Genomic DNA, 144,179 nt, shown 5'->3' with positions numbered 1-144,179 from the left:
GCTGCTGACACCAGTATGTTCAGAGAATTATACCTCAGTGGCCAGTTTGTCTCAAGTACAATTGTGAATCATTTGCCAAGAGATTTAGCCCTTGGATAATGGAAAGGAACAGACAAGAAGTACAAGTAAGTTACCAAATAAAAATGTTTCAAGTGTTTTTCACTTAGAAAGTAGCTCAGTGATCTATAAATTGACTGAACTTGGCCTGGTTTAACTTTGCCAAATATTGTCATCATCTTTGACTCACTGATGCTATACGAAGCTGCAGTTTTTCCATCATGTTCTTTTGGTGAAGATAAATGCTCATTTTTGGTACTCTTCACTCAGCTCCTAGCCTTTTTTTCTACTCACTATTTTTCTAAGCATGAAGTTCAGCCACTGGAGATTTCACTGACAGCTAAGTGCAATCATGGTCTTTGGAGGATGGAAATAATTAAACTAGATTATATTCATATTTCATATCTTTTTATAACTTCATATACTTTAATACACCCACAGCGACAGGTAAAATTGAGTCAAGATTTCCATAAAGAGACATTTCACCTTGTGTCTAATTGAAAATGCAAAATAAGAAGTGAGTTTTAAAGATGAAACCACAGTGGAACGAAGACTCTGGCATATGAATGAGTTTGCTCCTCAGAAAAATTCATAAATGAGCATACTGTTTAATATTATAAAATCTTATTTTTTTTATTGATGGGAGGAGGTAAGGGAATAGATATTTATTAGCTGTGTGAGCTTGGACAAACATCTCAATGTTCTTGACTTATGTTTTCTTATCTGTGAAATAAGATGGGATAAAATTATTTCAGTATCTCCTTTGGTTTTAAAATTCCAAGATTTGGTCATAGAAATGATAAAAACATTCTATTTCAGAGTTGAGTTTTCTGGAAGGGAGCAAAGTTTTTAGAAGGTGCCCCAATTTACTTTGTGATGTTCATTATTAGTCTTGTTCTGGTATAGTGATTGGATTATTGACATCTACGAGGAACAGAATCACTCTCCTTTGACAGAGCTTGAGAAGGTTCTTATTCTCTTTATTAGTTCCTTAAGCAGCACAGTACATGACGGGTGAGAGATTTTAGCTTTTTACATTACATGCTCATGTTTTTCTATGGGCAACCCTGATCACCTTAGTGTATGTTCCTGAGCAGAGAGCGTGAGCCCCAGAGAGTTCAGAGAGCTCAGCCTAGAGCAAGGCGTCTCACAAAGAGTCTATGTGCTGGAAGAGACAGACTTGGACCTCTCAGCACCTTATTAAGAAGGTGATGAAAAGCCATCAATAACTTTTAGTGAGAGGAGAGATGGTGAGAAAGAAATGATCTGATTTGTATTTTGGAGAGAAAACCCTGGCATAAAGTAGAGAACAAGTTGGTTATAGATAACCCACAATAAGCGGCGACCAGTTAAAATGCTATGGCATAGCATTTCTCTAACAATTAGAGAGATAGCACAGGAAACTGCTCAGTATTACGCAACAATCTAAATGGGAAAATAATTTGAAAAAGAATAGAGATACACACATATGTATAACAATTACTTTACTGTAGACCTGAAACTAACTCAACATTGTTATTCAACCGTGTGCTGTGTGCTTCGTCACTCGTCATGTCCGTCTCTTTGCAACCCCATGGACTGAAGCCTGCCAGGCTCCTCTGTCCATGGGGATGCTCCAGGCAAGAATACTAAAGTGGGTTGCTATGCCCTCCTCCAGGGAATCTTCCCAACCCAGGGATTGAACCCAGGTCTCTGGCATTGCAAGTGGACTTTTTACTCACTGAGCCATCAGGGAAGCCCTAATCAACCATATTCCAATATAAAAAAAGAAGAAGAAGATGCTATGGGAAAGGTCTAGGCAGAAGATGAAAAGGAGACTAAGTCGGGACTAGTGGAGATTGAGAGAGAGAAGGTGATGACTACAATAACAACTTAGGGCCGAGGACCACCAGTTTCTAGTTGTTTCATGCACATGGAAGGTCAGAGAAAGAGAAATGTTGAAGATGACTCTCAGGTTTCTGTCCTGGGAAACTAGGGAGATGGCCGATATTTGGGTAGAGACAATAATGGGCTCAGTTTTATGCATGGCGGATGAGAGTACAGCAGTAACACAGAGAGAGTAGAAAGAGGAGTAGAGACAGGAGAGGAAATGTTGACATTAGAGCAGAAGGAGAAAAAATGAACCAAATAAGAGAAGGGGGAGGCCTTATTGGCAGGGTCACGGGCTTCACAATACTTCTGGGGGCTCTTGTCATCTGCTGCCTTTAGCTTGCTCAGCTGATTCAACAATCACATCATACCTCAGGGAGCTTACAGTATAGGAGAGACCACTGGATGAGCTAGCATCATGCTTCTCTCCATGTTCCTGATGCTAACTAAGCATGATGCCTAACAAGTGGTAAGCCACTTATACTTGCTCTGCTTTGCTTAGTTGCTCAGTCATGTCTGACGCTTTGTGACCTCATGGACTACAGCCCACAGCCTGCCAGCCTCCTCTGTCCATAGAGATTCTCCGGGCAAGAATACTGGAGTGGGTTGCCATGCCCTTCTCCAAGGGATTTTCCCATCCAGGGATGGAACCCAGGTCTCCCACATTGCAGACAGATTCTGGACTGTCTGAGCCACCAGGGAAGCTCATTATGCTTGTTGAGTAAATGGATAAGTTAATTAGTGAAATTCTATCCTAAAAGCATATAAAACTTGATATAGGACCTTGAGAAAACAATGAACTATTTTTAAGAGGAAAGTAAAAGTTAGATAATGTTTAACAGAGAACAAGGGCAGGAAGAGAAGGGAGCAACAGAGGATAAGATGGTTAGATAGCAACCATTGAACTCAATGGACATGAGTTTGAGCAAATTCCAGGAGATGGTGAAGGACAGGGAAGCCTGTCATGCTGCAGTCCATGGATTCTCAACTCACAAAGAGTTGCACATGACTTATTGACTGAACAATGACAACAGAGAATGTGACATTTAATCTGAGTCTTGAAGGCAGACAGTGGGTGGGAAACATTGAAGTAATGGGAACACATTTGTAAAGCCATGTTGGTATTAAAATGATTTTTTTGTTTTGAGCTCTTGAAGCAAGGATGTCTTTTAAGATAGTGTTGTTGGGCTCTATTTTAGTATGGGTTATCACATGGGAATTTTTTTTTCTTAAAAAACATGCACTCTTGAAACTATGCTTCTTTATGGTTTGTAGGATTGCTACGTTGTTATGCTTTTAGCATAAAGTAAATAGAAATGGTGTGCATAATTTTCCCCACTTAAATGAGACAGGAGAATAATTCCTTCAATCAGTGAGTGAATGATGTAATGACACTCTTATGTGAACAACGGCATCAATACTGATAAGTAAACCTTGATGATATCTGAAGAATATAATCAAATAAGTGTGGACTAAATTAAGTTTTATAAACTATTGTTAATATTTTTCAATAAACTATAGAATTGAAGAGCCATAAATATGCAAATTTTAAGCCTTCCTATAGTCTAGAAACCTGTCCTAAGTTATCAACATTCTAATATCTTGTACTAATTCACTTATTTATTTCTCTTAACAAAACAAGAGAGACAAAATGTAATGACACGCATGTGAACAATGGCATCAATGCTGATGGGTAAACCTTGTGGTGTTGGAGAAAACTCTTGAGAGTCCCTTGGACTGCAAGGAGATCCAACCAGTCCATCCTAAAGGAAATCAGTCCTGAATATTCATTGGAAGGACTGATGCTGAAGCTGAAACTCCAGTACTTTGGCCACCTGATGTGAAAAATTGCCTCATTGGAAAAGACCCTGATGCTGAGAAAGATTGAAGGCAGGAGGAGAAGGGGATGACAGAGGATGAGATGGTTGGATAGCATCACCGACTTGATGGACATGAGTTTGAGCAAGCTCTGGGAGTTGGTGATGGACAGGGAAGCCTGGCGTGCTGCAGTTCATGGGGTTGCAAAGAATCAGACACGACTGAGTGACTGAACTGCACTGAACTGATTACTAACATGCAACACAGCAAGTAGCTCAAAAGAAAGCTTATTTCTTTGGGAATTCTATTGAACTTTAATATCAGAATCACAAATTTTGATTGCTGGTTGCTTTTTGTTTTTTCACTTGAGTAATTTCTCTCTTTCTCTTCTTCAAATTCCTGGGGAGCCAGAATATTCCTCATGATACATAATATCATATTTTACTCATAGAACATATTAAACACTATTCAATTAGTTAAAGAAGGGAACATATGTGGCACTCTTAATTTAGTCCATACTTATTCATTCCAAACTAAGGCCTTCAAACATTATCAAGGTTTCAGTTCAGTTGCTCAGTCATGTCTGACTCTGTGACCCTGTGGACTGCAGCATGCCAGGCTTCCCTGTCCATCACCAACTACCAGAGCTTGCTCAAACCCATGTCCATCGAGTCGGTAATGCCATCCAGCCATCCTCTGTTGTCCCCTTCTCCTCCTGCCTTAAATATTTCCCAGCAACACAGTCTTTACCAATGGGTGAGTTCTTTGCATCAGGTGGACAGAGTATTGGAGCTTCAGCTTCAGCATCAGTCCTTCCAATGAATATTCAGGACTGATTTCCTTTAGGATGGGCTGGTTGGATCTCCTTGCAGTCCAAGGGACTCTCAAGAGTCTTCTCCAACACCACAGTTCAAAAGCAACAATTCTTCAGCGCTCAGCTTTCTTTGTAGTCCAACTCTCACATTCATATATGACTACTGGACAAACCATAGCTTTGACTAGATGGACCTTTGTTGGCAAAGTAATGTCTCTGCTTTTTAATATGCTGTCTCGGTTGGTCGTAGCTTTTCTTCCAAGGGGCAAGTGTCTTTCAATTTCATGACTGCAGTCACCATCTGCAGTGATTTTGGAGCCCAAGAAAATGAAGCCTCTCGCTGTTTCCATTGTTTCCCCATCTATTTGCCATGAAATGATGAACTGGATGCCATGATCTTAGTTTTCTGAATGTTGAGTTTTAAGCCAACTTTTTCACTCTCCTGTTTCACTTTCATCTAGAGGCTCTTTAATTCTTCTTCACTTTCTGCCATAAGAATGGTGTCATCTGCATATCTGAGGTTATTGATATTTCTCTGAGCAATCTTGATTACAGCTTGTGCTTCATCCAGCCCAGCGTTTCTCATGATGTACTCTGCATATAAATTAAATAAGCAGGGTGACAATATACAGCCTTGACATACTCCTTTCCTGATTTGGAACCAGTCGGTTATTCCATGTACAGTTCTAACTGTTGCTTCTTGACCTGCATACAGACTTCTCAGGAGGCAGGTCAGGTGGTCTGGTATTCCCATCTCTCTCAGAATTTTCCACAGTTTGTCGTGATCCACACAGTCAAAGGCTTTGGCGTAGTCGATAAAGCTGGAGTAGATGTTTTTCTGGAACTCTCTTGCTTTTATGATGATCCAATGGATGTTGGCAATTTGATCTCTGGTTCCTCTGCCTTTTTGAAAACAAGCTTGAGCATCTGGAAGTTCACAGTTTACGTACTGTTGAAACCCGGCTTCGAGAATTTTCAGCATTTCTTTGCTAACATATGAAATGAGTGCAATTGTGCGATAGTTTGAACATTCTGTGGCATTGCCCTTCTTTGGGATTGGAATGAAAACTGACCTTTTCCAGTCCTGTGGCCACTGCTGAGTTTTCCAAATTTGCTGGCATATTGAGTGCAGCACTTTAACAGCATTATCTTTTTGGATTTGAAATAGCTTAACTGGAATTCCCTCACCTCCACTAGCCTTGTTCCTAGTGATGCTTTCTAAGGCCCACTTGACTTCACATTCTAGGATGTCTGACTCTAGGTGAGTGATCACACCATCATGGTTATCTGCGTCATGAAGATCTTTTTTGTATAGTTCTTCCATGTATTTTTGCCACTTCTTCTTAACATCTTCTGCTTCTGTTAAGTCCATACCGTTTCTGTCCTTTATTGTGCCCATCTAATTTTCTTGAAGAGATCTTAAGATGGTGGAGTAGAAGGACGTGAGCTCATTTTGTGTGAGAACTCCAAAATTACAACTCAATGCTGAACAACCGTCAACAGGAGAATGTCGGATCCCACCAAAAAAAGATAACCCACATCCAAGGGCAAAGGAGAATTCCAGCAAGATGTTAGGAGGTGCAAAATCACATTTAAAATCAAGCCTCATACCACCAGAGACACTTGGAGGTCTTAAACAAACCTTGAACACACCAGGACCCAGAGATCCCACAGAGACTGAGCCAGAACTGTGTTTGAGTATTTCCTTCAGAGGTACGGGTCAGTAGTGGACTGATGCAGAGGCAGGGGCTCTGGGTGCAATAGACCTGGGTATGGCATAAGCCCTTTGGAGGTCGCCAGTAAGCCCACCATCGAGCCAACAGAACTTACACAGGACTGTGGAAACAGACTCTTGGAGGGCACAAACAAAAGCTTGTGTGCACCAGGACCCAGGAGAAAGGAGCAGTGACCCTGCAAGAGACTGACCCAGACTTGCCTGTGAGTGTCCAGGAGTCTCTGGTGGAGGCATGGGTCAGTGGTGGCCAGCTGCAGGGTCGGGGGCACTGAGTGCAGCAGTGTATGCATGGGACCTTTTGAAGGAGGTCTCCATTATCTTCATTACCTCCACTATAGTTTGACCTCAGTTCAAACAACAGGGAGGGAACACAGCACCACCCATCTACAGAAAATTGGATTAAAGATTTACTGATCATGGTCCCACCCATAGAACAAGACCCAGTTTCCCCCTCAGTCTCTCCCATCAGGAAGCTTCCATAAGCTTTTATCCTTATCCATCAGAGGGCAGACAGAATGAAAACCACAGTCACAGAAAAATAATCAATCTGATCACATGGACCGCAGCCTTGTCTAACTCAATGAAATTATGATCCATGCTGTGTAGGGCCACCCAAGATGGACAGGTCATGTTAGTAATAAACACCTGATTATACCCAAGAGCCGTATGTATATCTGAGAAGCTTACATTTTATTCACTTTTTGATCCTGTGTCATGGCATACATTCTGATATATATTTTTTTCCCCCAGCAGTTGCTTTTATGAAAACTTTCAGAAGGAAAACAAAAACCATACATCTATCAAGTACTTCCTGTGGATTTGTCACCTTGCCAGTTTGTTGGAGCATTCCAAGATGAAAAAGACGTAGCCCTTGGCCTCTAGGTGCTTTATTTGGGAATGAGAAGAGTAGGAGTAGGTTGGGAGTTTAGATAAGTATTCATATGACTGCTCTAGGCAGAGTACATTAAGAATCACAGAGGAAGGAAATAAAAGTGGTATGGGTGAAAGCAATAATCTCTCAAAGCATCAGAACAATTGTAGTGAGAACCTTTGATGTATCAGTTACTATGGGAACTAAAAATGTAGAGGACATATGGGAAATAAAGAAGCAGAGATCTCAATGCCTTCATAAAATTAAGCAATAAAATTGATATTCATAAATATTTATTTGAGTGAATCATGTAAATCACCAATTTACCTGTTATAAAGAATCATCTTATGCCTTGAAAGACCCAGTGGAGTATCATGTTTGATAAACCTTTCCTACCCCACTGCCTGAGCCCAGGACTCGGGGCGATTACTCCTCTTGTCTGAGACACAAGTATTTCTCTGGAAGAAAATACCTCAGTGGTTCTCTCCTCTTTCAGGACCAGTGACAACTATGATTAGTACACTGCGGCCAGTCAGTTGTAGCACCTGCCACCTACCACCAAGTGTCTGGATGGTGCCCAATTCCCGTTTGGCTCCCTGTTATGACTCCTGGGAATAAATGTGAGGAAACAGCTCCATGTGGTTCACATAGTGAGACCACAATTCACATGCTTCGGGTAGATGATTAAGCTGCCTCTTTGAATCTCTGTCTCCTTTATAGGGCTGGCCTCCTGCTGTTTTGGAATTTCTAGGGATCCAACTTGACATTACCAGTCAGCTTCAGGGGCTCCTGAAGGAAGTTTTCAGGTCTAGGAATCTTGGCCTAACTCTCAGGGAGAATCTTACTCAATTGGCCTGAGCAAGAGATTTTTTTTTTCAGTTGAAGTATGATTGATTTACAGTGCTGTGTTAATTTGCTGTGATATTTTCTGATACATGTTCCCAGGTGATTCCTACATGTAGGCAAGTTTAAGAACCCCAAATAGCTCTCTGTAGAAGCCTCTGTTCTGGGAGCCCTTCTTCCCTGGTTCTGAAGGATCTTAACCACTCTTCTAGGGTACAAAGCATGGCTTTACCAAGCCCTGCAGTTCTAGGGAGTCAGAATATTTGGGATCAATATCAAAATTTTGTGTAAATATTTTATTAGTGAGTCACAATTTGTCAGCTTCCCTTGATCCTTCAAATGACCAGTATTTCTTGGGTAGTTATTATGATTGCTGCTGTCCAAGGTCCAATGAGATATAACCATGAAATAAACTCTTCTACTAATAAGAAACTCCATGATATGGTGTGAAAAACAAACAAACAAGAAAAGCATTGGTTTCAGAATCAAAAAGTCTTTTGTTTGAGTGTTGACTTCACTGCTTACCTTGTTGTGTGACTTTTCAAAAATTAACTTCAGCAGGATAGACCCCTCCTCAGCCTCAGATATCACATCTATAAAATTCAGATATTAACATGTATTTTATGGTGCTCTGCATTAGGTCTAAAAGTCAGACACACACTCACACACATATAATTACCCACTTAACAATCATATGCTTACTCTTAGTTGATACTAAGCAAAATATTGTATGTGCTCTTCTTACTAAATCCCAAGATAATTCATTTATAGATGAGGAAACTGAAACTTGAGGTTAAACAATGGTTCACAGTCACACATGTGGAAAGTTGCAGAGGGAGAATTTGTATGATAGTATAGTAGATTGTTAAAATAATGCCCCTCAAATGAATCACGCCTCCCTATGTACACACACCTTTGCAATGTGAAGTTACTGCTCTTCCCAAGAGATGCAGTTTTTCTTTCTATCCTCTTGGATCCAAGTTGGCCATGTGATGGGTGTGACATTATGTGAGTTTTGGAGCCTAGGTCTTAGCAGACTGTGCAGCTTACATGCTTTCAGCCTTGGAGCCTTGAGAATATCATGCTTTGAAGAAATCCAGTCTGGCCCACTGGAGAATGAGAAGCCATGTGGAGGGGAACTGACATTCTTCAACTGACAGCCAGTACCAATTTCAGTACAAGTGACTATTTTGGACCATCAGCCCCAGTCAAGCTGTCAGATAACTCCAGTTACCTGAGTGATCCTTAATGAGACCAGAAGAACCATCCACTCTGCCCTCAGAATTATGAGAAATAACAGGTCACTGAGTTTTGGGATGGTTTGTTATGCATTAATACATTAATGCAATTAATACATAATATTAATACATAACTGAAACAGAAACCAAAGCCTTTTTTTTTTTCCCTAACTATCTTTCTAAATACCTTATATGGAACAACTGACAGTTCAAAATTGGGAAAGGAGTATGACAAGTTTGTATATTGTCACCCTGTTTATTTAACCTATATGCAGAGTACATCATGTGAAATGCTGAGCTGGATGAATCACCGGCTGGAACCAAGATTGCTGGGAGAAATAACAACAACCGCGGATATGAAGATGATATCACTCTAATGGCAGAAAGTGAAGAGGAACTAATGAGCCTCTTGATGAGGGTGGAAGGAGAGAGTGAAAAAGCTGAAAAGCTGGCTTAAAACAACATAAAAAAAGAAAAACAGAACAAAAACTAAGATCATGGCACCCAGTTCCATCACTTTATGGCAAATAGATGGGGAAGAAGTAGAAGAAGTGACAGATTTTATTTTCCTGGGCTCCAAAATCACTGTGGATGGTGACTGCAGCCATGAAATTTAAAGACACTTGCTCCTTGGAAGGAAAGCTATGACCAACCTAGACAGCATATTAAAAAGCAGAGACATTACTTTGCCAACAACAGTCCATATAGTCAAAACTATGGTTTTTCCAGTAGTCACACACAGATGTGAGAGTTGGACCATAAAGAATTAGACTGAGTGCTGAAGAATTCAGCGCTACTGAATTGTAGTGTTGGAGAAGACTCTTGAGAGTTCCTTGGACTGCAAGGAGATCAAATCAGTCAATCCTAAAGGAAATCAACCCTGAATATTAATTGGAAGGACTGATGCTGAAGCTTCAATACTTTGGCCACCTGATGTGAAGAGCCAACTTATTGGAAAAGACCCTGATTCTGGGAAAGATCAGGGAAAGACTGAAGGCAAAAAGAGAAGAGGGCAAAGGATGAGATGGTTAGATAGCATTAATGACTCAATGGACATAAATTTTCTCAAACTTTGGGAGACAGTGAAGGACAGGGAAGCCTGACATGCTGCAGTTTGTGGGGTCGCAAAGAGTCAGACATGACTTAGTGACTGAACAACAACAATCATTCTTAGAAAATATATGGAATTCATAGTATACTACGTGGCACATAATAGGTGTTCATTAAATGGTCATTCTTATTTATCATTATTTGATCAAAAGGCAAATCACATACCCTCCAAGATCTCACTAATAGCAGTAATGACAAATGACCATGAATTCAACTAACAGATGCTGTGGAAATTTAGGGAATATTCACTTTGGGCTGGAAGGGTAGGGTAGCATTGACCTCAATTCTTAAAGCTTGCAGACAGTTGATAAACCTATAGAAATCACATTGTCCTGCAAAACATCTCCTGCTTCAGCCTATGGTCACTAAGCTTATAACCACTAACCACTTCTTTTTTTACCACTTCTCATGTTGTTAATGTGAAAGAATATGAGCCCCTGCTGAACTTCTCAAAGTCACAAGATTCTATTTAAAAAACAAGAGAATTCTATTAAAAACAACCACCAGAGGAAAAGAAAGTTTAAATAGAATACAGGCAATTACCTGAAGGTCTGTTCCTGATTGCCCTTGGGCAGTTTTCTGGAAGGTACTGGCCTATGAGTCAGTGCACAATTTCATGACTGGAAGAGAGGTTATCAGAAGCAGGATATTCATTTTCTTTAGGGAAAACATAAGGCAGAGACCAACCAAAATCTTTTAAACTCTCCTTAGCTAGAATGATCTTGAATTTTTGACATTTTGAAATACTTTGGAAAAGGTTTTAATTCATCACTGTTTTGATATTGTCAAGAGGTTAACTTAAGTGTCATTGCCTTTGAAAGCAAATTTTTAAACCAAAAGATAATTTAACCATTAAATGGCAATTTGGTCCAATAAGCAGGAGTAAGGCAGTATCAGCATGAATTTTAAAACCTGCTAAGAGCTATAAATATAGCCTGCAATATTTTGCAATATCTAAAGTGTTTGGCCTAATGTTGAACATGCTCCATTGTTCAAACCAGCTGTGTTCTTTCACTCTTTCATTTCTATAAAACTAGGATAAAGGCTGTCAAAGCAAACGCAGCAGCAGCAGACTTTCTTGCTGAAAAGTTCTGTGTACATAGTACATAGCAATCTCAAGATGGAACTTTGAATGTTTCAAACCAGAACAAAATCTTCATCTAATTATAAGTGAACTATATTAAGCACAAAAGGCAATTTCAAATTATACTGAACAAAGTTACATTTTACTCTTTGCTTTCAAAATGCATTTATCGCAATTTCACAAACTAATTGCAAATTCATTTTGCTTAATTTTCTTAGGTTATTTCTTTTATTGCTTTCAAGTGCTCTGCATATTTCTCAACCATCAAAATCCATAAGAGAGATTTAGAAGAGCTTTTTTGTTGTTGTTGTTAATTTGTAGTTAAAATTGTAGAATAGGAAATGAATCATTCTTTTCGTTTCTTATTCTTAGATTAATGTGGTGACCATTAAATCAGTTCCAGTTACTATAGACACATTCAAAATAGAGGGAGAAAAAGTTACCAGTGATGAGCACATTTGGAAAACTAGATTTGGAGAAAGACATTACAATTTTAGAGACAAACTCTTAATGGATCTGTATGTATGTATGTGACTTCCATTTATACCTACATGATTGCAGGTCTTTGTGTAACTTTGCATGGCTTCTTAAACAGAAGTGTCTCTCCATTTTCTACCAAGGTTGGTTATTTACTGTGTAGATTGATTGTGGCAAATGTTCATCTAGAGCTGGTTATTTCATTCAGTTTACTGTAATTTCTGTTTGTCTTTCCTAGTTTCATACTATATCTAGAATGAAACAATTCTATTAATAAACTAAAGCATCTGCATTCCAAAGTCTAATACAAGTTGATACCTTAAAAACCTTTTTAAAAATTTTATATTTATGATCTGCCCTCCTCTTGCACCATTAGTAGGGATGGTAGATAGTGGTCAGTGTGTAGCACATACAATTTTCTTTCAGTACTTTCATAGACAAAGTGTGTTTCTGGAAGGATTGAATTCATAGTTTAATGTATACCTTATTCATAGTTGTTCTATGAATAAAAGAGGAAAATTGTCCTCAGAGAGTCAGCATCCTAGTCTTAGAGGTGTGTGTGTGTCTGTGTGGTGTATATTGTGGGTGTGCAGGGATGAAGGATCCCTAGAGGGGAGGTGGGGGAAAATGGGGTCAGTTCTGTATCTTTTCCTCTGCATTGGAGCAGATAAGATAGCTACCAGAATTGGATTTGTAGGCCCACATGTTTAATAGTATTACTCTATCATCCTGTGACTGAGTAAATTATTTACGTACTTGCTAACTAATTACCCCCCAATAATAAGAAGTGTGTGTGCCTCATTCTGTACTTTGTGGATTTTAGCAGTTTTTGCTTGAAGGAGGGTGACATCAAATTGTAATAATAACCTACATTTACATAGCACCTTCAACACTCTCATACTAAAGGAACCTAAAATACTTTGAAATTCCCTTGAATAAATGGAAAAGCTACAGATATCTTTCCCTAAGTGTCCTGAAATATAATTTTGCCTATAATTAAAATACAGTCATTCTTAAAACATAACATAGAAAATGAAAAATATCATCTCCTTGGTTGGAGTTGGGACTAATAAAGGGTTTTGGATTTAAGGAGCTTGTGTAAAGAAATAGCGATAACTCACAATTATTTTGTTCCATTCCTGCTCTGGCTTGGCTCAGCTCCTTATGGCCATCTAGTCTACCACATATCCTAGAAAAGAGTTCCTTCCCTCTCCCTTTCTCTTTCCCTTTACTTTCTCCTCCTCCTCTAATAAAGTGACCCAGTCCTTCCCCCTTCTTAGTTGACAGCCGTAGAGTTTATGTCTTTGCTTTTAGTTAGCAACTATTGGCTTTTCAGGTTCTGCTGAAAGTGTAATCTCTAGCTTTTTGTTGACCAATTCTTAGCAAATTCTCAGCTGAAAGAAATAGTAGTCACACAGAATGGCCTGAAAAATTTCCATATACCTCATGTCTCTGAATATTTAAATCTTTACTTTAAAAATCAGTTTAAACCTCAAGAGAGCTGGGTAATTTAAGCGTTCTATTTCACTCTCTTGGGAGATTATTTTTTCAGCATTTTGTTTACTAGTTTATTTTTCTTGTTCAAGAATGATTTTGGACAGCTGCTTTTATTGAGCTGTGCTTTGCTCTCTTGTCAGTCTCTAGATTGAAGGAAGTTGGGACAAGGTCATAATGAAACTTGTTCTGTTTGTCCCAGAATAGTTATGACAAAGTCCATGACAGTATGCAGTGTTTTCTTTATGAAGATCCAAGAGAGACAGTTCTCTCTGGTCTCAGTACTAAGAGAAGTTTGGCTACTTTATAGCAACTGTGTTATTTTTATGTGATAGATACTACCAATCATATAATATTTTCCTTTGTTTGTTGGCTCACAAGTTTGCAGCCAAATTTGTAGCCTGTTTCTAGGAACTGTGCAAATTTTATGGCCTACATTTATTTGTACTAATCTTTCTCCTGGTTTTATTTTTTCTACTTTTTTTTTTTTACTAGCCTCTTAATGTTTTAACATGATTTACTGTGGTTTTTTTTTTTTTAGTTTATCTCATGTTCTTTTCAAAATAAGGAGCAATAAATATAAATAAGCAAATACATAATGAGGAAGAGCATTCTGTGGCTCCCAAGGAGTGCTGGATTATTCTGCATGCAGCTGAGACAGAGCACCTTAAGTCAGTGCCGCCAGGCTATATGGCATCCATAAACCTTTTCCCTGGTGACATAGGGCTTCAGTCATTGTGACAGGCTTTGCTACTCAGGTGTCCAAGAGGGAAAGATGCTGTGGCCCAAGAAAGTGAGTTCTAGTCTTTCTCCCTCTCCATGTTGGATACCCAAATTCTTAAGGAACATAACAGGATACTTGGAATGAATTCCATCTCCATATACCCTCAAATGAAGAGACCACAGATAATTTAGAATTGTGTGGTCTCCATGGTTTATGGCTTGGAGTTCTATCTGGAAGGAAATTCTCAGGCAGGAGAAAGGAAGCAGAGCCAGATACTCAGATACCTGCCTTAGGTTGGAACAACCCCTCTGTTGCGAGAGTCATTGGTAGGGTGGATGATGGAAGAGAGAACTGGATGGTCACTATTGTTTCCAGAGACTCTTCTTCATGGTTTGAGTGAAACAATTGCCAGAGTTCCAGGCGTGTCAGAGGCCCAAAACATGTATGTGACCCAGGGACCAGCAATCTAGGGCGGGACATTTTAGAGGGCAGGAATCTCAGGTAGTTGGCAGGTTTGTCAGTTTTAGGATGACTGACCTTGGATTCAGTGGAACATTCCATCTCTTCCCTCCCATGCCAGAAACATTCAATCCTTTTGCATAACTGGCCTGTTGCAGAAATAATGCTGTCAAATTGAAAATGTGGGCCCAGAAAGTTGCCCGGGCTCTGCTTGTGTCCTAATTCTTGCCCTGTACTAGGCTTCTGGCAAGAAACTGGTTGGGAATTTTTTTTTTCTCAGTATGGAAAATGGGAGTAAACAAAAAGGAGCCTAGACAAACATGTTATTTCCTTACATTGACTGTGTTCCCATGTATGAAGTTTTGTCCATCAGTGGTAAATAACCTGCCTGCCAGTGCAAGAGACATAAGAGATGTGGGTTCAGTTCCTCTGTCAGGAAGACCCCTGGAGGAGGGCATGGCAACCCACTCCAGAATTCTTGTCTAGAGAATCCCGTGGACAGAGGACCGTGGCGGGCTACAGTTCACAGGGTTGGAGAGTTGGACATGACTGAAGTGACTTAGCACGACATATAATTTTACTTTAAACAATATGGACGGGAAAAAGAAAAAGAGAACTGCATACCATCCCTGACTCTCTCACTAGTTTCTGAAGAAGAAAAAGGGAACATTTTATAGATATGAATGATTTGCTGGAGATTACCTAGGAAGAGAAGTAAGTGGATAGAGGCATATGAGAAACATTTTGAATTTCCTGAGAGAAAATGACAAATAAAAGCTGAGCTTAGTCTAGAAAGTCTGGGCAGAATTGAGGATCCCTCGCCTAGCCTGATCAGCCACTCTCTTCAGTCCTCGGTCCTCGGGCGAACTCCAGGAGGCAGCAGGTAGTGGACTCACCCGCTGTGCAGACACCATGCGGTCTCGCAGTGGGGATGGCAGCTGGGGGTCAGTGCGCGCTGAATGCAGATCTGCAGCCCGCATACCTGGGGCTGGCTGGAGGCTGTCGGCACTGTCTCTTGCTTCCGTGAGTCAGAGTTTGGAGATCTGTTGGCTTCCTGTCTGATTTTAGAGGGTCCAACCAGGCCGAGCTCTCTGGACTACACTACCAAAGGAGGCCCTTGGTTTTGGTGATGGTCCCAGATCTCCTCCGCCCCATCCTTCTTCCAGCAGCATCGCTCAGCTTAACTGTTTATAACAAGATGTCACTTAAACTAGCTCCCCTGGTTACTTGACATAAACAGCACAGAGGGAGAGAGAGAGGACTGAGGGAAAGTAATAGAAAATGTGTGCTTTTAGCTGAGAGTTTAAGCTACTCACTTTGATTTTCAAAATAGTCCCTGTTTCTGAGTTTCTGAGAGAAAGATGGCATATCTAATGACTGCCTTTATGTTTTCCAGTGGTTCACTGGTACTGGAAATAAGAAATGGAAGGGCAGATGCAAGGACTTGGGGCTGAATCAGTTTTGGGTTTTATTTTTTCCAGAATGGTCTCCACAATAGGGATATTTTGTAAAAGTACAAATATCTTCTGTATCCTAATGCCCTGCCTTAAACCCCAACAAGGGATATATAAAATATTCCTCCTTTTGCTTCCATTAGATTTGTTTCAGTACATAGTGATATAACGTCCCATTTTATATTCTGTTCAATAGATATTTGAGTACCTACTTTAATTAAACACTGTGCTTCTAGCACAAACCTTACAAGATGAATAAAGTGGTCTTCACCTTGCAATTAAACAGGGAAACTATGACATACATTCAACTGTCTATGATATTTGGCTGGCTGTCACACATGTATTGAAAAGTTAGAAGTAAAGCTCTCTGGATGTTCAGAGAACCCAGAGGAAATTTTCACTGAGAAGTCAGAAAATGTTTTCTTAAAACTGTAGCTCTTAGGTGTAGGCCTTAAGATGCATAGTATAGAGTTTCAGAGTTAGAAATGAGGAAGAAAGGCATTATAGGAACGGGGTGACGTGAGCCAAGGGGTGAATTCAGGGGACAGACACTGGCCCAAGTGTAAAGTATATCATAACACTAACAGCAGTGTATCTTTAGAGAGTATGTTTTTCACATCTTTCTCCTATGTGTTATCACACTTGATCCTTATAACAACCCCGTATGTAATTTATTCCTACTCATCAGGCAGCAGAGAGTCACAGAAGGTATTTCTTCAGGTAGTGATGGATCTCAGTTGGGCCTAATGAAGGGCAAACCAGCAGAAAGGATCTTTTGTGGGTTGGATGGTAGTGGGAAAGTCTAGAGCTGGAGAGACCAACTCTGAGGCTTCTGTGGTTGTGTCGGTTGAGATTGAGAGAACAGAAAGGAAGAGATGGGAGAAGACTCAGTCCCAAGGGAGAATTGTAGGGCAATTCAAAGGGGCTTGAAAGCTTCAAGGAAGACTTGGAAACTAACATTTTGTGAAATCCTCTACTCTGATTCTTCCTAAGCATTAATTGTTCTTTATCTGGGTTCTCAGAAGATTCTGATAGTGTTTTTTAGTACTTCTTTCTGCCTCATTTTATTGTTATTTACATATCTGATACTTTTATTAGGTTGGAAGTTTCTGGCAGAGAATTATGTTGTTCTTCTTTGTCCTCCCTTGGGAAACAAACATGTAGCTTGGTCATTTGCACATAACTGGTATTTTATAAACACTTGCTGTGTTTAACTGAAGTTTGGCAGTGAAAGACAAAAGGAAAGCTTAAAAGAGCAGGGTTGCAGGAAAGAGTTTATTTATTTATATTAAGGAATAAGTGAGATATAGTAGAATTTCCTAGTGAGAGTCAAACTTGGCCTGTCTTGGCACTGCCGATTTATTTTCTGCATGACCTCAACCCAGTGTTTGCTAGCATTATTTTCTGTCATATAACATGCCAGGAATCAAATCAACCTTTTGAGGTTCCTATAATGACTAAAGGAAACATTTTGTGCAAATGTCTAATGCAATATCTGGCACATAGGTGATCTTCAGCAGTGTCAGTTGGTGTCCAGGCCTTGAGTATATCTCTCGAAAAATGTGGAGAAGATTGGGAGATGGAAGAAACTACAAAACAAGTTTCTATAAGTTGGAGCAGCAGAGGAAGTGTTTCTGAAAAAAAAAGGGGGGGGGGGGCTGACAATAATTACCTTGAAACAGGCAGAAAGGAGAAAAGGAATAGTAAACATTGAAAGAAATTCTGTCAAATGAAGAATAGGGGTTTTAGGATCACCAGTCTCAGAAATGTTGGAAGAAAGATAATCTTCTAGAAGTAAGAGTTAGGGAGGGTTTGTCAATAGCGTTGGGTACTGAAAGAGGACAGATAATATAAGGAACAATTGCTATGTGTATTGGGTCAGGGAATCAACAAAACAAGAGGATTGCTTAGAAGTAAGGAAGGTCAGTAAAACCTGGATGGCATGAGTTTGCTGTTGTCAAAATTAGCCAGGCGTCAAAAAGTGTGTTTCCAAAGTATTACTGGTCAGTTTCATTTATGGAGCACTTACCAGAGTTGTGCAAGATGGGCCCTCAGTACAGGAGGAGGACAGAGCTGGAAAGCTGTGTGTATCCACACACACACACACACACACACACACACACAGAGTCACATTTATGTTCTGTCAAAGAAGCAGAATTGCTTGCTCAATCTATTGTTTTGTATACCTGGGAAAGACTTTACAGCTTACGTAGTTCAACCCAGACTTAGATGTGAGAACTGAATGTTACTTGCCAGAAATACTAGGAGACAGTATGGTATAATGGTGAAGGGTGTGGCACCAGGATCTTACATCTGGGACTTGAGTCCCAGCTGTGTAAACCTTGGGCAAATTTCTTAAACTGTATAAAATTTATCTAGTGCCTGTGATGTAATAGTCATTTCACAAACGTTTTCTAGGCTCAGGGCCCCTGATTCTTGTTCACTATTCTCTCTGCTACATGGGGCTGCCTTGCTGACTGACAGACCACCTTGAGGATTGACTGGGTAACTGACTGTAAGTCTCTTTTGGAGCAGCCCTCTTTATAGGGGCTTCCCTGGTAGATCGGATGGTAAATATCCTGCCTGCAATGCAGGAGACCTGGGTTCGATCTCTGGGTTGGGAAGATTCCCCTGGAGAAGGGAATGGCAACCCACTCCAGTTTTCTTGCCTGGAGAATTCCACGGACAGAGGAGCATGGCAGGCTACAGTTCATGGGGTCGCAAAGAGTTAGAAATGACTGAGTGGCTAACACTGCTCATACTTCTCTTCTTTACAAACCATGCCAAATATACTGGGCTTGTGTTTCATATGAATTTGTATCCTTCACCTTTGACACATCAAATTTTTTTTTCAGTGTCCCTATTGAACTGATACAGTGGCTTCATAATAAGGATATCTTGCTTGAAATTTGTGTAATAAATAATCTTTGTATGTAACTTATGAAGCCAGTCCCATTTCTTTTGGCCATATAGCTTTTGTACCACTAACTTTTTAAAAAAACAATTGTTTATTTTTTAATTGAAGAATAATTGCTTTACAGAATTGTGTTGGTTTCTGCCAAACATCAACATGAATCTGCCATAGGTATACATAAGACCCCTCCCTCTGGAACCTCCCTCCGCATCCCACCATCCCTCTAGGTTGTTACAGAGCCCCAGTTTGACGCTAACTCACTTTTGAAGGTCTAATCTCAATCTTCTTAATCAGATTTCTGTTAAAAGGGGAACACAATTGAGCATTTTTTTTTTTTTTTACAAGGAAAGGAGGAAACAGAGAAGATCAGTGAGTTCCCTGAGGTCAATCAGTGACAGACGTGTGGCGCTTAAAGCATGGATTATCCACAACATGACACATTGGTGTGGCTTCTTTTCCAGTTATAACCTCAAACCAACATGAGCTGATCTAGAGGCCTGGGGGTATTGCCTAGACACTTAAGGTAGACCCTAAAGCACTGAACTTTCTCTTTCAGAACCCCAAAGTAATTATTTATTTTCCCTACCTCTCTCCCTTCTATTTCTGTGGTAACAGAAAACGAGTTAGAAATTAGACCTAATGAGGCCATTTGGGCCTCCCAAAACAAGTCAGTTGTTTGTGTTTCCATTGCTCCAGAGATATTCTGAGGGTTGGTACACACCAGCCTGGAGGAAAGAAGGATCCATGGACCATCTCATTTCTTACTCAGTCCGCCAGCTGGGTGTTGAGACTATTTCCATGGCTTCCAATCCGTCAGTGCTTGAAAACATTTACTACAGAAAGGATCGCTGGCTTGGGGAAGACATTTGTCTAATTCGGCAACAGCACTTTACACTGCATTTCCAGATTATGCCTCTCCTTGAAAATGATCTATTACAGGAGCAGTTTATAAAATTAAACACTTGTCATTATGCAATGCAAAATTCATGAAGCAACCAAATGTCAGGGATCTACATATTTAAAAGATGGGAGTTTTAGCATTTCTTTCCTGGCAGGGATTCTGAGCAGTAAAAGGCCCAGAGAAAAACATAACTAATCACAAATCTGTTTTGGAATGGACCAAACCACTCCTTTTGGGGACCTTATTTTCCTATTGAAAAAGTAGTTATTTCTTTAATAAATATTTACTGAGTATCTACTGTGTGCCAACCACTGTGCAAAGCAGGGGACAACATCAGTGAATATAAGCAATATTCCGGCTTTCATGGAGCTTACGTTCTAATGAGTCGTGGGGTGCAGAGAGGTAAGCAATAAGCAAGTAAACAAATAAATGAACAAGAAAATGATACTTTTGATACACAAGGTTCCCTCCCTACCCACATATGCAACTTTTTTGTTTTTTCTGTCACAGAGACAGGGGAGCTATCTCTTCAAACTACAGCAACCTTTTGTGAATTGCCATGGTGAAATCATTCATATATGAACAGCTAACACTAACCAATTATGGGGAGCAAAACACAGTGCTAGATTCAGAAATTATGAAATACCACAAGGTGAAAAGTAACTAGCTGTCTGCAAAACACTTTCCTTTGAAAAAATATGACCACACTCCTAACAAAACTGAAGATCATTCTGTTGAGACCCTCTAAGCTATGCTCTGTCCCATTGCAACTTCACGTCTATTAATAGCTCAGCAAGAAAAGAGAAAGCAATGAACACCCATTCTCAGATTTGGCAGTGATGGATGTAAGAGCACTAGGCGACCTAGGCACTTGCTTGTAACCCAGTTAGCCATCCATTTTATGCTCATGACAAACACTCCCTGCTGGAGAGACCAGTGACTTGCCCGTCAGCTTCTCCTGACTTTTGCATTGTGAACCACACCTCCTGGCTCCAATTCATCTTGCGGGTCTGTTCTTGCAGTTTGAGATCCATGAATATGCTAAAGCCTGCGCCTCAGAGCTCTGTTGTCACTCTGTTGTCTGATCACCAGCTCGCATCAAAGTTGCCAGTTGTGTCCTGACGTTGAGACCCAGCTGCTTTAGCACAGCTATTTTGATGCCAGGAGCTTTTGAACATGGAAACATGGCTTTGACATAATATTTTAACTTTTGACTTTCAGTGTTTTAAAATACACATGGTAAGAGTTAAAGGTGCAGTAAGAACTGGGGATGTTGGTTTCACATGTTAATTAGTAATGACACAACAACGACAGTGATTTTGTATGTCAAAAGTGCCATTTGATGTCATAACAGGTACATCAAAATGATTATGTTACAGTGAGTGCATCAGATCACAACGTCAAAAGTTCTTGGATTGTTCTCTTTGTCTTCACTACTTATCTAGTGTATCTTACTTTGTTATCACTACTACTATGGAATGGAGGTGGAGAAGGCAATGGCACCCCACTCCAGTATTCTTGCCTTGAAAATCCCATGTACGGAGGGGCCTGGTAGGCTGCAGTCCATGGGGTCGCTAAGAATAAGACACGACTGAGTGACTTCACTTTCACGCATTGGAGAAGGAAATGGCAACCCGCTTCAGTATTCTTGCCAGAGAATCCCAGGGATGGGGGAGCCTGGTGGGCTGCCGTCTATGGGGTCGCACAGAGCCGGACACGACTGGAGCGACTTAGCAGCAGCAGCAGCATGGAATGGAGGAGGCCTATTCCAGAAAATTCCTTAGTTAGAAAATGATATGAACGTTCAGTCTCAGCCACAAATCTCACAGATCAGACGTCATGAGGCTCTCCTGCCATAATGTCATTCAGCTGTGTCAGAGAGCAGCTATGAGCATGATGACGCCAAGGTCTGTCAGCAAGCTTTTTATGAGCATCTATGGTTCCCTAAGAGAGCTTCCCTGGTGGCTCAGAGGGCAAAGCATCTGCCTACAATGTGGGAGACCCGGGTTCAATCCCTGGTTGGGAAGATCTCCTGGAGAAGGAAATGGCAACCCACTCCAGTATTCTTGCCTGGAAAATCCCATGGATGGAGGAACCTGGTAGGTTACAGTCCATTGGGTCGCAAAGAGTCGGACACGACTGAGCGACTTCACTTTCCATGGTTCCCTAAAAGGGCTTTCCTCATAGCTCAGTAGGTAAAGAAGCTGCCTCCAATGCAGGAGACCCAGGTTCAATCCCTGGGTTGGGAAGATTCCCAGGATAAGGAAATGGCAACCCACTCCAGTATTCTTGCCTGGAGAATCCCATGGACAGAGGAGCCCGGTGGGCTACAGTCCATGGGATCGCAAGAGTTGGACACAACTTAGTGACTGAACTACCACCATGGTTCCCTAAAAGTAAGACCACTGAGGAATGATCTCATAGTAGAGTTTAGATCAGAGACAGGTATGATCCATCATAGACTTCAGTCAGGGACACATGTATTTTGAGAGGTTAATGAGACCTAGTTTTTGGGAGGAGTGAATGAAACTTTCCAAGGGGAGACTATTGTGCACAAAATATTCCTCTACTGGGAAGTCTGAAGAGGTCAGTTTGACTGGAACTTGGGACATGTGTCAGGAAGTGTGTGTTTGAAGAAAGTGGGATATGGCTGGGAAAGGGCTTGAGTGTGTGATGCTAAGAAACTTTATATGGTGTTGAGGGAAAATACACAGCTCTTGTGGCATTATAACAGGTGATTACATGACATCATAGTAGTTAAAAGACCACTCAAGGTTTTTTTGTTTTTTGGCCTTTTTTGTGAGATGGACTAGTACAGAAGTGGAATTAGAAGCCAAAAGAACTGTCCTGAAGTTACCGTACAACTGAGGATTTAAACTCATTGTGCAGTGACTGCAGAAGTGGAGATGAAGATGTGTATTTGAAAGAAATCAAGAAGAAAGAATTTCCAAATCTTAGAGAAAGTTAAATATTGGAGGGTGGAAGAAGGGTAAAACAAAAGACATCTAATGTACTGAACTGAGTTGAAGATCGGGAATATTGTTGCCATAGATAATAGAGTAAGGAATTGGGAGACATGTCTGTTTAGGGGGTGAGATTCGGGTATTGATGAGACAGCCATAAAGAACTATTCTACTATAGAGATAAATGGTGATATGAGTTTGAAAGAGGTTGGAAAATCACAGTGGAAATGGAGGATATGGAAACTATCTTTGTAAAAGTGGTAGCTGAAGTCATGTGAGCAACGCATCATTGTCATGTGAGCTGAAGTCATGTGAGCAAAGTTATCACTGTCGCCACCGCCAATGACATCATCATGAAGCATTGTATAAGGGTACAGAGGGAGTAATTATATTTGTAAATTCACAATCATACCTATGAACAAAATCCAAGTTAGATAAAGTCTCCTGAAAGAAAGACCAGAAATCAGTGAAAAACAGAGGACACTGAGTTATTTGAAAAACAGGATAAGCAAAGTAGAGAAGAGAGGAGAATGCTTCAAGAAAGGGGTGCAGTCAGGATGCCATGATGAAACAATGAATTCAAGAAGGGGAAGAAGAATTGAACTATTTGACCTAGAGAAGCTAACTTCCTTTTTGGAAAGTAATGAGTTTACAGACAGGGTTAAGTAGGGAGTGACTAGAGAAGAAGTAGAGATTGGACTAGAACTAAGCTTAAAAGGACAGAATCAAAGTCGGCAGGAACTTAGAGGTCATCTATTGTGATGACTTCTCCATTCAGGAATCACTTTTGGGATCTGCAGCCCTAACAGATACCACTTCCTCTTGTAGGAAGGGGGCACCCTAGTTTGTCAGATAGTTGATTCCATGTGTTTGAACAATAGGATACTGAGTCAATGAATCATGCATTTCCTTGAGATAAAATATAAAAGATATAACCATACACAGTAAGAATTTGCCGGTATCAGGAAAGTACAGAGGGATCAAGCCCCTATTTATTTTAACTAGAAGAGAGGCTTGTACATATTTAAAGGACAAGAAGAAGCAGCATTAGAGAATCTAGAGAGAGAAGGATGATAAAGCCTCTTAGAAACCAGAGGCAGGAAGTGATCAGAGACACAGATGGAAAGGGTATGTTCTTCTTATTTATCCACCCACTAACCAGTGCCTAATGCAGTGCTTTTAGCATAGCATGTGTGCAGTCAAGAGATGTGTTGGTTGATTAAATCAGAAGAAAAAAATGTTTTTGAGATCCAGGAAAAGATAAAGGGAGGAATTCAAAATCAGATCTAGAATCTAACTAGTTATACAAATTGTGTGAGCTGAGGACCAAGAGAAAATTCAGAAGCATCTCTGGCCACTGAAAAGAAAATGGTTGTTATTTTAAACCATTTTAAAGATAATTATTTATTTATTTATTTTTTACAAAAAACTGTCTGAGTCCCTTATATCTTCTACCCAAACTGAAGTAATAGGCAAGGGCATCGGGATCAGACTGTTCCTCCTGGAGATTGAGACATGCCAACAGAACCTTGGCCAGATGGGAACTGTACCCAGAAACTCAGAGGAGCATTTTGTTGCCCAGTCAGTTTGGACTTCCACCAGGTGCCTCCAGGGTAGAAGGCCAGAGCTTTGCCAGTCGAGAGCAGGGATGTAAGCTGCTGTTGTGTGAAAACAAGTTAAGTTGCTTGGTTCCAGGGAATACGGCCCAAGTGTCATAAATGCATCTGTTTAATAATGCATATCAGTAGCTGTTCCAGAATTTGGGTGTCTTAAGCTGCCTTTGTCTCCTCATTTCTAGAAAAATTAGCAAGTCTGGTCTTAGGAAAAGCACTAGATGGCAGCATAGGACATCTATTCAACTGTCTCACCACAGGCTGCTGGAATTTTGACAGATACAAAACGGTACCTGTGGTTTTGTGTATAAAACTGGTATAACTGTTTGTACATTTAAAAAATGTAACAATAAATTAAACATAAGGGAAAGGGGTTGCTAATAAATACAGTGTTAGACTGCATTTCTGTGTACCAGGTGACGACAAGCTTGGGCATTCAGACCTGATTTGTGCAGGGTTGGGCAGGATGGAAAGCAAGTTGAAGGAGCTGCAACATGTACAGCTGCAACATGTTATGGCTTCTTTGAGTCTTGTTGGCGATTTGCCTGGGTGCCTATACACAATACACAGAGGTGAAAATCTCTGAAGATGAGGGGTACAATATGTGTACAAGTCTAGTTACAAGGGATTCTAGAAAGAAGCACTGTTCTGTGGTTCCCCAACTCAATGTTTGGATGGGTGAAAGCTGAAATTGTGAGCTTATTATAGTTTTTTTTAAAGGGACACAAATCATGCCTTTCTGTCATTTCAAAAATGGGCCTTTTAAGCCTCCACACATCCTAGTCTGTGGGACCAGGCTCTGTACACACTGTCATCTAGGTTGATCCATTTCCTTCGGTCAGAACAAGGAACAGTCTGAGATGCCAGGGACGTGGATTTGATACCAGGAAGGGCCAGTTTGGCTTACTGAAAAGGAAAGGGGTCATATGTGGTGAACCTCACTCAACCAGCTGTCATGAAGATTCTTCACCACTCCTAGTGAGTGCTACTTCGAAGCACAAATCCTATCAAGCTGGTCAGAAACTTTATCTTTTTATTCTTTTTTTTCACTCAACAAACATGTATTATTTACTATGTGCCAAGCATTGTGCTGGGCAATGAAAGAGATCTAAAAACAAAACACAAACAGAAAACCCCTTTAAAACCCCAAACAGGACATAACATAATATACAACTTATTTATTACAAAGATGATAATAATAATAAAGTAGTTACTACTGGCATAATGACTCATAGTTCATGTCACAAAAATCTACAGCATCTTTTCTGGGGTCTCATGATAACCCTATAGCTTAGATCTTTTTACAGGTAACCGAACTAAAGTTCAAAAGTAGTAATTTGCCTAATATCACAGCCAATAAGTAGAACCAGTGGAACTTGAGGCTAGTCTCTTGACTCCAGTTCTTGAACTCTCCATTACACCATACAACTGTAAAGGAAATGCTTCATATTTTATGCCACTTCAAGTTCTTGTCCTCTTGAAAACATCTTAATCTCAGAAATGTGTTGAAATTTAGACCAAAGATTTAAATTCAAGTGCTATGTGATTATTTGTTTAGTAAATGATGTTTAGAAATAAAGATGTGTTCTACTAATGGTAGAATAAAAACAAAAGTAAGGTGGTATGGAAAACAGTTGCACCTTGGTTTGAGGTTATTTTATTGCTTATTTACAACTAGGGCACATATTCCTTTCAATAACAATCTTCTTTCTATTGAGTGAACATATAGACTTCTTCTGGCGTAGGAAAGGGTGTTTTCCAGATATCGTTTCTTTACTTCTCACACCTAAATTTCTCTCACTTCCCTCATTGTTTCCCCAGGGCTGCTGTGTTTTGCTCTGTAGTGTATACTCAGCACTTTGCAAACTGCCGGGCATTTAGTGGGTTTCTTGTTCACTTGTTGAGTGAGTGGCATGAATGAAAACAGAATCGTCGTCCATTGGCCTCACTTGGACCAGCCCAAGCTGGCCTTCTACATCTTTCCAGAGGATCTCTCTATTTTAAGGTTAGAACTATCTCACATCTTATCTACTAATCAAAACTGTCCATACATTCCATGGTATCAGTTCACACAATCCCGTACTCCTTTTTAGGTTTTCTTCATTGTTCTCCAGTTGTTTCATGTGGGTGAGTCATGTTTCCCCAACCGGAGTGTCAGGTCTAGGAGGGCAATTCTCATCGCACAGTATCAGTTTACTCGCCTCTCGCAACATTTTGCCTGTTTAAATCTATAAATGCTCTGTGGTCATACTTGTCTGTGGTGGCACATTCCAGTCTAATCCCATCTACAGGCACTTGAGCATGAGTGGGGAGGTGGAGATGCTATCTTTTTGGGGGGTGTTCACCAGGTGAAATCACCCTCTTTCAATGTGGGCTTTCAAACTGACAAATAAGCCGCATTGCTTTATTCCTAGGGCCTGCTGATTGCCCATTTTAGTGATCTAGGTTCATCATGTCTTTTTTAACTAGTCACAAAGAGCCAGTTGTAAATAACCACAGTCCGAATTGGATCCTATTACCCAGGAGATGAGCAAATGCCAGATATAGCCTCAGATAGAGTCTGGAGGACTTGAAACTTACAGCCTATGATGTAACTCAGAAGCAAAGACCACTAAAAAGTAGGTTGATTTCCTCTCACTTAGCATTCCATGGAGTGAATCATTTAACTACTCAATAATTTTTTTTTAAACAAGCTTTCAACATAGAGATTAATGAAGTTTTTTCCTCTCCTATGCTTTCTGTGTGTATAAACCCAGAGTTGGCTTATGGGTAGGTAATATGTTGCTGTCTGTAAGGTAGGAGTTGAAGTCCACAATTTTTCCCCTGCTGATCTACTATAGTACAGTCTTTGGCATCGTTTATTTTGGATATAGCATCACATTTAGAAAATTTATGTGAAAATGGATATCACCTGGTAGAGACCTTAGGAATTACTAACAAAGAATAATTCATTAGGTCATTTAATTTCCCCTCAGCATTCACATCACTACTCCCACTTTCCACCTTCCTGCCCTACACACACACATAGAATATGTAGGAGGGCAGAATGAAAAACTCATCACTCAGGGGTAGAAAATTCTAAACAATCTTTGTTCAGTTTTTGATTAATCAGAACCAATAGAGATTTGGAAACACCAAAAGGAAAACTGATCTTGTGAGAATACTTTAAGTGTTAATTTCTCCCCTCCTAAGTTAGTGTTAGAATTTTCAAAAGGTAATGATTCAGAATTCCTCCTAAGGCTTTATGGATGGCCACAAGCAGGTGGAAATACTTCCACTTTCCGCAGTAATCAGACATTTAGAGATTCAAGTCAGTGAGAAGAGACACAGAAATCCAGGCCACGGGCTGGTGTTCCCAGCACAGGGATATAGCATCCTCATAGCCTATGCCCAGCAAGGGTGAGGAAGTCCTGTCCTTTTTGGCTCTAACTGCCCTTAAATCTCAGGGGCCCTCTTAAGTCTCAACAGATGACAGAAACATCTATGGAAATAAGTCTCTGAAGGTGGCAGAGAGAGTGAGTATGCAGCTGCCCGCAGGAGAGGGGCAAAGGGAGTTTCCCACAGAATGTGTATGTGTGTATGTTAGTCTGTCAGTCTTGTCCAACTGTTTGCGACCGCATAGACTAGAGCCCACCAGGCTTCTTTATCTATGGAGTTCTCCAGGCAAGAATACTGGAGTGGGTAACCATTTCCCTGGCATCTTCCTGACCCAGGGATTGAATTTGGGTCTCCTGCATTGTAAGCAGATTCTTTACCGTCTGAGTCACCATGGAAGCTCTTCCCGCAGAATAGGTGATGTTAAACCTGATAATGCAAATAATTGAACTGCAAAAAGATTGTCTCTGAAGCTCACAATTAGATTTAGTACCTGCTTTTATAAGAGAGTAAAATATTTTGAGATCAGAAGTGAGAGGATCAAAAATCTGAAAGAACCAGAAGTCTGTTAGTTTTTATAGAGGGGCGGGGTCCCAATTCTGTACCCTCAGCCAATGCCCTGCCAGATTGGCCTGAGGTTTCAGGTACAGGTGTGCTCTATCTCAGGTTTAATCAGCACGTACATGTTTGCTGGTTGACGGCACTCCTGTCAAAGGCCTTCAAACCCTTCTATAATTGTCTTGCACCAGGCCTAGCCAGAGGCCCAGGGTAACTTATGTTTCCATGGAAACTGTGCCCAGGAGAGGACAGAGCAACCAGTGTGGGAGTAGAGGAGAAGGCGTGCAAGGATCCAGTGTCCCAGGTTCTTTCATTCTTCGTGCCATTTACCTGTATTTTATCATTTTTGTGTTTGTAAAAAGAGCCACCGAAAACCCGACCATTTCTTTGTAGGCATTACATCTACAGAATTAAGAAGATAATTAAGTAGTAAATCTTTAAAGCTTCAGATCCTCTAAAGTGACTCAGACTAAACCACCTCAATTGTCAAATAACCAGCTTTGCCTTTGCTGATGTTCTTGGAGCTGAGCTGTTTTAGGGAGAAGAGTGAGATTCAAAGAATTGTATGTGCTTGTGTGGTGGGGTGGTGGTGGCAGCAGTGGTGGTGTCTGTGATGTGGAGTATATGAGAGTGTGTGTGTGTGTGTGTGTGTGTGTGTGTGTGTGTGTGGTGAATCTTACATTCCATAGCTTAAAGGAGTTAATGGGAATAATACTATTATTTGGTTTTAGGCAAATTGTTCACCTACATTATTGGCATTTCCAAGTGTCTGCAGCTGGGTCAAACGCAAGCTGTACTAAACTGCACTTTCTGTTAGTGCACTCTGACATTCGGTTCTTTCAGGTAGCTCGAAAGTTGATGGACCAACATCCAGGCCAGACAAGACAGTCTGGGGTTCTAGAAGGGACTTAGCCTTTGCAGACTGGTGTTCTGGCCAGTACATGCATGCCCAGTTGCTTCAGTCGTCTCCAACTCTGTGACCCTAGGGACCGTGACCCACCAGGCTCCTCTATCCATGACGTTCTTCAGGCAAGAATACTGGAGTGGGATGCTGTGCCCTCCTCCAGGGGATCTTCCCAACCCAGGGATCAAACCTGCTTCTCTTATGTCTCCTGCATTGGCAGGCAGGTTCATTACCACTAGCGTCACCTGGGAAACCTGGTGTTCTGGCCTAGATACAACCTATCTGTATAACTACCTCAGGTGGTTGTTATGAGGGAAAAATTGAGGCATCTCAGGAAAAGTGCTCAGGCTGTTGCCTATCCTTTACTAGCTATTCAACAAATGGACCTTCTCCACCTACTTGGCATAGCAAGACACAATGGCTTAGCCCTTTCCTTTTGTCCTTATCACTTTATTTTTTAAAAAAATATTTGTCTATTTATTTTTGACTGCACTGGGTCTTCGTTGCTGCACAGGCTTTCTCTAGTTGGGGAGAGCATGGATTGCTCTCTACTTGTGGTGTATGGGCTTCTTATTGCGGTGGCTTCTTTTGTTGTAGAGCATGGGCTCTGGAGCGCAGGCTCAGTAGCTGTGTTAGGTTTAGTTGTTCTGGTGTGTGGGGTCTTCCTGGACTAGAGATGGAACTGGTGTCCCTTGCATTGCAAGGTGGATTCTTAACAACTAGACACCAGGGAAGCCCTTATCACTTAAGAAACCATAATATAATCCTCTTTTTACTGTCTTTCCAGAAAATTCACTTCTTTTCCCACATAAAGCCAAGACGTAGTTACAGGATGAACCTAAATAGCACATATTTCTGATGTGAGGAAATATTCAGTATTTTCTTATGTCTACTGTGGAGACTTTAAATTCTGGGCTCCAGCCTTATGATCCATTGTTTAATATTAATAATATGACATACAGCAAGATTGCAGGAACTCTTATATTAGTATTTTCTTCACACAGACACAAAAATTATCCTTCAAAGGCCTAACTTAGATTTTCTGTGCTGGACTATAACTATCTCTTATTTCTATGCTGGTCCATATCCATCTCTTTGTGAACTCTCACTGCCATTACAGTTACATGTTCTGAAATGATTTCTTCCATATTAATAACATCTTTCCCACAAGATACTTAGCTCTAAGTGTGTAGGGTCCATACCAAAAAAAATATTTTTTTCTGTGGTATATTCTACAATGAAAATGTTTGTTGATTGGTGGATGACATTGGTGATTTTATTGTGTAGGAAGTAATTATCTAAAATGTGGACTAATGAATTTGGATCTCTGATTTCTTCTTCTTTCTCTACCACTTTACTTACTTTACAACTTCAAACCCTTCCACTAGACAATGAACAAGGCAGAAAAAAAGATAATCTGATCTCTAGGTCCAACTCCTTGATGAAAGAAAATTTGAGAAACCATTGCCTAGAATCAAATGTTTGAGTTATTTGTGGTTTTTCAGTTATCCATGCATTCTTTATTACTGTTGGCAAGGCCTCCTGGAGAGAACCTCATGAAAACTTTACAAAGAACACCATTATTGTGGGGAGGTAAGGGTGAAGTGTAATATATGGAATGAAATGTAAGTGCTGCAGCTGTTCAGCTGGGTATAATAATACACACCTGATGCTACTTATGTTCTGATGTCCTAGTAGCAGCTGCTAAGAATTTTTAAACAAAGAAAGCACAGGATATTTGCATAACTAATTCTGAGTATAGGAATTTGTGTTATTATTGTTAATAATGAAAAGGAGGAGAGGAGGAAAATAATAAGGACTGTGTAACTGGTGGAACCACTTAAATGCTCACTTCCTCCCTCCCTTCTTCCCTCCCTCCCTTCTTCCCTCCACCTCCTCCCTCTTTCTTTTCTGTACTGCTAAAGGTGCTAGGTGGAGGGAAATAGGAGAAATTGGGAAGAACTGTGTATGTCACACTGGGGTCAGTTCTGTTCTGCTGGTATCTGTCATGATGAAAACTGAGAAAATTTTCCTAACAGCTCCCATGTCTTCATTTCAGCAGCTACCAACATCACACTGTCCTAACACTAGGGTACCATGGGCCAGTCCACACATTATAGAAAGTGTTGTAATGTAGCTGCTGTTTACCAACAGCAGACGGCATAAGCACTGCAGGCACATTTCCCATATGGCACAGCATGGTAGAAATGTGGACTTTGCCAAGACATTGGTGACCTTACATACATTTGCAAAAAGTCAAATACAATAAAGTCAATTTCCAGGGTCTGAAACAGTTTAACACTAATAACAGGGCTTTCCCTTCTGGTTTTTACATCCTACTTGTATCACTCTTTCAGAATCCATTAAGGTAATATCACAGGGCCCTTGCTGTTCTGTGCATACTAAGCAGACCACATAACTCTCAGGGATGTGAATGGTAAAGTGGCTCCAATTTCTTAATAGGGACAGTACATCTTCTAAGAAACATAACTGCATTTACTTTCGCGGTGAAGGCAGTTGCCACTTGCCTGTGCCAGCTTCTGCTGAAGTTCAGTGCTGGGCCTAGTGGGGTGGAGTGGATATAGAAGGGAAGGACTACTTCTGGCTTTTTGCTTCTCTGATTATTTCCAAAACCAGTGCAGCCTCCCTCTTATTATGAGATATAAGGCAAAGAATTGAGAGGCTGCTTAAATTTTTATGTCCCAGAGTGCCAGTTGCTTTCAAAGGAAAATAATGGCCTTGATGTGATTATCACTGTGCACAATAAAAGAGTGCAAAAGTGGGAATAATCTGTCAAGAGTTGCTGCTGCTGCTGCTGCTAAGTCACTTCACTCGTGTCCGACTCTCTGCGACCCCATAGACGGCAGCCCACCAGGCTCCCCGGTCCCTGGGATTCTCCAGGCAAGAACACTGGAGTGGGTTGCCATTTCCTTCTCCAATGCATGAAAGTGAAAAATGAAAGTGAAGTCGCTCAGTCGTGTCCGACTCTTAGTGACCCCATGGACCGCAGCCTACCAGGCTCCTCTGTCCATGGGATTTTCCAGGTAAGAGTACTGGAGTGGGGTGCCATTGCCTTCTCCATGTCAAGAGTTACCTTGGCTTAATTTAGTCTTTTGGGGAGATGAAATGCAAAGGATCTAGGCTTTAATATCTATTCCTCATTATTCCCATCCCTCCAATGCCTCACCCCCACCCCTGTCTCTCTAGAAGGCTGTTGTTTACTGTGTATTTATGTGTCCAGAAGCAGCCAGACCTGTTTGAGAGCTTCAGAAATATGATCTCAGAGAATCATTCATCAGAACCTCAGGGATCTCTGCTAAGGAGAATAGTATAATACTCTTGGGGCAAGCAGTAGTCAAATCCCTTTGCTTATAGACCACACTAAGCAAAATCCCTACCCTCTTGCCTATCAAATGCGGTATAGTTTGTAGATACATCATTCCATCAAGTAAGGTGGGAGGAAGTCAATATGCCTTTTAAAATTTATGCAATTTATGATGGAAGGATGACCATTCACTCTCTGTATGCAATGCAGGGTGACAGACCTATAAAGGCTGTCTCCAGAGTCCTCTCTCCAAACAAGGGTAGACTTTCTCTGGTTACTCTGTAACCTGCATAGAGCAGCATATTTTACCTGTAAGTGTATTAAAGTCTACAGTGCTGAGCTAGGTATTTTTCCTAGAATTTAGAAGTAGACTGTCTAATGACAGTCTTGGTCACTTCTTGGGCAGATTGTTCAAAGTGATTACTTTGGTCAAGGGAAAACTAAGGTTTTTAAGACCAGAGTAGTTATTTTGCTACAGTGTAGAGAAAAATGCTATTCACACAAACTGTGCCACAAAAGTCTCACCAGATCCTGGTACTCATTCAGGTGTCCCACAAATACATATTACAAACCACAAGAGAAACTGGGGAGATATTACAAATAGTCTTCACTTGGTATCTGTGGAAGGTTGGTTCCAGGACTCTCGCCATCCCACAGACACCAAAATCCATAGATACTCAAGTCCCTCACATAAAATGACAAAGTGTTTGCATACAACCTGTGAACATCCTCCTATAAACTTCAGATCATCTCTAGATTACTTATAATACCTAACACAATGCAAATGCTATGTAAATAGTTGCTTGTTGTTGTTCAGTTGCTCAGTCATGTCCAACTCTTTGTGACTCCATGGGCTGCAGCATACCAGGCTTCCCTGTGCTTCGCGATCTCCCGGAGTTTGCTCAAACTCATGTCCATTGAGCCATCCAACCATCTCATCCTCTGTTGACCCCTTCTCCTCCTGCCCTCAGTCTTTCCCAGCATCAGGGTCTTTTCCAATGAGTCAGCTCTTCACATCAGGTGGCCAGAGTATTGGAGCTTCAGCTTCCGCATCAGTCCTTCCAATGAATATTCAGGATTGATGTCCTTTAGGATTGATTGATTTGACCTCCTTGCTGTCCAAGGGACTCTCAAGAGTCTTCTCCAGCACTATAATTTGCTTATGGCAAATTCAAGTATTGCTTTTTTTTGGTCTTTTCTGGAATTTTGTGAGGAATATTCAGTCTGTGGTTGAATGAATTGGTGGATGTGGAACCCACAGATTTGGGAGGCTGATTGCATGTAGTAATACAGCACAGGTATCAGTTGGCATTGGTGAAGTGCTGTTGCAAGAACTCTCAAATCTTAGTGGCTTACCACAGTAGTGGCTCTACTTGCTCACATCATAGTTCAATGCAAGTTAATGGGGTGAATGCAGGCCTTCCACATAAAGTTCCTATGTATTCTAGAGCTTGAAGAGGTCTGTTGGATTCTTTGAAATCAACTAACATAGAAGAAAGAATATGGAGAAGGTACCACCATTCTAAACTGCTTTAACACAGATGTGAGATATTGCTCCTTCTCAGGTGCTATTGTGAGAACAAATCATATTACTAATTGCAGTGGATCTGAGACATGTGACCAACTATTCACCAAAGAAAACACAGATAAGGGTGAGCAGTAGTTTCTGTCACAGTTCTACTCTGTGCTCTGGCGATAGCAGTATCTTTGTAAACAGAGGACAAGCCTTTTTTTAATTGTTGTTATTATGGGATCTAGCTAGGTCATACTGCCAGCCTTATTCAATGTAATGACTTGTAAAAGAATTGCAGACACAATAGGGTGACCATAAAACTTTTCTTTTGTATTATCTTCTTACACTATACATTGTACTGCTGAATATCACAGCTGGGGATCAATATTTCAGGGTGACAGTGGTGGATTCACAACCAGCCACATCTTGTCAAGTGAGCATACACCACAGGCCCTTGATCTCAGCCTGGGTAGCTGGTTAAGAGGGTTGTAAATTTCAAGACAGTGCCATTCCCAATTGCAATGGCACCTCATGTTTCACTTCTAGCTCCTTGGTGAGAGTGTCTCCTCCCACTGGCATGACATTTAGATTGTTTTAGTGGCTCCTAAGATGGGTGTGAGGAGAAGAGAAAAACTCCTTTGAATTGTAATCAGTCTGTCTCTAGACATAATGCTAGCAGAGATGCTTAAACAGCAATCTGTAAAGATGTTAAGAAAATATTTGTAGTGCTTCACACACACCTATAGACAAAAAACAGTTCTTGTTGCTGTAGAAGCAACAACACTGTACAGCCTTAATTAAAGCATCATCTGACCTGTTTTTTTTTTTTTTTTTTATGCTACAGTTGCAGAATCCTGCTGAAGAAAAGGATTAATTACAGATGAGCTGTGTGTCATGATAATTAACTATTGCGGCTTCTCTTATTTGCCACATTCTGGTACTTTTTCCGCTTTAGTACATTCAAGGAATGAGAATTTTTATCACATCCCCTGCCTGCAGTCCCTGATGGATTTGTCACACATAAATTTGCACAGCATACACAAAATATTGAGCCATCAGCATTTTTTTTTTAATCCCTGTGCACATTGGAACAGATAGCAAAGTCAAGCTTGTAGTAGGGCAAAAAAGTCCAGGTATAGAAATATTAAAGAGATCATGAGATGTGGGGAAAGCAGATTGAGAAAGGATCCTGGCGTGAAGCTGACAAAAGCTAACTTTGGAAATCTCTGAGCACAAGTTGACAGGAGGCAAATAAATTGAATCCAAATGATCCTGATGAGATGACAAGATCATCAGGCTCTGATCTGATTAAGACTCGGGATTTTCCACTCAACAGCAATGCAAGCTGTTTACTGCCAAGGTCACATCAGGTTGTACGGTTTTCCACAGGATGTAGAACTTTCAAAAGCATCTGTGGAAAGTGGAGCCATCATCCTAGAAAATGCATAATTTCCTCCACTCGAAAGGATTCTATTAGCATTACCATTTGATTTCTTAAGTGTCATGGCTGAAAGTGCACCTGGCACCACCTTACGTTTCCTTTCTGTTTTGGTTTGTTCTCGGCTCAGTTGAGAGCGGTGGGTAGTTGACCGAGATAAATAGTGACGATCTTCTTTGACTTTGGAGCATCTCATTTTGGTGCTGCAGACAGCTCAGGTTATGACCACAGCATCCCTCTAATCATCTCACTTCTAGAATTTTTGAAAATAACACCTTCACCTTCATTTCTCTAGCCCTCTTGATAGTTTCATAGGTGCATAGTTCTCTCTATTGAGTTTCTGTCTAATCATAATACCTAGGGTGGCTTCACTTTTCCTAATTCAGACTTTTAGATGTGATTTACAAAAGTAAAGTTCTAATTCTGTATCTTACCAATTTCTGAATAATTATGTGTAAAGGAATACTTTCTGTAAATAGTGAAAATTGCCATTTATTTGAGATGAATTATTTTGTAACATAAATTCTTTTAGAAAATAAATTATTTCACCTCTCCTTTCAAAATAATTTAGACATAGGCTGTAATGTTATCTAGTACAAATGCCTAACTTATGAATTTAAAGGCACAGAGTGACCTAGTCTCTTAGGTTCATCACATATTACTTTTTGGAACATGGCAAATTACAAATAAATAATTAACAAATAAAGTATATTTTGATTTTCTAGGAAATATGCTTCCCATACTTCTAATGATCTATTTAATTCTACCAAGTTACAAGATAAACCTAACTGGAAAGAGAATTGTATGACCATTTTCTAGTCATTTAGGATTGTGTTTTCCATATATAAAATCCTGCGAGTTCACTCAGTGCCTTATCAAAGTTCAAAAAGTCTCAACTCTCGTATTTGATTACATAAGTATGTGTTTTAAAATAAGGCACCAAATATGAACAGTTGTCATTTTTCTTAAATAATTAAAACCCATAAAAGTTAAGAACTGTTTGGCTGATGTTTAAAGTCAGTGTTCTGGCTGATTTTCTTCTGTATAAATAGCAGATGCTCTTCTCTCCTGGAGGAACTGAAATTCACATACACATGCCTTCTTACCCAAGTGTATACCACACTTAAGAACAGTTAAGATGGACTTTGGAGTTAATTCAGAATTAATAGTAGTGCATTTATTTATTTATTATTGCATTTATTTATTCTTTGCAAAATTTAATTGTAGGCAGACAACTTCAGTTTAAATTTAGTTTAGATAAACGTGTGGCAATACATACATTGATGTAGGCATCACAGAGGAACTTGGAATTCTCTCCAGAGTGAAACTGATGAACATGAGTATGTGACTTTAACATTTTTTTCAGATATGCTTAAATAAAAATACAAGATACTGAACAGTTTTGGAGAGACATTAAGAATGAAGATGTGAACCTAAAAAAATTATTTTAACCCTTTCATCAGGGCAAGAGTCCTTTGTTCTATTTACACAGAATCTTTGAATAGAATTTTTCTTATATTTGTATAAGATGCTTTAGTTTATATAGTAGCTATTTTGATCTTGGTAGCAATCCATTTGTTTAAGTAAATGCAATTATCCTTATTTTATAAAAAATACATTATTATCCTCATTTTACAGGTGAGAAAACTGGTTTAAGTAGGCTGTATTATTTATCTGGACTTTATTTATGCCAGTTAGGTAAGAATTGGGGCAGGGTGATTAAAATCTAGTTCAGCGTTCTGCCCACTGTACTGTGCTCCTGCTTTTTCACCTGTAGAAAAAGAGAGTGATGCTTATTGCTTTCAACTTCACCCCCTTGCTTTTCATTGGTTCTGGAGTGAGGTTTGGCAAGGCTGGGGATTAGACAAGGAGTTTCTCATGAAGGTCAACAGGCCTTTGAAGCTAATGTATGATCAAAGCAATGAACCAAGTAAAGAATATAGATGACAATAAGTCTGTAATGGTGGAATAAATGAAGAAACCAAAAACCCACAAACAACCAAAGAAAATGGTATAATAGCCATAAAAATGAACTTCTCCAATCTCTGGCTGCCAGGATCATTCATAATTGACTGTCTCAGATGCTATGTTCTAAAATTTGTCACTCCATTCACCTTGAAGCCACCTTTTGGACCAGCTGCTTCCAGATAATAAAAGAATGCTGCAGGATTGCTGACTTAAGTCGTTCCTGACAGTCCTGTTCCTGAAGGATACAGGATTCCTCTGACTGGCAACTCTTGTTAGATGATTCCCCACTGGCTCATCCCAGGGGAGTGGCAGTGGAAGTGGTGAGAAGTGGTTGAATTCTGGATATATTTTAAAGTAGGACTGATAGAACTAATTGATAGTTGGATGTTAGAGCATGAGAAAAATAGAGGTCAAGAATGCCTCCAAAGCTTTTGATCTAAACAACTTGGAAGCTGGATTGTTATCAACAGAGATGGAGAAGGCTTCAAGTAGAGCATATTTCCAGGGGTGGAGGAGAGGAGGAGATCAGGTGTTCAGTAGTTTTGTGGCACTGAGTTTGGTGTATCTATTAGACATCTAAGCATATTCTTTAGGTAGGCAAAATGAATATGGCATATGAATCTGGAGTTCAGGAAAGAGGTCTAGATTGGAGTTATATGTTTGGTAGTTATCAACACATAATTGGGATTGAATGAAGTAACTGAGAAAGTGAGTGGGGATAGAGAAGAGAATTGGTCTAAGGACTAAATGGAATGTTGTCAGAGGGAAGAGGAAGAATTGGCAAAGAAGTCTGAGAAGGAGAAAGCAGTAAGGTAGGAGAAAAATTAAGAGAGTTTGGTGCCCTGTCTCTGAGACATACCCAAGCAGTTGAGAGATCAGAGTTGCAGACCTGAGCGAGTTGTAAGAATAGGACAGGCTAGTGTTCTACAGTACAAGGATTTTTGGATTGACTGTGATGTTGAGAGCAAGATCAACATTATGAAGCTTTCAACTATTTGTTATGGGCCATGAATCAGTAAAGTAAATGCTTTTGGTCTACTCAAACCAGCTTCAAGAATGGAGGAAATCTTTTGGCTTATGTATCTAAAACGTTCAATGATAAGGTGAGATTTGGGTGAGATTTGATCCAGTTGCAAGTGATGTCACTTGGAATGTGAGTTTTTTCTGTTTTTGTATTTAATTTTCCATAGTATAGATTTCTTTCTAAAGCTGGTTTCTCTCAAAGTTTCAAAATCCCTGTCAACAGCATCAAAGCTAATGTTAAATGCTTTGTGATTCATTTTTGGTGGTGGGACAGAGAATTCTTTTCTGGCAGTTATGAGAGTGAAAGAGACAGGGAGAGAGAAAGCTCCTTTCTTGGAAGTATCCAAAAAATATCTCATGACTTTTGTCCAAATTAATGTATATCCATTCTTGTGGCCAAGAAGATAAGCAGCACAGATTGACTGGATCCATTCAGTTTCTTTCCCACAGTGACACCAGAGCTGGAGATAGATAAGTTCTGCCAAAATTGTGATTATGAGGTTAGGAGGAAAAACATGGAAACTGTGGAGACTGACTACAGTCTATAAGATAACTAGACTTCTTGTTAAATGTATCAGGTGGTCAAGGGTGAAGTGTTGGAAGTGGTCTCTTTGGAACCACAGCAAACTAGGTAACTCCAGGACTCATTAGTGTAGTTGGAAGAAAATAAATATTCTCAGAGAAAGTGACTATGTTTCTTCTTCAATGAAAAAAAATATTATTCTGTATAGCAGAAAGTAATTCTCAAACCTATATTATGTCTCAGAATTTCCAGATCCCTCAGCTGTTATCCCAAGACTTTCTAAACCAAAATGTTCAGAAAGACCTCAGGATGTATATGTTTAGCAAGCACTGGGAACTCTCATGTAGTCAGATAGGAAGCTTTGGGAGCGAATATCTAAGACTTATGGAAAGCCTGCCTTCAGCAGTAAACAGTATCACAGCTCTGAGCTGTGACAACAAAACCTTGGGACAAGATGGCCTGTGGTTTGGAAGTTCAAGCTCCATCAGTGTGAATGAATAGAAAGAATGTCAGTATTCCGTGGTGGCACATAACTTTCCTGAAGATAATAAATATTTATATTATTAGATTCTTCTGGGAATACATGTTTCTCCCCACCCTACCACATTTTTTTAAAGCTATGAATGACATGACTTGATTTTGCGACTTCTAAGTAAGCTGCACTTCAGAACCAAAGAATTCACTGAGCATGAATGGCAGTAACCCTACATCCAAATGTGACTCTCCAATTAGATAGAACTTAAAATTTCTCACAGCTCTTCTCCTACAGAGCTCTTACTCTGTGTCAAACCCTGTTCTAAGGTTTTACATGTATCAACTCTTTTAATCCACAACACAACCTTTAGAGTTAGGTGTCATTATTATCTCTGTTTTATAAATGAAGACACTGAGGCACAAAAGCCCAGGTCACTTTACTTCATTGACTGAACTAGTTGGTGGTAGGGTTGGTTCTGGGACTGCCATTGTGGATTACTGTCAGGCAGTAGGGAATTCTCTCTTTATAGCTGTTGAGAAATGCCTTAACTCAGTGTCAACCATGGAGGGCACCTGCTCATAAAATGACACAGTGTCTTGATTGTCTCCAGACAACAGAGAGTTATCTTAAGATCATTTGGGTCATTAGCACTTTCAGTAGTGGCCCCATTAAAACACGGATGGGATGGAACAGGATGGCATGCCCAATAATGCTTTTCCTATCCTGACGTACTGTGATTTGACATTCAGTGTAACCAAATTTGGCATTGCCAAGAGCCTTCAAAGGACGATCTGCTATATTTCAGATGGAGTCATTTTACATGTTTTGCAGGGAAGGAGGGGAGGAAATTTGAAGGTTGGGATCAGATTTATACCAAAAAGAATGGATTGCTAATCAGAGTGGCACAGGGCAGGTTTGAGAAGAAGCACACTCTATGAGGCAGGCAAAGCTTTGTTAATGGAAATTGATTCCTGGAGGGCTTCCCGGTCACTCTGAGCTGGGTGATCACCTCTGCTGTTGGAATAGCTTTAGATAATGAATGGCAACCTTTAGACACGGAATGAAAGTTGCCTGCCTTTTGGACAGTCCCGCAGCAGGTGCTTGTAACATACTTAAATAACGTGTTAGTTGCTCATTCATGTCAGACTCTTTGTAACCCCATGGATTCTGCCAGGCTCCTCTGTCCATGGAACTTTTCAGGCAAGAATACTGGAGTGGATTGTCATTTCCTTCTCCCAGGGATCTTCTCAATCCAAGTATCCAACCTGAGTCTCCTACATAAACAGTGTATTTAAATAATAGGCCAAAGAAAACTGGAACTCCTTTTATTCAGAGTAGCTTGTTGAAGAGTGCTATGTCTAACAGTTGTAACTTTGTCTAGTGATTTGAATAGCACTACTTTATTCCATATATTAAGATGGGTGGTGCTTCAGGTTTCTAATCTAGGAATTGATGATTAATTGATCTATTGGTTGATTAATTCATTCATATATCTAACACATTTATTGAATAAGGGGGAAAGATTAATGAAAATGGTTTAGGTAGTTTAAAACTTCTCCAAAAATGTCCAGTAGGCCATGAGTGAGAAACTATACCAACATCAGACATTATCCTGAACAACTGGGCAAAATGCCTTTTTTGTATAGCCTTAGAGGAATAATGATTATTTGTGGGACAAATAATAATATTTGTCCCACAAAACAAGACTGACTTTGCTTTTGCTAATCAGATGTTATACTTCCCTTTTTTCATCCAACACATACTCTGTGTTTTCATGTCTTAACCCAATCATAAACATTAATGTTTTTTTCCACATAGTTTTCTCCATTTACCTTGCTTGTCCTAGAACAGATCCTGCAAAGACAACTTGCTTATGTCTCATTGGGTTATACTGAGGCCCCTGAATCACTGCTAGCACCCATTGCTTGATAGCTACCATTTAGTAGTACATTAATGGCACACAAAATACTTCCCAAACATTGTATAATCTGATTCTCACCAAGTTCTGAGTTAGGTATTCATATTTCCATGATGAAAGCTCAGATGAAGCTCTCAGACCCTAGAGGAGTAAATTTGCTTCAAGTTAGGCTGCTGGTAAGTGGTGAAATTCAGGCCTCTATGGCCCGACAGCCTTTGTCCTTCATGCTGTGTGGTAGTTTATCACACAGACTAAGTACTTTATCTGTCTCCTTTTAAGGTAATAGCCGTTTTATTTACTCTGGCTGACTTTCCCAATTATTTTCCAGTTTAGTGACTCATTGATTAAGTCTCTCCTTTGGAATTTTTTCTTTATAGATGTTGAAATTGTGGGCATTCGCTTCCAACCACCCTCATTGTATTCATGAGGAACCATGTAGTTTCTTTCATTTCTCCACCTCCTTTTGTGCTTTTACTGCTAGTCTTTCTCGCCTTACTTTCATTCTCCTCACTTACTTATCATCTCTACTCCATAGTTCTCCTGGACCACAAAGAAATGTACTAAGAAGAAATGAGAGAAAATGTTTTAAAATGTATTTTTGGATGGGAATAGCATTGGTGGAAAAATATATCCAGGTTTATTGTAAAACTTCCTATAATAGGAAATGCAGGTGTGTGTATTGTCTTTCTATTAATTTGTGTGTTTCCCTTGCCCATGGACATGTTTTAGAACCACGCATGGTTTTGTTATATTTTCCAGATTTAAATAGTGAATAGAAATTCAAGAGCCAGGTGGAGACTTAAATAAAGCACTGGGTGCAAGAAATAGTTTCCATCCATTTGGTCTTTGCATTTGATGTTGAAGAACTGTCCTTCAGAATATTGTATAATTTACAGGCCCAAATAATATTCTAAAAATAGGGAACTTGGTGGTATGTGTCATTTAAATGCACAGGCTAAAATGGATATAAGTAAAACCACTCAGCAGCTGGTACAAGTGTGCTGCTATAAAAGAGTACCGTTAAAGATGTCATTAGGATGCAGGGCGCATCCCAGCATATATCACTGCATCTCATGTCCTCTTCTTTCCTCACGCTGGATGAGTGCAAATAACCCAATTTTATTCTTTATGTAAATAAACCCTGAAGCTAAGTCTGGTTATCAGACCAGAGAAGAATCTGCTAGACCAGTTTCCTTTCTGTTGTGAAATAATGACATTTCTAGGTTTTAACATTTCAGTAATATTCTAGGAATTCTTATTGCTTAATTGCAGCATACCAAATAGATGAGAAAACTCTGAGAGAGATGTTTTCTCTACACATTTTTTTTTTTTTTAAAGCTGATGCACACTGTGTTTAAAATTTGTACATTAGCTTGTCTTCTTAATCTCCCTTCCTCCCTTTCCTGTTTGGCTCCACTCTTGTTGCCTTGTCTCTTATCTTCAATTCATCTTTCATATGACTTCCAGATAATATCAATAATAAACAAATAAAATCTGCCACTCTTTTGATTAAAAAATAAGGCAATGGTAGCCTTGCAACTATATTATAAAATTTAAAATCTTTAATATAACCTGCAGACTACTTCATAATCTAACCCCACCTCCACATAATTTTCAAGTCTTATCACCTGAAAAATTACCACCTTCTCACCAGATCAAGCACCCCTTTATTTTAGCCAAGCAAGACCACTGGACATTTTGTGAATATGCTGCATTTCCCTACTACTCTTATTTTTGATGCTTGTTATTTTTTATGTAACTGTATTTTCTCCATTGTCAACTTGGTGAGATGCTCATCATTTATATCTAGTCTTTGGCATCCATTCCTCTCTGAAGTCTGCTCTGTTTATCCCAGAAGAACAGGTGGCAACTTGCATTGCTTCCACTATTTCATTTACTTCTTCTGATATTGATTGGGAGAGGTTGGTCATTCGGAAGACCCCTTGAAAACAGGGTTTACAGCCTTTCACCTTTGAATCTACAAAACCTAGCACTGTGCCTATAATATAAAAGGTACTCAGTAAGTATTTTTCTAATTTGTTGCATTTAGTCACTCAGTTGTGTCCAACTCTTTGCGACCCTATGGACTGCAGCACACCAGGCTTCCCAGTCCATCACCAGGTCCCAGAGCTTGCTCAAACTCTTGTCCATCAAGTCGTGATGCCATCCAACCATCTCATCCTCTGTTGCCCCCTTCTCCTCCTGCCTTCAATCTTTCCCAGCATCAGGGTTTTTCCTATGTGTCAGCTCTCTGTATCAAGTGGCCAAAGTATTGGAGCTTCCGCTTCAGCATCAGTCCTTTCAATGAATATTCAGAGTTGATTTCCTTTGGGATTGACTGATTTGATCTCCTTGCTGTCCAAGGGAGTCTCAAGTGTCTTCTCCAGCACCACAGTTCAAAGCCATTTTTTGAATGGAGATAATAATTTTGAATTCACCTAGAAAGTAGATAACCCTAACTCAGTGTGTTTATGATTTTATAATAACCAAGTTCAGACTTAGAGATTACTCATACTTCCCTAAAAAAATCATGACAATACTTCTCATGTATATACTGGCCTATATATCTCAACTTAGAAGGCATGTAATGGCTCTTTGTCCCAGGTTGAGTGATACTAAGACTGATCAGAGGATTCAGATAATGATAGCCTGAACTTCCCATTTAAAGTTCCCCACCAACCTTTCTTCTCATGGCTTCATATATTGATGATTGTTGCCTGATTTGATTACTTCATCAACAATTACAGAATGATTTTTAAAATCCTATCATTCACTGTACATTTGTTAGCTGGAATTCCTTAAAAAACAAACACCCTTTGCTCATCAAATATGGCAATTTTTAGTTCATATATAAATATAGTTCATATGATATTTCATACTATAGTTCACTGAAATATAGTTCATACAGGAATAGAACAATAATGCTTATTTATTGGCAATTTTAGGACAAAGAATTGGTGTACTAGATACTTTCAGTGGTGTCTAGGGTACATATTTACTTTTAAATTTATTTCTGTTATTTAGTACTATGCAGTATCCTTGGTATATAATATAATGTTGTATCTTCCATTTTGGTCTCAGCCTTTGATTTGTGTCACCCCTTCAGTAAATGACTTCCTTGATAGCTCAAAATGATAAAGAATCTGCCTGCAATGCAAGAGACCCAGGTTTGATCCCTGGGTCAGGAAGATCCCCTGGAGAAGGGAATGGCAACCCACTCCAGTATTCTTGCCTAGGGAAACCCCATGACAGAGGAGCCTGGTGGGCTACAGTTCATGAGGTTACAAAAAGTTGGACACAAACGAGTGACTCACACTTCATTTTTGGATGTGGAGTAGCAAAAAAGTGTCACAAGGAAACTGGAACCCTGGACTGCATGTAGAGTCTTAGTTTATCCTACTTAAATTAGTCTTCCCCAGTGGCTCAGATGGTAAAGAATCTGCCTGCAAAGCGGGAGTTCTGAGTTCAATCCCTGGATCAGGAAGATCCCCTGGATAAGAGAATGACAACCCACTGCAGTGTTTTTTTCCTAGAGAATCCCATGGACAGAGGAGCCTGGCAGGGTACAGTCCATGGAATCTCAAAGAGTTGTACACGACTAAGCAACTACACTTTCTTTCTTTCTTTTCAGTATCTAGGAATTGTGTTACGATCTTCACCACAAAGGTGTAACTGATTTCTTTTACCAATCAGTCAATCAAGTACAGTAAAGTAAGCCCAATTATCTTAACATCTGGCACCAAAATTCCTCTGAGGGACAGATCAATCTGTGCTTAGGAAAATGCTTTGGTAAGTTTCTTGGGATAGAACAAGAAAGAGAGGAAGGTGAAAGAGAAAAAGGAGCAAGGTAATATGACAAGAACCTGGAGCTCACTGGATACAATTCCCTGAGTGATAAGAACAGGCATATCTAATGTTTAATGTTTATGGAATAAACCATTTTATGTCATATTTTATATATATTTTATATTTATGGTATAAGCTATTGTCACCTCTCCCAGAACTTTAGTAAAACCTACTATATAACACTTGAAAGCAAAATATAAAGAAATAAGATGTTTAAGGTATTTTATGGGGAGAGGAAATGAAAGGGGCTAAGTTCAGGCATTTTAATCACACCAGTTTCCACTTGAAAAAGGTCAGGATGGCTTCTGTCTCACTGTGGATGAACTCTGGGATTGTAACCTCAGGCTTTTATACTCTTCACAAGATGCCCTGAACCAGTTTATTGCCTTAGTTCTTAGCCCACCAGATATTGGCTACTCTGACTGTTCCAAGAACAGTGAGTTCAGAGCCATGTTTTGGCATTCATGTTATTACCACTTTTAAATTCTTTTTGAGAGAAAACACTTTATGTTTAATATTTCTTTCCACTTCTCCCGAATTCCTGAGTAATCCATTAGAATTGCTAAATTGATGAAAGTCAGTATTTACTGAAATAAGTTTGGAGGATTCACTTATGTGGAAATATTGTCACTATATTGTTTATCTAGTGCCTCATAACAAATTCATGAAGAAAAGTATGTTTATTTTGAAAGACAGGAGACATATATGTTTGTCTGCTAATGATAAAGACCCAGAGAATTAAACTTTGATGATATAGAAAAGAGAGTTATGAATTTTATCCTTGAAAAATTGGACTTGTTGTCCAAGAGGAGGATTGTCTTTAAATAAGAGTGTGAGTGATTTATGTGGAGTAAAAGGTAGGAAAGCAGAGCATATGGTATAGGTATTGGTAATTAGGAAGTTCTCCTGGTGGAAACCTGCTAGTAGGTAGGAAGAGAATGTGTGGAAGTTCTTTTATGATAGCTAAGTTTTCTTAGTAAGATAAGAAATAAATCATCAGCTGAGAGTGAGAATGTAGGTGGATATGCTGAAATATTTGAAAGGAATGAGATTGTTATCTGTGAGTAGGAGAACAAATGGACTAGGGAACTATAGTGCGGTTGCTGGGCACCATTAAGGACCCATTTAAATTTACGGTGAAATCATTCAGCCGTGTTCAATTGCCTTGGTGTAGGTTTGAAGTAGGAAGAAAATTGGACTTATATATGTTAACATTTGGTCAAATGACTATAATGAAGTAACAGTGAGGCAAAGGAATTGAAAGCATATGCAAAGGAGTTAATGTAACAATCGATTATGAAACTTAAGGTGATTTAAGAGATAAGAAAAGCTTACACAGGAGTGAGGGAAAGTAAAACTATGGTAGGATTAATGGATTGGAGATCCAGGTTGAATGAAGGTATTGTTGGAGTTTGAGTGGTAGAGAGAGTAGCCCAGCATGGTAGTTTAAGAATATATCAAGATCATGGAGGGGTGGAAATTTTTTAGCAAGGACTAAGGCATTATTGTTAGTATTAATGGCTGAGGTAAAGCAGAGCATAAGGCTTTGAGGAGAGATGTTCATCTTTATAGATACAGGAACTGTTGTACACATGGAAATAAGACTGTTGGATATACTGACAATGAACTAAATGTTTGACTTTTCAACTAAGAGTGAGTGTTCTGGAGAACAATAATTATCACAATTATAAAGGAATGTTAGTCACTCAGTTGTGTTTGACTCTTTGCGATCCCATTATAGTCCACCAGCCTCCTCTGTCCATGGAATTCTCCAAGCAAGAATACTGGAGTGGGTAGCCATTCTTTTCTTCAGGGAATCTTACCGACCCAGGGATTGAACCCAGGTCTCCCACATTGCAGGCAGATTCTTTACTGTTTGAGTGGGTGACTGAGATTTAAAAGAAATATGTTGAAGAACATAAAGAAAGAATTTAAAGTCTATCCTTAGTATCCTTAGAGATATTCAAAAGGCATTTATAAATAAAGAATGGGTGTTATAGAAATAACTTAATTTAAAGATAAACAATAATGTTTAGAAATTAGTTCAGAGATAAATCCACACACCTTTGGACACCTTATCTTCGATAAAGGAGGCAAAAATATACAATGGAGAGAAGAGTCTCTTCCACAAGTGGTGTTGGGAAAACTGGTCAACTATGTGTAAAAGAATGAAACTAGAGCACTTTCTAACACCATACACAAAAATAAACTCAAAATGGATTAAAGATCTAAATGTAGGACCAGAAACTATAAAACTCTTAGAGGAAAACATAAGAACACTCTCTGACATAAATCACAGCAAGATCCTTTATGACCCACTTCCCAGAGTAATGGAAATAAAAACAAAAATAAGCAAATGGGACCTTATTAAACTTAAAAACTTTGGCACAATGAAGGAAATTATAAGCAAGGTGAAAAGACAGCTCTCAGAATGGGAGAAAATAATAGCAAATGAAAAAACTGACAGAGAATTAATCTCCAAAATATACAAGCAGTTTGTTTAGCTCAGTACCAGAAAAGTGAAAACCCAATCAAAAAATGGACAAAATACCTAAATGGACATTTCTCCAAAGAAGACATCCAGATGGTTAATGAACACATGAAAAGATGCTCAACTTTGCTCATTATTAGAGAAATGCAAATCAAAACCACAGTGAGATATCATCTAATGCCGGTCAGAATGGCCATCATCAAAAAGTCTACAAACAATAAATGCTGGAGAGGATATGGTGAAAAGGGAACCCTCTCACACTGTTGGTGGGAATGTTAACTGGTACAGTCACTATGGAAAACACTGTGGAGATTCTTTAAAAAAATGGTAATGGAACTGCCATATGACCAAGCAATCCCACTACTGGACATAGACCCCAAGGAAACCAGAAATGAAAGAGACACATGTACCCCAATGTTCATTGCAGCACTATTGACAATAGCTAGGATGTGGGGGCAACCTAGATGTCCATCAGAGGATGAATGGATAAGGAAGTTGTGGTAAATATATACAATGGAATATTACTCAGTTGTAAAAAGGAACACATTTGAGTCAGTTTTAATGAGGTGGATGAACCTGGAGCCTATTATACAGAGTGATAAGTCAGAAAAAGAAAAACAAATACAGTGTATTAATGCATATATATAGAAGTTAGAAAGACAGTACCAATGATCCTACATAAAGGGCAGCAAAGGAGACAGAGATATAAAAAACAGACTTTTGGACTCAGTGGGAGAAGGTGAGGGAGGGATGATTTGAGAGAATACCACTGAAACATGTACATTACCATATGTAAAGCAGATGACCAGTGCAAGTCCAATGGATGAAGCAGGGGACCCAAAGCCAGTGTTCTGGGACAACCCAGAGGATTGGAGTGGGAAAGGAGTTGGGACAGGTATTCAGGATGAGGGGGACAGATCTATACCTGTGGCTGATTCATGTTGATTATGGCAAAAACCATTATAATATTATAAAGTAATTGTCCTCCAATTAAAATAAATAAATTGAAAAAACCATGTGTAGAAATTAAAAATATAATTGCACAGTAAAATCCAATAGATGGGCAGAACAATCCATTAAGATTAGAATACCCAGGGTAAGGCAGAAATTCTAATAACTTCCAGAAAGGAATAGTTTGTGAATTACCAATGAATGAAAAAACAGATTTTCATCAGACTTCTTTCTAATCAACCACCAGAAAGAATGTAAGAAGAAAACTGAGCAGTATCTTCTTACTAGTGAGTGAAAAGAAAGAATTGTTTTATTATGGTAAAAAGCACATAACACTAAATTTACCATCTTAACTATTTTTGTGTACAGTTCAGTACCAAGTATATTCACAAAAGCTCTCTAGAAACTTTTCTATCATGCAAAACTGAAACTCTATACCCATTAAACCCAAATTCTTCCTTCCCTTTGCTCTAGCCCTCAGTAACCACTTTTACTGTCGATTTCCATGATTTTAACTGCTTTAGATAGTTCATATAAGTGAAATTATATGGTATTTTGCATTTGGTAACAGGTTTATTCCACTTAATATATTCTTGAGTTCATCATGTTGTAGTATATGACAGGATCTCCTTCTTCTTATAGCTGTGTAATATTCTCTGAGTGGAAATAATTTTTAATTTACAAGTCTGTGCACAGCCTAACCATAATTCAAATGTGATGGTAAAATTAAAACATTTTCAGGCAGAAGCCTTCAAAGGGTCCACATAACCTCATGGATATATTACAGAAGGAAGAAAATATGGGATATGAGAAATTTCATGAGCAAAATGCAGTAGAACTTTTCTTTGTCAAATAATTATGAATGCATAGTATAAATAAGTTAATTTGCAACTGAATTATTAGATAATTATAACATGTGATGGGTCAAGGAAAGTTAGAGAATGCTAATTCTCCTATACAGCAGGAGAGTATAGATACTAATTAACTTTAGATGTGTTTGGAAATTTTAAGTATAAATATGTGTGACAAAATTGGAAGAGCACTGAAGAAATAAGTAGGCTTTGTTACTTACAAATAGAAGAAAGGGAATAAAATAGAACATCAGTAATTCAGAAAGTTCCACATAGAAAAGGAGGGCAAAAGAGAACAAGAGCGTGGAGTCATAGAAAACCTGAACTAGGTATCAGGAATAAGGACAGAGAAGTCATTAGTTAGTATTATAAATAACTAATGACTATTATAAGTAACTAATGACTATAGCATGACTATAAATAGTTATGCTATTTATGACTATAAATAGTTATGCTATTTAAATAGGTAATAATTTTAATATTATTTAATTACTGTGGTGCAGATAGTCAAGAATCCACCTGCAACTGGGAGACCTGGGTTCCATCCCTGAATTGGGAAAATAACCTGGAGAAGGGAATGGCTATCCACTCTAGTATTCTTGCCTGGAGAATTCCATGGACAGGGGAGCCTGGTGGGCTACAGTCAATGGGGTCTCAAAAAGTCAGATACAGCTGAGCAACTAAAACACACATATGTATTAATAAGGAGTTTATTGATGGGTGTTAATTTCTTTATTAAAGGATGGATATTTTCACATTGAGTAAACAACAATATTTAGGTATGTTTTAGAATCAACACTAAAACAAAATGGTATAGAAAGGCTGAAAAAAAGCATAACAGCAAAACAGTTATGAAAAAAGCAAAACAGTCCAACAAACTCACGCATTTATGGCAAGACATCAAAAAGTAGATTTAAAGCCAAAAATATTTGATAAACAAAAGGGATATTTTATATGAATAGCTCACTGAGAAGATACAATAACCATGAATAAAAAGTTGCTAAAAAAGTACAAAGAGTAACTTATCTGAAATTACAGTTGTAAACAATATATTTCTCTCAGAATTTGAAAGATCTATTGGAAAATAATAAATAAAAATAAGTAAAATTTCAATAACAAGTTACAAGCTTGATCTAAGCTATCTCTATCACTGCCTCTATCTTTGTAACCTATATATAGAAAATCCATATCCTTTTCATGATAAAATATGCAGAAAGAAAAAATAACCTTTAATAGAGCTCCCAGCTCTCAAAACTGCCAGAGACATTTGGAGGGCTCTAACAAAACCTTCTGCGTACCAGGACCCAGGAACGGACAGTGACCTCTACAAGAGGCTGAGCCAGACCTGCCTTTGAGTACCTGAGGGCCTCTTGCAGAGGCGTGGGTCAGCAGTGACTTGCTCTGGCTGCAGCAGATCTGGGAGGCATGGAGTATGGCATAAGTCCTCTTGGAGGAAGTTGCCATTAGCTCTACTATAGAGCCACTGAGCAGATGACCCACAAACTGGAGAACTATTATACCAAAGAAATTCTCGCACTGTTGCAAAAGTTCTAGGGCCCAAAACAGATTTTCCAACCTGTGGATCCAGCAAAGGGACTGAGAACTCCCAGGGAATTTGACTTTGGAGGCCGGTGGGATTTGATTATAGAACTTTCACAGGACTGGGGAAGCAGACTCTTGGAGGCACGACAAAACTTTGTGCATACCAGGACCCGGAAGAAGGGAGCAGTGACCCCTCAAGATACAGAGCAAGAATCCTATGTGAGTCTCTGGCAGAGGTGTGGGTCAGGGGCGCTGACTGCAGCAGTGCTGGGACCTGCAGCATGCTGGTATAAGGCCTTTTGAAGGAGGTTGCAGTTACTGCCATTACCCCTATCATAGTTTGGCCTCAGGCCAAACTACAGAGAGGGAACAGGCCCCACCCATTAACAGAAAATTGGATTAAAGATTTACTGAGCATGGCATTGCTCACCAGAGGAAGACCCACTTTTCCCCACAACCAGTCCTTCCCATCAGGAATCTACCATAAGCCTCTTATCCTCACCCATCAAAGAGCAGACAAAATGAAAACCACAATTTGGTTAGGAAACTAACCAAACTGATCACTAGGATCACAGCCTCATCTAACTCAGTGAAACCATGAGCCATAGCATGTAGGGCCACCCAGGATGGGTGGGTCATGGTGGAGAGTTCTGACAAAATGTGGTCCACTAGAGACGGGAATGGCAAACCACTTCTGCATTCTTGCCTTGAGAACGCCATGAACAGTATGAAAAGACAAAAAGATATGGCCCTGAAATATGGATTCCCCGGGTCAGTAGGTGCCCAATATACTACTGGAGAAGAGCAGAGCAGAGAAATAGCTCCAAAAGGAATGAGGAGGCTGAGCCAAAGTGAAAACAATGCCCAGGTGTGGATGTGACTATGATGGATGTAAAGTCTGATGCTGTAAAGGATAATATGGCATAGGAACCTGGAATGTTAGGTCCATGAACAAAGTAAATTGGAAGTGGTTAAAGAGGAGATGGCAAGAGTGAACATTGACATTTTAGGAATCAGTGAACTAAAGTGGAGCAGAATGGGTGAATTAAATTCAGATGAACACTATATCTACTACTGTGGGCAAGAATCCCTTAAAAGAAATGGAATAGCTCTCATAGTCAGCAAGAAGCCAAAATGCATTCAGTCAGTTCAGTTCAGTTCAGTTGCTCAGCTGTGTCCAACTCTTTGCGACCCCATAAATCGCAGCATGCCAGGCCTCCCTGACCATCACCAACTTCCGGAGTTTACTCAAACTCATGTCCATCAGGTCGGTGATGCCATCCAGCCATCTCATCCTCTGTCGTCCCCTTCTCCTCCTGCCCTCAACCCCTCCCAGCATCAGGGTTTTTTCCAGTGAGTCAACTCTGCATGAGGTGGCCAAAGTATTAGAGTTTCAGCTTCAACATCAGTCCTTCCAATGAACACCCAGGACTGATCTCCTTTAGGATGGACTGGTTGGATCTCCTTGCAGTCCAAGGGACTCTCAAGAGTCTTCTCCAGCACCACAGTTCAAAAGCATCAATTCTTCGGCACTCAGCTTTCTTCACCATCCAAATCTCACATCCGTACATGACCACTGGAAAAACTATAGCCTTGACTAGATGGACCTTTGTTGGCAAAGTAATGTCTCTGCTTTTTAATATGCTGTCTAGATTGTTCATAACTTACCTCCCAAGGAGTAAGCGTCTTTTAATTTCATGGCTGCAATCACCATCTGCAGTGATTTTGGAGCCCCCCCCCCCCAAAAAAAAGGTCTGACACTGTTTCCACTGTTTTCCCGTCTATTACCCATGAAGTGATGGGACCAGATGCCATGATCTTAGTTTTCTGAATGCTGAGCTTTAAGCCAACTTTTTCACTCTCCTCCTTCACTTTCATCAAGAGGCTTTTTAGTTCCTCTTCACTTTTGGCCATAAGGGTGGTGTCATCTGCATATCTGAGGTTATTGATATTTCTCTGAGCAATCTTTCTTCCAGCTTGTGCTTCTTCCTGCCTAGCATTTCTTATGATGTATGCTGCATATAAGTTAAATAAGCAGGGTGACAACATACAGCCTTGAAGTACTCCTTTTTCTATTTGGAACCAATCTGTTGTTCCATGTCCAGTTCTAAATGTTGCTTCCTGACCAGAATATAGGTTTCTCAAGAGACAGGTCAGGTGGTCTGATATTCCCATCTCTTTCAGAATTTTCCACAGTTTATTGTGATCCACACAGTCAAAGATTTTGGCATAGTCAATAAAGCAGAAATAGAGATCTTTCTGGAATTCTATTGCTTTTTTGATGATCCCGCGGATGTTGGCAATTTGATCTCTGGTTCCTCTCCTTTTTCTAAAACCAGCTTGAGCATCTGGAAGTTCACAGTTCATGTATTGCTGAAGCCTGGCTTGGAGAATTTTGAGCATTACTTTACTAGCATGTGAGATGAGTGCAATTGTGCGGTAGTTTGAGCATCCTTTGGCATTACCTTTCTTAGGGATTGGAATGAAAACTGACCTTTTCCAGTCCTGTGGCCACTGCTGAGTTTTCCAAATTTGCTGGCATATTGAGTGCAACATGTTCATAGCATCATCTTTTAGGATTTGAAATAGCTCAACTGGAATTCCATCACCTCCACTAGCTTTGTTCCTAGTGATGCTTCCTAAGGCCCACTTGACTTCACATTCCAGGATGTCTGGGTCTAGGTGAGTGATCATACCATCATGATTATCTGGGTCGTGAAGATCTTTTTTGTACAGTTCTTCTGTGTATTCTTGCCACCTCTTCTTAACATCTTCTGCTTCTGTTAGGTCCATACAATTTCTGTCCTTTATTGTGCACACCTTTGCATGAAATGTTCCCTTGGTATCTCTAATTTTCTTGAAGAGATCTCTAGTCTCTCCTATTCTGTTGTTTTTCTCTATTTTCTTTGCATTGATCTCTGAGGAAGGCTTTCTTAACTCTCTTTGCTATTCTTTGGAACTCTGCATTCAAATGGGAATATCTTTCCTTTTCTCCTTTGCTTTTTGCTTCTGCTCTTTTCACAGCTATTTGTAAGGCCTTCTCAGACAGCCTTATTGCTTTTTTGCATTTCTTTCCCATGGGGATGGTCTTGATCCCTGTCTCCTATACAGTGTCACAAACCTCCATCCATAGTTCATCAGGCACTCTGTCTATCAGATCTAGTCCCTTAAATCTATTTCTCACTTCCACTGTATAATCATAAGGGATTTTATTTAGGTCATACCTGAATAGTCTAGTGCTTTTCCCCTTTATTCAATTTAAGTCTGAATTTGGCAATAAGGATTTCATGATCTGAGCCACAGTCAGCTCCTGGTCTTGTTTTTGCTGTCTGTATAGAGCTTCTCCATCTTTGGCTGCAAAGAATATAATCAGTCTGATTTCAGTGTTGACCATCTGGTGATGTCCATGTGTAGAGTCTTCTCTTGTGTTGTTGGAAGAGGGTGTTTGTTATGACCAGTGTGTTCTCTTGGCAAAACTCTACTATCCTTTGCCCTGCTTCATTCTGTACTCCAAGGTCAAAATTGCCTGTTACTCCAGGTGTTTCTTGACTTCCTACGTTTGCATTCCAGTCCCCTATAATGAAAAGGACATCTTTTTTTGGGTGTTAGTTCCAAAAGGTCTTGTAGGTCTTCATAGAACCATTCATCTTCAGTTTCTTCGGCATTACTGGTTGGGGCACAGGCTTGGATTACTCTGTTATTGAATGGTTTGCCTTGGAAACGAACAGAGATCATTCTGTCATTTTTGAGATGCATCCAAGTACTGCATTTCAGACTCTTTTGTTGACCATGATGGCTACTCCATTTCTTCTAAGGGATTCCTGCCCACAGTAGCACGTATAATGGTCATCTGAGTTAAATTCACCCATTCCAGTTCATTTTAGTTCGCTGATTCCTAGAATGTCGACGTTCACTCTTGCCATCTCCTGTTTGACCACTCCCAATTTGCCTTGATTCATGGACCTAACCTTCCAGATTCCAATGCAATATTCCTCTTTATAGCATCAGACCTTGCTTCTATACCTTGGGCGAGGGGTAGCTCCTCTCTGCAGCACTTCTGCATGGTCTGTTGCAGCCGCCATGCCAAGACCCTACTGACTCCCAAAATGCATTGCTTGGGAACAATCTCGAAAATGACAAAATGATCTTGGATTGTTTCCAAGTCAAACCATTCAATATCACAGTAATCCAAGTCTATACCCCAACCACTAATGCCAAAGCTAAATTTGAATGGTTCTATGAAGACCTACAAGACCTTCTAGAACTAACCCCAAAAAAGATGTCCTTTTCATCGTAGGGGACTGGAAACAAAATTAGGAAGTCAAGATATACCTGGAATAACAGGCAAGTTTGGTCTTGGAGTACAGAATGAAGCAGGGCAAAGGCTAACAGACTTTTGCCAAGAGAACACACTGGTCATAACAAACACCTCCAACAACACAAGAGAAGATCCTACACATGGACATCACCAGATGGTCAATACTGAAATCAGATTGATTATATTCTTTGCATCCAAAGATGGAAAAGCTCTATACAGTCAGCAAAAACAAGACCAGTAGTTTACTGTGCCTCAGATCACAAACTCCTTACTACAAAATTCGGACTTAAATTGAAGAAGAAAGTAGGGAAGACCACTAGGCTATTCAGATATGACCTAAATCAAATCCCTTATGATTATACAGTGGAAGTAACAAATAGATTCAAAGGATTACATCTGATAGAGTGCCTGAAGAACTATGGATGGAGGTTTGTGACATTGTACAGGAGGTGGTGATCAAAATCATCCCCAAGAAAAAGAAATTCAAAAAGGTAAAATGGTTATCTGAGGAGGCCTTACAAATAGCTGAGAAAGAAGAGAAGCAAAAGGCAAAGGAGAAAAGGAAAGATATAACCATCTGAATGCAGAATTCCAAAGGACACAAGGATAGATATGAAAGCCTTCCTAAGTGAACAATGCAAAGAAATAGATGAAAAAAATAGAATGGGAAAGACTAGAGATCTCTTCAAGAAAATTAGAGACACCTAGGGAATATTTCATGCAAAGATGGGCACAATAAAGGACACAGATGCTATGGACCTAACAGAAGCAGAAGATATTAAGAAGAGGTTGCAAGAATACATAGAAGAACTATACAAAAAAGATTTTCATGACCCAGATAACGATGATGGTGTGGTCACTCCTCTCAAGCCAGACATCTTGGAGAGCGAAGTCAAGTGGGTCTTAGGAAACAGCACTAGGAACGATGCTCGTGGAGGTGATAGAATTCCAGCTGAGCTATTTCAAGTCCTAAAAGATGATGCTGTAAAAGTGCTTCACTCAGTATGCCAGCAAATTTGGAAAACTCAGCAGCGGCCACAGCATTGGAAAATGTCAGTTTTCATTCCAGTGCCAAAGAAGGGTAATGCCAAAGAATGCTCAAACTACCGCACAATTGCACTCATTTCACATGCTTGCAAAGTAATGTTCATAATTCTCCAAGCTAGGCTTCAACAGTACCTGAATGGAGAACTTCCAGATATACAAGCTGGGTTTAGAAAAGACAGAGGAACTGGAGATCAAATTGCCAACATCTATTGGATCATAAAAAGCCAAGAGAATTTCAGAAAAACATCTACTTCTGCTTCATTGAATACTCTAAAGCCTTTGTGTGGATCACAACAAACTATGACAAATTCTTCAAGAGATGGGAATACCAGACCACTTTACCTGCCTCCTGCATAACTTGTATGCAGGTCAAGAAGCAGCAGTTAGAACTGGACATGGAACAACAGACTGGTTCCAGATTGGGAAGGGAGTACGTCAAGACTATATTGTCACCCTGTTCACTTAATTTATATTCAGAGCACATCATGTGAAATGCAAGGCTGGATGAAGTACAAGCTGGAATCAAGAATCCCAGGAGAAATATCAATAACCCCAGATTACCTCAGATATCAAGATTACCAGGAAAAATATCAATAACCTCAGATATGCAGATGGCACCACACTTATGGCAGAAACCAAAGAGGATCTAAGGAACCTCTTAGTGAAGGTGAGTGAAATAGGAGAGTGAAAAATCCGGCTTAAAATTCAACATTCACAGAACTAAGATCATGGCATCTGGTCCCATCACTTCATAGCAAATAGATGGGGGAAACAATGGAAATAGTGACAGACTTTATCTTCTTGAGTTCCAAAATCACTGTAGATGGTGGCTGCAGTCATGAAATTAAAAGATGCTTGCTCCTTGGGAGAAAAGCTATGACAAACCTAGACATTGTATTAAAAAGCAGAAACATTACTTTGCCGACAAAGGTCCATATAGTCAATGCTATGGTTTTGCCAGTAGTCATGTATGGATGTGAGAATTGGACCATAAAAAGGCTGAGCACCGAAGAATTGATGCTTTTGAACTGTAATGTTGGTGAAGACTCTTGGGAGTCTCTTGGACTGCAAGGAGATCCAAGCAGTCAATCCTAAAGGAAATTGACCCTGAATATTCATTGGAAGGACTGATGCTGAAACGGAAGCTCCAATACTTTGGGCACCTGATGTGAAGAGCTGTTGGTTGGTTGGTTTAGTCGCTAAATTGTGTCCAATCTTGCCACCTCATGGACTGTAGCCTGCCAGGCTCTCTGCCCATGGATTTTTCAGGCAAGAATACTGGAGTGGGTTGCCAGTTCCTTCTCCAGGGATCATCCTGACCCAGGAATCAAACCCGGGTCTCCTGCACTGCAGGCAGATTCTTTACTGACTCAGCTATGAGGGAAGCCCTGTGAAGAGCTGACTCATTAGAAAAGACCCTGGTACTTGGAAAGATTGAAGACAGGAGGAGAAGGGAATGACAGAGGATGAGATGGTTGGATGGCATTACCAATTCAATGGAAATGAGTTTAAGCAAACTCCGGGAGATTGTGAAGGACAGGGAAGCCTGTAGTGCTGCAATTCTGTCGGGTCGAAGAGTCGGACGTGACTGAGCAACTGAACAACAACAAATAGAGCTCCCATCCCCTCCAGTTTTGGTATATGCCAGAAAACAGAAATAGTTCAGGCCATGTTCTCTGATCATGGTGCAGTAAGATTAGAAATTAACAACAAAAGAATAGATAATCTTTAATAATTGAAAATAATTTTTTTGAAGAGGGGAATAGAATTTGGTGGGTATGGGGGAGAAAAATGGAGTTTTCATTTTTCATAAAATTTATGCATCTCTACTGAGACTTGTGTAATATTGCCTGTGTAATTAAAAATAATAATCTATAAAAGAAAAAGCAATTAGCAAGTTTTTCCTTCAGTGAATGAATAGAACCTCAAATGTTCTGTTTATCTTCTGTCTGCATAAAATTCCTGTGACTATCATGGAAGTAGGCAATTTGACTCAATGAGAAACTCAGGTTTTAACAAAGCAAGTGAGAATATCGAGCAGCTAAATTGCATTATTTCCTCCTTTTGGGGGGCTTACCAGATGATTCTCTCTTCCCTCTAGATGCCTATTTTATAGAAATACATAAATAAGAATATCCATTTGTTTGTGCAAACAAGCCAGAACCATGCTAGAAGGATAGAATGCTATAATTGAAAATGTTCTTATTTAAAATGTAATCCTCTTTAATATTATGAGCAGAAATCATTTTTAAAGACCTTTTGTTTGCCAAGGACAAATTCTAGCTGCTGATCGAGGCAGTAGTGTTCACTGTGTGCCTCATTCTCTGAGGGGTAAATACAAGGAAATGATGATTTTTATTATAAGGTACAAAGGGCTTTCATTCCTTGGAGGGAACAAGACATTTCTGCATTTGGTAAAGTTTACCATTCCTTATTTTGACTAAAAAAATCTTTAAAAAATAAATACCTTAAGTATTAAAGAACATAAACAGTGTTTTTCTTTAACAGAATATACAAAATAATGAAAGTCATATTTTTAAATTTAAAATGAAATCACATGATTTGCATCACAGAAACATGGCTTTTTTCTCCAAAATGATTAAGAAATCCCAGAGAGAGCGACATCAATTTTAGAAGGAATATGTTTGCTGCATATGTGTTAGTTCAGCTATCAGAATTTTCAATTAAACTAAATTTAGTAAAAGTCATTTCTGTACAACCAAGTAATTTTTATATGTTTGGCACAATGTAAAATAAAGGGAAAAGTTCTCCCTGTATATGGCACTTAAAGTTGACTTCATTATATTTGTTTCAACACTTGGGTGGTATAAAAATTAATCATGTGAACACCAAGTTGAAAATATGACTCATAGCCTCTTCTAACAGTTGCCTTAAACAAGTTTGCCTTCCCCTTTGAGTGTTAAATGGATTTTGAAAAGTGGATTTTGGTGAAAGTTTGGGATATTTTCAACTACATTCTTGGATTTCTTTTCTTTGGCTGCACTGGGTCTTTGTTGCTGGTCTCAGGCTTTCTCTAGTTGTGATGAGTGGGGGCCCCTCTTTCTTGCAGCGTGCGGGTGTCTCACTGCAGTGGCTTCTCTTATTTCAGGGCATAGGCTCTAGGCATGCAGGCTCAGTAATTGCGGCACACAGGCTTAGTTTCCCCGAGGCATGTGGGATCTTAGTTCCCTGCCCAGGGATTGAACCTGTGTCCCCAGCATTGCAAGGCAAATTCTTAACCACTGGACCACTAGGGAAGTCCTGGGTTTCTTTATTACCTGAGAAGTTCTTGCTGATAATCTGGTCAGAACACATTGTGTATTCTGGAGAAGTTCTGTTTGTACTGATGACTTCCTTTTGAGCTTCAGACTAGATTCTGCTGTTGACATACCCATTTTTGGTGATAAAGGATTCTTTTAAAGGACTAGTAGAAGGAATCCTGTGATATTATGATTTGTAATAAGTAATACATATTTGGTATTTGATCTTATTGCTAGCAGTTACCTCCTTGAATTTCCCAACTGATGAGAGAGAACTTATATTACTGAGGTAACTTTTGGAATGCCCCTAATTCTCCTACGGATTGAGGCTAGTTGCCAGGGGAACTGACCAAGTGATTAGAGGGTCAAACCTTTCCATTCCTACCCCCACTCCCCAACCTCTGGAGAGGGGAGAGACAGGGTTCTGAGAGCAGTGGTGAGCGAGCTGCTGGAGTGGTGAGCTGGTGGAGATATGGGCAGGGTGAAACACCCGGAGAGGGTAGGCAAGGAAGCCCCACACCCCTACCCAACAGAACTTGGTTTGTGCATCTCTTCCATCTGACTGTTTTTGAGTTATATCCTTTCGTAATGAACTGATAATCTAATGAGAAAAAAGTTTCTCTGAGTTCTGTGGCCTCTTTAGCCAATTAGCCAAATCCCAGGAGAGAGTCATTTGAAACTCCTGATCTGTGTATAGCCCGTTAGTCAGAGAGACAGATGTCAATATATTCCACATCCATTTGTACGCAGTACTGAAACAGCACAAATACCGCAGCTCTTAGCACCCAGGGATGCCTCACTGATCGCTATTACCCTGCACCCTGTTACCAGGCAACGGGTCCAACTCAGTCATTGGTCGGTGCCTCAGCGGGCCCCGCCCACAAGCAACCAACTGTCCAGGAGCAACCGTTAGTGGGCGGATTCAACCAACTGTTGGACTGTCTGTCCCTCCTCAAGTGTAGAGTGAGGTTAAGAAGCGAATCCCGGCCTTCACCCCTGGTTCCTCCAGCTTACCGGCTTTCAGGCCAGTAGGTGAGCTGGGGGCCCCAGGAAACAGACTGGACGCTGTGTCCTGTAGAGCTCCAGAGCCCTCACCCACTGGCTGGGCCCGGGGCTTGAGGTTGCGGTGAACCTCACCTCCATCCCCGCTTTGTGACTGATTAACAGCAGCTGAATGCCTGGGTCACAGTCTGGGGGACCTACCACCCCTCCCCTATTTGGGCAGCTTGAAGAGCCTGAGGGTCGGCTGAGTCCTGAGCACTTGCTCTCTCTGTGATGACAGTTGGGCAGGGTCTGGGGACCTGGCCCTCAGGGAGCCGCCAACTGAGATCTGCTTCCTCTTAGCTGGGCCCTGGACCTCAGAGGGTGAAAGTTTTGTCTTGGGACCCTGCCCTTTCTTGTCAGAACAGGGGATAACATTTGTTTGGTAGAGATTTACAGGAACATCATTACCTGACCATGACCTGACCTCCAGAACAAAGGATCTGACATCAAGAAGTTTGTAACAGCTAACTACACCCCTCCCTCACCTTTCCTAGAAAAAGGGCTTTGCTGAAAGCTTTCAGGGAGTGTGGAAGCTTTAAAGCATGAGCCATCCATCTCCTTGCATGTGTGTGCTCAATCTCTCAGCGTGTCCGACTGTTTGTGACTCCATGGACTGTAGCCCTCCCGGCTCCTCTATGCATGGGATTTCCCAGGCAAGAATATTGGAGTGAGTTGCCATTTCCTCCTCCAGGGAATCTTCCCAATCCAAGGATCAAACCTACGTCTCGTGTCTCCTGCATTGATAGGTGGATTCTTTACCACTGAGCCACCAGGGAAGCCCATCTCCTTGCAGGGCCCTGTAATAAACCTTCCTCTGCTCCACACTCTGATGTTTTGGTATAGTTTGACCTCTCTGTGGGTCGGGCACAGGGACTTGAGTTTCAGTAACAATGCTAGTGTAAATATTGTACCCTTAGACTAGTTTTGCACTCCTGAAAATTTCCCCTTGAAACCTAAGATAATTTCTAATTCCTTTTTTGAACTATATTCTTTTTATCATTTGTTTGTGCTACATAATTCAACTCTCTGATTCAGAGTTCATTCCCACCTCATCCCCTTCCCATCTCATTACAGTTGTTCCATCGATCCTTTCCTGTCTTCCCATTCCACCCTTCTCTCCCTTGGCCTCATCTTTGTCTCTTTATTTGATTCATATGGTGAAGCTGGAGTTTTAAAGTGAAGGTTATTGCATCTTATGTCCCTTATCTGCTCTCCTGGGGCTTGTTTGGAAATTACCTTCCCACACATTCTCAATATAACATGTGACTGTTGCTAGTACAAAACCACAGCTTTAGTGAAATGTGAAGGGTAATTTGAGGGGCCAGCTGCTCTTATGATCATGAATGACCAACTGGAAGGTAACACTTGTAGTCAGGACCTAAACAGTTTCCAGAGGCTTGGGTTCCATTTAAAAGAGAACATCTTCATCTTTCCCAGCTGTCCCAGCCCTTGGCAATTCCAGACTCATGGGGTTTCTTTCAAGAAGCACCTGTTTGCATTGTAGTCTGAATTTGTAGCAAATTATTTCTACACAGTTGGAAATAACATCAAATTGGCTCTTTTACCAGGCACGCTGGACGGGCACATTTGGGTTTTGTAGATGTTTGTGTGTTCTTGTAGTGTGAAAATGCCTTTATTTAAAACAAATACATTTTCCAGCTCATTATCCCACAGTGTGAAGCCCAATTCTGTTAAAAATAATTACAATGGCTGAATTATTTTGCTGAGAAAAACAGGTATCCACATGCCACTACAAATTCAAACTTTTGTTTCCAACAGACTTTTGATGCATCATCCCAGGATATTGTGGATTGAAAGTTTAAAGAATATTTCTCTGAGGTTATTGTCATAAATATTTTCACTGAATTGATGATGAAAAATCCTTACTGATACTCATATTAAGTATATTTCACATCTTTCTTAGACTAAATCAGAGGGGAGTGAGTTTATTTTACTCCTTTTTTAATTATTGAAAAGATTGAAAATGAGAACCTATTATATAGCTCAGGAAACTCAATGATCTGTGGTGACCTAAATGGGAAGGAAATCCAAAAAAAGAGGAAATACATGTATATATGTAGCTGATTCCATTTGCGGTATAGCAGAAAATAATACAACATTGTAAAGCAATCATCAGTTCAGTTCAGTTGCTCAGTTGTATCCAACTTTGTGACTCCATGAACCGCAGCAGGCCAGGCCTCCCTGGCCATCACCAACTCCCGGAGCCTACCCAAACCCATGTCCATTGAGTCAGTGATGCCATCCAACCATCTCATCCTCTGTTATCCCCTTCTCGTCCTACAATCTTTCCTAGCATCAGGGTCTTTTCCAGTGAGTCAGTTCTTCGCATCAGGTGGCCAAAGTATTGCAGTTTCAGCTTCGGCATCAGTCCTTTCAATGAATATTCAAGGACTGATCTCCTTTAGGATGGACTGGTTGGATCTTCTTGCAGCCCAAGGAACTCTTAAGAGTCTTCTCCAACACCACAGTTCAAAAGTATCAATTCTTTGGTGCTCAGCTTTCTTTATAGTCCAAGTTTCACATCCATACTTGACCACTGGAAAAACCATAGCCTTGACTAGATGGACCTTTGTTGGCAAAGTAATGTCTTTGTTGGCAAAGCAATTATAGTCCAATAAAAATTAATAGAAAGAAATAAGGAAAAACTGTTGAAAGTTATTAGATACTGTAGTCTTGTTTGGAGGAAAATGAAAGGTTCATATTATGGTTTGCTATATATAAAAATATCAAATTTGTTTTGGTAAAATAGCAGTTTAAATATGAATACAGTAGGACTTAAAAGATGCAAAAATTTCAATTATCACACAAAATCTGACACCTTCAGGTCCATAACTTCTGCCTTGAACTTCAAATGAACATTTAGTATGGGATGGAAACTTCAATTTTACAAATGTTTTTACACACATATTTCCCATTACATCAATAAAGTTGTTTACAAATGAGTTTTACTTTATCAGTAAGAACAAAGCTGGATTTAGGTCTTCTAACACCTGGTTTAGTGCTCAGTCCACTTTTCTACTATCTAATACTGCAGTAAGAGTGTGTCATTACTATGTAATTATATAACCTTAAGAATTTGTAATTTATTTTAAATTTCATCCTAACACACTGAGTTACTTAATACTCTTAACATGCATATTCATACATAATGTAAGTATAAAGTATACTTTTCTCTTTAAACAGATATACTTCAGTAGCATGTGTGAGAAAAGTAATTTTCTTCCAAGCAATTGATACTTCGTACATTTTTTTTGATGCTGTGCTGTGCTCAATTGTGTCCGACTCTCTGAGAGTCTAGCCTGCCAGCTCCTCTGTCCATGGAATTTTCCCAGCAAGAATACTGGAGTGGGTTACCATTTCCTTCTCTAAAATGCTGTATTTTGTATCCTCCTCTTAGTGATTCACACTGCAGTTTAACATACTAAAAGTTCTAAGAATGATGGCAATAAATACCTTAATTAATAAAGTAACTTTAACAGAAGTTTCTCAAACTTACATGATCACGGCACCCATTTTATGGGCAACATTTATTAACATCCTGGAATTCCACAGAAAGAATGCTTTTTTTTTTTTTTAAGAGCTTTGCAAAGATTTTCAGAATTATCTCCTGAGGTACAGGTTTGGTTGATAAGAATTATTGTATGCACTGATGTTGCCAATATTACTCTAAAATCTTAGAAGATATGTGAAGACCTACAAGATAAGGAGGATGTAGTAGTGATTATAAGAAATATGTAAGTGAGTCTCAAATTTGGTTTAGGTTTTTCTGACAGAGTTGTCATTCTAATTTCTTTTCAGATTATTACAATTTGTTCTTGAGATAGAAGTTCATGTATACAGAAACTATTATACACATGTGACATTGCTGGAAAGTAAGGGACTGGTTGAATATTGGTGGGAGTTCAATTTTAGGGAAAAATAGTTCCAAAATTTATAATTTAAAACTATTATATTTAATATATGTGTGTATATATATATATTAAAGTTCAAAATAGTAATGTTTGAGTTTCTCCCCCTCTACTTCTCTCTGTGCTCTCATGCTCTTTTGCATATTTTAAGAGCAATTCTAAATCATCTCCTGTGTGCACCATCTATGTTAGGTGCCATTGGGGGATAAGAAGAAATAAAAGGCATGATCTCTGCCCTTGAGTAGCTGATTAGAAGAGACTGCACATTGGATTTTTCCACTGACTGGTTAGCTTAGCTACACAGAACAAAGAGGGAAGGTGCGTTCTGAGCGGGAGTTTCAGCTGAACAAACAACAGAAGCAGAATGAAACCCGGTTTTGTCCTGTAGTCAGCTAGCACCAGGAAGCAGAAATAACTTGGGCTGCCTTAAGTCAAGTGGTTACCAGCTCTTAGCTGGGTGGCTGCTCACCCAGAGGAGCATCACCTCTGTCAGCTGGATCCTCTTCGTTGTTTTTATATGGATATACTGAGTCTTCATCCCAGTTTAGAAAAATTTTTCGAACAAGAGTTTTGTTGAGGTCTGTGAGGATACAATTATTTATGAAGCTGGATTGACATAGGGAAAAAGTCTGTAGGACATTTGAAGCCTGTTCTTCTGATGGACGTGATGGCAGCTTTATGGAGGATGATCAAGAGGAGCATGTTCTCCTGTGGTCATGGCTATGTTCATAAAAACTCTTTTTCAAATAATATTTGTGGAATCCAAAAGGGGTTCTTACTTCCATCCAGTGAAGGAAGGAGAATATATTAGGCCATGGCTTGAAACCTAGATTCTAGGTTTCTACTGGAAAGTTGATGATGTTTTCCCCACCTTGAAAAGGAAAGGAAGAAGCAGCAGATGTTCCACTTTTCTAAATAAATGAGAAAGTCCTTTTATGCTCTTTTGGGAAATTTAGCTGATTGGAGAAAAGGTAGAGTGGGAGTGAAGAATTGGAGGAAAAGATAAGGAAGGGTCAGACAGTTCATGGCTGTTTGCTTGATGCCAAACAGCCATGATGCCTGGTTAAGTTGCTAGCCCCGATCACTTCTCACCTTCCTTTCCTGAAGTGCAAAAGGGACACGGGCAGCTATTTTACAGTGGCTATTAGACTTAAAAGATCAGAACAAGTATGCCTTAGGGATTATTTCTAGTGAAGATTAACAAGTCACTCTTCAACGACTCTCTGCTATGTACAACCTTTGTTTTTATGTGCTTGTTATGAGGGACTTTGCCTCTGGGCTATTGTTAGTTAACCAATTAACTAGAAGTTACTCTCCAAGAATTAAATAGGACCAAAGACAGCAAATCCCCAAGAAGGAAAATTGAATTCTTTCATTTCTGTTGAAATAAAGAAGGCTTTGAAAATTTTTCTGATGTTTTCCGGGATTTTGATGTGTCTTTTTAGCATAATCAAATCCTGGATTTCCTGCCTTGCCTAGATCAGTCTGATATAGCAATGTAAGTGCTGCTTAAATGAGGCACGAAGGTTTTGCTTAATATTTTAAACTGTCATCCATCTTCTCAAAATTATAGAACCAGTACTCTAAAATATAGCCAATAGGGGATGTATGACAGTGTAATTAGTCTAAAGGAATTTTAAATTGGTTTATATATACATTTAAAATGTAAACCTGGAAAAAATGCCCTTCAAAAATAGAACACAAGCTTTAAAATTCATCACCTTTACCAAGATATCCAAAACTCACACAACACAATAAGAGATCTAATATGGGTACGAACAATTTAACTATTTTAACTAGAATCTTTTAATTGCTTTACTCTATATTATAGCAGCTAAGACTCATTTTAAGGCCTAAAATATATAAGCAAATATGACATCATTTGTTAGTCTCAGTAATAGGGACTGTTCAAAAATTAGCCCAAATATCCAGTTATTTCAGTCTTCAAGTGTAGCATATACAATCCAAGGGCCACAAAGACTGGGGTGTAGTCCTCGGAGCCAGGAGGAAACCAGACAGCCTTTAAAGTGTGGTCAGATGTGAGGACTTTGGGAATTGGTCAGCAGTTAACCTAAATAAGCCCTTGACTTTGTTCTTGCCTTGAGGTGCCGATTACATAGCATAATGGGCAGTGCCACATAGAAGTAAATACAGGGCACGATGATAGCCCCTTGAGCATGTAGCACACTCTTGGGGGTTGGGGTCAGCAAAGACCCCTTATGGAGTGTTTGTCATTCCATTAAGTAGAAATATAGAACAAGGAGATTATTATCTATGTGCAGAACAACTAAATGCCACTTATTGTAAGTGTTCATAGATGATAGGATCATAGTATAATAACATTACAACTTTATGTTTGTGTAGTGTATCCAGTTTAATAACTCATGTATAGTACTCATATCAGTTGAATGTTATCCACTTGAATATTTCCTGAGCTTCTCTGTGAGGTGGGATGGGAGACCGGGATGGGGAATTCGTGTAACTCTATGGCTGATTCACATCAATGTATGACAAAACCCACTGAAAAATAAAATAAAAAAAAAAAAATAAAATAAACACATGGTAAAATTATGCTTCCCTAATCTGTTGAACTAAGCGTGATCATCAGACTTGCTTTGACCTGAGAAATGTGAACAAAAGTGGTGTGTGTCACTTCTTGGTATACATTTTACATTTGTTTTTATTTACTTATATTTTTTGGCCATAGCCCATGGCATGTGGGATATTAATTCCACAACCAGTAATTAAACCTGCAGCCCCTGCAATGGAAGCACATTTTCTCAACCATGGGACTGCCAGGGAAGTCATTTTGGTGGACATTTTAAAAGTTTGTAGGCAATTCACTCTCTTTTTCTCATATTGTGGTGATCCAGGAAGCCCGGGTCTAGATGAGACACTCTTCTACTGGGTTTTGAGTGACTGTAGAAGCAGAGTCATCCTGTCAACAGGTAATGGACATGTCTGGCAAGGAATACATTTTTGCTTCTTTGGCTACTGAGATCTTTTAACAGTGTAATCTCATCTTCCCTGGTGGATATAAATAAAAGTCCATGGTTGTTCATATGAACTCTCATGGTACTTCCTAAAGGGAATTAATGCAGTACATGCAGAGCTTCTAATTTTTTTAATTGATTTTTTTTAGAGTAGTTTAGATTCACAGCAAAATTTATCTTAAAGTACAGAAATTTCCTGTGTGTTTTCTGTGCTCACAAATGCATAGCCTTCCCTGTTATCAACTTAGCTTGCTGAAGTGTGTGTGCATGCTCAGTTGTGTCCAACTCTTTGCAACCCCACGGACTGTAGCCCACCAGGCCCCTCTGTCCCTGGGATTATCCTGACAAGAATGTTGGAGAGGGTTACCACTTCCTCCTGCAAAGGATCTTCCTGACCCAGGAATTGAACCTACATCTCCTACATTGGCAGAAGGAATTTTTTTTAGCCACTGCATCACAGGGGAAGCCAAAGTGGTGCATTTGTTATAATTATGGTACCACCATTTATCCACCTACTAAAGTACATCTTGGTTGCTTTCAAGTTTTGCAGTTATGAGTAGAGTGACTATAATCTTATGTATGTAGGTGTGGAAATAAGTTTTCATCTCCTTTCGGTAAGTATCAAGGAGCAAAATTATTGGATCATATGGTGAGAAAGTGTTTAGCTTTGTAAGAAAGAACAAAACTGTCTCCCGAAGTGACTGTACCACTTCGTGTTTCCACCAGCAATGAATGAGAGTTCCTATTGTTCCATTTCATTGCCAGCATTTGATGATGTCAGTTTCTGGATTTGGCCATTCTAATATGTGCTTAGTCATGTCTCCTTTTCACTTACATTTCTCTGAGGACATATGATACAGAGCACCTTTTCATATGCTTATTTGCCATCTATCTATCTTTGTTGAGGTAAATGCTAAGATATTTGATCCCTTTTAAAATCATGTTTTCTTATTTTTGAGAGTTCTTTGATATTTTGGATAACAGTTCTTTATCAATGTGATGGCCTGTCTTTTCATTCTCTTGACAGTATCTTTTGCAGAGCAGAAAATTTTAATTTTAGTGAAGTTAGGCTTATTGATTTTTTTTCATGGTCTGTGCCTTTGACATTGTATCTAAATAATTATCACTCTACCCAAGGTTCTCTCAATTTTCTCCTATGTTGTCTTTAAAGGGTTTTCTAATTTTTTTGTTGTAAATTTAGGTCTATGATTTTTTTAGATTTATTTCTTGTAAAGGGTGTAACACGTGTGTCCAGATTAATTTTTTTGCATGTGAATATTCATTTGTTCCAGCACCATTTGTTGAACAGACTATCTTTGTTGCATTGTATTTGCCTTCACTCCTTTGTCAAAGATTAATTGCCTGTATAGATGTGGGTATATTTCTGGGCTCTCTATTCTGTTCTATTGGCCTATTTGTCTTTTCTTTCATCAGTACACTGTCTTGATTACTGTAGCTTATAGCAAGTCTTAAGTCCAGTAGTGTCAGTCCTTTGACTTGGTTCTTTTCTTCCTTCAACATTGTATTGGTGCTTCTGGCACTTTTTGTGCTTTTGTACCTGGAATCTGTTACAGTGGTTCAAAGGCCTTTTTTGGACTTCTGTCCTGATAATTGACTGCCAAAAAGCTGAGTTCTGGCTCAGTGAGTTGTTCCTGTAAAAGGGATAGCCATTGCCTCCAGAAATGATCTAAATGAGCCAGATCCTCAAAGCCCAAGCAATTGCCAAGGCCTACTGTGTCCTGCTCCAGAGTTCCTCTATTATCCATCACCTTCTTCCCCCTGCATCACCAAGGCCTAGCTCATATTTTTTTCATCACTTCTCTGTATTACTGTGTCTTTCTGATTCCAATCTCAGCCTCCAGAGTATGTTCCTTCTATATTAATATTGTTTCTTTTTAAATCGGTTCTGGAATTTAGCTAAAAATGGGAAACCAGGGTTCATATTTTGATACATTGTTATGTCTCTTCTAGTATTTCTACTTTCTGGACTCGTTCTCCCCTTATCTGTTGGCCATTGTACTGTTTGAGAGATATTCTTTCTCTATTGCACTAGCAGCACATAACAATAAAACAAAAATCCTAGCCTAAAATTCAGGTCAGATTATATTTACTTACATTTTCCTCAAAAAACCTTATTGGATCCCACAGAATAAAGGAATTCAAGGATATCACAGTTTACTTCTAACTTCACCTACTTGTTTGCCCTTTAAGGTGGAACTCTTATGATTCCCTTGTATATTTCATGTGGCATAGCACATATTCAGAATAAATGTTTTGAGAATTGATTATCTGAATGAATTATTTATCTTAATGATTAATATTGGGCATATGAGGACCTGGGGTTATTTGATAAATTTGCTGAAATTTTAATGAAGTTGTAATAAAATCTGGGAAGATCCCCTGGAGAAGGGAAAGGCTACCCACTCCAGTATTCTGGCCTGGAGAATTCCATGGACTGTATAGTCAGTCTATGGTGTTGGAAAGAGTCAGACATGACTGAGCAACTTCACTTTAAATAAAATATAATGATTATCTTCAGTTGAAAAAGAACAGTGGCCCCATACTTAGACTAAGCCAGTCATTTCAGCACTGAATTTCACTGGTAAGGGTTAGATTAAAATGTCATGTGTAACAACATCTTCGTCCAAGGTAGTGAAGTCCAGTGGAGAAGACATTTCATATACATGTCATGGCGCTACTAAATCAGTTGGTCGGGGAAGACCATAAACCCTGTATTTACAGAACATAAAATGTCCATTTTAAGTGTGCCCTGGACCTGCCCATCTTGCTGATCAAATAAGGGATTCAAGTAGGACTGTTAAAGGGAACACAGTTGTTTGGGAGAATCTAGAGGTAAGTATCTTAGGGAAGATAGGATTGGGCCAGACTTTGAAATTTGGAAAGGAAACTAACAGAAAAATACTAGGGGCAGGAATAAATAACTGGGAAGCCTGTCTGATTGGAATTCATGTTAAAGAAGGAGATTTAGGTAAGATTGAGAAGATAGGTTTAGCTAAAATCTAAGACGCAAACTGAGAAGTTTGATCTCTATACTCAGGGCCAGTACTTCTCACTTGGGGCCAAGAGTGGGAAGAGGTAGCAAAACTTCCAGGAGAGCTTTTTAAAACTTTATTGCTCCCCAAATGCCTCATCACTAAGCTGCACTGAGTAGTCAGCTATGGTGAGCCACTGTTACTGATAGAGTGCTCAACTTGTTTTTAGCAAGAACAAATATTTGAAAGTCACTCCTGTTGGCAATTGGGAGACATTGGAAGTGTATGAGCAAAAGAGTTTATGCCAAATAGTTATATAATCAGACAATGACCTTCACACAGTGTCCCAAATTCCTCTTGAACCTCTCCTTGACATCTCTAAAGACATATATGACAGATGGAGGTAATAAAGCCCATGCTTGTCTTTTTAAACTACTATGTATGACATATTATGGAGTTATAACCAAAAGAAGTAGTGTTTAAAATATTTTCCTAGATTTCAAAGAGAAAATGTGGAATTGTAATACTTAATGCACATCATAAATTCTGGGGTCATTTTTGCCTTTTAATACACAGGTGATTTTTTTGTGTGTGCATTTTAAAAAGATGTTATTCTGGGTAAATGTCATGAAATGAACTCTGCTTCAGGGCAAAAGTATGGACAATGTGTATAAATGTGTATAGATTGCTTTGAAAAATAAAATGAAGAAGCATTTCTTTCCATCTGTTCTAAGTGCTGCACCTGAAGTCCGGATCTGAGGCTGAAGCCTGCCAACATTTACATGCTGATTAATCCTATAAAATTTGATAGAGTCATTCCACTACAACACCTGGAATAATTGTATAGTTACTGGCAAAAGAGAGTGGAAGGTACTGTTAAATCTGCCAATCATGGTATAGTTAATAGTTCCCCATAAATTGCACTAAATACTAGAGTCCTGACCTTTTTGTTTATTCACGACCCATTTTCTTTGTATTTTTCTTCCTTTGATTTGATTGTTTGTTGCTACATTTAACAACAACAAAAAGAAGAAGCAAGCCACCCACACCAAAATCCTCCTTTCATCCATTAAAATTAAGCATAATAATAGAGGCTGAGAGAACAGTGAGGCTGCTGAATCCTAAAGCGCATCAGTAAAACACAGGACGGGGCTCTTTTATCAGTAAAGGAGTTCTACTGTCTTACCTGTGCTAGACAGAGACCAAATTACAGTGCATCCCACCCTGGAAACAATTCTTATGTTAAATTGTGCTAGACTATTATTCTAGAACCTTTTTTGATTAAAAAAATGTTTTATTAATAGTGCCTCCATTCTCATATCAACTCTTAAGAGCGAGAAAAAAGAAAAGACAGGTTTTAGTTTCCCATTTTGATGGAAACTAAGATGTGAAATAGTTGTAGCATTTTTCTATAGTTAATTCTGGTTGAATATTCAGATAGTCTATGGGAAAAAATGAGACACTGATCTACAGAAATAAGTGGCATTAATGTAAAATATATGGAGTTTAGAATAAAAAACCCTGGGTGAGTTATCTAAGCTTGCTGACCTTCAATTTTCTCATCTATGAAGCACTAATGATGATGTATATACATTTGTACTCAAAATATAATGCATTAGTCTTCTCACTATGTATTTTGCTCAGTTGTTACATTTTCTAAATTTGAAAAGTAGCTGTGCAATATGTGTTATGTAAGAAGTGCTAATAATTTATTAACACCTATGAAAACAGTATTTTCCTTTTAATAAAATACAATTTAAAAAATTAGCAAATGGACTAATTGGGCCACTTATATAGATGAAAGATGCCCAAAATTAATTTTAGAGAAAGAAGATTATAAATAAAGTCATTTAGAATGAGTGGAGATGAAATTTTCAATAATTTTCTGAGTTCCTTAAAAATAACATTTATTGTGTTTTTTTGTGATTACACAAAGAACATGTATTCATTGTATAAAGACTAGAAAATGTAGAATAGCACAGAAGGAATTGCAGTTGTACACAATAGATTGAAGATATGCTTTCTCTTGAAAATAAATTGCCAAAATGTCAGTAAACACATTTTAAAAGGCATAAAACCTCAAGGACACACCAAAGGGAAAGGATATGACAGCAGACAGAAATGTCAATAAAAATTTGAATGATGGGATGCAGATGGATTTGTGCTAAATAATTTAGAAGAGTGAGAAAGCAGAAATCTAGTTACATAAAAGGAGGGATAAGGGGAATATTTTAAAAACACATAGTAGTTTTGAGCCTCCAAATTTAGGATTAAATGTTTAGGCACATAAAATTAATTAAATGGTTAAATTTAGGCCCATAAAATATTCAGTCATCTGAACAGGGTAGGAATGAAAATGGGAAGATTGCTTTACAATGTGTGTAATGAATACATTGGTCCTTAGATTTCCTCATCCCAGCAGAAGGCACCTTTTGTAAAAAGGCTGAATGAAAGAGACTGTGAATCCAAGGTACAGCTGAGGTATGAGCTAGAGTAAGTGAAAATCTGTATTGAAGAATGTATGTTCCTACTTTTTAGGTTGCGCATGGAAGGTCTGTCCTAACGTTCTTGGCACCTTGCCCTATTTCTCTCTCCCTTTCTCTCATGGAGGAGAGAATTTACCTGATTGTTGGTCATTGTTTTGTGACTGGGAGGATCTATCTAACTCATCAGCCTTTTTTCTTCTTTCTCAGTGTCAGACAGTGATCACAGGTAACGGAGCCTGCTCTGCAGGCCTGAAACTCCCCTCAAGTATGCTGACCAGGGTCTAGACAGGGCAGCAAATTTGAGCAAGGTCACTTGGCCCTTACATCTAAGCCTTGTTCTTCTAACCAACCAGTGAAAAAGATGGTATTTGGACTTTAATGTCTCAGATGGTTTAAAACTTTGGCAGAATTTTAGGGCAACAAAGATATTTTTGATTCTCTAAATATCAAACACTTTGCATCTTAAAAAGATTCACCATCTCCTTTCTCCGCTTGATTGCCAGAGTATTGGCTACTGGCATGATATACTTCAAACAGAAGATGGGTCAAACCTCCCTGGGGAACTGACCAAAGAGAAAAACACCACATATATTGGCATTTTGGAGCCTTCCAATGAGATGACCAGGTTCCTGGATGTGGTAATGCCCAGTGGTTAGTAAGCCTATTCAGGCAAAAAGAGTTTTCAGTCATCATTTTAGTGTTTTACTCCTAAGTATATATTCACAGGAATATATACTGTTTTGAGGAAAGAGTCTAATAGACAAGAAATAAAAAGAATGAAAGAAAGGATTTTTAGGGGAAATAGACCATCAGAAGAAAACACCACACTTCATATTTATTTAAAATATTCATTCATTTGGCTGTGCCAGTTCACAGCTGTGACATACAGGATCTTTGATCTTCCTGGCAGCCTGTGGCATAAGAGATCCTAGTTGTGGATTGTGGGATCTAGTTCAACTGACCAGGGATCGAACCTGGGCCTCCTGCATCGGAAGTGCTGAAAAGTCAGCCACTGGACCACCAGGCAAGATCCCATACTTGGTATTTAATATCCTTAAAGATAAAATAAGTTATCCATGAAATGAGAATAGGATGCTATAAAAGGTAATATTCAGGAATAAGGCAAAGTTTTCTAGAAACTGAAAATATGAGAGTTTGTTAGTTTTCTATTGCTGTTATGATATTCCAAATCTAGTGGCTGAAAATAGCACAAATGTATTATCTTATAGTGCTGAAACTCTAAAGTCAAAAATGGGTCTCACTGGGCTAAAACTAAGGTATCATCAATGCAGAATTCCTTTCTGAAGGCTCTAAAGAAAAAAATTTTTTTCTTGATCTTCCCAGCTTCTTGATGCTGCCTACATTAATTGTGTGTGGCTGTCTTCCATCTTCAAGTCCAGAAACGACTGGTTGAGTCTTCATGGCATTGTATCACTCTAACTCCTTTGCCTCGCTCTTTCACATTTAAAACCTTCTTGTGATTACATTGGTTTCACCCAGGTTATCCAAGATAATCTCCCTATCTTAAAGTCATTTAATTAACAACCTTAACTGCATCTGCCAATTTTTAAAATTTATTTTTTATTGGAGGAAAATTGCTTTACAGTGTGTTGATTTCTATCACACAATGATGAGAATCAGTCATACTTATACATATATCCCCACCCTCTTGAGCCTTCCTTCCCTTGCCTCATTCTCCCCTACAGGTCATCACAGGTTGGGCTCCCTGTGTTATATAGCAGTTTCTCACCAGCTATTTTACACATGATAGTGTATATATGCTGATGCTTTCTCCATTTTTCCCACTCTCTCCTTCGCCCACTGTGTCCACAAGTTCATTCTGTACATCTACGTCTCCATTCATTCCCTGCAAATAGATTAATATATGATGTTTGTTTTTCTCTTTCTGACTTACTTCACTTTGTGTAATAGGCTCTATTTTCATCCACCTCACTAGAGCTGATTCAAATTTGTTCTTTTTATGGCTAAGTAATATTCCATCATATATATGTAACACCGCTTCTTTATCCATTCATCTGTAGGTAGACACCAAGGTTGCTTCCATGTCCTGAGATAGAAAGCCCAGAGATAAATCCATTCACCTATGGGTGCCTTATCTTTGACAAAGGAGGCAAGAATATACAAAGGAGAAAAGATAGTCTCTTCACTAAGTGGTGCTGAGAAAATTGTTCAGCTACATGCAAAGGAATGAAACGCGAATACTCCCTAACACCATATACAAAAATAAATTAAAAATGGACTAAAGACTTAATGTAAGGCCCAAAACTATAAAGCTCTTAGAGGAAAATATAAGATAGAACACTTTTTGACATAAATCACAACAAGACCTAATTAAACTTAAGACAACAAGACCTAATTAAACTTAAAATCTTTTGCACAGCAAAGGAAGCAATAAAGATAAAAAGACAACTCTCAGAATGGCAGAAAATAATTGCAAATGAAGTAACTAACAAAGGGTTACTCTCCAAAATATAGAAGTAGTTCATACAACTCAATATCAGAAAAACAAACAGCCCAATCAAAAAATGGGCAGAAGACCTAAATGGACATTTCTCCAAAGAAGACATACAGATGGCCAATAAATGCATGAAAAAATGCTCAGCATCGTGATTCATTATTAGAGAAATGCAAATCAGAACTATAATGAAGCATCACCTCACACCAGTCAGAATGACCATCATCAAAAAATCTACAAACAATAAATGCTGGAGAGGATGTGGAGAAAAGAGAACCCTACTGCCCTGGTGGCAGAAATGTAAACTGATACAGCCATTGTGAAAAATAATATGGAGATTCCTTTAAGAAGCTAGGAATAAATCTGCCATGTGACCAGACAATCCCACTACTGGGCATATACCCTGAGAAAGCTATCATTCTAAAAGACACATGTACCCCAATGTTCATTTCAGCAGTATTTACAATAGCCTGGATATGGAAGCAACCATCTTCAAATTTAATTCTTTGCTATGTAATATAACATATTCACAGATTCAGGGATTATACTGTGGATATCTTGAGGGTGAGAACATTAGACTCTGAATGATAGATAGCAAAATTAAATAATCTAATTAAAAGACTAAAAATAAAATTGTAGAAATAGGCCAGTTAGTAAAACAAAAAGACAAAGAAATGGAAAATGGAGAAAAAAGCTAAGACGTTTGAGAACCAAATCCAGTTAATGGAAATTCCAGAGAGAAAATGCAGGAAAAACAGATAGGATGAAATGACTTTAAAACAAAAATGATGTAAGAAAATTTCCTAGAACAAAAAGACTTGACTTCTGGATTAACAGAAATTCCAGCAAGAGAATACAGAAAAAATTTATAGGAAGAAATTATCAGAGGAATGATACAAGAAAATCCCTCAACTTCCTTGAAGTATTGAATTTCCAGATGTTACTGACCAGAATTCTTGGCCTCCTTAATCAATAGAAGTTGATCAAAGGTCAGACAAGAAATTCAGGCAAGGCTTCATTGGGGCCCTGGCTACAGACTGGGCAGGGATTGGGGAGGGGTAGAACAAGTAACAGACTCCCTTGCTTGCTCACTCAATGCTCCCCAGTGGGGGTCAAGCTGGTTCTTTATTTAAGATTGAGGGTAGTTTTTTTTTTTCTGAAGTTGACATCTAATCTTACCGCATTGTGATCAGAAAAGATGCTTGAAATTATTTCATTTTTAAAAAATTTACCAAGGCTAAATTTATGGCCCAGGATGTGATCAATAGAGAGAAAGTTCTGTGTGCACTTGAGAAAAACATGTTTTGGGGTGAAATGTCCTATAGATATCAATCTGATCTAACTGATCCATTGTATCATTTAAAGTTTGTGTTTCCTTGCTGATTTTCTCTTTATCTATCCATAGGTGTAAGTGGGTTATTAAAGTCTCCCACTATTATTGTGTTACTATTAATTTCCCCTTTCATACTTGTTAGCATTTGTCTTACATATTGTGGTGCTCCTATGTTGGGTGCATATATATTTATAATTGTTATATCTTCTTCTTGGATTGAGACTTTGATCATTATGTAGTGTCCTTCTTTGTCTCTTTTCATGGCCTTTATTTCAAAGTCTATTTTATCTGATATGAGTATTGCTACTCCTGCTTTCTTTTGGTCTCCATTTGCATGAAATATCTTTCTCCAGCCCTTCACTTTCAGTCTGTACGTGTCCATTGTTTTGAAGTGGGTCTCTTGTAGACAGCATATATAGGGGTCTTGTTTTTGTATCCATTCAGCCAGTCTTTGTCTTTTGACTGGGGCATTCAACCCATTTACATTTAAGGTAATTACTGATAAGTATGATCCCGTTGCCATACAACCCAGCAATTCCACTGCTGGGCATACACACCAAGGAAACCAGAATTGAAAGAGACACATGTACCCCAATGTTCATCGCAGCACTGTTTACAATAGCCAGGACATGGAAGCAACCTAGATGTTCATCGGCAGATGAATGGATAAGAAAGCTGTGGTACACAATGGAATATTACTCAACTATTAAAAAGAATGCATTTGAATCAGTTCTAATGAGGTGGATGAAACTGGAGCCTATTGTACAGAGTGAAGTAAGTCAGAAAGAAAAACACCAATACAGTATATTAACGCATATATATGGAGTTTAGAAAGATGGTAACGATGATCCTATAACTAAGACAGCAAAAGAGACACAGATGTAAAGAACAGACTTTTGGACTCTGTGGGAGAAGATGAGGGTGGGATGATTTAAGAGAATAGCATTGAAACATGTATGTTATCATATGTGAAATAGATCACCAGCCCAGGTTTGATGCATGAGACAGGATGCTCAGGGTTGGTGCACTGGGATGACCCTGAGGGATGGGATTGGGGAGGAAGACGGGAGGGGGGTTCAGGATGGGGAACACATGTACACCCATGGCTGATTCATGTGAATGTATGGCAAAAACCACTACAATATTGTAAAGTAATTAACCTCCAATTAAAACAAATTTTTTTTTTTTTTAAAAGATTGAGGGTAGGGGTGTGTTCAGGGGTCAGGCTGGAGAGGTGGCTTAGGTGGTTTGCCCACACTTTTGTGTTGTTGTGTTCAGAGGGCATGCACAGTACCCTGCTTTTGCTCTTCCCACCCTGCTTTTGCTCACAGCTCTTCAGAAGTGGCATTTGGACATTTTTGGTCCTTTGATATCTTTTGTCCATAATTTGCTTCAACTATACCTGCAATCATGCAGTTATTTTTAGTCCCTTATAGTTTCTTTGTATTGTGTAGTTCCAGGAGATGTTTGTCCAGGTGCACCCATTGTAGCAAAGTGTCCCAGGTCCCAGGCATGTTCCACAGAGAGAAGGAGTCCACTCAGAGTCCAATGGAATGTTTGCACATACATTTCAAAATTCTAGGAGTAAAAATAAATACATAAAAGTTTCCAGAGAGAAAGAAAAAAGGACTGGACTTCTCTAGTGATACTGACACTCTCTAAAACAATATTGAAAACTCAAAGAAAATATTTTCCAAATTTTGAGAGAAAAATCCATTCTTGATTTATTTATTTATTTGTTTTTGGCTGTGTGGAGTCTTAGTTGCAGCATGCAGGATCTAGTTCCCTGGCCAGGGATTGAACCCAGGTCCCCTGCATTGGGAGTGCAGAGTCTTAAGCACTGGACCACTAGGAAATCCCCATTCTTGCTTGAATTCTGATCCTGAATAAATTGTTAATAGGAAGAGTTTAAAAGTGTTTTTACCTTCTGTGTGTTCTCTCTCAGGAAGCAAATTAAAGATATGAAAATGTGTCAATGAACTAAGGAAGCAACAAACAAAATCAATAAGAGGGTGTGCTCAAAGGACGTTTCAAATAAATGGCAAAGGGAAGTTCCACACGGACTGCTGTGAGGCATAGCTAGGTTACAACCAGTATAAATGGAGTGGAGGGACTGAGAGCTTCAGTAGCAATATCCCCTGGGGGGGGGGGGGAATTAGAAAGAGCAGAAGGTTATATTTATGACCTAACATGTTGTGTTTTAATGAGAAGAATTTGATACTTCTGTCAAAAGGTTTTGTTAGGTAGGAAGTTAGGGATGAGCAATGAGGGGTGGCCTAGCTGAAAAGAATGCAAACTGATCTCTAATCCCCACTCTAGACATACTCAGGAGAGCTCACAGATACACTACAGAAATAACCACAGAGACTTTTCCAACTCCTACACTTGTCTGTATTAACTGTATTGAATGTACCCACTCTGCAAGGGCTCAGAAATGAAGTGAAGTGAAGTGGCTCAGTCGTGTCCGACTCTTTGCGACCCTGTGGATTGTAGCCTACCAGGCTCTTCCGTCCATAGGATTCTCCAGGCAAGAATACTGGAGGGGGTTGCCATTTCCTTCTCCAGGGAATCTTCCCGACTCAGGGATCGAACCTGGGTCTCCCGCATTGGAGGCAGACGCTTTAACCTCTGAGCCACTAGGCATATAGTGGATACAAACGAACCATGGGGCTTCTCCAGCTCCAGGGCATGTACCCTTGAGATACAGCTGTGTCTTCAAGTAACCCTGGGTAGCTAGAAGCCCATTAACAGTTCATAATTATTCTATACATACATACATCTGATTATAACAGACTGAATTATGGGAAAGACGTACACAATAGAACCTGTTGTTAGGTAACTTGCAACTGTCAATCAAAACTCTCAGTCCACAGCCGTCCAGATGAATATGTAAAAGCCCTATTTTGCATGTGCCCAGACACGCCCCCCTTCCCTGATTGGCCTTAAGCGTACACTCATTTGCATTTTGCAGAGTAGAACTAAGAGGAGGAGACAGGGAATATATAAAAGGGAAAGCCAATAGGTATCGCAGCTGCTCCTTTGGGATCAGCCCACTACCCCATTTTGGGAATATACTATCCCCTATCTGTTTAATAATAAAGATCTGCCTGCTTGAGCAGTAACTGAGCTGTTACCAGTCTGTTGTTTCGAATCCTTACTATGATGAGAGAGGAGCTGAGAAATCCTGCCGGCTTGAGCCATAATTAGTTTGTTGTTCCAAATCTTTGTTACAGTGAGACAAGAACTAAGGAAGAGAAATAAACCAAGATGAAGGTTTGGGCCTAAATTAGGATAAATACTTTAAAAAATAGGCAAAAGAAACAAGGCAGTCAATAACTCAAGTAAAAATAGAAGTTATAAAGAAAGCAGATATAAAGATAACATACCATCAGTTCGAATAGTATTTATATAATTGATTCAAGGGATTAGATCTGATAGAGTGCCTGAAGAACTATGGATTGAGATTTGTAACATTGTATAGGAGGCAGTGATCAAAACTATCCTCAAGAAGAAGAAATGCAAAAGGCAAAATGGTTGTCTGAGGAGGCCTTACAGATAACTGAGGAAAAAAGAGAAGCAAAAGGCAAAGGCAAAGTAGAAAAGGAAAGATACATCCATCTGAATGCAGAGTTCCAAAGAATAACAAGGGGAGATAAGAAAGCCCTGCTAAGTGATCAGCGCAAAGAAACAGAGGAAAACAATAGAATGGGAGAGACAGAGATCTCCGCAAGAAAATTAAAGACACCAAGGGAACATTTCATGCAAAGATGGGCACAATAAAGGACAGAAACAGTATGGACCTAACAGAAGTAGAAGATATTAAGAAGAAGTGCAAAGAATACATAGAAGAACTATACAGAGAAAATCTTCATGACCCAGATAACCACAATGGTGTGATCACTCCTCTAGAGCCAGACATCTTGGAGAGTGAAGTCAAGTGGGCCTTAGGAAGAATAACTAGGAACAAAGTTTGTAGAGGTGATAGAATTCCAGCTGAGTGATTTCAAATCCTGAAAGATGATGTTGTGAAAGTGCTGCATTCAATGTGCCAGTAAATTTGGAAAACTCAGCAGTGGCCATAGGACTGGAAAAGGTGTTTTCATTCCAACCCAAAGAAAGTCAGTGCCAAAGAATGTTCAAACCACTGCAAACTGGCACTCACCTCACATGCTAGCAAAGTCATGCTCAAAATTCTCCAAGCAAGGCGTCAACAGTACGTGAACCAAGAATTCCCAGATGTTCAACCTGGATTTAGAAAAGGAAGAGGAACCAGAGATCAAATTGTCAGCATCTGTTGGATCACAGAAAAAGCATGAGAATTCCAGAAAAACATCTACTTATGCTTCATTGACTTTGGTGAAGCCTTCAGTGTGGCTCACAAGAAACCATGAAACATTCTTCAAATAAGAGAATACCAGACCACATTACCTACCTCCTGAGAAATCTGTATGCAGGCCAAGAAGCATCAGTTAGAACTGGACTTGGAAAAATGAACTGGTTCAAATTGGGAAAGGAGTATGTCTAGGCGTATATTGTCACCCTGCTTGTTTAATTTATATGCAGAATACATCATCCAAAATGCCGGACTGGATGAAGCACAAGCTGGAATCAAGATTACAGGGAGAAATATCAATAACCTCAGATATGCAGATGACACCACCCTTGTGGCACAAAGTGAAGAGGAACTAAAGAGCCTCTTGATGAAAATGAAAGAGGAGAATGAAAAAGCTGGCTTAAAACCCAGCATTCAAAAAAATGAAAATCATGGCATCTGGTCCCATCACTTCATGACAAATAGGTGGAGCAACAATGGAAACAGTGGCAGATTTTATTTTCTTAGGCTCCAAAGTCACTGCAGATGGTGACTAAAGTCATGAAATTAAAAGATGCTTGCTCCTTGGAGGTAAACTATGACCAATCTAGACAGCATATTAAAAAGCAGAGACATTACTAACAGAGGTCCATCTAGTCAAAGCTATAGTTTTTCCAGTCATCATGTATGGATGTGAGAGTTGGACCATAAAGAATACTGAGTGCTAAAGAATTGATGCTTTTCAACTGTAGTGTTGGAGAAGACTCTTGAGAGTCCCTTGGACAGCAAGGAGATCAGTTATTCTGAAGGAAATCAGTCCTGAATATTCATTGAAAGGACTGATGCTGCAACTGAAGTTCCAATACTTAGGCCAGCTGATGGGAAGAGCTGACTCATTAGAAAAGTTCCTGATGTTGGGAAAGATTGAAGGCAAGAGGAAAAGGGGACAACAGAGGATGAGATGGTTGGATGGCATCACCAACTCAATGCACCTGAGTTGAGCAGGCCCCGGGAGTTGGTGATGGACAGAGAAGCCTGGGGTCCTGCAGTCCGTATGGGTTACAAAGAGTTTGTCATGACTGAGTGACTGAACTGAACTGTATAGTGAAAACACGAAGTACTAATTTAACTGAGTCATTTTCATACAATTATTTGGGAAAGATGGGGGATACATGTAGATGTATAGTTAAGATAGTTAAATTTTTATTTTTGATAATAGAAAGTCAAAGAAAATGTCAAAAATAGATACTTCAAGTATTTTCAATATAAACTTATTACTTTGAACAAGATAAGGGAATCAGGAATCCTCAGAATGTTGGGCCAAATTGCAACTTAGGTTTTGTTTTGTTTTTTTTTAAACCATGTATATATAATACTTTTTAAAAGAAAAATAAGATTAACTTTTTTGTCCATTTCACAAATAACTCTTTTTCTTCTCATTCATTATGCTCCAGCCACAGTGGCCTTCTTCCTGTTCCTTGGAAATGATACTTTCCCATCCAAAAGTTTTCACAGGTTTATGATAGTTTATTTTCAGGAACATATGCCTTAGAAAATGTCCAACTCTCCCTTCTTAATATTCATCTTGTAGCTCAATCATCACCTCCTTAGGGAAATGTGGAAAAGATGATTGAATTTTTTGATACTCCTCTTATCAAAGGGTAGAATCTATTTCTCCTGCTCTGAATCTGAGATGGGCTGTGACTACTTGATCAATAGGTTATATCAGTACTGGTGTTATTCTAGTTCCAGGCTTAACTTTGAAGAGGATTGACAGCCCCTACCTTGATCAATTGGAACTTTCATGTAAAAAGTCTAAATACCTTGCTGCCACCATTCTGTGAGAAGCTCAAGGCCAGCAATTAGTTATGTGTAAGTACTGGCTTGCTTGAACTCATTTCCCTACAGGGGCAGTGAAGGGTTCTCTTCAGACAGAGGCTAGGAAGTCTCCCACTACTGAATCCACTCATTTCCACCTGATACCTCTTGTGTGGACCCTTATCCAGCCTGCTCTTCTGAATTCTCTCACATCATCCCAGCTAACACTCACTCTGCTTTTCTATCTCCTGACTAATCTTGCCTTTATTTGTCTTACAAGAGAATCTATGTTGTTATATATTTTCTTTCCAAGCCTTATTTCTGACCAAATCTTTAAGCCGTCTCCTTTAAGGGCTTACACTTTTGATTTTCAAATAATCAGTTCTCAAGTTCTTCAAAAATTCTGACCATTGGAAATGTATAGGATTGTCTCTGCTTTGAACTTTCTAAAAATTAGAAACTCAATATCTGACCTTTTACTTCTCATTCTTGCCATAATTGACAATGAAAGCCTCTGACTCAATTGGCTAAGGACAAGGTTATAGGGTAATGAGATCTACAAAACCTACCCCACTATATTATCAGCTGCAGAACAGGAATCTAAACACTGAGTGACTTCCAAGGCTCCATATAACCATATGTTATGTGTCTCTCCAGAATTTATCCTTTCTTAACAAGCCTACTTTTCTCTCAATCAGGAAAAAGGAGAGGAAAACCCCTTTCTTATAATCTTTCCTCAGTGTGTGTGTGTGTGTGTGTGTGTGTGTGTGTGTGTGGTGTTAGACCTAATTACATGGTAGTGTAATTACCAGAAAAATGGGTTCTTATGCAAAACTGATGATTAACTTTAGTCATCATCTAAGACTGGACAAGACTATGATTTCTTTAGTCTACGCTTTTTTTCTCTGGAGGTGTAGAAATGAGATTTTCCCTAAGTATGAATACTGTGGAATCAGTCACATTTAAAGTATTTGAATTCAAAAGGAAAGAAATTTCCACAGCATTATAGGGTCGGATTTCAGTTCCCTTGTTAGAGTTCTAAATGACTAAGTTTGTTAGTCATTGTTGGAAGCTTCGTGATTCTTCATATTACTCAAGTGTCATACTGTGTAGGAGCCATGTTGACTTGCTGACTCATACCTTAAAGGCCCCAAATAGTTAATTAACAATTTCTGGAGTTATCCTGTTTATTAAATACTCTCTTATTGGGTCTTTCAATAAAGTGCTATATAGAGCAACTAAGACCAATATTTCCTCAAATGTTGAAAGAGAGAGTAGGGACTCACTACTCCTCACTTCTTAGATGACTGCTTATCTCCCTCTGGGTCTCATCATTTCTTCTATAGACTTCATCCAGACCTTTCAGGTGAGTTTTCTGAAAGAAAAAATAAACAAACATAGAAATTTTATTTTTTTTTAAATTTTTATTAGTTGGAGGCTAATTACTTCACAACATTTCAGTGGATTTTGTCATACATTGATATGAATCAGCCATAGAGTTACACGTATTCCCCATCCCGATCCCCCCCTCCTCCCTCTCCACCCAATCCCTCTGGGTCTTCCCAGTGCACCAGGCCCGAAGATGTTAACCATAGATGTGAGATGAGAAAGACAAAGAACAGAAGGAATTAGGAGGTGTGGGTTTGTTTCCCTCGGGGTCTAGCTGGCAGCATTCATGATATTGCAGGTTCTGGAAATTGTAAGATTTAGAAGGTGACTGGAAGCTATAGGCAGGTGTTACGTGACAGTATGGATACTGAGTATTCTGATGTTACAAATGAGTACTCTGAATTTGGCTGTTTAGCTTTCTAAGCAAAAAACAAGCTTCCTCTTCAAAAAACTGACTGTGGTAAAGATTCAAATCAGAGCTGTAAGAATAAAGAAAATTCCTCATTTGGGAATTTGATTCCATTTACACATATCCCTCCCTTTCCGGAAGTTTGCCTTATGCCTCTTTGCTTTTATGAAAGACCTACATTATTACCTGTTTTCACTAATGGAAAGAAATCTGAAGAGGATTTTGCTTTTATGAAAAAGGATGAAAAGTGAAAATAGTCTTCAGCATTTGTTTTGCAGTGAACCGTTGTGGAGGTAGGGAGAGTGGCATGGCCAAGCTCCTTCCTGGGAACTACATTCAGCATCTCAGCATCAGGCTTCGAAAGCTTCGAACTGGCTCTGTGAGCATTTGACTTCATCTTGGTTTATTTGGTGCATCCTTTAGTAAGTTGTGCCCTGAGGTAATCGCTTCATCGCTGGATGTCACTTTGGCTTACAAGAGGTTTTCATACTTTCAGATATTGGGGGAAACCTATACTGTTTGAGGCAAAAATGCACACCAGACAGCCATTGTCTAGAATCTGCACAACTGACACAAATTTTAACTGAAATCTTACTTTAAAAAGTAAGGCAACAGTCATTTTACCAAGCTGTTGGGAGAGTACGTCCTTCAGAAGAGGATATTGTTTAGCTGCCTTTGCTCTGCAACGTTTAAGCCTCATGCTTTATATGCAGCAGGTAATCAACAATGTCAGTACAGATTAGTTGAATTAATTAGTTAACCATAATGGAAAGAAGGACTTACATTCAATATAATTATAGAATCAAGTATTAAAATTGTTTCAAGATTGGTAAATCTTGGGAACTTTATTAACTTTTTAATTGATCAATTGCTCTGTGTATTCTTTCTGTTATTTTAAATAAATGGGGACTTACTGGGGAAAGTGTTTTCTGGGATCATTTCATGTAATAGTTGGTTAATGGGTTTGTTTTCTGTCCTTCAAATATTAATTCATTTATTCATTCAATATATATTTATTTAGAAGTTAATACCTACAGAGCTCTGGAAAAACATATGAAACAGGAACATTCTTTGCTGTTCCAAGTTGTTGTTGTTTAGTTGCTAAATTGTGTCTGACTCTTTGGGACCCCATGGAATGCAGCACACCAGGCTTCCCTATCCTTCACTATCTCCAGAGTTAGCTCAAACTTAAGTCCATTGAGTCAGTGATACTGCTATTCCAAGAGTTTATGCTATAGCTTTGGGGCACAGCAGGGAAATGTGTACATGAATATGTTAGTATCTGATATACATAGAAGGCTTTTTAGGAGAGGAGCCATTTATGTGGTAAGAAAATGAGGATTACTTCACCCTTTCCCCAGAAGTGGGTAAATGATTAAATTATTGTATCTTAGGAGTAGAAGGATTTTGTGGAATTAAGAAAATAAAATATTTTTCCTTGATTTGATGAGCTGAAGAGACATTCAGAGGAAGATGCCCTGTGAAAGCTAGTTTTTCAGACATTCTGGACAACAGGCCATAGCAGAAAATTACATTTTGCGTGTTAACATGTGTGTGAAAGTTGCTCAGTTGTGTCCGACTCTTTGCGACCCCGTGGACTATACAGTCCATGAAATTCTCCAGGCCAGAATACTGGAGTGGGTAGCCTTCTCCAGGGGATCTTCCCAACCCAGGGATCGGACCCAGGTCTCCCTCATTGCAGGCGGTTTCTTTACCAGCTGAGCCATCAGGGAAGCCATCAGGGAACCCCATGTTGACACAGAGCGTACAGATAAAAGTATCAAACTGAAACTAAGTGTCATGAAACAGTCCTTATCTTTACTATATGCAATACACTATGATATTTTCTATTCTAATCTAGTCTACTCTAGTTTGTGCTGGTTGTGATCTACTAAGTGGATGTCAGTACCCAGTCACTGCTGTAGGCAATTATGAGCGTAATTCTAGAGCTCATGGTGGAGATAGTTTAACACAGACACTTGTGAGTGATCAGCTACAGGAGGAAGTGAAAGTCACTGGAGTGACCAATTAAGGGCACCAGATTCTAGAAGTTGATGATAACATGTCTACCTTCTTCATATGGTTCCTTTTCAGATCACGAGTCAGTTTTAAGAGTCTAGAAATCCCTTTTCTTTCTAGGTCTTCCTCCTCTTCCTGTATATTCCTTGTTCTTTTTATGCTCCTCTATTTTTCTCAGTATCCTAGTTCTCCTGAGATCCTGAGAAAGTCCCAATACACCTGTGAAAGAGTGTCCATACATCCTTAAAGTATGTCCTCCAGTCCTCATACAAATACAGGCTTTTCAAAATTCTTGATAGTGGAGGTGCTACAAAATAAACACATCTTTTTGTTGTTGTTGATACTGGCCATGTATTTTAATACTGGCCATGTTACTTTAATTTGTTAATCTCAACAAGTCTTTACTGTTCTGGAGAAAACTTATTCCCTATTCAGGATGTTTTCTTGATGTGGAAAGGATAGGATAAGAATACTGGCCTCTTTCTGTCCCATCACTCATTTCTCTCCAGTGAGAAAAGAATGAATTCTAATCGATATGCCAGGTAACAGACTGGGCATACTCCTCAGTCTCTTTCCCCTGCACCTGTCTTAGGGTATCTGGTCTCAATCTCCATGTTATAAAGGAAGGTCTGTGATTCTAGGAGGTAGGATCAACTCAGTGAAATGTTAGGACTTGTGCATTGGCTGAAAATGTCTAGAGATTGACAAAAGACTGGAATTTAGGGAGTAAAATAGTGCCCTGATTTAAAACTTTTGGTAGGACCTTGATCAAGAGACTTTAACACAATCCTAAATTTTATGCTTTTAATTTGGCTTATAGGCCATGGAAGCTGTGTTAAGTAAGTACAATTGAGGCAAAATGTGATTTTAACAAAAAGACTGTTTGTAAATATACCTTTTAGACATTTGGAGACAGAATAATCTTAATAGCTATTTTACTGTGTTTTTCTGCAAAATCTGAGGGCTAGGATTGTTGATAACAACGAAGTAACTTGTTCTAGAGTGCACTGGTGTGCGGACTTCTAGCTTTGATTTCTTTATGCTAGGCTTCTTGGCAACATAGAGAGGCTGTTCTAAGTCCCATTCCTTTTATTTTTTTAGTTGGTAGATGGATTTTATTTATGTTTTATTTATTAGTTAATTTTTATTGCAATGTAGTTGCTTTCAGTGGTAAAGAACCTGCCTGCGAATGGAGGAGACATGAGAGATGCTGGTTCAATCCCAGTGTTGGGAAGATCCCCTGTAGTAGGGCATGGCAACCCACTCAGCTATTCTTGCCTGGAGAATCCTGTGGACAGAGGAGCCTGGCAGGCTACAGCCTTAGGGTCGCAAAGAGTCAGACACGACTGAACTGACTTAGCACACACATAGTGTGTTAGTGTCTACTGTACCGCAAAGTGAATCAGCTATATGTATACATATATCCCCTCTTGTTGGATTTCCTTTCCATTTAGTTCACCACAAAGCACTGAATAGAGTTCCCTGAGTTATACAATAGGTTCTCATTAGTTATGTAAGTTATACATAGTATAAATAGTGTATATGTGTCAATCCAAATCTCCCGATTCATCCCATCCCCTCTTGTTGTCTATATGTTATTCTCTACGTCTGTGTTTCTATTTCTATTTTATAAATAAGATCATCTATACCATTTTTCTGGGGCTTCCCTGGTAACTCAGACAGTGAAGAATCTGCCTGCAATGAGGGAGACCTGGGTTCAATCCTGGGTCAGGAAGATCCCCCGGAGAAGGGAATAGCCACCCACTCCAGTATTCTTGCCTTGAGAATCCCATGGACAGAGGAGTCTGGCAGGCTACAGTCCATGGAATCACAAAGAGTCAGACATGACTGAGTGACTAACACTTTCACTATACCACTTTTCTAGATTCTGCATGTTTATGATATTTATCTCTTTCTGACTTGCTTCACTCTGTATGATAGCCTCTAAGTCCGTCCACGTCTCTACTAATGACTCAGTTTTGTTCCTTTTAATGGCTAATACTTCATTGTATATACATACCACAACTTCTTTACCATTTGTCTGTTTATGGACGTTTAGATTGCTTCCATGTCACGGCTATTGTAAATAGTGCTGCAATGGCTATTGGGATGCATGTGTCTTTTTGAATTATGGTTTTCTCTGGGTATATGCCCAGTAGGGGGCTGCTGAGTCCCATTCTTTTAAATGATGGATTTGGAGCAAAAGGAGGAAACCAGAGGAGATAACTTAAAATTCATATGGCTCTTCCAAAGTTTCCAGACCTACACCTCACTACAAAGTCTTGAATTGGTTTTGAATTGTTAAAGATATAAGGTTTGACCATGGCGTTAGAATTCAGAGGCCAAATTGAAGGTTAGCCCATAAAAGTGTGGTAGAAATTTATTAAAAAAAAATAAACCACAGAAGAATTTGAGTCTTGTGAGAAAAAATAAAAAGCTGTCTTCTGAGGGGGAAGCAAAGAAATCACTCATTGAAATTATTATGAACCTAAAAGGCAATTAAAAATTCTTGGCATGGAACACAATCTCTGGTGATCACAGAGGAGAAGCTGCAATGGTTTCCAAAGTGTATTTCAGTCTTACTGTCAGAACAGGAATAGTGGAATTATAATGAGCTATGTGCTCAGTTGCTCAGTCGTGGCCGACTCTTTGTGACCCCAAGGACTGTAGCCTGCCAGGCTCCTCTGTCCATGGAATTTTCCAGTCAAGAATACTGGAGTGGGTTGCCATTTCCTTCTCCAGTGAGCTATAAGAAGAGGCATTTATATAAGAAAAAGGTTAAAATCTTTGGGTGGGCAGAGGTAAAGAATAAAATAAGATATTGAAGGCCAATATCAACTGTAGGGTTGCAACTGTGTCTCCCTGCTTTGGGGAGAGCATTATCAAGAGGGATCATATATTTTAGTATTTGTTAGTTGTTGCCAAATCAGAAATGGTGACAGGGCCCAGAGAAACACAACACAAGACTGGCAAGATTTTAGAGAGCAGACTGGAATAGACTCTACCAAAGAGAGTCAAAATATAGGAAAGCATAAGAAATGTACTCCATATCACAGAGAATCTGTTGTGAAGGAAATTGGGTTTCTACTACCTCTGAAAGAGTGAGCCAGTTATACTAAATGCTACAATAATCTGAACAGAATTTTATGGAGAAATCCACAAAAATATTCACTATTGTTGTAGATACAAAGTAAGGGTGGAGGTATGGCCATTGGATAATTTTGAAAAACTCAGAACCTATTTATTTCATGTTTTTCATTATGAAGGATGCCTCAAAATTTTGAGTAACATATTAGAATAAAAGTATGTAGGGACCACAAAGCAAAGAATAAAAAAGTAAAGAAACTTGACTCTCAACTCCAGCAGACAGTTCTAATTTTCATGGATTCAGGAAGGAAAGGAACAAAATGTCTTAAACTCAGTTCAGTTCAGTCACACGGTTGTGGCTGACTCTCTGCAACCCCATGGACTTCAGCACGCCAGGCTTCCTTGTCCATCATCAACTCCCAAAGCTTGCTCAAACTCATGTCCATAGAGTCGGTGGTGCCATTCATCCATCTCATCCTCTGTTGTCTCCCTCTCCTTCTGCCTTCAATCTTTCCCAGCATCAGGATCTTTTCTAAGGCGTCAGTTCTTCACATCAGGTGGCCAAAGTATTGGAGCTTCAGCTTCAGCATCAGTCCTTCCAATGAATATTCAGGACTGATTTCCTTTAGGATGGACTGGTTGGATCTCCTTGCAGTTCAAGGGCCTCTCAAGAGTATTCTCCAACACCACAGTTCAAAAGCATCAATCCTTCAGCACTCAGCTTTCTTTATAGTCCAACTCTCACATCCGTACATGACTACTGAAAAAGCCATAGTTTTAAAGTATTTTAAACTATTGGAAATGTAATTTAGCTTCCCAAAGGAAATTATAAAATGAAAATATAAGAGGCATATTTAACTACTATAGATGCATAAGAAAGAAAAGAGATTGAAGCTGGGAACATTCAAAAGCTAAGGAAAGATAGCGTCAGGAGGAGCCTGTGAAATGGATATTGGTCTGTCCTGAAATACTAGGAGTCCAAGCTTTTAAAACCATAGTAGCACCAGCACTTCAAGAAACTTTTGAAGTATTTCTCCAACTGAAACTAGTGTGAGAGTGAAGGGCAAAATGTCTCTTTGAAACAGATTTCCTAACCTAATGCAGAGTTTCTCAATTTTGTCACTGAACATTTTGGGAGGAATATTTTGTTGTTGTTGTGGGAACTGTCCTGTGCATTTTAAGTGGTTTAGCAGCATCCCTGGCCTCTGTGCCCTAACTTCCATTAGCATACCCCTTCCTCCCCACCTCCCTAGTTGTGAAAATAAAAAATGTCTCCAGATGTTTAGCATTGTTACATGTCCCCTGGAGGCAAAATTATTCCTGCTTAAGAACCACTGACCTAAACAATTCCTATTAGAAGAGGTGTGGAAGAAGCCAGTGTGGTATGGAATGGAAAAGTTTGCACACAAGACATTGTGGGTGTTAATAAGGCAGAGTTTGCCTTCAGTTCATCACTGGTGCATACATGAGACAAGTGTTCAGGGCTGGCGCACTGGGAAGACCCAGAGGGATCGGATGGAGAGGGAGGTGGAAGGGGGGGTCGGGATGGGGAACACATGTAAATCCATGGCTGATTCATGTCAATGTATGGCAAAAGCCACTACAATGTTGTAAAATAATTAGCCTCCAACTAATAAAAATAAATGAAAAGAAAGAAAGAAATAAGAGTCCGAGGGAAAAAAGGAAATAAAAGAACTGAATGTGCTGATTCAGGAAGAAAGGCATCTCAGATTGGACCTGAAGTCTAAGGCTGCCATTACTGCAATATTTTTAACTTTTTGTAAGGGGACAGGATTATCTCATTCAACTTTCTCTGAGAGGTGAATGCATGAGTGTCACCCATAATCCCCACCATGTCCTCTAGACATAATAAATGCATAATGTTCAAAGTAGCCTCTCTGAGGAAGAGTTCTTTCATTATGTTGAAAATTTAAAGTTGTGGACAATTAAATTTGCCATAGATGACTGGCATCCTAGTTATATAGAAAGTCAGATTTTCTTTGTCTATCTGCCTTCCCTCAGATGCACTGAGTCTCTGCCATGGCCTTTGGAAACTCTTAAGACCTTTGTCTGTGGACATAATTTTGCCTGAAAGAGCTGTTTAGGAAACAGGGATTATTTCACATTCCAAATTTCACTGAAGATGAGGCCAGTGCTGTTATAGTCTTATGTTTTAGTAACCCTTAAGAATTTTGAAAAAAAAAAAATGAGGCTCATTAGAGATTTTGGGTTCAGATTTCAGTTTCTGAAGGAACTGTGCTGCATCCATTAGAGGATAGAAACTGCTGTGTCTCGACCAAGGCTTCTCATAGAGAAGCTCTCCAACCAAAACTGAACAGAATAAGAAGGTTGACCTCAATTTAACTTGAAATATTTGTAATTTAACTTTCAATGGCAAGATAATTTCCATTTGTGCTTCAATTTTATTGAATTTAATTTGTGAATACATTGAAAGTGAGGTACATGAGTGTTCAATTTCTTCATTTCCTGAGAAATTAATACTGGAAGAGAGTTTATATTAAAATTTGAGGACTCTTATTGCTGTCATTTTATTATTGGAGTGTCTTTGATCTCAGAGCTATGTAGAACCTCTGATAGCTATGTTAATATAGCTGGGGAAAAATGGAATTAGAAAAGTAAGTGAGAGTTAGGCTATGAATAATAGAGTGGCCTTAGAAATTTTAACCCATTGTATGGTTCTGATCCATTTCAAAGCATTTTGGAGCAAAACTATGTTGACCTAAGACAATTTAAAGTGGGGTAGTGGTGGCTCTTGGGGAGTGGTCTCTTGAAATTGAGAGTTGGTCTTGTGGTGATAGTATGCTACAAATCTTTTCTCTTGGAAAATGATTCCATTTCCAGTTTATCACTAGCTTAACAGTTAGCCCAAAGGGTTTAGAGACTGAAAAGCTGAGCAAAACTGGGTGAGGAAATCATTGTTCCTTGCTTCCTCATATTTTCTTCATTGTGGAGGGACATGTATTAATGCAGCACTCTTGTCTTACTTTACTTCCTCCTGCGGGTGGTGCTCTGAATTCAGCTTGGTGATTTGACAAGAGGTCTGCAGTTCCAGCCCGCCTCTTCTTTCCCCCCTTTTCTCCTGAGCAAGGAAAACTCTTGGGAAGGCCTGAGAGAGACTTGCTTTGGGTTCGCTCCTCTGTGCTCTCAGTCTGACTGCGGTAGACTTCCATGGGGAAGGTCTGGTAATGTTTTGCACTGCTTGTCTTACTCTGAGGTTTAGTCATAATGTTGATAGTTATCTCTGTCCTATTCCTCATCTATCTTTGAAGTGGTTCAGTCAGTGAAGCAGAAGTAGATGTATTTTCTGAAATTCTCTTGCTTTTTCTATGATCCAATGGATGTTGACAATTTGATCTCTGGTTCCTCTGCCTTTTCTAAATGCAGCTTGAACATCTGGGAGTTATTGATTCATGTACTATGAAGCCTGGCTTGGAGAATTTTTTTTTTTCCTTTTATTTTTGTTAGTTGGAGGCTAATTACTTTACAATATTGTAGTGGTTTTTGCCATACATTGACATGAATCAGCCATGGATTTACATGTATTCCCCATCCCGATCCCCCCTCCCACCTCCCTCTCCACCCGATTCCTCTGGGTCTTCCCAGTGCACCAACCCTGAGCTCTTATCTCATGCATCCAACCTGGGCTGGTGATCTGTTTCACCCTTGATAATATACATGTTTCGATGCTGTTCTCTCGAAACATCCCACCCTCACCTTCTCCCACAGAGTTCAAAAGTCTGTTCCGTACATCTGTGTCTCTTTTTCTGTTTTGCATATAGGGTTATCATTACCATCTTTCTAAATTCCGTATATATGCGTTAGTATACTGTATTGGTCTTTATCTTTCTGGCTTACTTCACTCTGTATAATGGGCTCCAGTTTCATCCACCTCATTAGAACTGATTCAAATGAATTCTTTTTAATGGCTGAGTAATATTCCATGGTGTATATGTACCACAGCTTCCTTATCCATTCATCTGCTGATGGGCATCTAGGCTGCTTCCATGTCCTGGCTATTATAAACAGTGCTGCAATGAACATTGGGGTGCATGTGTCTCTTTCAGATCTGGTTTCCTCAGTGTGTATGCCCAGAAGTGGGATTGCTGGGTCATATGGCAGTTCTATTTCCAGTTTTTTAAGAAATCTCTACACTGTTTTCCATAGTGGCTATACTAGTTTGCATTCCCTCCAACAGTGTAAGAGGGTTCCCTTTTCTCCACACCCTCTGGCTTAGAGAATTTTGAGCATGACTTTACTAGTACATGAGATGAGTACAGTTGTGCGGTGGTTTGAACATTCTTTGACATTGCCCTTCTTTGGGACTAGAATGAAAACTGACCTTTTCCAGTCCTGTGGTCACTGCTGAGTTTTCCAAATTTGCTGGCATATTGAGTGCAGCACTTTCACAGTATCATCTTTTAGGATTTGAAATAGCTCAGCTATAATTTCACCTCCACTAGCTATGTTCCTAGAGATGCTTCCTAGGCCCACTTGACTTTGCACTCCAGGGGATGTCTGGCTCTAGGTGAGTGATCACACCATTGTGGTTATCAGGATCATTAAATCATTTTGTATAGTTCTTCTGTGTATTCTTGCCACCTCTTCTTCTCTATCTTCTGCTTCTGTTAGGTCCACACCATTTCTGTCCTTTATTGAGCCCATCTTTGCATGAAACATGCCTTGGTCTCTCTAATTTTCTTGAAGAGATCTCTAGTCTTTCCCATTCTATTGTTTTCCTCTATTTATTGGCATTGGTCACTTAGGAAGGCTTTCTTCCTAAGTTCAATAGAGTAGATCCCATTAATACACTGGCATCAGGATGTAAACCCACATTGCTTTAGAGATGTTCCATAACAGTTGAGTGAATAAATTCTATGTGTATCATAGGTGAAGGACATAGAAGCCTGGAGTGCTGCAGTCAGCAGCTTGTAAGGAGTCAGACATGTGACTGAGCAACAATCATAGGTATACGAAGTGTAGTTTTTTTTAAAAGAAGCATCACCTTTACCATTATCTAACTGGTGACTTTGGGCAGTCACTAAGTAACTTCAAGTTTCAGTTTTCCAATATGTTAAGAAAGAAGAAATAATGATATCTACTCAAATATGTGATGTTAAAGTAATACCACAGACATACAAGTGATTGAACAGTTGAAAGGATTTTAGAAATATTATGTATCTGAATGGTAGTGTGACCTCACCATGGCTCTTGATGATGAGTGTTTGGTGAATGTACTTATTTATTTGTTTACTGATTCATTTGTTTATTAAGTAAAAGTACCAGGTCTCAGTTGCAACATGCAGGATCTTTAGTTGCAAGCATGTGAACTCTTAGTTGTGGCATCTAGGATCTAGCTCCCTGGCCAGGGATTGAACCTGGGGCCTCTGTATTGGGAGTGCAGGGTCATAGCCACGGTACCCCCAGGGAAAAACCTGAATGTGCTTTTTGTGAGTCATCCATTCCATTGAGTGTAACACTGGCACAAAGGATCCAGCTTTCCAAAGGACCCAGTATACCTTCCTAAACATGGAGGAGTAGCCTTTGGATAAACCTTTTTGTTAATGTTGATAATGAGCACAACAGTGAAAATCTCGTGTTTATTTTTCTCAGTGTTATGCTCTGCATAACACTGGGCACTGGGCACTGGGCACTGGTTTGACTCCACTTTCTTGCAGGGAAGAAACCTGTGAGTCATAGAAAAGTCTATTCCAGTTTTTCTCAAGTTTGTTAAAATTCTGATTCAATAGGTCTGGGTTAGGACCCGAGATACTGCATTTTTAATAATGATAATAATAAGCTCATAGGTGACACTGGTATTGTTGGTCTGCAGACTCAGTTTGAGTGGGATAGCAAGTCTCAGAGGAGATAGGCAGGGAAGGGTGTTGTCTTTTTAAAAAGGACCTTTTAAGAGGTCCTTTTAAGGTCCTTTATTTTCACAAGTAGGGAGGTGGGGAAAGGGGTATGCTAAGAAAGAAAAAAGGAAAACTACTTTTGCAATTAATTTGAAACTGAGTAAGCTTCAGTGGAGAAGGGAGCAGTGTTGTTTCATAGCCTAACATCTATAGCTTGAGGAATGACTTGTCTATCTAGAAAACTTTATTAAATTTATATTTTTAAAAAAACAGATAATCATGGACCAAATTTGAAGAATTCTTTGTAAATCTAAGCAACTGGAAAATGTTTAACAAATATGATGCATATTTTCTTGCCTATTGAGGTCAATTAGTTGGTAAACAGTATCACTGTCATTGTTATAATCATTTTCTTCATCTCGAAAACATCTCTTCAGAGCATGTCATTGATGATTGATTCTGTTACACATTCTGTCCAAAGTTTACCATATAGTTCGTATGAAATAGGCCACATTGTGACACCAACCTTGTCTGGGAAATCAAATGAAGTTTTTATTTATAAAAATATTTATCTCCCCTTTTATGGTAGATAGGAGAAATCCAATATAATCAGAACACCCATTAGCTTTTACCATTTTTTTCTTCTGTATTTTTCATGATCATAATCAGTGATGAACCTGTTGTGATGACCATCAAAAACAAGATAAAATGCCCACACTATCAAGGGCCCCCCTTTTGGTAATGAAAATGATCAAAATAGGGTCTCATTAAATTAGGTCTATTGAGATTGGATAAATGTAAGTGAATGTAACTTTGAAATCACAGCATATTTTATTGTATTGATTTCAGATATTCACAATAACTAAATGAAACTCAGAAAAGTTTTTAATGGATAAGTGAGAATACAATTAATTAATCATTTGATATTGTAAATAGATTTTTCTAAACTGTTTTAGGGTGTCAGAAAATTGTTTTTCAAAGCTGTGATTTTATTGCTTCTTTTCATCATTATGATGTATGTTTTATTTTAAAAAATAGACCCAGACTTAAAAGAAAATCCTAGTCCTTTTATATGTGTCATATGATGGAGCTGGAAAAAATGCAATCTTGCTGACATTACAAGTTTATTTTTCTGTTTGTCTAAAGTTTTTTCAGGCCTTAGGCCTGTGAACATAGGCTTCGGTTATATTTTGACCAAATCAAGAGACCATTTTTAGGTGGCATAAGGATATGCATGGTTCATTTTCCTTCTTTTAATATGAGTAAATTTCCATTGCCATCTTTGTTTTCCAGTGTCATTTAGAAACAGGCGATGGTATCCTGCCAGATGCTTGCATTCCGAGGTTCTTGTCTATAGGTGGAGCCGCCTATCTGGGGTTTGATGAAAACTCTTTCACTGATGATTCTATTTTCACATTTTTTTAAAATAATCTCCCAATTAACTGCTTCAATATGTTTATGAAATTTCTAACCTGATAATACCAACAGGCGTAACATTTGGTGGAGATATTTTGATGGGAGCAGAGCTGGTAGTGGTAATACAGCAATAATTGCCGGCTCATTTACGGACTATTTAGGTCGTGCAGTGAGCCAGATGAGAACAGCTAATGAGCACAGCTTCTTGCTGTAATTAGTCGAACAGTGGTGGCTCACAGATGATTTACAGTTTGCAAAAAAATCTGTGTATTTACTGAAGTGCTTATGTATTCTGTAAAGTTGTGACAAAGTAACAACTTGGGGATGTTGTGCTTTCTGCTCCCACATACCCTTTAGAGAGCTTAAACAATAATGCTCTCAGCACCCACAGCTTTGGCGGCGAGTGGCGCAAGTGCTAGGTGGCTTCAGGTTTTCTCTTTGCCTGTTTCTCACCCAGGATTTCTTTCACATCCCACAGTTTCTTTCACATGCCTCTTTAACAATGTGGCAGGTACAACAAAGCATCTCCACAGCTTTTCCATCATGTCTGCTGTAAGGTGAAATTGTTTGGTAGACACATTTTTAAGAGCCAAGCAGCTGGAATAGTTGCAAATAGCTGCAGAATATGGTGACCTGTCTTTAAAAGGTGGCCTCTCCGTTTCTGGAAAGGACTGAAGTCAGAAAGCTATACCGGCAGATTCAGAAGGCTCTCACTTTGGAAAATATTCTTTTTTTTGAAAGACTGATCTGAAGCTGTCCTTGGTTTTGGAATTATGCCAGAAGCATGACTTTAGATCCCTTTGATGATTGACTTTCAAGGGAAGACAGTTCTGCTACTTCTTTGAAATATTTTTTTCTATAGGTGAAAAATATTGTTAGATTTTTTGTTTTATATTTTTTCTTAATTTTTCTTCTTGCAATCAGACGGATTTATTTTTTATTCTAATCTTTGTACAACTAACTTGTTAATATCTCAGGTCAAATTTAAGTGTTGGCACATAGCTTGCTAACCACAGCTTGATCATGGTGGCAGCCAGAAATGACTATCTTGTACAGAAATTCCATTGAAGGCAGAAGGATATTTCCTTTTGGAATCAGCCTGATGGGCATTACAAAAAAAAGAAAGAAAGAAAGAAAGACCGAAAGATGATGGAACCCTGACCTATTGAAGCATTTAGTTAATCTCAGAAAGTAATTAGAAGGAATGAATATCTCTTGGGTTATCTGAATTTTTTTTTTTTTTTAGTATTTCTATTTATTTATTTATTTATTTGGCTGCATTGAGTTTTTAAGGTGGAATTTTCAGTTACTCGAAATAAAAATCTTGCTAAAGGATACCACTCCAAGAAGTTGTTTATTAGTCCTTTTGGTCCTAAGTCTAAAATAGCTCTCTACAAATGATAACCCACACATCTCTTGGTGATGAACAGAGTTGGTAAATTTTGCCCTGACCTAAATTTGCACTGCAATCGTAAGTGTGTAAGCAGAGGGATTATGAACTTCTTTGATATTCGTAAATACCATTTAAAAGAAAGCACATAAAACTAGAAAGTACTAAGGGAGCAACGTGTTTATTGTCAAGAATGGGCAAAATTAGGAGTAAGGAAGTCAGAAAGGTGACTGCTAGGTCTCCAGTGGGAGTTTCCTACTAACATATAAACCCACAAAGTCAGTTTTCTTACTGCTCGTGTACTCTTACACAGTTAGGCCTCAATGTCCTTTCTTTCTGGTTGCTTACATTAATTTCTGTTAGTGAATCAACAATGGAAAAAGTCCATCCTCACAGCATACTCTGCCAGAGAGCAGAGACTATGGTCTTTTTAATGTGTCGATTGATAACCAATTCAGGGAAAGTTCATTTTGGAAACTTTATAAGACATAAGAATGGTGTAAGTATAGTAAAAAAAAAAATTCAGAAGAATATTAACATTTTCTGTTGATAAATTGTCAAGTGCTCCTTTTAATGAAGTGTGCTTGCTTGCTTTAGAGGTCTAATGGCACCTACTTATTTCCTTATTTACAAGGGCAACCTTCTGTCATCACTGTTTCCCAGGAAAATGAAAGCAATAATACATTGAGAGTAAGAGACAGCTGGGTCATTTTTTTAGTAGAAACATAGTAGTGCTCTAAGCCCCAAGCAATGGAAGTAAAATGCTCTGAGCAGAGAAGCACTCACTTTCTTCACCTGTAAAATGCAGACAGTACTAGTCACTGTGAGATATGAGGGAGGATTCAGTGGCTAGCATAGTGCCTAGTATTTGGTAGATAGTCAATAAAAGGTAGTCATTATTCTCATTAATAATAATAATTATAATACTTGTAACTTACTAGAAAAACTAGCCACTCTCAAAAAGTCGCTAAATTGTAGTTTTATGACAATGATGTTCATTTAAGAATTTTTTAATATTCTTTGATATAGGTTCTTTAACAAACCATGTATAGGCGTAGGGAGCACCATTAGAAAGACAGGTTAATTGGTGGCCTGTAAGTGTGTCCTCTATGTAAGGAGAAATGTGATTCACACCTGGAAGACTATCTACAGCTCATAACAATAATGGTGAAGATGTCTAAGCAAATTTTCTACTACACTAACCTCTGGTAATTTTTTCCTTAACTTTTGTTAGTCTCTTCTGACATTTTACTTAGAAGTATTAAACTTAACACTACTTTTTTAAAGTATGTGGCAGCTAGCTTTCAACTGTTTAACACTTATGTATGCTTGTCCATTAGAGTTCTCTTCCTGCCTATTTCCCTGTTTATTTTCATTGTTACCCAGAAAATAAAACATCAAGATTCTATTGCTCTAATTAATTGAGGAACAGATCTAGAAAAAAAAAATTGACAGGAGAGAGAATTTTTCCTCTTATTCAAGATGCATATTAAATACAAACCTGGTTATAAATCTTCAAGGCAGTTACTTACTGACATTAAACTTAATATGTGACCATTTTGTACCAAATTCCCTTGGATGTTCTCAGTTATCATGTAAAACAAAATTATTTTTCTCTACATGGATTTTCTAAGAGTCTGAGAGGCCACTGTATAATCAGTCATCTTAAGTTTGACCTCTTCAGGAATTGATGCACACACACATAAAATGTGTGTACACATAAAATGTGCACACACACATAAAATGTTACCTATAACTATGCTCACAGCACAGTGAGCATAGTTATGTGGTGTGAGAAACAATTAAATTTATAAGACAAGAGACTGTCACAAGTTCATTAAAGATAAAAAAATCATGAATGTTCATGTACCTAGGATTTTAAAAATATCTCAAAAAGGTACCTTTTAAATGCTTGTCAGTTACCATAAAATAGTTGATTTATATGAGAGGTCATAAAAATTCTAAATGTATTAAAAACACATACCTGTGATTGTCAAAAACATTTTAAAAGTGAGGTACCATTTTGTACTCAGAAGACTGGCAAAATCTGTAGAAGATGAATATGAACTTATATGTGTATAGAAATGAATACTTTCATACTTTCTTTTGTAGCTTCATTAAAACATATTGTTGTATAATAAGCTGCACATAAAGTACACGATTTGATGAGTTTTAAGATACCTGACATATCTTTGAAAAGATTGTCATATCAGAATACTGAACATATTCATCATGCCCAAGAGTTTCTTTCTGCCCCTTTATAACTGATCCATCTCTCCTCTCCTGTCTTCCTAGGCAATTAGTTATCTACTTTCTGTCACTATAAATTAGGTAACATTTTATGGAATTTTGTAGAAAGATAATCATAAAGTGTATACTCATTTATTGTCTAAATTCTATCATTCAGCATAATTATTTTTATACCTCTGTGTTTTGTGTATCAATAGTTTATTTTTTATTGCTGAGTAGTATTCCATCATATGGCTATACCACAATTTGTTTGCCATTTGATAATGCTGAATATTGTCATAGTCATAGAATATGGTGGAGTAGAAGAATGTGTCAGAGAAGGCAATGGCACCCCACTCCAGTACTCTTGCCTGGAAAATCCCATGGATGGAGGAGCCTGGTAGACTGTGGTCCATGGGATCGCTAAGAGTCAGACACGACTGAACGACTACACTTTCATGTTTTACTTTCATGCATTGGAGAAGAAAATGGCAACCCACTCCAGTGTTCTTGCCTGGAGAATCTGAGGGACGGCAGAGCCTGGTGGGCTGCCGTCTATGGGGTCACACAGAGTCGGACACGACTGAAGCAACTTAGCAGCAGCAGCAGCAGCAGCAGCAGCAGCAGAATGATGTGTGCTCTTCTTCTCCTCCTGCAAGAACTCCAAAATTACAATTTGTTGAAAAACCACTGACAGAATAATGTAGGATCCCACCAAAAAAAGATACCCCACATCCAAGGGCAAAGGAGAAGCCCCAACAAGATGGTAGGGGGGCAAAATTGCATTTAGAATCAAACCCCCTACCCGCCAGAGATGCTTGGAGGACTCAAACAAACCTTGTGCGAACCAGGACCCAGAGACCCCACAGAGACGGAGACAGAACTGTGTTTGAGTGTCTCCTACAGAGGTCCGGGTCAGCAGTGGACGCTGCAGAGGCAGGGGCTCTCGGTGCGGCAGACCTGGGTATGGCATAGGCCCTCTTGGAGGAGGCCACCATTAACCCCACCACAGAGCTGCCAGAACTTACACAAGACTGGGGAATAGACTCCTGGAGGGCACAAACAAAGGTCCATCTAGTCAAAGCTATGGTTTTTCCAGTAGTTGTGTATGGATGTAAGAGTTGGACTATAAAGAAAGCTGAGTGCCGAAGAATTGATGCTTTTGAACTGTGGTGTTGGAGAAGACTCTTGGGAGTCCCTTGGACTGCAAGAGATCCAACCAGTCCATCCTAAAGGAAATCCGTCCTGAATATTCATTGGAAGGGCTGATGTTGAAACTGAAACTCCAATACTTTGGCCACCCGATGAGAAGAACTCTTTGGAAAAGATCCTGATGCTGTGAAAGATTGAAGGCAGAAGGAGAAGGAGTTGATAGAGGATGAGATGGTTGGATGGCATCACTGACTCTATGGACATGAGTTTGAATAAGCTCTGGGAGTTGGGGATTTTCAGGGAAGCCTGGCGTGCTCCAGCTCTTGGGGTCGCAAATAGTCAGACATGACTGAGCGATTGAAGTGAACTGAACTGATGAGAGTTCCCCCCCACCCCTTTGAGGGTGAGCTGTTATAAAGCTTCTCAGAGTATTAATGTACAAGGTTTTGTATGGATGTATGTTTTCAATTTCTTGGATAAATACACTGGAGTGCAATGGCTAGGTCATAGGTCATATTGTAGGTATATGTTGAACTTTTAAAGACACTGACAGGCTGGTTTCTAAAGTGAAATGATTTCAGCACTCTTTGGGAGTCTCAGTTACTTCACATCTGTGCTAACAATTAATGTGATCATTTTTGGGTTTTAGTTTTTATTACTATTTTTAATTTTGGCTGTTATAAATATGTAGTGGTATTCCATTATGGCTTTGTTTATGTAAGTTCTGTAGCTGTGGTTTTTTTTTTTTTTTTTTTGGTCAGAATTCTTTTGGTAACTCTAGGTTCTTTGTATTTCCACATAATTTTAGAGTCAGTTTGGTAATTTTTACCAAAATGCTTACAGGATGTTTTATTTTGTTGTTGTTTAGTCACTTAGTCTTATACGACTTTGCAACCCCATGCACTTTAGCCCACCAGACTCCTCTGTCCATGGGATTTTCCAGGCAAGAATACTGGATTGGGTTGCTGTTACCGTCTCCAAGAGATCTTCCTGACCCAGGGATTGAACCTATGTCGCCTGCAATAGCAGGAGGATTCTTTACTGCTGAGCCACCAGGGAAGCCCAGGGTTTTTTATTAGGATTGCATTAAACCTGTAGATCAATTTAGTAAGAACTGACACCTTAGAAATACTTAGTCTTCTGAGTCAAGAACATTGAATATCTCTACATATATTTAGATCTTTAATTTTTCTCATCAATGTTTTCTACTTTTCAGAGTATAGGTCTTGTACATATTTAGCAAAATGTATCTCTTGTATATTTTTTGGTGGCATTATAGAAAGTTTTTATATTGATTTAATTTTAATTTTCAATTGTTGCTGATATATTTTGATAGGAATATAATTAATTTTTGTTTATAGATCTTGCATCCTGAAATCCCTGTAAACTCACTTATTAGTTGCCTCTTGATGATTTCCTAGAATTTTCTACATAGACAGTCATGTTGCCTGCAAATAAATATCTACATGACTGATTGATCAATTTTCATACCTCATTACACTGCTTAAGATCTCCAGGATCAGGTTGAGTAAAAGTCATTGAAGCAGACATTGTGTCTCATTCCTGACCTTAGGAAGAAAGCAGGCAGTGTTTCACTATAAAATATGATGTTAGGTGTAGCTTGTAGTATATAAATCCTTTATCGGCCGAGGAAATTTCCTTCTATTTCCTTATTGCTAAGAGTTTTTATCATGAGCAGATCTTGGATTTTGTCAAATACCTTTTTTTGATTCTATTGAGATGATCATTTGGTGATCCATTAATACAATTAATTGCATTAATTGATTTTGAATGCTAAACCAACTTGAATTTAAATCAAGTTCAAGTTAAACCAGCTTGAATTTCTGAAATAAATCACAGTCATGATATATTATTCATGTTTATCTTTTTCTATTTCATTTGCTAACAACTTAAGGCCTTTTACATCTATGATCATGAGGGATATTGGTCTGTAATTTTCTTTTCTTATGATGTCTTCATCTGGTTCTGGAATCAGGGTGATGCTATCTTCATAGACCAAGTTGAGAAGTCTTATTGTTGTTCAGTTGCTGTGTCTGACTCTTTGCCCCCATGGACTGCAGCATGCCAGGCTTCCCTGTCCTTCATCATCTCATAGAGTTTGCTCAAACTCATGTCCATTGAGTTGATGATGCCATCCAACCATCTCATCCTCTGTTGTCCCCTTCTCCTCCTGTCTTCAATCTTTCCTAGGATCAGAGTCTTTTCCAATGAGTTGGTTCTTCATATAATGTGGCCAAATTATTGGAGCTTCAGTTTCAGCATCAGTCCTTCCAATGAATATTCAAGGTTGATTTCCTTTAGGATGGACTGGTTGGATCTCCTTGCAGTCCAAGGGACTCTCAAGAGTCTTCTCCAACACCACAGTTCAAAAGCATCGATTCTTCAGTGCTCAGTCTTTTTTATTGTCCAACTCTCACATCTTTATGTGAGTCTCACATCATGACTACTGGAAAAACCATAGTTTTGACTATATGGACCTTTGTTGGCAAAGTAATGCCTCTGTTTTTTAATACTCTATCTAGGTTTGCCATTGGTTTTTTTCCAAGGAGCAAGCATCTTTTAATTTCATGACTTCAGTCATGGCAAGTGTTCCTTCTTATAATTTTTCTGTAAAAGCTCATGTAGAATTGGTATTCTTACTTACTTAAATATTTAGTAAAGTTGGACTATAAAAAATGCTGAGTGCCGAAGAATTGATGCCTTTGAACTGTGGTGTTGGAAAAGACTCTTGAGAGTCCCTTGGACTGCAAGGAGATCCAACCAGTCCATCCTAAAGGAGATCAGTCCTGGGTGTTCATTGGTTGGACTGATGCTGAAGCTGAAACTCCAATACTTTGGCCACTTCATGCGAAGAGCTGACTCATTGGAAAAGACCCTGATGCTGGGAAAGATTGAGGGCAGGAGGAGAAGGGGACAACAGAGGATGAGATGGTTAGATGGCATCACTGACTCAATGGACATGGGTTTGGGTAGACTCCAGGAGTTGGTGATGAACAGGGAAGCCTGGAGTGCTGCGGTTCATGGGGTTGCAAAGAGTCAGACACGACTGAGCGACTGAACTGACTGGCTGACACTATTCATTAGTGAAGCTATCCAGGTCTGGACTTTCCTTTGTGAGAAGGCTTTAAATTGCAGATGAAGTAATAGCTAGAGAAGGCTTCAGTTTATTTCTTGATTGAGCTTTGATAGCTTGTATCCTTCAAGAAATTGTCCTTTTCATCTAAATTGTTGCATTTCTTAAAATTTTAATCTCATAGGATGTATAGTAATTATACATTCTTGATATTGGTTCTTGATATTGGTAATATGGATCTTTTTTCTTTAAAAGTGTGATTAGAAGATTATCAGTTTTATTAATTTTTTCAAAGAAACAGCATTAATGTCTTTATTGATTTTCTATTTTCTAGCTTATTTTTTCCCAATCTGATCTTTATTATTTTCTTTCTTCTGTTTATTTCAAGTTTCATTTGCTCTTTCTTTTCCTCATTTTTTAGTGTAGCTACTCAAGACATTTATTTAAGAATCCCTTCTTTTTTTTCCTAATTCAGGTGTTTAGTGCTACAGATTTTCTTCTAGCATAGTATTAGCTAAATCCCACAAATTTTGGTATGTTATATTTTATTTTTCATCCAGTCTAAAACTGTTAATTTCCTTTATTATACCATTTTGACACAAAGTTTACTTAGGAGTTTGCTGATTAACTTACAGCTATTTGGGAATTTTCTAGAGAGTTTTCATTAAACATGTCTTTTAGATTTGAATCCTTTTAAATTTACTAAAATTTTAATGGCCCTAAATATAGTCTGTCTTTATAAACCTTCCATAAAAAGAATTGTCTTCTGTTATTGCATGTAATATTCTATAAATGTCAGATATCTTAGGTCAAGATAACTGATAGTGTCATGATTCTTCTAAACCTTAAAAACTTTCTACTTGTTCTATCAATTATTTTTCTACTTGTTCTATCAATTATTGAGAGATAGGTATTGGAATCCTTGATTATGTGGATTAGTCTTTTTTAATACCCTTAAAGTTTGTCACCTTTTTTTTGCTTCATACATTTTGAAGCCCTATTATTAGGCGCATAAACCTTTAGAGCTTTTATATTTTCCTTCTGAATTGACCCTTTTATCATTATGAAATGACCCTCTTTAGATAATATGCTATGCTCTGAAATCTATTTTGTCTTGTATTAAATATGTCACTTCAGTTCTTTTGTCTGATATTAGTATGGTATGGAAGGAAAGTTATGACCAACCTAGATAGCATATTGAAAAGCAGAGACATTACTTTGCCAACAAAGGTCTGTCTAGTCAAGGCTATGGTTTTTCCAGTGGTCATGTATGGATGTGAGAGTTGGATTATAAAGAAAGCTGAGCACAGAAGAATTGATGCTTTTGAACTGTGGTGTTGGAGAAGACTCTTGAGAGTCCCTTGGACTGCAGGGAGATCCAACCAGTGCATACTAAAGGAAATCAGTCCTGGGTGTTCATTGGAAGGACTGATGCTGAAGCTGAAACTCCAATACTTTGGCCACCTCATGTGAAGAGTTGACTCATTGGAAAAGACCCTGATGCTGGGAGGGACTGGGGGCAGAAGGAGAAGGGGACAACAGAGGACAAGATGACTGGATGGCATCACTGACTCAATAGGCATGAGTTTGAGTAAACTCCGGGAGTTGGTAATGGACAGGGAGGCCTAGTGTGCTGAGATTCATGGGGTCGCAAAGAGTCGGACACGACTGAGCGACTGAACTGAACTGAACTGAACCGAGTATGGTATGTATAATATGGTATACATACTATGTATACCTACTGTAGTATACTATGTATAGTATGGTATACATACTATGTGTAAGGTATACTATATGTATGGTATATACATATAATATACATATGGTATGATGCTTTTGAATTGTGTGCTAGAGAAGACTCTTGAGAGTCTCTTGGACAGCAAGGAGATCAAACCAGTCAATCTTAAAGGAAGTCAATTCTGAGTATCCATTGCAAGGACTGATGCTGAAGCTGAAGCTCCAGTACTTTGGCCACCTGATATGAAGACCTGACTCATTGGAAAAGACCCTGATGCTGGAAAGAGACCCTATGAAGGGCAAGAGGAGAAGAGGGTGGCAGAGGATGAAATAGTTGGGTGGCATCACTGACTCAATGGACATGAGTTTGAGTAAGCTTCAGGAGATGGTGAAGGACAGGGAAACCTGGCAGGCTGCCGTCCATGGGGTCACAAAGAGTCAGAAACTGAACAACAACAAATTATGGAATTTAATTTTTCATCCTTTTAATTTTAACCCCTTGTGTCTTTATATTAGTGTGATTCTTGTTAGTAGCATATGGTTGAATTTTTTAAACCTAGTTTGATAACTTTGGTCTTTTAATTGCAACATTTGAACCATTTACATTTAATATCACTATTGATGTTTTCAGGTTTATGCCTCATCTTGCTATTTGTTTTTTGTTCTATATATTCTTTGTTACCTTTTTTTGTCTTATTTTTTAGATTAATTAATTACTTTTTGTAATTCCATTTTATCTCCTTCATTGGCTTATTTGTTTTGTTCTTTTAGTCATTGATTTAGTTTTTTTTTTTTTTTAATATATATGTATCTTGAATTTGTCATCTATTAAGACACCATTCTGTAGTTATCAGATTGACAAAAATTTAAAAAGAAGACTATGAACTGATGTAAATATGAAGAAAGAAATATGCTCTTGCATTTTTGGTAGGAGCATGAATTGATATCATGTGTCAAATTGGCAGTACTGTCAAAAACCCTAAGATAATCCATTTGACACAACAGTTCTACTGCTAAGGTGTTAACTGAAGGAAAAAAATTGGGTGGATAAACAAAGATTATGTATAATGATACTTTTACCACAGCACTGTTTGTAATAGCAAGATAATGGAAATGCCTTGAATATCAGGCAACATAGGAGAGATTAGATAAATTATGCTATAGCAATTTTTTATAATATCATACTGTCATTAAAATGATGTAGATTTGTAATTTTGCCATAGAATGATGCTTTCTTGCATGTGCTCCCTTCCTCACCCCTCTCTCCATATTTATGTATGGATATACATATATATAGGCATATATATATATATATATAGAAATATAGAATAATATGTAGTCTCTTTTTTTGATTGAAGAAAATACATACATGTGTGTATTTTTTCTAATGGGAAGAATGTGAAAGAATAACTGCCTATTCTTAGGTGATGGAATTTTATTAAATTTACTTTAATTTTTCTTTTTTAATGTAATAATCATGAATTAATTTGTTTTAATTAAAGATAAAGGTTAATAGTGACAGCAGCAACTACTTTGAGCTTAATTTTTCTATTATTTGGCCATTTTACCAGAATAATTGAGGTGATATTATTGAGTACCTGCCTTGTAAAATGCTGGAAAAATGTTTTGAAATGTGAGAGACTGCATCTAGTTCCATATTGGCTTAATATATTTTGCATTATGTTATATAATTAAGTCTTTTAATAGCATTGATAAACATTCAAAATGACAAAGAGGCAGTTTGCAGCAAAGCAAGGACAGTGTAGCATCACATTATTAACTGACTATCACAGCCCACTTGTCTAGAGTAATATAAAATGAACTTTTCTTTTTACAAAAATAATGGGAGAAATTCAAGCCTTTGGTTTCATTTAGTTCAAGTACATAACCCAGTTCTCTGCTGTTGCTTCTTCTTGAAAGGGTATAATTTTCTGAGACGTTCTCTGATTTTGCTAATGTTAGAAATATCTTCAAGAAGCCTATTTCAATAAGTTTCACAGTTCTGCTTTGAGCCTTGGATAGAAGTATTATTGCTTAAAGGTGGTAAAATTTAGAAAACAAAATAAACTGAATTATGGTGGAACTTACGTTGTAATTTAGTTTCATACTCTGTCAGTATTTGGGGCATAAAGCTTCTTTCTCAAGGGGATTTATTTTCTGATTTACTTTCTTATGTTTATTTTCATGAGAAACACCTGCAACATTTCGTGAAAGTTGTTGCCCTCATATATTTTTTTAGCTTTTTTCTCCTCTCAGGATTCATTTATTAGGTATAAATTAGAAGAGCCAAACTGAAACTTCAGTTTAGATGCCTCTAATCTGCGGCTTCTCATCGGTGATTTCCATTGTGGGTTTGTATTATTGTTAGAATACCTGGATTTTTCCAAGGAAGTTCTTTTTTTCTTATTTTTACTCAAGGAAATGTATCTTCAAGTATACGTTTTAACCCAAATAGGAAGAAATAAATGTAGTATGCTACAGTTTGTTAAGTGCTTTAGGCAGTTATTGCATGGAGTAAATGGTATATGGCATCAAGTGTAGGTAAGAAAATATGACAGAGATTTACAGGATAGTTTGCAATGAGAGGAATTTGGCTCTAGAGAAATTAATTTAATAGACCATAAAACAGGATGAACTAGTGTTTGAGTGTCTGTGAAACTAGTGTTGAAATAACTTTCCTAGTGCAGGTAGTGCTTATACTGATTAAATCTGAAAACAAGGACAGGATGAAACTCTGGAGCTGGTGCTTGGGATCAACATACTACATATTCCCATTTTAAAATTTTGAAAATCTGAGGAAGAAGATATGTGTAACCTAGTTCATTTTGTCACTTAACAAATATTTATTGGATGACTCCTATTTGCAAACCCTCTGCCAAACACAGGGGACTCGGTGAATAAGACAGACATGGCTCCTATGTTTAGAGAACTTAATTCCTGGACTGTCAATAGCTTCCAATCTCAGATTAAATTGGGCACTTTTTAACTTTTCTATTCCTTTATATTTTCTTTTTTAATTTATTTATTTTAACTGGAGACTAGTTACTTTACAATATTGTAGTGGTTTTTGCCATACCTTCACATGAATCAGCCATGGGTGTACATGTGTTCCCTATCCTGAACCCCCCTCCCTCCCCATCCCATCCCTCAGGGTCATCCCAGTGCACCGGCCCTAAGCACCCTGTCTCATGCATCGAAACTGGACAGGTGATCTATTTCACATATGATAATATACATGTTTGATACATGTTTCAATGCTATTCTCTCAAATCATCCCACCCTCGCCTTCTCCCAGAGTCCAAAAGTCTGTTCTTTACATTTGTGTCTCTTTTGCTGTCTCGCATATAGTGTCATCATTACCATCTTTCTAAATTCCATATATATGCATTAATATGCTGTATTGGTGTTTTCCTTTCTGACTTACTTCACTCTGTACAATAGGCTCCAGTTTCATCCACCTCATTAGAACTGATTCAAGTGCATTCTTTTTAATAGCTGAGTAATATTCCATTGTGTATGTGTACCACAGCTTTTTTATCCATTCAACTCCTGATGAACATCTAGATTGCTTCCATGTCCTGGCTATTGTAAACTGTTTACAATAGTGCTGCAATGAACATTGGGGTACACATGTCTCTTTCAATTCTGGTTTTCTCGGTGTGTATGCCCAGGAGTGGTATTGCTGGGTCATATGGCAGTTCTATTTCCAGTTTTTTAAGGAATCTCCACACTGTTCTCCATAGTGGCTGTAAGAACGCTGCGGCAAGACAAAGACAGCACCGGAGTATTAAGAGGCTTTATTGGGCAATCGCTCCCGGGCAGAGCTCCCAAACGGGAGCAGGGGGAAAGCGGGAGTCTGCAACCTGTGGGAAGGGGGGTGATACTTATATACCCTGGCAGATGCGGAAGTGGTGGGACCTTTCCATATATGGTTAGAATTGGGCTCTAGGGTGCTGATTGGACTGTCTGGTCTCGTGTCAGTTTTTGATTGGCCGGAGTCTTGGCGCCTTCGCGTCCATCATTCTGCCTGGCAACGGGCTGTTGATTGGTGGATGTCTATCCGGGACTTTCCGGTGGGGGCTTCCCTGTCAGCATTTTCCGACTGGCGCTTTCCCGCCTGCGGTCAGCGTGACCTTTCAGTGGCTGCACTAGTTTGTATTCCCATCAACAGATTAAGAGGGTTCCCTTTTCTCCACACCCTCTCCAGTATTTATTGTTTGTAGAATTTTGATAGCAGCCATTCCTATCCTCTGTATTTTCAAAAATCCCCATTCCTGAAAATATGATTTCAAAGAAAAAAAAAAGTACTATATTCTAATAAGTAGCCTCAGGATAAATAAAATCTATAAATTAATAAATTCATTATTTACTGAAGTCTGTACTCTTGCTTCTAGTCAACTTGCTGTGGCCTGTCATCCTGAGTTTGTTTTTCTCATTTAATAGTTTTAACTTGGTTTCACTTTTTTGCTTTCCACACAGTTAATTCACAGTGATACACTTCCTGCCTTAAGACTGTGTTTGTTCTATTTTGCAGGCTTCACAGCCCTCTGGATCAATGGCATTTTCTTACTTTAATTCCTTCATCTCTGTCAGTTCATTTTGGCCTCATTCTTTAAATTGATTGTTATAAGACCCCAGAAACTCCAGCCCAACAACTTTAATAATTACATACTTCATTTTTAAGATTCAGTTCAGTTCAGTCGCTCAGTCGTGTCTGACTCTTTTCGACCCCATGAATCGCAGCACGCCAGGCCCCCCTGTCCATCACCAACTCCAGGAGTTTACTCAAACTCAAGTCCCTCGAGTTGGTGATGCCATCCAGCCATCTCCTCCTCTGTCGTCCCCTTCTCCTCCTGCCCCCAATCCCTCCCAGCATCAGGGTCTTTTCCAATGAGTCAACTCTTCGCATGAGGTGGCCAAATTACTGGAGTTTCAGCTTCAGCATCAGTTCTTCCAAAGAATACCCAGGACTGATCTCATTTAGGATGGACTGGTTGGATCTCCTTGCAGTCCAGATTAGAAAGGGAGAATCCCAACTGTTCTATTTTCTATCTAGTACAACATCTGAATGTAGAGAAGGACAAGTGAAAGTGAGTGTTAGTCTCTCAGTCGTGTCCGACTTTTTGTGACCCCATGGACTGTAGCCCACCAGGCTCCTCCATCTATGAAATTCTCCAGGCAAGAATACTGAAGTGGATGCCATTCCCTTCTCCAGGGTATCTTCTCAACTCAGGGATTGAACCCAGGCCTCGTGCATTGTGGGTCGATTCTTTACCATCTGAGCCACTAGGAAAGGACAGAAAGCTGGTATATTCTATATCAACTCTCATTCTCTCAGTCAGTAAATATTTGAGAGGTAACCTTTCCTGTATGATTACTCTATGCTAGGCATCATGGTAAGTACTTATGTAAATTATTGCAACTAGCAATTTATCCTCATTCGTCAGGCCAGAAGTACAGAATCAAGGTGTTGGCAGGGTTGGTTTCTTCTTTAGGGTTCAGAGAGAGAATCTATTCCATGCTTCTTTCTAAGCTTCTGATGGTTGCAACAATCCTAATTTCTTTGGCTTGCACAATTTCCTAATTCCAGTCTCTGCCTCTGTCACCACCTGGCCTTCTTCCCTCTGTGTCTGTGTCTTCACATGATGTTCTCCTTTTCTTATGAGGATTCCAGTCATTTTGGAGATTTATTTACTTATTTATTTTTCAATGTGCGTGGGCTTTCTATAGTGGTGGAGAGTAAAGGCTAACCTCTAGTTGAGGTTCACAGGCTTCTCATTGTGGTGGCTTCCCTTGTTGCAGAGCATGGGCTCTAGATGCATGGGCTTCAATAGTTGTGGTGCGTGGGCTCAACAGTTGTAGCTTGTGGGCTCTAGAGCACTGAATCAGTAGTTGTGGTGCATGGACTTAGTTGCTCTGAGGGATGTGGAATCTTCCCATACCAGGAATTTAACCCATGTCCTCTGCTTTGATTGGCAGATGCTGAACTACTAGACTACTAGGGAAGCCCTGGTTACCAGTCATTTTGGATTAAGGGTCCACCCTACTTCACTGTGACCTCATCTGAAATAATTATATATGTAACATCCCTATTCCCAAATAAGGTCATATTCTGAGGCTTGTGGAAGGAAATAAATCTTTAGGGGATAGTATTCAACCGAGTATATAAATACTATTCTTTTTTGCACAGATGAGCCAACAAAAAATCAGAGCAGTTAACTAGTTTACTTAGGGTTACATGTGTTATGGCGCATTAGGATTCAAATTCAGATCTGTCTGTTGGCAAAGCCTGTTCTTTTTTTTTTTTTAGTTGGAGGCTAATTACTTCACAACATTTCAGTGGGTTTTGTCATACATTGACATGAATCAGCCATAGAGTTACACGTATTCCCCATCCCTATCCCCCCTCCCACCTCCCTCTCCACCCAACTCCTCTGGGTCCTCCCAGTGCACCAGGCCCGAGCACTTGTCTCATGCATCCCACCTGGGCTGGTGATCTGTTTCACCATAGATAATATACATGCTGTTCTTCTGAAACATCCCACCCTCACCTTCTCCCACAGAGTTCAAAAGTCTGTTCTGTACTTCTGTGTCTCTTTTTCTGTTTTGCATATAGGGTTATCGTTACCATCTTTCTAAATTCCATATATATGTGTTAGTATGCTGTAATGTTCTTTATCTTTCTGGCTTACTTCACTCTGTATAATGGGCTCCAGTTTCATCCATCTCATTAGAACTGATTCAAATGAATTCTTTTTAATGGCTGAGTAATATTCCATTGTGTATATGTACCACAGCTTCCTTATCCATTCATCTGCTGATGGGCATCTAGGTTGCTTCCATGTCCTGGCAATTATAAACAGTGCTGCAATGAACATTGGGGTGCACGTGTCTCTTTCAGATCTGGTTTCCTCAGTGTGTATACCCAGAAGTGGTATTGCTGGGTCATATGGCAGTTCTATTTCCAGTTTTTTAAGAAATCTCCACACTGTTTTCCATAGTGGCTGTACTAGTTTGCATCCCCACCAACAATGTAAGAGGGTTCCCTTTTCTCCACACCCTCTCCAGCATTTATTGTTTGTAGACTTTTGACTGACTGACTGGCTGACTGACTGGCATGTAATGGTACCTCATTGTGGTTTTGATTTGCATTTCTCTGATGATGAGTGATGTTGAGCATCTTTTCATGTGTTTGTTAGCCATCTGGATGTCTTCTTTGGAGAAATGTCTGTTTAGTTCTTTGGCCCCTTTTTTGATTGGGTCATTTATTTTTCTGGAATTGAGCTTCAGGAGTTGCTTGTATATTTTTGAGATTAATCCTTTGTCTGTTTCTTCATTTGCTATTATTTTCTCCCAATCTGAGGGCTGTCTTTTCACCTTACTTATAGTTTCCTTTGTAGTGCAGAAGCTTTTAAGTTTCATTAGGTCCCATTTGTTTAGTTTTGCTTTTATTTCCAATATTCTGGGAGGTGGGTCACAGAGGATCTTGCTGAGATTTATGTCGGAGAGTGTTTTGCCTATGTTCTCCTCTAGGAGTTTTATAGTTTCTGGTCTTACATTTAGATCGTTAATCCATTTTGAGTTTATTTTTGTGTATGGTGTTAGAAAGTGTTCGAGTTTCATTCTTTTACAAGTGGCTGACCAGTTTTCCCAGCACCACTTGTTAAAGAGGTTGTCTTTTTTCCATTGTATATCCTTGCCTCCTTTGTCAAAGATAAGGTGTCCATAGGTTTGTGGATTTATCTCTGGGCTTTCTATTCTGTTCCATTGATCTATATTTCTGTCTTTGTGCCAGTACCATACTGTCTTGATGACTGTGGCTTTGTAGTAGAGTCTGAAGTCAGGCAGGTTGATTCCTCCAGTTCCATTCTTCTTTCTCAAGATTACTTTGGCTATTCGAGGTTTTTTGTATTTCCATACAAATTGTGAAATTATTTGTTCTAGTTCTGTGAAAAATACTGTTGGTAGCTTGATAGGGATTGCATTGAATCTATAGATTGCTTTGGGTAGAATAGCCATTTTGACAATATTGATTCTTCCAATCCATGAACACAATATGTTTCTCCATCTGTTTGTGTCCTCTTTGATTTCTTTCATCAGTGTTTTATAGTTTTCTATGTATAGGTCTTTTGTTTCTTTAGGTAGATATACTCCTAAGTATTTTATTCTTTTTGTTGCAACAAAGCCTGTTCTATTTAACACTGACATGAGATGCATGAGGAACCTTTTCATATCTCAGTAAATTTATAGTCCGGTTGAGGAACAGAGTCACAGAAATTTGAACAATAGCAAAAAAGGAAATACTTCAAGGAGACTATATAAAATAAGCTACTAAGTATCCCACTAATTATCTTTACAAAGAAAATAGCACAGAGTTAGAATATAGTTTGTTTTTTTCCCCCTGTCCTTTAAAATGTGAAGCAGCTAGAACTACAACAAGAAAAGCACAAACATGACTGCTTAATCTGTAGGTGTCTTTTCCTTTTGTTCCTTTCAGTGCAAGTTAAAATCAAAGCCCTCAAATACAGTCTCTGCCGTTTATAGTTTGTCATATCTCTTTATATGTATAATTTGCATCTTAAATTCACCTGTGCCAAGGCCAAGACTTTTGCCTTTTATCTCCTCTTTCCTTTAAGTAGATTAGGTAATATCCTGATTAGCTACTCTCCATCTCTATGAACTCACTCTCATGTTTTGGGGCTCGTGGGAGCTGTTGGGCATGCTGAAGGCCTGAGACTGATACTGCACGGTGCTGTGCTTAGTCGCTCAGTCATGTCTGACTCTTTGCGATCCCATGGACTGTAGCCCACCAGGCTCCTCTGTCCCTGGGGATTCTCCAGGCAAGAATACTGGAGTGGGTTGCCATGCAGGGATCATGCCATCCAGGGGATCTTCCCAACCCAGGGATCAAACCCAGATCTCCTGCATTGCAGGAAGATTCTTTACCATCTGATCCACCAGGGAAGTCCAAGAATAATGGAGTGGGTAGCCTATCCCTTCTTCAAGGGAACTTCCCCACCCAGAAATTGAACCGGGGTCTCCTGCATTGCAGGCAGATTCTTTACCAGCTAAGCTACCTGGGAAGCCCCAGGCTAATACTAGGAGCCACCTTTAAAGAGTCAGAAGATAACAGGGGTAGACATTACCTATGTGATTGGGTTTAGGTTTAAAGAAAAACAACCATTGTCTGTGTCAAAGCTGGGGCTAAATTGGACCAGATCAGACTGAGGCTGATCATTTACAGTACTGAGGTACAAAGACAGTGGGACTAGCTAGAATTGTCTTGCTCATGATTCTCTGTACTACACTTCCTGGTACGATTAAATTTCCTTGAACATCTTGTTTATACCAGAAACAAAACTTAGGGTAGGAATAAGCTAAGTTGTTCCTGCTGTGTAGTTTATATGCAGGGGGTACATAGAAAGGCACAGAGATTAAGTGGCTCAGTTCTCCCTAAGTCAAGATTATTGGACTCTAAAATCCATTCTCTTAATTACTGCTCTGCATATTCTCCCAGGGAAAGTAGTATTTAACTGTAAATAATATTTATATCTATATAGTTATTTGTGAGAGAAAAATAACACTAAACTTTGTACCTAAAATGTGTGAGGCATGCTTTTATGTGTTTAACATATGTTATCTTACTTAATGAAGAAGGAGATAGCACTCCACTCCAGTATTCTTGCCTTGGAAATCCCATGGACAGAGGAGCCTGGCAGGCTACAGGCCATGGAGTCACAAAAGAGCCAGACACGACTTAGCGACTAAACAACAGCAACATCTCATTTAATTCCTATCACTTTTTGTTCCTCAGAATAATGCTATGAGGAGATATTATTATTATCCTGCACTGTAAATAGGAAGAATGAGACTTGGAGAAGCCATCAGATTTTCCAAAGGCCCTTGGCTGAGAAGCTCCTTGAGGAGAGTAACCATGTCTGGGGTTTTTCTTGATTGTTTGCTTTGTGTTTTTGTTTTTCATCGTGGCAAACCCCAACTTAGCATGCATCAGGGCTCATGTTACCATTTGTGATAGTAAGCATTCATCCTAGTTTTAGCTCATCTCTTTTTCCTTGTTGTTTGGAAAATATGGTAGCATTAGTTATCAGCCATTCAGTAGCCATATGTTCCCCACATTTTCCATCCTCCATTTCTGTGAATCTGTTGTCATATGACTCGTTGTAGCCAATGGTTACATTATAGAAGGTGTGCATGCCCCTACTGGTCATTTTAGAACTGTTGTGCCTCTTTCATCTCTCTCTTTCCTGCCTGTGGTGACCTTGGAAGACAAATGTTTCAGGTGGCATAGCTACAAGAAGGAGGCTATTCAGGTTAGAGTTAACATTTGGACAACAGCAGTATGGGAGAGCAATACAACCACATGGAAAGTGTAAGTGTCAACTTTTACTGTATTATCTCGTTGAGATTTGGGGGGTTGTTGGTTGGTGCATCACAGCCTATCGTATCATTATTAACACAGACACTGGTGGTGGTTTAGTGATTTAGTTGCTAAGTCATGTACAACTCTTGTGATCCCTTGGACTGTAGCCTGCCAGGCTCCTCTGTCCACGGGATTCTCCAGGCAAGAATACTGGAGTGGATTGCCATTTCCTTCTCCAGGGAATCTTCCCTACCCAGGAATTGAACCTGGGTCTCCTGCATTGCAGACACATGATTTACCAACTGAGCTATGAGGGAAGCCCACATAAGGAAGGAAAGAACAGACAATATATTTTGTTAATTTTCTTCAATATCATCTTCCTCTTAAGGAACTTTCCTTATCCTTGATATAGCACTGTGTAGAAAAGAATGATATTCTTTTGGGTAGGGAGGACTTTGTCCACAAGTTTGATCAAGAGCATCTTAATTATATTTAACACAAAATGAGAATTTCAGAAGAAAAGAATTCTATTATTGAATACATCTTACAAATTTCTATAAGCTCTGTGCTATTTAATATGTTTAATGAAAGTTAATAAGAAGCATACTATGCAGGATGGAAGCTTTTTCTTTACATCATAACAGCTACTCAACTCGGGCTATAGCAGACCATTCTAATTATGGGTTCATAATCTTGGATTTTTAGCATTTAAAAAATGTTAATTTGAACCCAATTATTGGATGGACAACCTAAAAGGTGCCACTTTTATTGACTCAGAGTTTACAGAGAAAATTAAATAATGCAGTGCAAAACTACAAGGAGGATTTCCTTTCACTTGTTGCCAGAAGGGTAGTAATAGAGCCAGCCGTTCTGAGGCAGAAAGTAAGATATTCATTGAGGCTGCCTTCAGTTGCCTGGGCACACAGACCATCTGGCAGTGAAAGGAGTTGGGGGCTCAACGTGCCCTTTGTTAATAAAGTGATTGCCACTGGGAGGAATAATTCTTCCTTTAATTGTGTACCTATTTGAGAAGAGAGTGCAAATAAAGGGTCTCCCATCTCAGATTAAAATGATGAATGACCTTGAAGACTCAGCACTAGTCATCCTTGGAAAACTGGATTCTCATCAACTCTGCTCATTATGAGTTCAGTCTGAGTGTACACAAAGCACCTATTGACTTCAGTGGGAGTTCCGAAGCACAATCAGTCCTGAGGGAGGTGATGTTTTTAAATTGTGCTTCCTATCTCACTGAAAGGCTAGAAAATGAAGGCAGAAAACACAGACACCTCAGTTATGAGCCTTAGAATAAGATAAAGCATGCAGTATGGGTTTCACATCAGTATCAACAATTAATTGCAACCACTACTTGCAAATGGAAGCTCGTGATGCTTGGTGTCACTCAGTCACTGATACAATGAATGGGAGAGAGACATGTAAAAGGCTCTTTCCAGAAACAAATATCTAGTTTACAGTTCATCTAAGGATAAGATGAGTGAAAGAGAAATACTGGAGTTCACGGAGCTTAGATTTTATCAATTGGTATTAGTAGTTATGATTTGATGAGTTGAGTTTACTTTTTAAACTGATAAATACTGAATGAAACTTCATTGTGCTCAGTTACAGTAGTTCTGTAGCAGTTAATCAATTCATTTTATTATTTTTGTGGACAAGGATGATGATGAAGATGATGATGACAGAAATGCAGAAGAAATATGACATAGGCTCCCCTCTCATATATTTCATGGAGTATGGATATTGTAACCTGATGACCTTAATCATATTTTACTAAAGTTATTTCCTTTTAGTCATGATTATGGTTTCAGTGTGATATATGCTATCAAGAAGAATTGCTATGTGTATGAAAAAAAATCACGTTTCGAAATTGTGTTGATCCATCCAAGTAAGGAGGTGAATAAGACAACTGGAGTGAAATGAAGGGATTTCTGCCTGAGTCATTTTTATTCATTATCAACTGAATCATTGGAAACCTTGAGTGTTAGGAATAGAGAGTTTGCCACTAAGCAGTATCTAACATGACAGGAATGCACCTTAGGTCCTTTACTTTCGTCTCATAAAAGCTAATTTTAAAATCAGCCTGGGCAAAGTCTAAAAACCTAAAGTTAAAGTGATATGACCATTAATAAGCATATGTAGCCACTTAGCACAGTTTTTATTTTAAACGGAGAGATTCTTTTAAAGAGAATGTTTCAAAATAATATTCGCTTAATGCTTGGAAGATATTTCATATTATGTCATATTTAATTTTTAAAAGCACCAAAACAGTCAAAGTGACTCCTTTTTAAAAAGAATATACTGCACAGATGGTAGCTTCGCCCCATTGGCTCCTCAGAATCCCGCCCAGGCGGAACGATACGGCAGCGCCGCGGAGCCTCGGTTGGCCTCGGAAGCCTCGGTTGGCCTCGGAAGCCTCGGTTGGCCTCGGATAGCCAGTCCCCCGCTATATATGGAATTTAGAAAGACGGTAGCGATAACCCTATATGCAAAACAGAAAAAGAGACCCAGAAGTACAGAACAGACTTTTGAACTCTGTGGGAGACGGTGAGGGTGGGTGGGATGTTTCGAAAGAACAGCATGTATATTATCTGTGGTGAAACAGATCACCAGCCCAGGTGGGATGCATGAGTCAAGTGCTCGGGCCTGGTGGGCTGGGAAGACCCAGAGGAATCGGGTGGGGAGGGAGGTGGGAGGGGGAATACGTGTAACTCTATGACTGATTCATATCAATGTATGACAAAACCCACTGGAAAAAAAAAAAGTGTATTGTTCATTCCAGGAGAACATCTATCTATCTATCTATGTGTAGTGAACAAGATGAAAATAAAAATTACCTTTAGTCTCACCACACAGGTCATGGGCTGATATCCTTCTTGACTCTTTCATACAATGAAGAGATTTCAATGATGTTTTTATTTCATCACTAAGTATATGTGACTCTTTGATACCTCCATGGACTGTAGCCTGCCAGGCTCCTTTTTCCATAGGATTTCCCAGAGAAGAATACTGGATCTTTCTGACCCAGGGGTCAAACCCATGTTTCCTGCATTGGCCAGATTGGCAGGCAGATTCTTTACCACTGAGCCAACAGGGAAGCCCCTTTTAATGACATAACTCTCAGCAATTTTATCACCATGGTAAGAACATTGTAAGTGATGAACAAATATATTTTAATAATTGCTCTCTGTGTCTCAGTTGAGTCCTGTGCAAAGACCTGTTCTCTAGCAAGTTTCTCTTTTATTCTGCTTTCTATCTCAAATCCTCTTCCTTCACCTACTCCCAGTGACAAAATCTTTCCATGAGTTGCATGCACCTTTCAGCACACTGCAGGTTTCTCAGAACAGTTAAACAACAGCTCTAATTACTATGTATAATTGAAGAGTAATTTTCCACAGTACAGGTGCAGTTACCTGAAATCCATTCTCCTACAAAATACTTAAACAACTCCTTCCTCATGTTAATTTTGCAAGGAAACTATCTTTTAATAACGTCCTTTTGTCTATTCAGAAGATGAATTGGGCTTTACTTTCTTTGAAGTAAGAGATATTATCATATCAGTTTATTCCTGTCAGCACAGTTTGCTCAGAGAAAGGTGATTCCATTGAGGAGGGCATGGACTTTGTCCAGTTATTAGATTTGACATTTAATGCAATAGTAAGTATTTACTTTTATTCCTTCTGACCAGGACCATTCATGCTCTTTACTAAGAATCTAAGCACTTCAGTTTGATGTCTGTTGTAAAGAAATGAATTCTACAAAAGCAAGACCCTATCAGTTTTATACTCTTTGCAGCATTTAAGTCAGATATAGGGAGGAGGGTAGGAAATGGAAGGAATGAAGAAAAAAATTCCACAAAGGAATGTTTTCAGAAAGGTATTCTGGAAATCTAATGTAAAGAAAATAGTGTTCTTTTTGGCATACTAAATACATAGACAACTTCCATGAGTTTCCTTAACCTTGAAAAAGCCAATGTACATTTCTGTATACACATTTAAAAAACATGCTTCGTTAGAGAATTTATTCTGTTTTCAGCTTAATAATTAGTTATATAGCCTTTGGTTTCAGGTAATATTTAATCTGTTAATGGAACTTTAATGGCTAGAAGGAAGACTAAAATAGAAGTTTTGCCTTACACCTTAAAAATGTCCAGGAATAGCTGCTTTTTGAACCAATGACACCCCCCCACCCATTGTCCCAAGCTCTAAGCAAGTGATGCTTTTGTTCGAAGTGCCAGTTAGCTTCATGATTAGAAGTGAGAAAATTAAATTCTGTTCCTGAATTCGATGATATTCTAGCTTTTTTTCGCCTCATGTCATCTTTAACTTAATAATAATCCTAAAGTTGTAGTTGTTGTTCTTTAAGGAGATTTAGCCACTTTTTAGGACAGTCTGCATGTCTTGTGATTCTTGAAAACAAAATGGCAATGGCATTTTATGCTGCAACATGCTATATAACACTTCTCTAGCAGCAGAAATTCAATGCACTGTAAGTGAAGGTTCCTAGATTCACACACACACACACACACACACACACACACACACACACATACACACATAGAGTTATTAACAGTCTTATAGGACTTTGCAGGGCAGATTCTATGCCTGAGTTTGCTGATTAATTTGTATAATTCTTTTGCAAGTGTTACCCAGTAGGCTTCTTGGGTATACATTAATACAGTAGACTTAAAGTCACATATGCACAACAAAACAAATCATAAATAATGAGATACTAAAAACCAACTGTCACTGAGGTAGCAATTATTGGTGTCTCTTTTTCGCTTCAGTGACTTTTTCCTTTTACCCTGAGACATGCAAACAGAACAAACAATTAGCGAAATAATTGATGATCAGTACCTTCAAAGCTTGTGGTGACCTGGTTTATGCTTTATAAGCTGAATAATGAGAACACCTCTTATTACTGATTAGTGCGCTGCCTGATGCTCTCTGATGGTGCTCGGGAGGTACATCTGTATCAGACAAAAGGTTTTTATCTGCCCTTTACAGTTAGTTGGTCCCTAATGAACTGAGCTTTTGTCCCTTGCTGTTTTTAGATTCCAATTAAACTTGTTTATAGAATAGACAAATAATTAAAGATGTACTGTTTTCCGTGACTTAATATTGTCTTCCAATAGGGTTGTGTTGAAGTTGGTGGCAATTAACATATATAGTAATGTTTTTAATCATTTGCGTATTAAAACACATGCAAAATGTGCTCATGTTTTCTTAGTCTTCTTTGTGCTTGTCAACCTATTCTCTTAACTTGCATTGGGTATGCTAATTACCCTCTGTCAAGTTAGGGTAATTCATCTTTTCTAAGAAAAAAAAATCCAGTTTTCATTTTTATGCTTGAGAAAGTCAAAGAATGGCAATTTATTCTGGAGCTTTCAGAACCAGAAAAATAATGCTTTAAGGTTATGACAAACTGGTTTTATGTTGTGCACAGCGAGAAGTATTAAACAGATAAATAGCATGTCATGTTAGAAATTTTATGTTAGAGTATAATTTCTTACCTCTTTTGTTGAATGTTCTATCAGCTTGCATCCTCTATTAGGTCCTTATGCAAAACACATGTATAAAATATTTCTTGACCATAAAAAATGGAGAATGAGATAGGAAAGCCTTTTGGTAACCATGCCATCCCAAAGCAATTAAAAATTCCCACAAATCCCAGAGACTAGAACTGTTAATTCTTCTGTAATCTGTAGATAGCCTCAAGTTTTCACTTTCACAGTTTTAAATAAAGATTTTAAATATGGTCATACCTTATCAGTGTGATGGTAAACTTTCAAATTCTTCTAGAATTTTCAGGAAATGTATGACATTAGTTTGTACTCCCATGTCCCAAACACTGTTCCTTCCACATAGCAGGCCATCTATTAATGGATTCATTTCTTCCGTCTCCATCTATTTTGATTCATCTTATTTTGAGTTAAGTGTTAGTGAAAAAGCTATGCCCTGGACTTTCACTGGCCTCATAGGAACAAGGAGACTGCCTGGGAGGTACTATTTGAGTAGATGAGCTTTTTGTTTCCCTGAAACATCCAGAGTATGTCTGGCAGAGACACTGCAATGGAAAAGAAGCTAGTACAATCTGATACCCTTTCAAAGTTATAATTTGTTGTCTTCAACCCATTAGGACAAAAATTAAAAATAAAAAAGTTCTTTATCCTGTAAACCTAAGGGAAAGATGGAAATATAATTCTAGATGTATTATAATTTCTTTTCTTCTTTGTTCTGGAACAATATAATCATCTGAGACTTTTTATACAAGTTTCAGACACTAAAATCTGATGCTTTATTATATAATTTAAATAGCTTGGATGATCCATATTTTTAAAAATATATATTTCCACCTGTGTTTTGAATCTTTGAGATTAATACCAAATGGACATTTTTTTTTCTTATGCAGTTATGATCAGTGAAAGTACCTTGTAACCAATCCTACATAATAGAGGACTTCCCAGTACATCATGTTTACATATAGGTGGAGTAAGTATATAGAAATACACAATCAAATTGTTAGATTAATCATCTACTTCTGTTCCTTTAGTAAGATATGCTGACGGATGACCATGGCACATGGAGTGCCACTGATTAGTAGGCTCCTCCATAGGGATCCCACATATTTTTGCTCCCATAAGATGAGCTGTGTGCTTACCAAGAGTTAGTTGTATTTGCTTCCAAGCCTATGTATGCCATTTGTGTTTACTATTTTAACTGCATAAAATTGATTATAATCTTCAATATATTTTATATCCATGACATATGAGTGCAAAAAAGAAAGATGCTTCTGTGTCAACTAAATTGAATACTTTGGAAAAACATATTAGAGTTAACTTGCAAAAAAAAAAAAAAAAGAAGTGTAGATTTGAAGTTGGGTGAGGCGAAGAAAGTACATAAAAATCATTAAAGATATCCCAATAAGATTGCTGTGTAAGAAGCAATCTGTTAGCTAAAGAAGCTCCTTCCTGAACTCATAGAAAATACATTATAGATGTGGTTTATGCAAGAAAGATAAACAGACAGACCCACACTCAATGAAAAGGCCCACATAGAAATAAAAAGTATTTGGTTCCTCATCAAGATATTAGTGAAATAATACAGAGTAATATAGTTTAAAATGTTAGGACATATTCTTTATCTCCCACTTTAACTCTCTTTTTGGGTTAATTTGACATTATTCCCATTTACTTTGATAAGAGAGCATCTACTGTAACAGATAAGTAGAATTTCCTTATAACAAGTGCTTTTGGTATCTGATTAATCAAATGTCTTTGGTTAGGAGCCCAGACTCACATTTATTTTCTCGCATTTTGCTCCCTGGTGATGTTAGAGTGAAATAACTCTGGAGCACGGAAAAATAGTTTTGTCTTGAGTTAAAGCATTGTACTGAACTAAATTATGTGTAAGTCAAATGACTTATTCAGGATAAGATCATTTATAAAGTGAAGAGTGTAGGTGATCTCAAACCAGTTTACCCACCAAAGCATGAATCCTGTACATTTATTTCTGGAGCTATAATTTCTTCAAAGGCTAACTATTCTCATTTGCTGAATACTAGGCTATTGGATTTTGGCAGCAAGTTCCAGGATTTCTCCCATTTATATGCATATCTAGCACAGAGTATGTAAGTGAGAACTAGGCTCTGGGTAACCGACACATTAGCAAGTGTGAAAATAGCTCAATTAACACAGGTAGAATGTGAGAATGTCCATTAATTCCTCAGGAAACAATGGCTCATAGTGCTAGGACCAATGCAGGGTCTTGCAGATGGTGTCAAACCAACTGTGTTTGCAAAGACACAATGCTGCATCTGGAGGGCTGGCAAAATCCAACAACTTCAGAGACAGCAAGTCAGATTTGATCAGAGAGACCAACACTTGACCACAGAAGTGTCTCAGCTTCCTGGGATGTGTTCCAAAATCCATCCATCTCATCCAGTGTGACAGTCAAAAACAGTCACACTTCACATCTCTGCATCAAGTCGTGTCTCTGACTGTCACACAACTCGGCCTGCCTGACAGAATAAATTTATGGCATCCTCCAAAGGCGTCCTCACCTTTTTTTAAATAACATAACCTTTTCTTCTCCTTAAGTAAAAGAATATGCATAATAGACACAATGAACTACAAGTGCAGTTTTCTGTGGACAAAGGAAGAGACCAAGGATTTTAATAATTTCGTTGATTTTAGAAAATCCGTCTTCTCTTACCGGTTGTCCCCTCATGGAAATCAGGGCACTGGACAATATAAGTACCTGCCCATGTGCAGGGGTTAAGAGAAAGGACTCTTGCACTCAGCTTTCTGAGTGCGCATACCATTATCTGTTATCAGCTGTGTGCCCTTGAGAGAGGCACTCTTGTGTTCCTGGGCTTAGTTTATATATTGTCTTTTAATTGGGGAGAGAGCAATGAATATATCTCTAGAGTGTCATGAGGCTTTGCTACAAGCAGAAGAGTTAGCATGTTGTCTAGAATGTAATACAAAGTTAATAATTGCTATATATTATTTTTAAGCCTTAACTATATGTTAAATTCATGTCAGTCATGAGAGAGAGAGAATAGAGCATGGGGCCTATGGAAAAGGGCTTGGGAGTGCTTTTCCTGTTTTAGTCTAGGCTTATGGGAGAAGATAATAAAAAGAAACCTCTGATGGGTACTGTCAGAGTTGTCAGGGTAGGGCATGGTTATAAAGTGTGCCCTTGCCTGGAGTCCCCCATGTCATGTAATTCTACTGTCAGGAATTGGTGGCAGTAGGTGAGGATTTGGGGGTTCATGATTTGGCCCTCTTGCCACATATTGTGACTAAGTAATAATGATGATAAAATAACAATACAGACATAGTAACCGTGTTTGTTGTAGAGTTAGACACAGTTTTAAGAAGTTTTCATTTGTTAACTCATTTATTCTTCGCAACTACTCAATAAGATCTTATTCCCATTTTACAGAGGAAGAAACTGAGACACAGTGATTAAGTGTAAAGAGTTGGAATTTGAACATAGGCAATTTAGGTCTGGCATTTGAGCCACAGGCTCTGATATCAGAAATAACTATATGTTTTCATTATGATTAGTAACATTATATTGTGCTGTGACTTTCAACTCTTCCATCACATTTATTCCCCCAAAGTAAGAATTCCAGGGACTATTAGAAATTATAAGTAATAAATTCATTAGGACTAGGCATAGTAATATAATTCACTGACATTAGAAGGGTACTTACAGCTTTCATTAATGCAGTTCTGTAAATTCTCCTGGGCAAAAATAATTGAGAGACATTTTCTATTGAGGAATGATTTTGTGTTTAATGAATGACACTATTAACCACTAAATTGCCAAGTCATAGCATAACCTATGAATCTGAGTTCGATCAGAAAAACAAAAGTCACCAAGGTATTTTGGTTAGGAATTAGAGGAATTAAAGTCATGTACACTTCTGGAAATTCTGAGAGAATGAAATCAGGAGACCTGTTAGGAAATTTCAGGAAATCCAATGAGGCAGGGTTTGCAGGGAAGCCGCGGCCAATGATCTCAGCTGCTTGTAGCACCAAAGTGGCTGATTCTTAGTAGAAATTCTCAGAAGTCAAAGACAGATCACACTTCACATAATCTAAACTTCCTGCTGTATTTGCCACTGGGGAATGAGCTTCAGCCGCTGGCAAGAGTGTCTCTTATAGGCACTAAGGGCATGAGAGAGCCAAGGACTTGTGGGAAGTGTCATTCCAGCCTTCCCTCCCGCCATGCAGAGGTGAACCTACATGCGGTGACGCCAAGGCTGCACTCAGCACAGACCCTGCACCCCACCGAGGCTCAACCTCAGAAAGTCAGCTACTTCTCAACAGGACTGTCAACCCTACCAAGACAGTTGTTCTCAAAATGTGTGAGAGAGGTCATTTTTTCCCCCTTGTAATACTGAGACGGTATAATAGAGAGTTCATTTATTAATTCAACAGATGTTTACTGGCCATCTTCTCTATTCAGAACACTGTTTTAGGGAGTCCTTCATTACTAAGGTGTAGGCTTAACGTTGCACGTTTAACTAAGACTTTATGAATGGATAATTTAATTCTGTATTGTAGAGATATTAGGATCTTTTTCTTGCCTTCTAACAGATGCTGTGATCATTGTGTGTCATGGGTAGGACAAAGAAATGCTAGAGGAATTCTGAAAGAATTGCCCATTTTAAATTTTTTATTTTATTTTTTTGGAGTATAGTTGATTTACAGTGTTGCAATAGTTTCAGGTGTACAGAAAAGTAATTCAGTTACACATATACATATATTCATTCTTTTTCAGATTTTTTTTCTGAAATAGGTTATTACAGAATATTGAATAGAGTTCCCTGTGTAATATAGTAGGTCCTTGTTGGCTGTCTATTTTATGTATGGCAGTGTGTGGTTAATCCCAAGCTCCTAATTTATCCCTTCCCTCAACATTTCCCCTTTGTTAACTGTAGATTTCCTTTCAAAATCTGTGAGTTTGTGTCTGTTTTGTAAATAAGTTCATCTGTATAATTTTTTAAAATCAAATTCAACATATGAGTTATATGATATTTGTCTTTCTCTGTCTGACTTACTTCTTTCAGTAAGATAATTTCTAGGTGAACATTTTTAACTTTTGTGGCCAAGGAAGACCTTGCTAAACACATGGAATTTGAGCAAGGCTTAGAGAAAATGACCATGCACTGTACCACACTGGCAAAAATTGTTGAATGTAGGTCTCAAGTCCAGGTTAGTGAGATTCTAAAGCTTCTTTGCCCTTACCCACACTTAGTACTAACCATGTAAATATGAAGCTGTAAATATGAAGTGAAAGGGGTCGCTCAGTCATGTCTGACTGTCTGCGACCCCATGGACTGTAGCCTGGCAGACTCCTCTGTCCGTGGAATTCCCCAGGTAAGAATATTGGAGTGGGTAGCCATTGCCTTCTCCAGGGCATTTTCCTGACCCAGTGATCAAACCCAGGTCTCCTACATTGCAGGCATGATTCTTTACCATCTGAGCCACTAGGGAAGGCCCAAGCTACAAATATATACTGAGATAAACAGAGTTCCCAATGTAAGTTTTTGTATATATCAGTAAAGCTACACAGATGACCCAAGTTTTATATAGAAAGTTAGACATAAACGGATATTGAAATAAGTATATTTAATATACTTCTATCTAATCTCAACAGAGACCCAATGGTACAATTATGAATTAAGATACTATAAACCTTTTTACAGTCAACTCTAAATTGTTTGAGTTAAAGTTACTTGGCTATGGTATAGTCAGTTTAGGCAAAGAATTTTCATTTATTTATGAGACATTCTGGCTCTGTGATTAAGAGTATGGACTCTTGAGGTATACTGCCTGGTTTGAATCCTGTCCCTATTACTTACTACATACATGAGCCACAGATTTCTCATCTGAAAAGTAGAAATAATAATAATAATTTATCATCTATTGCTTCAGAACAGATTACCACAAAAGTGAGTCAGGAATCCAGGTGTGGCCTATCTGGGTACCTCTGCTGGACTTTTCATAAAGCTGCATTCAGAGTGTCAGCAAATGGGCTGTGGTTTCACTTAAAGGCTCAACAGGGTAAGGGTCTGCTGCCAAGCTCAGATAGTTCTTTTTTTTTTTTTTTTTTTTTTTTTTTTTTTTTTTTTTTCAGATAGTTCTTAACAGGATTCAGTTCTTCATGGACTATGGGGCTGAGGCCCTGAAGTCTTCTGTGAGTGTTGGCCAACAGCTTCTCTCAGTTTCTTGCCATATGAGCTTCTTCATGACGCAGCTCACAGTATGGCAACTGGCTTCCCTTGAGCAGCTGAACAAAGAGGGAGCACAAGATGGAAGCTACAGTCTCAGTGTAACCTAACCTCAGAGGTGACATCTCACTATTTCTTCCATGTTGTATTTATTAGAAGCAAGTCTCTGTATCAAGTTCATACTCAAGAAGAGTTGATTACTGCGAAGTGCAAATTACTAGGAGGTGAGGTTGACTGCAAGTCCATCTTAAAGGCTGCCTGCCACACCTACTGCACTTACCTAATAGGTTTGTTGTGTGGGTTGAGTTAATTTATATAAAATATCTTAGAACAATGCCTGGAACATAATAAATGATAGGTAAGTGTTGACTCTAACTATTGCTATATTCAAATCACTGGGATACTTATAATGAATAAGACCTAGTTTCTACTTTTGAGATAGCCTCAGATAATGAACGGCAGAAAATTGAAGTACTATAGTAGAGGCACTGATAAAGAACTGTGAATATTGAGAGGAGGGAATGATCACAATGAGAGGTGAAAGATCAGGAAAAGTTTGATTAATGAAACAATATATGTGCTGAACCCCAGAATATGGGTAGGATTTCAGTGGGACTGAATGAGAGAAGTTTTGGGGGTGACATGGAATGGACAAGGAGCTATTCAAGGCAGCAAAGCAAGGAAGTTAAAGTTATCCTTAACTTACATAACAGTATGATTATTTAGCCCAGGGTAGTTGGGCATTATCTAGGAAACTAGGGCTCATCCAGATAACCTGGACTATCCAGCAGCTAGAGCTGTGTGAAAAGAGGGATTTACACCTGGCTATTGAGAATATTTGCCAACAAAGGTCCGCCTAGTCAAGGCTATGGTTTTTCCAGTAGTCACGTATGGGTGTGAGAGTTGGACTGTAAAGAAAGCTGGGTGCCGAAGAATTGATGCTTTTCAACTGTGGTGTTGGAGAAGACTCTTAAGAGTCCCTTGGACTGCAAGGAGATCAAACCAGTCCATCCTAAAGGAAATCAGTCCTGAATATTCATCGGAAGGACTGATAATGAAGCTGAAACTCCAATACTTTGGCCACCTGATGCGAAGAGCTGATTCATTTGAAAAGACCCTGATACTGGGACAGATTGAAGGTGGGAGGAGAAGGGGACGACAGAGGATGAGATGGTTGGATGGCATCACCGACTCAATGGACTTGAATTTGGGAAAACTCTGGGAGTTGATGATGGACAGGGAAGCCTGGAGTGCTGCAGTCCGTGCGGTTGCAAAGAGTTGGACACAACTGAGCGACTGAACTGAACTGAATTGATTGAAAATATTGAAAAGCTAATATATTTTGATTAGTCCAGTCAATAGTGGGAATCACTGAAGATTAGGAACTGAACTTCTGGTAGTTTATTCTGGCAACTGGGAGTAACAATGGATTGGGGTGAGGAAATCCTGGCGAAGAGGCCAGTTAGGTCATTATTATAATGGTCAAGGTGATTAGGGATGAAGATCTATCTGATTAGAGCAGTGTCACTGAGCTGGGGTGAGGAAGGGGGTGATTGAAAGAGGAAGCGCCTTAGCTGATAGTTTTGTTATCTGTAATTTAACTATAGGATTAGGCTGATGGGCTTTGAGGACAGACTTAGGAACAAATCCTAGTTTTAACAACTTTTAGCTGTATCACTTTGGGTAAACAGTCATAAACTCTTTGAATCTTGGTTTCTTTATGACAAGAGGATTGAATGAGCTAATATGTGTAAATATATGTAAAGGACTCAACATAGTGTCTAAAGCAGTATGTGCTCAATGAATACTAGCTTTCTCCCTCTTAAAGAGTTATTATTTACAAAAGTGAAGGTGTTAGTCACTCAGTCCTGTCCAACTCTGTGGGACCCTGTGGACTGTAGCCCACAAAGCTCTTCTGTCCATGGGATTCTCCAGGCAAAAATACTGGAGTGGGTAGCCATTCTCTTCTCCAGGGGATCCTCCCAACCCAGAAATCTAATCTGGGTCTCCTACACTGCAGGCAGATTCTTTACCATCTGAGACACCAGGTAGAACTATAAGTAGAATTCTAGATCATAATTTTATAATTAGTGCCACTTATAATGGGCTTAAGCCTTATTATAGTTATATGTAATATTAATATAGATAATTTATATATAATAGCAATAGCAGCTAACATTTGTTAATTTATGCCTAGCACATCATCTCATTTACTTCTGCCAGCAGACATATGAATATGTGTTTTCATCATCTACATTTTACATTTTAGAAAACTGAGTCTTAGAGAAATTAACTTTTTTTAAGACCCAACAGCTGATGAGTGCCAGACCCCATGTTTGAATGAGTTTTGTTTTTTTCCACAGCTTTTTGTTAGTTATTGAGCTCTTTATATCTAACAGCACATATATCTCATTCTAAGGTATATATGAGAGCACATAAATATTTCCCTTGTCATATGTATCTCACCTGATCCATTTGCACAGTGGGAATTTCTAAATCAATATGTGCTTATTGATGAAGACCCATCACTCATGTTCCAATTGAGATGGTATTCATTTCAGTCCAGTTCAGTTGCTCAGTCATGTCCGACTCTTTGCAACCCCATCGACTGCAGCACACCAGGCTTCCCTCTACATCACCTACTCCTGGAGTTTACTCAAACTTATGTCCATCAAGTTGGTGATGCCATCCAACCTTTTCATCCTCTGTGGTCCTTCCTGCTTTCTTTCCTAGCATCAGGGTCTTTTCCAGTGAGTCAGTTCTCCACATCAGGTGGCCAAAGTATTGGAGTTTCAGCTTCAGCATCAGTCCTTTCAGTGAATATTCATGACTGATTTCCTGTAGAATGGACTGGTTGGATCTCCTTGCAGTCCAAGGGACTCTCAAGAATCTTCTCCAACACCACAGTTCAAAAGCATCAGTTCTTTGGTGCTCAGCTTTCTTTTTTGTCTGTTTCTGAATTTCTTTCTTTTTTTTTTTTTTTAGCATATTTATTTATTTATTTTTCCCAATTATTTTTATTAGTTGGAGGCTAATTACTTTACAATATTGTAGTGGTTTTTACCATACATTGACATGAATCAGCCATAGATTTACATGTGTTCTCAATCCTGGACCCCACTCCCACCTTCCTCCCCATCCCATCTCTCAGGGTCATCCCAGTGCACCAACCCTGAGTACTTGTCTCATGCATCCAACCTGGGCTGGTGGTCTGTTTCACACTTGATAATATACATGTTTCAATGCTGTTCTCTCAGATCATCCCACCCTCGCCTTCTCCCACAGAGTCCCAAAGTCTGTTCTGTACATCTGTGTCTCTTTTTCTGTCTTGCATATAGGGTTATTGTTACCATCTTTTAAAATTCCATATATGTGTGTTAGTATACTGTATTGGTCTTTATCTTTCTGGCTTACTTCACTCTGTATAATGGGCTCCAGTTTCATCCACCTCATTAGAAATGATTCAAATGAATTCTTTTTAATGGCTGAGTAATATTCCATGGTGTATATGTACCACAGCTTTCTTATCCATTCGTCTGCTGATGGGCATCTAGGTTGCTTCCATGTCCTGGCTATTATAAACTGTGGTGAACATTGGGGTGCACGTGTCTCTTTGAGATCTGGTTTCCTTGGTGTGTATGCCCAGGAGTGGGATTGCTGGGTCATATGGCAGTTCTATTTCCAGTTTTTTAAGGAATCTCCACACTATTCTCCATAGTGGCTGTACTAGTTTGCATTCCCACCAACAGTGTAAGAGGGTTCCCTTTTCTCCACACCCTCTCCAGCATTTATTGCTTGTAGACTTTTGGATAGCAGCCATCCTGACTGGCGTGTAATGGTACCTCATTGAGGTTTCAGCTTTCTTTATAGTCCAACTCTCACACCCATACATGACTACTGGAGAAACCATAGCTTTGACTAGACAGACCTTTGTTGTCTAAGTAATGTCTCTGCTTTTTAATATGCTGTCTAGGTTGGTGATAGCTTTTCTTCCAAGGAGTAAGTGTCTTTTAATTTTATGGCTGCAGTCACCATTGCAGTAATTTTGGAGCCCCCAAAAATAAAGTCTGTCATTGTTTCCATTGTTTTCCCATCTATTTGCCATGAAGTGATGAGACCGGATGCCATGATCTTAGTTTCCTGAATGTTGAGTTTTAAGGCAGCTTTTTCACCCTGCTCTTTCACTTTCTTCAAGAGGTTCTTTAGTTCTTCTTTGCTTTCTGCCAGAAGGGTGCCAGATCTGCATATCTGATGTTATTGATATTTCTCCCGCAATCTTGATTCCATCTTGTGCTTCATCCAGCCTGGCATTTTGCATGATGTACTTTGCATATAAGTTAAATAAGCAGGGTGATAATATACAGTCTTTATGTACTCCTTTCCTGATTTGGAACCAGTCTGTTGTTCCATGTCCAGTTCTAACTGTTGATTCTTGACTTGTATACAGATTTCTCAGGAGGCAGGTAAGGTGGTCTGGTATTCCTGTCTCTTGAAGAATTTTCCACATTTTGCTGTGATCCATACAGTCAAAGGCTTTGGCATCATCAATAAAGCAGAAATAGATGTTTTTCTGGAACTCTTTTGCTTTTTTGATGGTCCAACGAATGCTGGCTGTTTGATCTCTGGTTCCTTTACCTTTTCTAAATCCAACTTGAACATCTGGAAGTTCACAGTTCACATACTGTTGAAGCCTGGCTTGGAGAAATTTGAGCATTACTTTGCTAGCATGTGAGATGAGTGCAATTGTGCAGTATACATTCTGTATAGAGAGCCTCGGCATATTTATACAGAATGTCTTCAGAAGGGGAGAAACACTCACGTCCAGTTTTGCAAAAAGACTCTGCCTGAGGCAGTTCTGTCTCTTCAGATCTCAGGAAGAGTATGAAGAACTGCTTCGTTAAGCGATAGTGACTCCAAATATTGAATCAGGTGCTTCACAGTCATCTCATTCAAAGTGAGAAGCAGTGCCAGATATTAAAATTCCTTCTATAATTGATGAGATGATATGGCTGCCATTTTTCTGGCTTCAGACTCTCCTGCACTTCACCTTCTGAACGATGAATGTGGTTTTACTCCTTACTATTTTGGCACTGGTAAAGTGCTTTAAAAATGCTCCCTTCTTGACTTCAAGAGGTGATTTACCAAAATGTCAGTCAGAATTAATTTGAATGATATTCATTGCAGTTCCCCAAGGCTTAGAGTTACTGGCATGCTGTTTTTGGATGTCATATTTTGATGGGAGATAACAGTTTAATGGGAGTAGGTAGGGCACGATTTTGAATGAGTCAAGCAGTACGTCACCAGGGACTATATTCCTAGCTGTATTATTGTTATGCTTTTACAAGTGTTGTCTAATCACAGTGATTCTAAGCCACTTAAAAGTTACCTGTTTTTAGATTTTATTTTGCAAAATTCTTTGCCTTAACTTACTGTATACCATTTTTCTTATGAGATTTCAAATTGAGTTTACTTTGATGAGTTTTTAAAAATTATGCTAATATAAGTGATATAATTAAGGCCATTCCAGGAGGCTGCAGTACTATGATTTGTTTTGATTCCATGATTCCAGTTCTCAGCTCTGCTTACTCAAATAAACTTGGAGAATCTGAAGTTCTTTCTCCCTTTTTTTGGGAAAGAGACTCTTTCAAAAATGACTCTTTTGAGATATCTTTGGCATATGGAAATTGTATATATTTAAAGTTTACAACTCAATGTGTGTGTGTATGTGTGTGTATATACATACATACATTCATACATATATATCAGTTCAGTTCAGTTCAGTCACTCAGTCGTGTCCAACTCTTTGCAACCCCATGAACTGCAGCATGCCAGGCCTCCATGTCTATCACCAACTTCCGGAGTCCACCCAAACCCATGTCCATTGAGTCGGTGATGCCATCCAGCCATCTCACCCTCTGTTGTCCCCTTCTCCTCCTGCCCTCAATCTTTCCCAGCATTAGGGTCTTTTCCAGTGAGTCAGCTCTTCGCATCAGGTGACCAAAGTATTGGGAGTTTCAGCTTCAGCTTCAGTCCTTCCAATGAATACCCAGGATTGATCTCCTTTAGGATGGACTGGTTGGATCTCCCTGCAGTCCAAGGGACTCTCAAGTCTTCTCCAACACCACATATATATTTATATATGGTCCTATAATCAAGCTAAATACTATTCATCACATGTACATAGTTACCCTTGTGTGTGTGTTGAGAGTTGATTGATGTTTCTTTTTAGAACATTTGAAGTATATGATACAGTATTTTTAATTATCATCACCAGGCTGTACTTTAGATCTCCAGAACTTACTCATCCCAATAACTGAACGTTCATACTCTTTGACCAACATCTTTCCATTTCCCTCATCCCTCAGCTTTTTCTCTCTGGTTTTACAGGATTTCCCTGGTGGCTCAGATGGTAAAGCATCTGCCTACAACGCAGGAGACCCGGGTTTGATCCCTGGGTCAGGAAGATCCTCTGGAGAAGGAAATGGCAACCTACTCCAGTACTCTTGCCTGGAAAATTCCATGGATGGAGGAGCCTGGTTGGCTACAGTCCATGGAGTCGCAAAGAGTCGACATGACTGAGTGACTTCCACTTTACTTTACAGGTTTAACTTTTAAAACTTCCACATACATATAAGTGGAAGCATGCAATATTTATCTTTCAGTGTCTGGTTTATTTGACTTAGTATAATGTCTACCAGTTTCAACCACGTTGTTGCAAATATTAGGCTTTCCTTTGAAGAGATTATTTCCAGGCACAAAAGCAGGATAACAATGTTGCTATTTTCTGGGATCAGAAGAGCTGGCTCTCAGACTCATTTAATATAAGAATTGCAAGAGATTTTAGAAATCATCTAATTCACACCTTGTCTTTTAGGAACAAGAAAATTAAGATTCAGGGTGGTGAGGTAATTCATTGAAGGTCACACAAATGTTTAGTGATGGAACTAGAATTGAAATTCAGGATTCCTGTTACTGAACCCAAATTCAAATTAAATTGACATAGAAGGTACTTAGCTCTTCAGAGGTGCCTTGTCTAAGTGTTCAGTAAAAAATCCATAATCCTTGAGAATACATTGCTGTTTATTACTGAAGGTAATACTCACTCTTGCATATATCATCTTCTGAATTACTGCTAACTGGTTATGACATTCATTTTGACTTCAGTACTCAGTATTGCCCGTGATTATTTTCTACAACATTTTAGAAGTACATTGATTAAAAGAGATGATTCCATCAAACCAAATGATTTTCCTAAAGTACTTTGAAATGGCAACAAGATCTTCCTAATACCAGGATTGACATTATTTATTAAGTACCTGTCTATATGTGACACAGTTTAGTTATTGTATAGACTAAGACAAACATATTCTGATTTTTCCACTCCTGTGAAATGATTGTTGAAGGGAATGGAGTGGATGGAATGGCATCCAGCAGCTTAGTTTAGTAAATAATGTATTAAGACACATGTTATGTAGGGGTTACCTTGCAAATTGGTCAACAAAGAAAGATTGAGTCCAAAACCTTTTGAATTTAAAAAAATAAGGAATTTTTTACCCATAGTTTGAAAATCGAGTAAAACGAATCACTGTTGGTAAACAAATTTTATTTTGACAAATAATGAAAAAAAGTTTAAAGGACACTTCATCTACCATTGCCATTGTGTGTAAGAAACAGGATAATTACTATTTTAAAAATGCAAGTATATAACTCCAGAATAAAGGAGACGCCTTCCCAAGGAAAGGTAGTTTCACCTGGCATCTTTATTAATAGAGCTGTATAGGTGTGTGCGCGCGTGTGTGTACTTGCGCACACCTTATATTTCTCATTTTGCTACAGATAGTTCAAACCCTGTAAGACCAGTGGTCCAAGGACTAGTACTTACAAACAATTAGCATTTGTTATGTAGAATCTGTAGGTATTTACCTTCTGCCTGGAAAGTAAGTCCTAGGGAAGGATTAAAGGAAAAGGAAAAAAGTCAGGAATGTTAAAGAAAAATAAGATGCCACAGGTGAGAGTCAAATATAGGTGTAATATGGAAGAAGTCTCAGAAATGTAATTATCCAATGAAGAAAGCATTTGGTAACTACATCAGAGGAAAACATAAAGCCTACATAGGCAATGAGATGGAGAAGAAGAGATTGAAGACTTTGTGTCATCCAATTAATTTAAATTGAGGAAGTGTATTACTTTTCTTCTAAGTTTTTAATCATGGTCAGAGTAATAATGAAGAGCACTGGTTCCAGAAGAGAAGGGAAAAGCATTGATAAAATGGATGTTCTGAATAAATACCTAGATTTTTTTTTTCCTTTTGAAAGTTCTTTGCTTGAAATAAATACATACCTGTCAAGTTTCAAGGTAAATGCACTAACTCTCTTTTATAGGAGTTTATGCTTTTAAGACATGTATTTGCTGCTAATAAAATGCTATGTAAAAATCCATAATATAGAAAATAGCAAACATTTGTTACAAACTATTCCTGAACACCTTGCCTGGGGACAGCAAGGCCAGGCTATGCCAGGAGCAGAGTGATTCCCTTTAAGACAGATAAATTATTTCCAAATAATTGGAAGATACTAGCAGTACCAGGTCTAAAGAGTTGTTATGTGAATTAAGTGAGTTAATATATCAAAGTTCCTAGAATGATACCTGACACAATAAGTGTTTTCCAAAGGAGAGAGAGTATTCCTCAGAGACTGACAATCCAAGCATCTGTTTACATCTGTTTTTATCTTAGCCTTTTAAATTTCCTACTTTGTGTACATTTTCTAATTTACATAATATTTATGAATTATGTAGTATGTTTACATATTTCATAAATATTACATATACATGTATTACAGGCATATAAATTCAATAGTCATAAATATTGGGAGGCTATTGGTATGGTAGTTTCCTAATTCTATTTCAAAATCTAATTTTAATTTATTATCCTTGGAAAGAATTTTTATGCATAGCAAATTTTATTTTGTGTTGTGGCTATGACCAAATTCAACAGAGTAGGAATACACTGCTTTTAAGACAAAACTAATAACACCATTAAATTTACTCAGACTTATTCTTTTTCTTTCATTAAATAATTTCTTCAGAATGTCCCCAGTAGGGCATAATTCTTTAATTTTTATGAACATTCAAATAATTTATATTGATGCATTTCTTGAAACAAGAATCCACTCTGAATGTCATGTCTATTTAGAAAGACCTCATTTGGGTATTGGTAAACTACTGTTAACTTCTTTCTACTTTCCTTTTATTTAGATTTTCTTCCCTGCATTGATATATTAATTTCCCAAATTATCTCCTGAAAATCTAAGGACAGGAGTATGAAAGAATCATTAGCTATGTGAATGTTTTCCTTTTCAAGTTAGATATTTTAAAACTCTTTTTCAAAACACATCCCTCTATGCCCCAAACCGTTTTGTTACAACTGAAGAACAAACCTGTGGCATCCAATTTAGACTGAAAATTAGCAGGAAGCTTTTTGAAAGCACTGCTGTGGCTACAGAACAAATATATGAACTAATTATTACCTTCAGAAAGTTCTAGAGAGGCTTGCTTTCACAGGATGTCATTATATAAATGATCTTTGGAGGGCCTCAGAGCTCATGATAAAACTACCAAATTGCTTATTAGGAGGCAAACAACAGCTCTACTGAGATAAGTGTAACAGGCTTTGAAAAGCACATCCATGGTGTGGTCCACCTACACAATTCAGCTCCTACAGGAACACAGAAAACACTTTGGAATTCATTAGCATGCAATATTTACTCAAAAGCTGCAAAAACATTGTGTTTGCATAATTTTATCAATTGTCAATAACAGTGCTTGCCAACACTCATATCTTCATTGAAATGAAAATTAAGAGCAGGAAGAAAGTTTGTATCAATATTAATACTGAACTCACTTGAAAAGATGACATTTATTAATAATGCATCTGGCTTAACATTCACAGTGGTATTTAAAGGCTAAACACAGTCCTGGTGCAGGAAATATTTTTTTTAGCAAACCTTGTTCATCAGCCACCTTATAGCTTTGAAATACAGGAATTTTTTCCATTCCACAAATGGCTACTTCCCTAAAATTCTTTTGAAATTTGGGATGGGCTGGATGTAGTCAGAACAAGAGCAGTAATAAGACAAAGATTACAATGCATTAAACATTTTATGGAGAATTGTGTTGGTGCACAGTGTATTAGTATTAAAAACTCTTTATTTGGGGAACAGCTGGTGTGGGCTGAACAAGGAAACAACTGTTATAAAACAAATGTTAAAGAATTGCTGTAAACAAGACTCCATCTATTTACAGTATGTTTCAATTCTTTTTCTTTCCTCTCTGTCTCACTCCTGTCTATATCCATTTCCATCAGTAGACCAGAATGGTGAAAGATTCCAATGTGTAGGTAAGTGTGTGTGTGTGTGCACACGCGCACGTGTATGTTGTGTGTCTGCATGTGTGATAGGAATGTTATATGTGCACATGCACACACACATCTCTACACACATAAATATATGATATAAAATATATCAATATCTACTCTGCTTTCCTAAGTTGACCTTTTGTGTTCAAAAAGTAAAAATGCAAAAATGGAATAGTGTCAATATTATGCCAGGATGTAAATTGCTGTTAAAAACTACAAACCTTACTCAGTGTATTACCCATTTTCTTCATGACCAACCATCCCTTTGTTTAGGAATTTCAACTTTCAGTGAACAATTATATTGCTCAAAACCAATTGCCTCTCTCTTCAGAGTTGATCTACATGAGTGTCTAGCAACATTAAGAACCTAACACCTTCCTTTCCTATTTTCAGTCTGCTTCCAACCTACTCCTGCTTCAATATATAAGGAATTCATGTATCAGTGTTATTTTTTTTCATTTTAATGTTATTGCCTTGCATGCTTCCCTAAATAATTATGATTATAAGTTTAATTAAAAGAAAATGAAGGAATTCTAATGGGGGACTTCCCTGGCAGTCCAGTGGTTGAGACTCTGCACTTTCAATGCAGGGGGAATGAATTTGATCCCTGGGTAGGGAAGATCCCCTGGAGGAGAGCAGGGAAACCCACTCTAGTATTCTTGCCTGGAGAATCCCAAGGACAGAGGAGCCTGGAGGGCTATGGTTCATAGGGTCGCAAAGAATCAGACACAACTGAAGCAACTTAGTACACATGCACAGGGAACTAAGATCCCACATTCCATGTGGAGCAGCCAAAAAAAAAAAGAAAGAAAGAAAACTAATGGAAAGATTCTTATGAAATCATTCCCTAGCATATAAATTCCTGGAGGGTAGAAGGATGCTCTAAATATCATTTGTGTTTTTCTTTCATTGTAGGTTTCTCGAAACACCTCTATTTTCTAGAAGACATCGGTATTCTAGAAGACACTAGTATCACAGTGACTTTATTCTTATACAGTAAGTATGCTTCTTTTTTAAAAATTTCACCTCACTCCAATATGTTAGGAATCCTCACTAGATCATGCCATGATTCTGGTCAAAATCCTGTAATGGTTGTCTGGTTCTAGACCATAGTAACTCCTTTGTTTTAATTTTAGTTAAAAAATGCTATTAAGGAAAGAGTAGTTTTCTCAGAGAAGTGGTTTTGTTCTAGTTCTCTTTTAACCTTTCATTGCTTTGTTGTATAGTTTTAAGACAAATCATTTGGATTCTGCTTCTTCTGAAATGAGAATTACTGATATTTAGGAACTGAAGAGTTTTCCTCCACAGTTGTGGGTCATTGTTTATCATCTTTCACTATGTGTGTTATAAAATGTGATGAATCCTGATTGTTTTATTTTTAATTCTTAGGAAGAAAAGTACCATATAGAATATGATGATTACTTTTATTATTGCAAGAAATTTGTCTGTTAAACTATCCCATTGATCTTGATTAGAGTGATCCATTTATTATCTCTTTTTTGTTTAAACAAAAAATATCAAGTGCCTATTATTTGGGAAGTTGCACACAATTGAAACTCTTTGTCATAGAGCTTACAATTTAATAGAGCACCAGAAAAATCCCTCCAGAGTATTAAAAATTACATGTATTTAATGAAAGAAAAGCAACTAACATTTATTGTGCTAGCCTATTCAAGAGTCTGACACCACTGAGTGACTAAGCACAGCACAGCACTCACATAATAACCTCATTTAATCTATCTTGGTTTCCTGGTAAGGACACAAAGTTTCCGAAAGAATAAACAGCTGAAAGTCTCAAGGCCCAGTAGTGAGGATAGGGGAAGTCAGTGTCATTCCAGAAGCCACATGACTTTCATCACAGTAAAAGTATATTTGGAATTCCAAAAAAACAGGGATATGGAATGGTGTCAAAGGAGTCAGTGGGAAGGGAATAGATCAGAAAGAACTTTAGAGGGAGCATTCTTGGGAAAATCCTGTTTCATACAAATATATATTTGCAGATGGTAATAATTTTTAGCTGCTTACCTATATTCTCAGCTTGCTTTTCAATTAAACTAATCTAGAAACTTGAAAACAGATTAGAATGGAATTTTTGATTCTAAGTTAAATTATTAAAATTAACTATTGACTTTCCTGTTCTGAATATAAACCTATGACTGGAAGCTTTCAGAACTCACAGTTAATGCCAAGCTACCTGTATTACAATATAATATGTTGTGGATTTGCTTACTATTGCTCAGCTGACTGTTGCTCTGTGGCAAGATGATGTGGTGAGCTGATGCCCCTGAACCTTTTGGAGCCCTGACTGAAAGAACTCCCGTGGGTGCTCTGCAGGGATAGAGTGGCTCCAGAGCTCTGAGATAGACTATAAATAACAGGAATGTAGAGAAAAGGAGACTCTAGTGCACTGTTGGTGGGAATGTAAATTGATGCAACCAGTGTGGAAAACAATATGGTAATGGTGGTGGTTGTTTAGTCGCTAAGTTGTATCTGACTCTTTTGCAACTCTGTAGCCTATAGCCCTCCAGGCTCCTCTGTCCGTGGAATTTCCCAGGCAAGAATACTGGATTGGATTGCCATTTTCTTTTCCAAGAGATCTTTCTGACTCAGGGATCAAACTTAGGCTTCCTGCATCTCCTGCATTAGCAGGCAGATTCTTTACCACTGGGCCACTGGGGAAACCCCAGAACAACACGGAAGTTCCTCAAAAAAGTAGAAACAGAACTACTGTATGATCTAGCAATTCCACTTTTTGATATTTACCTGAAGAGAATGAAAACACTAAATCAAAGAGATATATGTACCACTCTGTTCATTGTAGTACTGTTTACATTAGCAACCTAAATGTCTATTTATAGATGAAAGAATAAGAAGTTTGATGCGAACACACACACACACACACACACACACACACGATAAAATACTACTCAGCGGTAAAAAGAATGAATTCTTTCCATTTGCAACAACATGGATGGACCTAGAGGGTGTTATGCTAAGTGAAATAGACAGAGAAAAACAAATATCATATGATTCCATTCATGTGTGAATCTAAAAACCAAAACAATGAATAAATAAAACAAAATGAAAACAGATTCAGAGATACAGGGAACAAATGGGCAATTGCTGGGATGAGGATGGATGAAATATGTGAAGGGAGTTAAGAAGTATAAACTCCCAACTATGAAATAAATAAGTCACAGGGATATAATGTATATTTGGGGAACATAGTCAATAATATTGTAACAATGTGGTATGGTGACAGATGTTAACTGGACTTGCAGTGATCATTTTGTAATGTACGAAAACATCAAATCACTATATTATACATCTGAAACTAATATAATATATGTCAAATATAGCTTAATCAAAAACAAACTAAAGCCATTTGGTTAAAATTTAAAAAAAAAAGAATTGAAGACCTCAGAACAGCTCTCATTCTCTGCTTTAATGACTCCCAACAGTCACCACGAAAGGAGATGCTCAGAGGAATGTAAGGGAAAAGTTGTTTTAATGGACGAGAACATCCAGAAAGCCAGCTGCCATGCATAATGTCTTTGTGACTAGTGGGCACTCACCTGAAAATCTTACAGGAATCAACATAGATTAATCTGAATTGAGAATAAAGAAAACAGTCAGAGCTACAATTCTCCCAAATGACATTTTCAATACTCAGGTATACGCAGAGTTGGGGGAAAAGAGCTTTATTTTAAAGTCTCCATAAAAATGAGGGAGGAACCCAAACAAATGGGTTTGATAATTGACAGTGCATTTAAATTTGATATAGAATTCTTAGGTATATGTGTATTTTTAATGATCAATTCAAAAATAATTTTAAAATGCATTTTTAGGAAACAAATTTTGAACAGCTCATGAGTACTACCATAGAACTCTATAATCTTCTATGGGATGAAATTTGAAGAGTACTGATTTAAAGCACAGTTTTCCTCCTGGAAATTCTCTAAAGCTGCTGAATATAGAGGTAAACACTACATTTTACTCTAAGCAAACAGGGGTCATTCGTGCCTGTCCAACTGCTTTTTCTAAATCTACAGAGGATAGCCTATTGCTTTTGTTGACATTAGTAATAGCCGACTTGGAAAGAAACTGTGGAGAGACATGTTAGATATTTCTTTCTAAAAACTGGAAGGGGGGAAACTTGCAAGAGAAGACTGTATATGAGTAAATAAAGTACTCTTGGATGATTTAAAATAAAAGCAGCATAAATTTTTTTCCCTTTCTGAACTCGACCTCTCCAAAGCTGTTTTGGCTATAATAGAAAGGATTATAATAAAAATGTAATATAATAAATTGCAGTACCTCCAACTATATCTATGATAATTGAGTTATTGTGTTCAATTAGATAATAGCTCAGTAACACACATCTACAGCTCCACAAATTCTACTTCATTTTACTATATGAAAAGAATAATCATTTTAATAGATCAACTTGAATAAGAAATTAACTAGAAGAATATGTCCACTTTCAGATGAGATGCACCATTGTACATTTTGGCATACTTATTTAACAACTTGTCCTTACTACAGTAAGTAAAAATTTGTGACTTTGTTCAGTTTAGCTTCTAAAAGAAAGATGTAAACCATACACCTCCCCCCCACACAAATCTATCTATAAAGGAAATACAATAAATACAATAAGTTGCTCACATAATAACTGAGTTTA

Source organism: Muntiacus reevesi, chromosome 15 (assembly GCF_963930625.1).
Source record: "Muntiacus reevesi chromosome 15, mMunRee1.1, whole genome shotgun sequence".
NCBI classification, from domain to species: Eukaryota; Metazoa; Chordata; class Mammalia; order Artiodactyla; family Cervidae; genus Muntiacus; species Muntiacus reevesi.
This window is presented reverse-complemented; position numbering follows the sequence as displayed.